The sequence below is a fragment of the Taudactylus pleione genome, unplaced genomic scaffold (genome assembly GCF_031769625.1).
Source record: "Taudactylus pleione unplaced genomic scaffold, aTauple2 ptg000678l, whole genome shotgun sequence".
NCBI lineage: Eukaryota > Metazoa > Chordata > Amphibia > Anura > Myobatrachidae > Taudactylus > Taudactylus pleione.
This window is the reverse complement of record NW_028285080.1, coordinates 13292-117710: the sequence shown is the minus strand read 5'-3', so window position 1 is coordinate 117710 and position 104419 is coordinate 13292. Positions and strand designations below refer to the sequence as shown.

At 44.7% G+C, this 104419-nt stretch overlaps 1 protein-coding gene across 2 annotated transcripts; it reads left to right on the top strand.

The window, feature by feature from the left end:
- Positions 1-43242: 43242 nt before the first annotated feature.
- On the top strand, positions 43243-101802 carry PHF3 (PHD finger protein 3). 2 transcript variants are annotated; one of them, XM_088455915.1, is made up of 7 exons: positions 43243-43323; positions 50981-51247; positions 60907-61065; positions 68657-70229; positions 77842-78151; positions 86725-86905; positions 101569-101802. In XM_088455915.1, exons 2-7 carry the CDS (start codon positions 51004-51006, stop codon positions 101742-101744), a joined length of 2643 nt encoding a protein of 880 aa, XP_088312041.1. In that variant the 5' UTR covers positions 43243-43323; positions 50981-51003; the 3' UTR covers positions 101745-101802. The 2 variants fall into 2 exon arrangements, with proteins under 2 accessions (XP_088312041.1, XP_088312042.1); XM_088455916.1 differs by lacking the exon at positions 43243-43323 and adding an exon at positions 43448-43499.
- The last annotated feature ends 2617 nt before the right edge of the window (positions 101803-104419 follow it).

Genomic DNA, 104419 nt, shown 5'->3' with positions numbered 1-104419 from the left:
TAATGCAATTTCCCAGGATTTGTTGAGCTCTTAAAGGAACCACAGAGACCTCATCCATATAAAGTCTCCAAGGCCCTACCTCGGAAAAGGGAGAAGAGGGGACAAGCACACCCAGTCCTCTTTGGAGAGCGAACCTCTGAGTAATTAATGTCTGAGGAAAGAAATCCGCAACACTTTACATGGTTACGGACAGACAAAAATATTTGCAGAGGTGTCATACCCAATAGGGATTTATCTGAAACTTTTTTGGTAGAAGGGGAGCAAAATTTACAGTTATGCCTCTGCAACTAACACTTTATATAGCTGATTGCAGTATGAGATGTCCTCTGGGCCATGTAGTGATTGTGCACACTTACTAATTTTACCTGCCTCAGTAAAGGCAGCAGACATCTGTCTTGGTATAGGCAGCAGAGTGTTGGTAATGTCATGCTTTTTTGGTATGGATGAATCGTGAAACTTCCTCCAAGCTGAGAAGTGGGAAGACATTCATTTTACCTGACAATCGTCTGTGAAGATGGGGAGGGGTTCCTACTCCAAGACCTTTGGATTGTAAGAACCCAAACCTTAAGTGAAGGTGGGTACGATATTGCTCATCTTAAGTTGGGGTGGTTACTCTATTGCCCACCTAGGGGTACATATTCAAATATTATGTTTGCAATTGTGCCATCAATTGTGTGTCATGTATTTATTTCTTATGGTTAAAGCATCTATAATTGGAATGCGGGTTAGCAAAGGAGTTAGGTACATGGTAAGCCATCAGCCTTAAGCAGCTTGTAGGTATTCAGAATTCAAAAAGTCCATTCAATGACCAATGTGTAGAATGATGTGCCAATGATGGAAAGGGTAGATGTTCTTTCCCCCCAAAAAAACCCACATATAAAATAAAAAAAAACATACTGGGGAGATGCATCAAACCTTCTAAAGAGAACAAGTGGAGAAGTCACATATAGCAACCAATCAGCATATATGTTATAGAATGTACTTGATAGATAAAAGCTAGAAGTTGGTTGGTTTATTAGATTTCTCCCATAGAGATGGTCATGCTCCTAAGTTTTAGGAAACATTATTAACAACCACATTGTCTCTGTGATCATGTGAGCAGCTTAATATCAGGCAGTAAATAATGAATATTTATGTGTGACAAGGAGTTTACGATTTCCTAATTTTTAATTAGAGCTCCACCTAGCTGCCAATTTTTGATATACAGCAAAAGTGAAATTATGTTACAAAATATATCTGCATAATTACTGGAGAACACAGCCAACAATATACTGTACCAGTTTCATGAAGGCTAAGTATTGAATGCCACAGTACAAACTATAACATATAATCAGTATTATGCAGTAAATTCTGAAGATATGTAGAATACAGTTTTTTGCTTGGTATTTGTCAAAATCCAGAGCACATTCACCAAACTGCTAATTAGTAGCATGTAGTGTACGTTGAGTACTTATTTGTGATCAGGAATATAGTACAATTTCCTTATTTGTAATACCCCTCTCAGACATCTCGAGATTCCCGGGAATTTGGCCTGCCTCAGCCAACAAATTCCCGGGTAGCCACGTCTGTCTGAAAGGTACCTACCCGGGAACATGTTCCCGGGTAGCCGCCCCTGCAATTGACCAGGGTTTTTCCCGAGACTTAAGTCCCGGGAAATTACCCTACTATTGTGTGAATGGTACTACCCGGGAATTTACTCCCGAGCTTCACCAAAAAGCTTCTGATTGGCCTGGACGCGGCTGTCTGTTGATGAGATCAGCAGCAGCAGCCAGACAGTGGAGGACAGACGCACACATAGCACTAAAAAGGCAGTGCAGTGCTACAAGGCGGATTTAGGTCCCACAACAGCTGCAGAGAGACCCGCAACACTACGAGGTGACAGAGGAGAGAGTGCAGTACCAGGTGGTTGAAGAGTGGTGCCAGGTGTGTAAAATTACTGTTTTATTACCTTATTAAAATAGCTTGTTTCTATTATTATATATGGCATATATTTTAAAATACTGAAATACATTATTAATACACCATACAAGAGATTTATTTTTTATTCATTTGCTTATTTATTATCTAAATTTTCTGGGTTTTCTTTAGCGCGGTAATCTTTCTTTTTTCTGTGTACAGGTGGTTGCTGATCATGGCACATTGGAAGGACGAGGAGGTCCGTGAGCTCTTACATGTGAGGGGAGAGGAGGATATAAAAGCTCAAATCACAGGCACTGTTAAGGATGCCCTGATCTATTGCAACATTCCAAAATCCTGGCCAGCCGGGGTATTGTGAAGACACAGCAGCAAGTCCTTAATAAGCTAAAGAGCCTAAAGAAACAATACACAAAGGTCCATGACCACAATCGTAATCGCAGTGGTGTGGGAAGGATGGAGTGGCCCTTATACGATTTATGCACTTCCGCTTTTGGGCATACAGCACTATGCAACCCCATTGCTCTATCTTCTTCAAGTGATGCTGGCACACTGTCTGCAACAACTCCTGAGAGCAGCCAGCAGAGCCCGGCATTATCGCAGGTCCTATTTGATGACGCAGATGAGGACTCATCTAATACCATCATCACTGAACCAAGCACTGGTACAGATGTGATCTCTCCAACGCAAAGGCAAGATTCTGAGTCTGAGCCACAGACCCAGGGAGACAAGCCCACCCTACGCGGTAACAGTAAGTTTAATTCAAATAACTTATGTTCTGCTGCATTAATCTATGTAATGTTGTAGTTCAATTTTTAGTATATAGTAGAAACCGTATTGTTTCTGCGTTTATCTTGTAGTGGAGGATGGGCACCGCATGCAAACAGATGTGCTGCTTTCTGCTTTTTGAATTGGGACCATTTATTGTTTTGTATTTCAAATATTTTTTACATGTGTTGCTCAATGTTTTCTCTCTTTTACTTTCAGTTTTCACAGTGCCAACATGTAACAAGAAGAGCAAAATTGATGTTGCTACCAAAGCCATGACAAATATTCTTTGTGAACAACTACGCAACCTAGATTCGGAATGGCAGACACAAGAGGATGACAGACTGCAGTGGTTCATGGCCAATGAGAGAGAAATGCAGAGTAATTTGCTAAAGGAAATTATGGCTATGCAGGAAAGGCTTAGTAGCGATAACCGCAAATTTTTTACTCAAATCTTGAGCACAATCCACTACAAAACACCACATGTTCCACCACCCACCCATTTTGGGCACCAAGCTAATTATCCAAACTCATTTGGGGAACCATCCCAATATGTGGAACAACCTCAGTCTCCCACCTCATTTGAGCATACATCGCAGTATGACCAGCACGCTAATTTCCCCACAGCATTTGGGCAAACTACATACAAGTATGCTCAAAAACAAGCAACGCCTCCCCCAGCATTTGTGCAGACATCCCAGTATGCGCAACAAGTAAAGTCCCCCCAGCATTTGGCAAAACATCCCAGTATGCGCAACAACTAAAGTCCCCCACAGCATTTGGGCAAACTACATCCCATATATCCAAGCATCCGCAAACACCTCAGTCATCCTCAACATTTACAGATAATACATTAGATAATGTACTCGAAGGTCAATTTAAAGATACTTTGCCAGCTAATACTCTGTCACAGGAACGTACTCCTGTCAAAAACCCAGAGTTTACAGTTTACTGAAATATTTAACTGTGGTAATCAAATATACAGTATCTAGTGATGTTAACTAGACATATCCGTATCATGATGTTGAAAATGTTATGGTTACTGCTTGTCGTTTTTTTGTTTTAATGCCGCACAGCTATATGCGCACTTAACATTGTTCTCATTGTCTACGCTTCGACAATATCAATCCATACATACATATGGAGTACTTTGGGTTCTGAAGTAAATGTGCACTTTTATTTATTACTATTGTTTGGTTTTGAATTGTGTTGTATTTTGTGCAACATTATTTCCTATGTAAGAAATATGTAAATGCTTTCAAACTTCGTATGCAACTTAAACAAAAGGCCTTTATTAAAATAAAAGATTTTTTGAACAATTCAAAAATTAAGTTTTTGTATTTATTACAATAACACCATAGAATTAATGTTTTTTGAAATGGTGGTTCTAATCAATTCTATGTCATTGGTTCGATAAGCAAGTGAGGTTGATGAAAGGGTAGAAGGATCACTCCCAACAGGCTCCTCCACGATGTCCCACTCTGGCAGGTATTCTTCTCGCTGTATCTCACAGATGTTATGCAAGATACAGCATGCCGCTACAACATCAGTAATCAGCCGATTGTCCACATCGTTTCTTTTTAACAAGCAGCGCCAACATCCCTTCAGTCTCCCGAATGCATTTTCAACAACCATTCTAGCTGAACTGAGGGTATGGGTGTAGGCGATCTGCTCGTTTGAAAGCACAACCTGTTGGCTGTACCCTTTCATCAACCACCTCCGTAGTGGATACGCAGCATCCCCAATGTTGTGGACTGGTATCTCTACTCCATCCACAAGCTTGGACTTCTGCAAATGGAAACAAATATCACAGTTATTATTAAAGGCTTTACAGGTAACAGGTATGCAGATACGGTATATCAGAGCAAATTGCAGGTGACATCCCAAAAATCATGTTGTGGTTCGGTATGGAAGATAATACATATCGGTTTTGCAATAAAAAGCATGACATAAATGTGTGTATAGTTATCTCACGAGGAAACAGCCAACCATTCTGCCTCTCCTCCGCAATCTTGCACAGATCAGAATTGGCCAGAACACGAGCGTCATGAGCACGACCAGGCCAGCCAATGAAAACATCAGTGAAGCTGTGAGAACAAGATAATATCCAGTTAAAACTAGACATATAGACCATGTGAAGTAGAATCTGATTGGTTGCTAGGCCCAACATCTCCACTTCAAATAACCCTCACTTTATTACATATACCCCTAACTTTTAAATACACTACAATATATACATTTATTTATTTCTGATAGAAAGCGTGTATAAGATCCGGTTACAACTATACATATAAACTTTTTAAACACACAACATTTTAGATACTTTACTTTGCATGCAGGTCACTATATATCTAATTAAAAGTAATAAATCTGGCTTGCCAATACCGATGGTCAACGACGGCTTGCAGAATGATGGAATGCCATCGCTTTCTGTTATAGTAGTCTGCTGGGCTGTCTGTGGGAGCAATTATGGGGATGTGGGTGCCATCAATTGCCCCAGCACACTGTGGGTAACCGCGGTGCAGAAACCCAGACACTGTCTCATCCAGTCGCTGCCCATGGGGTAGGGCAATAAACCGGTGGTACAAGGTATCCAGGATTGCCTGGGTCACTTCACGCACCAAAACACAAACCATGGAGATGTCTACACCAAACAAGCAGGATATTGTGTGGTACTCGCAAGGGGTAGCATACCACCACAAGATGATCGCAAGTCTCCTGCTCGGGGCAATGGGCTGTCTCCATCGAGTAGTGTGCCTGGTAAGTGATGGGTCAGGAGCTCCAGGATGTAATTAAAGGTGCCTTGCGACATCCTAAAATTTGCAATCCATTGGTTCTCTGTAAACCCCTGTACCGTAGCCCAGAAAGCCTCTCCATGTTGTCAATCTCGAGACCATATTGTGCGAGATGACCTTCCGGTCACTCTCAATATGGATGAGACGCTGGACATTACCAAGGCTCTCCTTTGGCGTAGGTAATGTCGGCGCTTGGATGCCCTCACCACCACAAAATGCTCCCTTCTCCTCAGGATCTCACACTGTACGATTATGAACAGTGGGCCTGATTCAGAGCCGGGCGCTATTTGCGCTCGCTCATTCAGAAAAAGGGGCTGGCTATTTAAATTGAGCGCTCGCTCTTTGCGGTCTGTTGACGCCTCTATGAGCGAGCAAACGAAACATGCGCTCGCTATTTTGTAAAGACGCCCCCTGGCCACTCGCATCTTACGTCATCTCCGCTATTTATTAGATTAATCGAGTACATCGGAAGGCGTCTGAACTGCTCGCAGTGCTTGTGGTAGGATTTTCCTACTGCAATCATGCGAACAGTTCAGGCTAAGAGACAACCAAGTGACGTGGCCGATGACGCTGCTTTGTTAATTATGCACACCCTAAAAATGCCCGTTTTGACCGTTTGGCACGCCTGCGTTCGTTTTCAAGCACCTTCCCCTGTTACCACCCACAAACGCCTCATCCTGTCACTCAAATTAGCAGGCACTCGCTATTTTGCGAGCGCTCGATTTCCAACCGCACTGACTGGTTGGCGCATGTGCATTATGACCCATACGCATGCGCAGATGTGCGAACATCGCTCGGAGCGAACGAGCGACCGCTTATCAGCGGCTCTGAATCAGGCCCAGTGTGAGCAGCTCCAGCCATGCCTCAGTTGCTGTGTAGCACACCAAATCCACCAGACAATACAAGGTCTCCATGCTACACAGATGCTTGAAAATACAGCAATGCCTTATAGGTGCCCCTCCCAGTCCCCTTATACCAAACCCCCACCTTTGCATGACCTCATTAATGTGTGCCAGCATAACATCCACTTAAAATGACAAAACTGTGATTTTCTGTGTAAAACTCTGAAAAACTCTGCTTTTGTCTGAAAGGGGTCTACCCGGGAATTTCCCGGGTAGACGTTGTAGTGTGAAAGGGGGATCTTGACCAAATACCCGGGAATTTCCACAGGAGAAATACCCGGGTCTGAGCAGGAAATTTCCCGGGTCGTATGTCTGAAAGGGGTATAAGTTGCACTCCATGTAGCTGCTAATTTTTATATATTTAACATGTTATAGAATATATCTACATAATTAAGTGAGAACACAAATATCAATGCCACAGTACAAACTACAACATATCAGAATTCTGACTAAACTCAGAGATCTTTTTCTGAGTCATTTTATATATTCACATGAACTCTTAATATATAAATAAAATACTCCTACAAGTCTACCCACAGTTTAGTAGGTGTTCTCGTGGAACGAGATAAGATACAAAGATATCTTGGATACAAAGACGTTAATCAAGCCACACAAACAAATCTCAGTTAAAAATACATTTATTACAAAGTAAAAGTTAATTATTAACACTTAACTTGTCAGATCATCTACTCAGAACAAATGGTTTCCTTCCCAGGAGCCCCTCCACAACACCTTGGAGCTGGAATCTCATACATCGAGCAATAGGCTGATTGTATACTGACAAATTACAGCTTATATAGGAGAAAAACTCCTACATAAGCATTTTAACAGATACAAAGGTCATAAATATTAATAGACAGTAGTGGGCACTGTTGCCTCAATTATGAATGTTGGAAATCTCAGTAACAACTATTTATGGTGTTTATCTAGATAAACTGAAAGTAAGACAATGTATGCTCAGGATTAAGGCCCTCATTCAGAGGCACTCACAAAATGCGAGCGCTCATTCTGAATGTGGGTGGACATTTCTCTTTTAAAGTGCGGCCTCCTGGTTGCTAGCTAAGCTGTGGGTTACCACCCACAGCTTAAGCGACCGACCAGGTTGATAGTCGCGATGGTCAAGACCATCGCGACCATCGTGGCTTGTGACCAGACCTTGAGGTTGGCTCTCGGCAACCGCAAGCCCCAGGGAGCTTCCTTCTCTGATCGAACAGGAAGCTCCCCACTGACATCACTGCTGATGTCAGTGCAGCCGCCCACAAAATGGCATGCGTTCCTTAAGGAACACCTCCGTTTGTGAAACCACCCCCCTGCCACGCCTACAAAACGGGGCGAGCTGTAGATCACCATCGCCAGCCGCCCCTTTTGTAGTGAGCTCCGGAGGGAGAGAATTTCTCTCTCGCTCCGAGGCTTGCGCACACGCAGTGTGGCCGCTGCACATGCGCAAGGCCTAAACATCGACCCGCTTGCGAGCGCTCAGCGCTTGCGAGCGTGTCTGAATGAGGTCCTAAGTATATCTGGTCACATAACTAAACAGTGACCTTTGTACTTTCTTAGGTTCTTTCTGTCAAAAACACCTTATGCAATTTCTGACCATTATCTAATGCCTGATACATTTATAAAATCACTGCACACAACATGGCTTTCAACAGCCATTTTCTGCATTCCCATTACAGTAGGTTACCTGAAGATATGGTTAAGATATGTTTAAAAAAACCAATAATAATACGTGGGTTATTTTGATAATTGATTTATCCATATTATATGCACACCTCTAATCTCTCTACTTGCATATGTTCACTAATTTATATAAATACTGTATATATATATATATATATATCTGTCTCACCGGAATGGCCCACATTCTGGTGGGGTCAGCTCCCTCCAAGAGAGTCTAGAGTGAACCCTGCCCAGTTTGCAGCAAGGGACGTTTCAAACTCTCATCTGCCTGCTCTTTGCCCTGATGCTGTCTAGCGGCCAGGTAGTAGGACTAAGTGTCTGTAGTGCCAGGGTCCAAGGGCTATGCTGGGAGAGCATGGCCAATTGTGGCTGCAAGCCACTGCTGACTGCTAAGCACGAGGAGTGCTGGGACCTTTTACTTGTTTATTTGTGTTATATGCCTGTGTGTGTCCAGGCCTAAACTCGTGTATGCTAAAGTGCAGTGTCTGCTGCCATTAAAAGATGCTGCTTTACCGAATAACTGTCTGACTGGAGTCCTCATTTCTATACCCCGTATTACAAAATAAATTATATATATCTAATCAGTAGTAGGATGGCAATCCTTGGATTTAGAAACAAAGAATCACTCAGTAACCACTGCTGTTTTCCAAAGTTTCAAAGGAATCGGTATGTTTTACCGCCGGATCTAAGCCCGGCGGGGGAAATCCAGATGCCGGAAGGCCGGCAGATGAAGATCCCAACTAAGGTAAGAAATTACCCTAACTCTCCCCTCTTCCCCCCTAACCCTCCCTTAGGGGGTGCCTCATTCTAACCTCCCCCTAGTGCCTAACCGCCCCCAGGGGTGCCTAAACCTAACCCCCCTCCTCCCCTAAATCTAACCCTCCTGGGGGGGTGCCCAACTCCAACCTCCCCCGGTGGTGCCTGACCCTAACCCACCCTTCCCCTAGCCTAACCCTAACCCTCCCGGTGGGGTGCCTAAACCTAAGTCCCCCTGGGAGTCCCTAAGCCTAACCCTCCCCTTCCCCCGCGGCAATGAGTTCCCGATGCCCGGCTTACCTACATTCGGTATGCCAGGCATTGGGATTTCGGCAATGGGCTAATGATAGGCATCGGTATTTAGACGCCTATCATTAGTCCCATGCCAAGCTTTCACTGTCAGGAAGCCGGCAGTCGGCATTTCGACCATCGGCTTCCTGACTACATTCCATTTCTAATGTATTACACCAGTTTTCTTCAGGGAAAAACATCAATAGAAAAATGCTCACCTTATATCACCCCAGTGACATCCCGTGATAGAACGCCGGCAATTCCAATTTCCGGGCGCGGACTTCACTGAAGGCACCGCCCCTCAGATATGCACAATAAATTACCAACGCCCACAATGCATATACAAAAATATGAATAATAGTACCTAGCACCGTACCACAATAGCTAAACTTAATATATATCCCATAAACTCATTCTACTGAATACATGGCAACATTACTTAAAACTACGGCATATGCTTATATTGAATACACGAGGCAGAAATACATAGACTTCCCCTAAGAAAACAACTAAAATATAGATCTCACTCATAAAGGAATTTACACAATATCTATACTAGGGGTGAGCGGGTTCGGTTTTACTCGGATTTACTCGGATCTTTTTATTGGCTATCGCCTATCATGTGTTTTGGATAGCCAATAAAATAAAACCGAAATTGCGGTAAAGTGGCGATAAGAACCGAGTAAATCCGAGTAAAACCGAGCCTGCACATCCCTAATCTATACTATACAGACCTATAAATATGAATACATTGTAACGTATTACATAAAACATGATAGCCCAAGTTGCTCATTCAAGCCATATGGGGAAACAGTATTACAATTGTGAATCCACCTTGCCTCTAACTGGAGACATTTACGATTTCTACCACCTCTTAAGGAGGGGGGAATGTGGTCCACCACTTTATAACGTAATGTCGCAAAGGGATGTCTTCATTTCAAAATGCTGTGCAACCACCTCCTTCTTATCCAGAGCTTGTCGGATCACAGACCTATGTTGGTTCATCCTTCCTTTGAATGTACAGGTCCCTATGTATGGAATCAGTATGTATGACTGCCAGCCGCAGTTCAGATCCTGACGCCGGAAGACCGGCAGCAGTGAGGATCCCGAAAGGGGATTTAGGTAAGTAAAACTAACCCTGTCCCCCCCCTAACCCTAATCCTCCCTTAGGGGTGCCTAAACCTAACCCCCGTAAGTGCCTATACCTAAACCCCCCTTCCCCGCAGCCTAAACCTAAGTCTCCCGTGGGGGCTGCCTAAACCTAACCTCCCCCCGGGGGTGCCTTATCCCTCCTTCCCCTAGCCTAACCCTCCCAAGGGGGTCCCCCTAGGGAGCCCCTAACCATTCCCCCCGCCAGGCTTACCTTCATTCGGTATGCCAGTGGTCGGGCTCCTGGCATAGGGATAATGATTGGCGCCGGGATTTCGACGCTTATCATTAGACCCATGCCGGGATTAGACAGTCGGGAAGCAGGCGGTCGGCATTTCAACCATCAGCTTCCTGACTGCATCCCCTATATATTCCAGCGCACAGGGGATTTTAATTATATATACACAGCATATTTGCTGCTACAGCTTATTACATATTTTATAGAAATCTTTCCCTGAATGAGGATGGGTAACATACTGTACCGATTCCATGTACCTACAAGTAGTGCATCCTGTATATTTATAACATCCAGGAATCCTGCTCAAAAAATGCTGAGATGGTGCCTTTCCAAAGCTGGTAATATCATTATGTACTAACCAGTCATGCAGATTTCTTTCTCGTTTGTGACAAGGTAATACTCGAGTATTTTGATCAAAGGAATGTTCTCATCAGTGTTTTCATCAACCACAATTTTTTCAAGGTTTGTTTAATCATCTGACTGGCTGTCAAGTATTTACTCACATATAGGAAAATATTCTCAGTGGAGTTAAATTTCACTTTTGACTTAGGTGTATCCTTTCTGTTAATTGACATAGCTCTGGTTTTAGCAGATTCCAGTTCTTTTTTCCTGTATCCTCTGGCTATAAATTTTTGTGTAAGATTTGTTTCTTAGCCAGTTCTTCAGAGCTCGTTATTTTGCAGATATGTAAAAACTGAGAATACAGCAAGCTTTTTTTCATAGCAGTTGGATGGTGGCTCCTTGCATATAGATATGTATTCAGACAGAAAAAGAAAGTAATACAGGGCGCTGTCAAACTACTTGTATTTAATCATAAAAAGGTATACCTCTAAAATTCAACAAAGAAAAAAATCATATGATTTTCAATAAAGTGCATACATATTATGCTAAAACATACCCCTAATAATAAGCTCTGGATCCAGACACATAAAAATATATAGATTAAATCAGATAAGAAAAAATTGCATTTGATTCAAAACATGTTGTTTAGTAGTTATGTCAAGACAGGGCCATAACTAGGGTTGTGCGACCTGTGCCATGGCACAGAGCACCGCAGGGCAGGGGCCTGTCAATTTTTCTGTTTATTATCATTCTCACTTGAAGCTTCCTCTTCTTTTATCCCCAGCATCTCCTGGTCTCCCCTATCTCTACCCTGGCCCTTCCTCATGAGGCCATGGCCCTTTTTCAGGTGCACTATCTTATGTCCCTATTTGAAAAATGGGGGGGCGCCAATGCTCTCTCTGGCATAGGGCACCAAAAAGTCTAGTTACAGCTCTGTATCCAGAGGAACATAATTTGCGTCCACCAGCGAAGAATTTGTATCCAAAATATTAGCACCACGGTTGTTTCTCTAGCAATCAGCAAAGAATGATGTCCAATGCAAAATCAGTGTAACTTCCTTTAAAATTTGAAGTATCTTAGTGGAGCAGTTTCCCATTGAATGTGTAACATAGTGAGATATTCACTCTCAATCACAGTATATAGAGCGGTGTGTTCTGCTAGATATAGAATGCTGCTATGCAGAAATAGGCAAGCACTTATTTGTGTGTATAGTCTCGTATATGTCAAGTATACAAGTGCTTAAATCACATGCTAATATTTTGGATACAAATTCTTCGCAGGTGGATACAAATTATGTTCCTCTGGATATAACTACTAAACAAAATGTTTAGAATCAAATGCGATTTTTTTTTAACTTTTTATTTTTTTATGCAGATTTAATCTATATATTTTTATGTGTCTGGATCCAGAACTTATTATTGGGGGGTATGTTTTAGCATATTATGTATGCACTTTATTGAAAATCATATGTTTTTTCTTTGTTGAATTTTAGATGTATACCTTTTTATGATTAAATACAAGTAGTTTGACAGCGCCCTGTGTTACTTTCTTTTTCTGTCTTAATATTTGGTGGGTTGATATAATTCCCACATTTGTTTTCAGAGCAGCAGTCCGAATACTCCCTGCTATTTTCTATATATCTTCACTCGAAGAGTGGATGGCGACAGTTTTTTAGATATGTATTCATATCTTAATTTTCGTATATATACTCGTTTCCAACTTCCCCTCATGTTTGATAATAAGTACATGCAGGAAATTATTTTTTTCTCCACTGCATTGCCAAGTGAATTTGATGGTTTCATCCATCTGGTTTCTAAGTTTAATTTGTGAGACAAATTCCTGTTCTTTTCCAGACCAAATGATCATAATGTTGTCTATAAATTGAGTGAAAAATAGAATCTTGGGGCCAAACAGTGGACTCTGTAAAAATAATCTTTGTTCAACAGAAAACATTTATGAGTTTGTGAAGACAAGTGCTACGTTCGACCCCATAGCAAAGCCCAATTGTTGTAAGTAGAACTCACCATTGAACATAAAAAAGTTCCTTGTCAAGGTTTTGTCCAACAAATTCAATAAAAAGGATGAATCAGGTCCCTTATAATGACTATTATCTCTCTGAAAATTTTCCACAACTTTTAGTCTGTGTAAATGGGGTATATTGGTGTAAAGACTTACCACGTCCACACAGCATAATAATATATCTTAAGGTAAAGTAGTTAAGTTTGATAAGAAAATCTGTAGTGTCCTTTAGAAAAGTTGATTCTGCTTGAGATGCTGGTTGTAAATGGTAGTCCAGGTATTTTGCGATATTACTATACAGGTTGAGTCTCCCATATCCAAATTTGGTGAAATATGGAATATTCCGAAATACAGAATTTTTTTTAGCATGACTGATATAGTGAAACCTTTGCATTTTGATGGTTCAATGTATCCAAACTTTTTTTAAGGCACAAAATGATAAAAAATATTGTATAAAATTACCTTCAGGCTGTGTGTATATGAAACAAATTAATTTAATGTACAGTATGTACACAAACTTTGTTTGAGCCACAAAATTATTTAAAATATTGTATAAAATTACCTTCAGGCTGTATATATAATGTGTATATAAAACATAAATGCATTCTGTGTTTAGATTTGGGTCCCATTCCCAAGATATTTCATTATGGTTTGCACATATTCCAAATTACGGAATATTCCAATATCCAAAATACCCCTGGTCCCAAGCATTTTGGATATGGGAGACTCAACCTGTACAAAGAATCTCGGGCGGCGATGATAGGATGCCCCGGTGGACGTACAGGGTCCTTATGTAGCTTAGGCAAGGTGTATAAGACTGGCATAATAGGGAAATCGACAGTTAGTGCTTTACTAGTTGTTTCGCTAATTATATTTTGTTCAACAGCTCCCTTCAAAACTAGATCAATCTCCTGTTTGAAAGTTACAGTCGGATCACGATCAAGCTGTGTATATACCCTTTGATCAACTAGCTGACAATAAATTTCTTCTTTATATGGTAAGAGATCCTGTATAACTGTCGCCCCCTCCTTTATACACAGGGCGGATAATGGAGTCACACTCACTTTTTTAATGCTAGATACTGTTTGTTCAAATTTGAATGTGTAGCAGATAAATGGTTGGAATCTAAAGATACTGTATTATCTAATATCCAAGTGTAGCATTTGTTTAATGGATTATGCATTTGGGGATCAAAATTTGATTTAGCTTTATTAGGGCAAATCGCTTCATTTATTTGTACCTTGAGCTCATTTTCCATCTGTTGGTCTGAAGTAGATTTCATCCCCAAAAAATATTTAACTTCAGATTTCTATGATGTTTCCAAACATCAATTTTCTTTTCAAAATTATCAAATTGACTAGTGGGTATAAAAGTAAGCCCTTTATTAAGGACAGCTGTCTCATCTTAATTGAGGACCTTAGATGATAGATTCATAATTAGGTTTGTCTCTTGTATTGTTTTCTCCCTCTGTATCTTCTCCTCCTCCCTAAAGGGGGCTTGGATGTCGAAACAGCTATAGGTGTATCAAAATCACTCTGTGATGAACTTTGCCCACTGGATGTTTCTGTATCTAGAGCAGTATTTCTTTGTTTTGTATTTCTCATTGTGAGACTTCTTTCAGGGGGAGCTCTGCCTGTTGCCCACATATACACTTCCTGATAATCCCTTTCTACCATGGCTAATTTTTTTTTTTTAATTTGATCAGATCCTTCTTATAAGTCTCACTAGTATTATTTAATCTCTCCATCCAGTCCATAGAATGATCATACGACAGAATTGGTACCGCAGATATCTCCAAAATATAAATTTTTGTTCTTGATTCATTCAATTCTTTTGTGGACTCTTCCACTACTAGTAAGATTAAGTCCACTGATCACATATTGCCACCCAACGGTGCCAAAAATCCAAATTATTCCTTCCGATGGTTGGTGCATTTTTTATCCTAAAACCTCTAGGGATTTTATGTTCCCTGTAATAATCGGATAAGGTTACCCCATGGAGATAGTCCACTTCACGTTTTTTTTGTTTTAATAGAGCATGATAAATATCCTTGGCAGAATCAATCCCTGCAGTGCCTTTCAAGGTGTCTTTTACAAGCAGAGATTCAGCCTCTGATTCTGAAAAGCTAAACATATATTCCACCAAGAGTATAATGTTCGTAAAGCCACTTGTATCAATATCATTCTGTGTGGAAGACATTTTCATGTAACCTTGTTATCCAAATGTACTTAATAACGGTATATCACATATAATTTTTCCAATAGTACTCACAGTTTATAGAAAGGAATAGCGATAATATAAGAAAAGCGGTATGTTCAAACACCTTTTATAGAACAAGTCTAAAGACTCAAAAGCATATGTATTCAGGTAAATTCAGCACGGCAATCCCTCCAAAGCCACATTTTATTAGTTTGCTTGTCCTGATGCCCATTATTGAGATTCTATTTAAAATAATTGCTATGGATCTTGATTGGCCTCCCATAAAGTCTGCCCAGTGTTATCTGTATATTTTTGTTAGATTGGAAAGTGCGATACCATTACACAATACCTCAGTCCATGTTTGTAGCAGAGTGGGAAATATATCCTATGGGAACTTTAAGCTTACTATACTGATACTTTCCATATATATATATATATATATATATATATATATATATATGTGACACACACATAGATATATATATATATATATATATATACATACATGTATCGACACAGATACACATATACATTAATGCTTACTTCTGGTGTCAGAGGCAGCAGCAGAAGTTGGATACGCGCGATTCGGAAGGTCTTTGAAGAGGAGATGGAGCCAGGCCACGGCAGGTGGCTCCGTTAAAAGAAAAAAATGGTTCATCAGGGGGATGTGGCCAGGGACCGGGGACAGTGTGTTGTGACCCCTTATGTGTGGGGGCCCCGGGGTGACCTGCTTATTTGCTTATAATCTGGCCCTGCCCTTTATGTCAAGAGACATAAATGACTTGTGTAGGTTATTTAATGTTACTCACCTGAAGATTGAGGGCCAGATTCAGAGACGGACGATATTTATGCACAACTAGCGATTGTTTGCCATTGCACATGCATATAAGTCGCACTGTGTATGCATCGCAATTGTTTTGCAATCATGTTCGCACAGAGGATCCATTCGCAAGGTGAGTTACAGGCAGTCAGCATTTGGGGAAGTTAACGGGGGGTGGTTAAGCAAGCGCAGGCGTGTCTGACCTTTTAAATGTCATTACATGGGCATGCATAACTTAGCTATTGCGATCTCCTTTGCAGTATGAGAGCTCTCTATGTGTCAAGAAATCTGTGGTCTTTGGGGCTGATCAGACTTGCCTTACATGCTGCATGACTGGCTTCAATGTGTCAATGGCACTGATGTTTACATAGGACCGCAACATTGGATGGATATGAGAAGGCAACAGTGGGCGTCGTTATGCTTAGGTATACTTTAGGTGCTTCAGCATATTTCGCAGCTGCGTACTGTGCGCATTCACAGCTGCAGGTGCATTACCATTCATCTCTGAATAAGGCCCTCAGATCCTGATTCAGATTTGGGACTAGAGTAAAGGCCCCCATACATCAGCAATCAGAAAACCACGATTGAACAGTTTGAAGATTTGTTGCTCGATTTTAGAATTTCCCAATTTGGCAAACTGCGCCCATGCATTACAGATCTTTTTCAGTGATTTGCAGATAATTTTCAGCAAACACAGATCTGCCAATCTTGAAAGTCTCATCATTTTACTAGTAATGGTCTGCAAATCTGCTGATCATCTCCATACACTAGCAATCTACAGCCCCAATCGATCTGTGTAATCCAACTGTTAGGAAGTCAGGGTTAATCATGCAAAATCAAGTCTAGTGTCAGCCTTGAGGGTTGATTTGCATTGACTAGCCATGGCCAGAGGGCTGAGGGTGAGACGCAACCTGTGGGCTGTTGAAGAAGCCTTGAGGGCTGGTTTGCTTTTACTAGTTGAGGCCTATGTGCTGAAGGTGAGATGCAGCCTTTGGGCTGTTGTAGCAGCCTTGAGGGCTGGTGAGTCTCTTTAAGAAAATGTGAAAAAGATGCTGAGATGCTACCAATGTCACCAGGTTGACACTGGCATCGGTGCGCCGGATTGCGCACTTGAGATGCTGAGATGCTACCAGTGCCGCCAGACGCTGGCATGTGCTCAGGACGGAGGTGTACTCTGAACCGCTGGGATGATATACACGGCTGAGGGCAGAGATACACACTGTGCTGCTTAGATGACTTGAGCAGCACACAGCAGATGGAATGCAGACTGTGCCGCCTGGATGGAACAAACGGCAGTGAATAATACTTAAACTGGACACAGATACTCAACTGAACAAACAGGAGACTAGAACAACCGGAAGCACGAGTAACTCTATCACCAGCATAGAGTGAAGCGCTGGCTGGAATTTAACAAAAACAGGGCCCAACCAGAGCAAGACTCCCTAATGAGAGACCAGTGAGCACCTGGGCTGTGCAGAGACAGGAGAATCAATCAGCGTGTACCTCACACTGCACACAGACAGGCAGTAATTAGTGTAGAGCCTCAGCAGCAAGCAAGACAGGGACTGCAAACAAAATGCTGTTACCACAGATCCTAACAGGAGAAAGGAGGAGACTTCAGTGACATGTGCCCAGCATTCACCCCGCACAGCATTTGCAGTGCGGTGGCTTGTGACAGTATCCCCCTTTGACGAGGGGTTAAGGAACCTTTATACTCAGGTTTGTCAGGAAAGTCCTCAAAAAATCTTCTCTCCAGGATAGGAGCGTACAATGACCTTTCCGGAATCCAGAAGCGCTCCTCAGGTCCGTATCCCTTCCAGTGCACAAGAAACTTTAGACAGCCTCTGGAAATTCTAGAGTCCAGGATTTTTTCAACAATAAACTCTGGGTGTCCCTGAACAAGAACTGGTGGTGGTCTGATTGAACATTTGAGAGAGTATCTGGTGGAGAGGAAGACTGGCTTTAGAAGAGAACAGTGGAAAGTGTTATTGATCTTAAGAGACTGGGGTAAATTTAAATGGAAAGCCACGGGATTAGTTTGAGCAATAATTCTGAATGGCCTGATGAACTTGGGTCCCAATTTTTGTGATCTTTCATGCAGATTGGTTTTCTTGGTGGACAACCAAACCAAATCCCCCACCTTCAGACTACAAGGCCTACGGTGTCTGTTTGCCTAGCCCTTGGAACGCCTGCCAAAGGGACTGATGTACTTTCCTCCAGACGGATCATAATCTGGAAACAGATGAAGCTGAAGGGCCTGTATTTGGTGAAGACTCAATAGAATTGCTCCTGGGATGAATTCCGAAATTACAGAAAAACAGAGATAGTGAAGATGAAGAATGACGAGAATTGTATGCAAACTCAGCAAATGGCAAAAGAAACATCCAGTTGTTCTGACATTTGGCAACAAAGCAGCGGAGATACTGCTCCAGAGATTGATTGGCCCGCTCTGTCTGACCATTGGACTGCGGATGATATCCTGATGACAGACCGACCTTAAAGCCCAGATCAGCACAAAAGCATTTCCAGAATTTTGCAACAAACTGGTACCACGGTCAGAAACAATGTCCAAAGGAAGCCCATGTGTTCTAAAGATATGTTGAACAAAGAGTACTGCCAGTTTTTGGCTGATGGTAATTTACCGAGAGGAACAAAATGCACCATTTTGGAAAATCTGTCGACAATGGTCCAGATAACTTGGTTGTCAACGGGTATTACCTGTGAGGTCACTATAGCGAGGGGCATCTGGCAGTGGCACTGGTGTTTGGCAAGGGGCATTGGCTGTGCGTGGTTCTGTGCGGGCAAGTTGTCACTGGGCTGGTGAGGCCTGGTGGTGCTTCCGTTCTGCTCTGGCATGGGCGCTGCCATCTTGCCTCCAGTTACGCGACCTAATCACCCAATCCTGGTTTGTCACATGCTCTCTCTGGCCAGTCACGGCACAGCACTTGGTATTTAGGGAGGTTCAGAGCCTCACTTCATTGCCAGTGCAACGTGTTTCTCAGCATAGCTGAGAGAGAGTTCTCCGTGCTCACCACGTGTTCCTTTGAAACGCTACCTGCCTGCCTGCTTGTCTGCTCCAACCCTGCTGGACTACCCTGCATCCTCTATTACCTTCCCCTTGCCTGAGTACCTGAGTCTGCGGTTCACCCTGCACCTTGCCTCCACTGACACTCTGCTGGATGATTCTTCCTGTCATTACCTGGACATTTTCTCTATTAACCAGTCATTACCTGGACTGTTCCCATTGTCTGCCACTACCTGGACATTTTCTATTAACCAGTCACTACCTGGACATTTTCCATTGCCGGTCACTAACTTGACTTTCTCCCATTACTTCACCACTGCTCCCAAGTGCACTTAGTGCTATATAAGGACTTTAGTTTTTTGTCATTTTCATGTCCACCAAACCACTCATTAAACATTCCACATTTTCATTTAAACCTGCTTCAGTGTCTGCTCCTATCACCACCCTGGGCCCATAACAAAACCAGAACCTCACATAGGAGAGGTACGGAGGGTTTTGTTCCTAGCACAGACATCGCAAGCTGCCACAAACTCACGAAGATCTTGAGGCATAGACTGCCACTAAACAGAGCATTCTAGAATCCTGGTGACACCTGGATGACCCGCAACCTTCGACGAGTGAAAATCTTTAAGAACAGCTTTGTGAGACCTCTCCGGAACAAAAACTAAGCCATGGGGTATTTCTGGAGAAGCTTCCGATTGACACTGTTTGAGAGAGTCTGCCAAGGTTCTTGTCATGGCAAAATTAATCCAAGCAGAGGGAATGATGGTCTCCTCTCCATCAGTAGGACACTGCCTTCATGTTCTTAGACCCCGGCCAAAAGGAGATGGTAAAATTGAAGCAGGTGAAGAACAGAGCCCATCGCGCCTGTCTGGCATTCAACCTTTTGGCAGACTCAATATATGCCAGATTCTTGTGATCAGTCAATACTGACACCACATGGTTAGCCCCCTCTAACCAGTGGCACCATTCCTTGAATGCCCACTTGATGGCCAGAAGTTCTCAGTTGCATACATCGTAATTCCTTTCTGCTGACTGGAATTTCCGCGAGAAGGCACATGAATGTAGTTTATTGTCTCTCAAATCTCTTTGGAAAAGTATGGCTCCTACTCCAACCTCAGAAGCATCCACTTCCACTACAAAAGGAAGGTCAGTATTGGGATGATGGAGAACAGGAGCACACACAAAAGCTGCCTTGAGTTGATTGAATGCCTGTACGGTTTTGGGAGGCCAATTACAGACATCCGCCCCTTTTTTGGTCAAGTCTACAATGGGCGAAACAATAGTAGAGAAGGACTTAATAAATTGGCAATAATAGTTTGAGAACCCCAAAAATCACTGTATGGCCTTTAGGGATGTCTGTTGTTCCCAATCTAATATAGAAATCACCTTATTTGGATCCATGGAGAATCCCAGAGAGGAAATTATGCAGCCTGAAAAAGATATCTCCTCAAACTCGCATTTCTCTAATTTGGCGTACAGATTATTCTCCAAGAGTCTTCACAGAATATGTCTCACATGTAGTCAATGTAGCTCCACACACTTGGAGAAGATGAGGATGTCGTCCTAATATATGACTGCGAAGACTCCCAGGAAATCCCTCAAGATCTCGTTAATGAAATCTTGGAAGATAGCTGGGGCTTTGGACAGACCAAAGGGCATGACTACGTATTCAAAATGTCCTGAGTGTGTGTTGAAAGCTGTCTTCCATTCATCTCCTTCACAAATGCGGATGAGATTGTAGGCTCCGCGTAAATCAATCTTAGAGAAGATTGATGCCTCCCGTAACTGGTCAAACAGGACTGAGAACAAGGTCAGAGGGTAGGCATTCTTCACAGTGATCTTGTTGAGACCAAACAAAGTCTATGCAGGGTCGGAGAGATCCATCTTTCTTTTGGACGAAAAAGAAACCGGCACCCACCAGGAATTTGGATGGCCATATGTATCCCTTCTCCAGGGCATCCTGAATATATTCTCGCATAGCTTGATTTCCAGGGACAGATAATGCATAGAGCCTACCCTTAGGGAGTCTGGCATTAGGTAATAGGTCAATAGCACAGTCGAAGGACTGATGAGGTGGTAGAACATTGGCTTTCTTTTTAGAAAAATTCTCTGCCAGGTAACAATATGGAGCAGGAATCATGGGAGAAATGACTGCGGTCAGATGAACAGGACGAGATAAACAATGATTGAAACAAGAGGAATCCCACTGTAGAATCTCCCCAGTCTGCCACTGGATAACTGGGTTGTGTTTCTTTAACCACGTTAGACCCAGAACCACAGAAGCCATCTGATACTGAAGGAGAAGAAAGGACAGTACTTCATGATGAAGGGCTCCTACGGTCAACTGTATGGGTGGCGTCTGGAAGGAAATAGGAACAGAAGAGAAATTCCTGCCATGAAGCCCAACAACAGCGACTGGATTATCCAGGAGTTCAGGAGATAATCCCAAGGTCTTGAAGAATGTCTGGTCCATAAAATTCTCTGCGGCCCCGCTATCAATAAGATCTGAGACTTGGCCATACAAAGACTGGAACAAGGTGGAAAAGCACTGAATTCCTAGGAGAGATGGATGCAAGGCCTAGATGTAACTCTAGACTACCATCTAGACCTTGCCTTTTCCCGAATTGACAGAACAGAGTTGGGCCACATGTCCTTTACCTCTGCAATACATGCATAGTCCCAGTGTGCACCTCCTCCGTTTTTCCTCTGCAGGAAGACGGAAAGCTCCCAACTGCATCGGTTCATCATGTTCTGTAGAAGGAACCCCAAAAAAAGAACGGGGAGCTTGAGACAGCAGGTTCCTCTGCAGCCTGCACTCCCGGAGACATCGGTCAATGCATATTGCCAGGCTCATAAGGTCTTTCAAAGTATCTGCAGAGGGATGTTGAACCAGGACATCTTTAATCTGTTCTGACAGACCCAATTGAAACTGACTACGCAGAGCAGGGTCATTCCATTTGGAGTTCGCGGCCCATTTCCGGAACTCTGTACAGTAGTCCTCCACCGCTCAGATCTCCTGTCTCAGAGACCGAAAGCTAGCCTCTGCCAGAGCTGCCTTGTCCGGGTCATCGTATAATAGTCTGAGAGCTGAAAAAAAAGAGTCCACCGTCTGAAGGGCAGCAGAGGTGGCGGGGAGACCAAAAAGCTCAAGTCTGCGAATCCCCTTGCAGAAGAGAAATTATGATTTCAACTCGCTGAACCTCAAACCCGAGGATTGAGGCCTAAGCTTGAAATAAAGCTTGCAGCTTTCCTTAAAATTTATGAAGTCTTTACGACTCCCCGAGAAACGGTCGGGCAGATTAAGTTTGGGTTCATGAACCACAGGGTGGATGGGAGCTGCGTGTGTCTCCTCAACTTTAAGGGAAAGTTCCTGGACCTTCTGGGATAACACCTGAATTTGGGCTGCCAGGATTTGCACCGGATTCTGTCCAGCTTCCATGACTAACCTCCTTTTTATGGCCAGTGATAATGTTAGGAACTCAGGGTTAATCACACAAGATCAAGTCTAGTGCCAGCCTTGAGGGCTGATTTGCATTGACAAGCCATGGCCAGAGGGCTGAGGGAGCGATGCAGCCTCTAGGCTGTGGAAGCGACCTTGAGGGCTGATTTGCCTTTACTAGTTGTGACCTGTGGGCCGAAGATGAGACGCAGCCTTTGGGCTGTGGAAGCAGCCTTGAGGGCTGGGTTGCATTTGCTAGTTGCTGCCTGTGGGGCGAAGGTGAGACGCAGCCTATGGGCTGTTGAAACAGCCTTCAGAGTTGGGTTGCTTTTACTAGTTGCGGCCTGTGGGCCGAAGGTGAGATGCAGCCTGGGGGCTGTTGTAGCAGCCTTGGGGGCAGGTTTGCTTTTACTAGTAATGGCCTGAGGGCCGAAGGTGAGACACAGCCTGTGGGCTGTTGAAGCAGCCTTGAGTTGCTCTTACTAGTTGAGACCTGTGGGCCGAAGGTGAGATGCAGTCTTTGGGCTATTGTAGCAGCCTTGAGGGCTGGTAAGTCTCTTTAAGAAAATGTGAACAAGATGCTGAGATGCTACCAATGTCGTTGAATTGACACTGGCATCGGTGCTCTGGATTGCGCATTTGGGATGCTGAGATGCTACCAATGTCACCGAGTTGACACTAGCGTCATTGTGCTGGATTGCGCACTTGGGATGCTGAGATGCTACCAATGTCGCCGGGTTGACACTGGCGTCGGTGCGCCAGATGCGCAATTGGGATCCTGAGATGCTACCAATGTCGCCGGGTTGAAACTGGCATCGGTGCGCCAGATTGCACACTTGAGATGCTGAGATGTGACCAGTGTTGTTGGGTTGACACTAGCCGCCGGACGCTGGCATGTCCTTGGGACGGAGGTGTACTCTGAACCGCTGGGATGACATACACCGCTGAGGGCAGAGATACACACTGTGCTGCTTAGATGACTTGAGCAGCACACAGCAGATGGAATGCAGACTGTGCCGCCTGGATGGAAGAAACAGCAGTGAATAATATTTAAACTGGACACAGATACTTTACAGAAAAAACAGGAGACTGGAACAACCGGAAGCATGAGTAACTCTATCACCGGCTTGGAGTGAAGGGCTGGCTGGAATTTAACAAAAACAGGGTCCAACCAGAGCGAGACTCCCTAATGAGAGACCAGTGAGCACCTGGGCTGTGCAGAGACAGGAGAATCAATCAGCGTGCACCTCACACTGCACACAGACAGGCAGTAAGTAGTGTAGAGCCTCAGCAGCAATCAAGACTGTGAGTGCAAACAAAATGCTGTTACCACAGATCCTAACAGGAGAAAGGAGAAGACTTTAGTGAATGCTTGCCCGGCATTCACCCCGCACAGCATTGGCAGCGCGGCGGCTTGTGACACCAACATGTTGGACAACCTGATTTACCAGTCACTTATTGGTTGAAATCTGCAATCTGTGAACCCCATGCATTGCAGATTTTTTTACACAATCATCTGCAAAACGCAGAATTTCCACAATCAATTGCTGATGTATGGGGGCCAGCAAGTAACTGTGTACCTAGACAGACCATGTTGCAGTGCAAGCGGTGCAGATACATTTATATGTTTTGCATGCAGGGTAAATAATGTCTGCTTTGGCATGTAGCCCACAAATGCTGGACAGCTTTATTTTTACAGTGCAAGTAAGATTTGGGAGGGCTGTGTCCAAACTGAAATCTAAATCTCTCTGCACATTTTAATCTGTACCACTGGTAGTGCTATATGGTTTTACAGAGATGCACAGTTACATGCTCTTTCATATTCTATTCACAAATCTGAATCAGGCCCTCAGTGCATACTTGCCTACTCTCCCGGGACTATCGGGAGCCTTCCAAAAGAGTAGGCAAGTTCCCCACACTGACCGACAAACCCTCGCGCTTGCACATGAAAGTGGGTGGTTCGGGGGCGATGATGCGATTAACGTCATCGTAGCCCTGCCTGCTGCATGATAAAGCGGGGACTGGGCCGCGATTGTGCGAACAAGCCCCCACTTTGACCCTTCAGCCGCCCCCTCCCTGCTCCCAGAGGGGGCTGCCAGAAAGTTGCTAAGTATGCTTCAGTGTATTACCTTCAGATCGATGGTTTAGTAGAGTGACTTAACAAGACGCCAAAAAATATTCTGAAGAAGGTTGACAATAAAGATAGTCAAAACAGATTATCTGCAACTGGGGCTTAAAGTGGTCCTTGAGAAGAAGTGGAACTTATCTCCTCTTCCCCACATCGTTAGGCCTGCCACTGCCAGAGGCGCAACTAGGGTTGATAGCATCCAACGTAAATAAAAAAAATTAAAACTTTTTTAATTCTGGCTGTATTCTTATATTGGTACAGAAACACAAATTGGAAACACAAATAAGGGAAGTGTGAAAGTAAAACATCAATATGACAGGGATGCATACCACGTATACACACACACACTGTTGTGTAGAGGAAAATTTAAAGTGAATGGCTGAGGGACTGGGTGCTGCTTAGGAAACTTTAATGACTATGATGGCGTGAAATATATTTTCAATTATTTTTTTATAACTTTCCTGGCACCAGCTGTATGCCATCGGTAACACTCTTACTTTAGTTATTTTTCTGCCACCCAGCAGTTTTTTTTGTGGGGTCCCCTTAAAAAAGTCTTTAGACTGGATTCAGAGGGGGACGCAGTATAGATTTGGTCACAACTGGCCGATGTTTTGTGATCTGTGTATACACTTGTGCAGCACTTCACTTATGTCCCGATGGTCTTGTGATGTTGGTCGCAGTGCAGCTTCATACACAATGTAACAGACGGCATAAGTGTGGGGGCAATCATGTAGAGGTGCGTATAATGTGCAAGCGTGTCATCTGTGACTTCTTCTGCTACTTCGTGGGTTATCCCTATTTACCATCTACCCTGAGTATTGTTCACCTGCTGGCATCGTAGCATCCTTGCTGAATACAGACCTGTGTTCCATCTGCCGCTGTGTTTTGTTACCTGTCAGCGCCAACATTGCATAGATTTCTGCACTAACCACTTCATCTCAGCCAGTAAGTATATCACTTTCATCTGCCTGTATCGTCACTTAGTAGTACTGAGTCGACGAGGACAGTGCATGCAAGTTATTTATGCTGTTATACTCTATGCTCAGTGGTTGTCCAGGTTATCAGGTTATACTATTGTGCTGACTTGGGCTGGTTCAGAGAAGGGTGCTGGTTCCAGGGCTAGAGTTCAGTGTGCAATATACAGTCTGTGCACTGAGGTGTTCAGTAGCTGTATTACCTAACCTGACTCACTTGCTGAGTTCCTCACTGGTTCCAGTTCTTGTGTCAGAGCTGTACCAGAGTTGCAGCTTTCGCAAGTTGTACTCTGACCTACAAAATACTCAGTTTCCTGGCATAAATTTGGAGTTCCTAGCTACCAGTATTAATATTTATTTTATTTATTAACAGTTTCTTATATAGTGCAGCATATTCCATATTCCATTGCGCTTTACAATTGGAAACATTAATAGAACAAAACTGGGTAATAACAGACAGATATATAGGTAGGAAGGCCCTGCTCGCAAGCTAACAATTTCTAGAGAAATAGGCATTGTTACATAAGGATAGGTGCTATATATTGCAATTTTGGTCCAGCCAGAATGCAGAGTTTCTTGGTGGGTTGAATGAACCAGTCACACAGGAATGTCAGCCAAATGTCAGGAGGATGTGAAAGAAAGACAATGTGTGAGGTTATGTGAGGACTGTGAAAGGGGATGTAATTAGACATGGAAGTTATGAAGGTTATGTGGGCGGTTCTGGAATCTGATAAGCTTGCCTGAAAAGGTGAGTTTTCAGGGAATACTTGAAGGATTGGAGACTAGAGGTAAGTCTTATTGTGCATGGTAAGGCATTCCATAGAGTGGGTGCAGCCCAAAGAAAGTCCTGTAACAGTGAATGGGAGCAAGTAATGCGTGGGGATGAAAAACGCAGATCTTGTGCTGAGCGCAGAGGTTGGGTTGGGAGATATTTTGACATGAGTGAAGAGATGTATGTTTGTGTGGTTTGGTTAATGGCCTTATATGTAAGTAAAAGCATTTTGTATTGAATACGGTAGAAAACCAGCAACCAATGGAGGGACTGACAGAGAGGGGCAGCAGACGATGAACATTTGACAAGGAAGATAAGCCTCGCAGCTGCATTCATAATGGATTGTAATGGGGATAGCCTGTTTTTGGGAAGACCAGTAAGGAGACTATTGCAATAGTCAATGTGGGAAATAATGAGTGCATGGATTAAAGTTTTTACAATGTCTTGTGTGAGATACGGTCAAATTTTGGATATGTTTTTTATATGTATGTAGCATGATTTTAAGACACCTTGAATGTGGGAAACAAAGGACATTTCAGAGTCAAGGATGACATCAAGGCAGTGAGCAGTACTATGCTATTCTGAGTTCCGGGGGTCACCCTTGTCGCTGGAGTATATTCCTGGTCTTACTGGCCTTCACAGGTTACTAGATGAGGGGTTGCCCAGTGGACGTGGTCTATTCACCCCGGTTCCAGTCCAGTATCCTTGCATATCATGTCTGTGGTTCCTACACCGTCAATAGTGTACCTAGCTCCTGTTCATACCCATGAGCCAGAGTTTCATCAAGCCACCTTGTTTCCTATGCACGTCTGTTAGACCTAAGGGTCCCTAGCCAGATCTCCAAAATACCCAGACCATGTCAGGTGGCATCTAAAGATTAACCAGGCAGTATTATATGCTCAATGTAGGCATCTCAGTCTTTGTACATTTATTTGAACGGATGTACACCAGGGTAGGGATTTGTAGTTACTTTTCCAGTTGCAGATGGACAGTCTCCTCAAGAAGCAGCCACACCTGCGTCCATCTCCAAATCAGCCCCACTATCTCTTGGGTAGGGAATTTTAAGATAATTACCAATCATGCCCTTTTAAAGTGGATGTCTGAGAATAAAGATAAAATGGGCATGTTACTAGATGTTTTTTAGAAAAGTTATTGCTTTGTCCCATGTACTGTATTCTGTTTATTGTGCTTCAGTTGTTCCAAAACAGGAAGGGAATATGTGATATAAATACTGTTATAGATGAATGTTGTAAATGTACCAGGTTTTTTACTTGTTTGTTCTGGAATTTATTTTAGGTTTGAAAGTCTAGTTTCCAACAAACTCAGGTTCAAATAAGAACTTCTAGATTAAGGATTCATTGAAGTGAATGGAAAGAAAAGGAGAGCTTCCATTCTTTAGGCCGATTTCAGGTCTTTTGAAGCCTGAGTCACAGTGGCTCTACACTAAGGGAAAACACACTGTATCATTTGTACACAAGCATTAAGTATGCTTATAAAGTTTTCTGCCGAAAAATTGGGCAATCAGACCATTTAGCATTGATTTTTGTCCTATTGTATAAGCCTCTTGTCAAATATAGGATCTATAAGTATCTGGCCTGATGGGGACATGTTGAAGTTGCAGAATTGCTTTGAATTTACCTATTGAGAATTGTTTGTACAGGAGGCTATGGAATATCATATTATTAATGTTACAACTCTCATGTGTACTACTTGTCACAGCACTAGGAGGTAAATTTACTAAAGTGACAGTTTTTAGAAGTGGAGATGTTGCCTATAGCAACCAATCAGATTCTACTTAACATCTAAATAGCACCTTCTAAAAAATAATAGCTAGAATCTGATTGGTTGCTATGGACAACATCTCCACTTTTAAAAACTCTCAGTTTAGTAAATTTACTCCTAGTGTTTTGTTGATTCGGATTGGGCCTCTTGGGCTAGCGGTATGTGTGTTATGATACCTGATTAAGTCCTGCACTGTCAAAATCTAAACAAAGCACCCTTCACCAATGACAACCCCCTATACCGGAACACACACTTGTTCGTAGGTACACGGCTGCCGCCGGACTTCGCACTAAAAGTAATAACATTGCAGGAAGCACAAGTATCAAAATATAGACAAAGGAATGTGACACTCTAAGAACTCATATAGGGAACTATACCTAGATTCTCAGGAGGTCTCCCATCAAGGAATAAACCCAAGCCCTTACTGCTTAGTTTCCCAAACTAGACAGAAGAAGACTATCTAAAGCTAATTGATGTAGTAATACAAATAGCTCTCCTAATCAATAAATACCAGAATATGCTCCTGCAGTTAACGTCATTGCAAGATAGTAACAAACAAGGGTTCAGTGTAGCTACTTATAATTAAACAACAGTAACAAAAGGGTATACAGTTATATTTTCACTACAGTAATAATATATACATTCTTAAGTAGTAATAATAATAATAATAATTCCAGAATGATAATTCAATAAACATGAGAGTAATTGCAAAACTCAGTAATTTCTTTATATATAGACAGGATAAGACATTTCAAAGCAGATGGACTATCCAGAGTAGTATATTAGTCAGGTGTATATCTGCTAGCAATAAGATGTAATATAATGTATCTAGGAAACTTAGCAGATGAAGAAACCAGCAATCATTCTTAGGCAGTTGGCAAACAGCTAGAACAAGGGACCAGGCAAGACATGAAATCCTGTGGGAAACGCAGCCAAAACAGAACAACCCACACAGGCCCAAGAGTCAGCACCTGATTAAAACAGCTAGCAAACCAATCACACTCGACCAGGCCAACACCCAGGCTGACATCATCATAACAGGTGAACAAGCCAGCAACCATTCCAATGATTCTGTCCAGACTCGACCTGCCGAGTACAGATATAACAATGTGCTAGAGTGTAAATGAAGCTGGATGGCTTAATTATGCTATTCCTTATGCTAGCCACTAGGAGTAGCAGAGGACAAATGCTACAGAGTGCATGCTAACGGGAGAGCCCATGGTTGTAGCAGTAAGTAGGCTATCTTGGAGCAGACTGCAATTATACTGGACCTGGGTGCTGGGAGCACAACTGCAGCAGGCTGCAGGAATCATTGGAACTGAGTGGAACACTAATGGAGCAGGCTGCAATGAAATGCTATGAAGCAATACTGGAGCACATTTGCTGAATTATACTGTAGAGAAATGCTTGTGAAGCAATTACTGGAGCAGGTGTGCTGGAACACACTGAGGCAGATGGTTGTGAAGTAATTACTAGAGCAGTTGTGCTTGAACACACTGAGTCATAATGCTTGTGAAGCAAACACTGGAGTGGGTACAAATCCCGAGACAGATGTTGTGAAGTAATTACTAGAGCAGTTGTGCTTGAACACACTGAGTCATAATGCTTGTGAAGCAAATACTGGAGTGGGTACTAATCCCGAGACAGATGTTGTACTGGCCATGTGCTGTCAGCAGTTATTGGTTTAAAGTGGGCACCCTTAGAACTGATAGGCTAGCTGATTCATATATCCAGAGTTGCTGGAGACTGGTTTGTCAGGACAGATCATGTGATACTTTCCAAATTGGCAGCACCAATGATGCAGAACATCAGGAATTGACAATAATGGAAAGCCAGCCTAACTTACAGATAAGGGACCACAGGTCTCAGGAATGCCAAAGGCAGCTAGCATGGACACAGATGGCAGTAAGGTGACACCAAAAGACCCAGTAACGTGGACCTGGACCCTGATATGTGACACTTTATTTTCCTTTATATTAATTACTGTGTCTAGAGTGTTACTTTGTGAAAGTCTCTATGGCTGTTTCCAAATTAAAAGCTGTTGATGAATATTGAGGTATGCTCCCTGCATGGGGCAAAGCATTTAAGCTAAAGGATGCTGAAGCTTAGAAATTGTCTAGATGAAATCTAATAAAAAGGGTGGATGTTTCTTTTGTTGAGGAACTTAATTAATTTTTTACCCGGATTAATAGGGAAAACAATTCTCTGGCCATAAAAATTGATATACCATCTGAGGATAAATTTTTGGTTTTGGACGAGTTAGGTATAAGGAGGAGTGACGGTGTTATGGAGTAAGTGCTTAGGGACTGTGAATTGTAATTTATCACTGGCTCAATGCATTGTTCAGAGGTGCTTTAATACCACATTGATTGTTCCAGTACCAAAATATACTATGGTTACAGGTATCAACAATTATTGTCCCATAGCTTTCATAATGAAATGCTTTGAGATAATGGTTATGGGGTAATTTAGTAGTGTTAAACCGCCTGACTTTGATCAGCACCAAATTACCTACAGGGCTGATAGACCTATGTTTGGTGCAGTACTTACTATGTTACACTCTGCTTTAGGCCATTTAGATGACGAAAGGCCTCAATCAGAGATAGACGGTAATGCAGCCATGATTGCAATTTTTAGTGCAGCGCAACTATGTCTTTATGCAAATGTAACAGCCGAAGGAATTTGTACAGAGACGCCCATCAGCTGCAACTAAAACTTGTAAGTAGTTGCACCGTCACACATTAGAGCAGCTCTAAGGTTACTAAGAATGTTCATCGAAAATTTGGCCGCCGGTGTCAATGCAACTGCAGAAAAGATGCAGTCACTGGCTGTGACATGTTCGTGGCACGTTCGTGTCTAGCTAGCCACCCTCCTGTTACCAGCCAGGAATGCACATTGAAATTGTCTCTTTATGCATCCAAATTAATTCTTCGTACCCAGGCGGTAACCATCAGGATGCATACGTAGTGTGACTCAGATGCATGCCCAGACTGAAAATATTGTCTTCTTGCGACCGAAATCAACACTGTGTCCACCTCTGAATCAGTCCATAAATCACCTATGATAGGTTATTATATGTTGACTATAGCTTAGCCTTTAACACAACTATTCTTCAACATTAATGACCAATTGTTTAATCTGGATTTTTGTGAGTCAATCTTTAATTGGATGTTAGACTTAGTGGTAGACAAGTCACAATTTGTTAATTTTAGGAAGTTTTATCTCAATGAAATTATGTTAAGCAGTGGTGCACCAAAGTGGGGTGTCCTAAGCCCAATGCTGTATTCTCTCTTCATCTGTAATTGTGCACCAGTTTCTAGTTTCAATAAGTTAATTACATTTGCAGACAACATCACTATTATTGGCTTAATAAATTATATGTATGAAACGGGATACAGGTTATGGAACAACACTACTCGCCAAACAGATTAGGGAAAATCATTTGGTTGAAAATGTTGAAAAGACCAAAGAAATTGTTGTTGATTGCAGATGAAAAAGAAGTTTATCTCTACAGCCAATATACTTGGATGGTAGGGAAGAAGAGATGGTAAACACCATTACATTTTTAGGAGTTCATATTACGGCAGCAACACATTTTTTCCTAAGAAGATTGTGGGCTGAAAATTTGAGTAAAGATATGCTGATAAATTTCTACCACTGTGCAGTGGAGAGTGTTCTAACCATCCACCTCACTGCAAGCTTCTCCATTTTACACAAACATTTTTTATACATCTGTTGTAACAACCGCTATAAAATTGAGAGTTAAACAAGCAAGAACATATCAACATTTCAAGTAAATTAGTCCACATTTCTCCAAACATTACCAAGACTGTGACATAATACTTTTGGTAAACACATCAGCAGGATTCTTATCACTACTAGCTATGTGAACCACAAGCTCTTGAATAAAGTGATGCCTGATCTTAATGTGCTTGGATCTTCTATGATTCTTTGTGGTGTACAGGGACGGTTCTAGGGGCGGGCTAACAGGGCCGTCGCCGGGAGGGCCGGCCCCTAGAGGGCGCCACTGAGTCCCCCCCATCAGTTAGCTGGAGGAACCTGCGGTTGCCGCTTCTTGCCCGCCGGCACCACAGCTATCTTGCTGCCTGTGCCTGCATTTCTGTCTGACAGCCTGCTGCTGTTCACAGGCGGACTAAGGAGGCAGGCAAAGGTATCAGCCGTGGCCTGAGCATGGAGTGACTGCCTCAGCATGGCGCGTTCTGATTGGAGGAAGAAGGAGGCTGTGCATGACACTTGGAACCACTCGGAAGTTGGCTGCCGCCTGAGCACACCGCTGCGGTTTGCCGCCACTTCCCTTCCCTCCCACAGTGCAGCACCCCCGGCAGCCGCGACAACATCACTGAACGCACAGAGGAGAGGCAGGCAGCAAACCAGGACACGGAGAGCAGCAGCAGCTTGGCGGCGGTGACGGTGAGTGTCAGCATGTCAGGTTCATTTGATGTAGGGGCTTGGCGGCGGCACGCGTAGTACTGCAGCATACTCATACCACCTCCACTCACTCATCAGCTCCCTCCAGTCCCTGCTTGTTCAACAGCCTGGGTTGTGTTTGCTGCTGCAGCCCCTGGCCCTGCCTGTGCCTGACGCTGATCTCTGGCCCCTGCTGACCGATTGTGTATGGGGCATTACTCTGGCATAATGTGTAAGGGGCATTACTCTGTGTGGCATAATGTGTAAGGGGCATTACCCTGTGTGGCATAATGTGTAAGGGAATTTACTCTGGCATAACGTGTAAGGGGCATTACCCTGTGTGGCATAATGTGTAAGGGAATTTACTCTGGCATAATGTGTAAGGGTCATTACCTGTGCGGCATAATGTGTAAGGGACATTACCCTGTGCGGCATAATGTGTAAGGGGCATTACCCTGTGTGGCATAATATGTAAGGGGCATTACTCTGTGTGGCATAATGTGTAAGGGGCACTACTACGGAATAGGTATAAATCCAGGCAGCTGGGATGTCTGCTGTCAATATACCGACAGCAGCATCCCAATGCTCAGGATCCCGACAAGGTCCAGGTAAGTATGGTAACCGTCCCCCTTTGTGCCCCTAACCCTCTGTTGTTGAATCCTAACCCCTCCACCCCTTGGTGCCTAAACCTAACCTCCCCCTTCCCTAGCTTAACCCTTACAATGACGCCTAAATTTACCCCTACCTTCCTCCCGCGACTAAGACCTAACAAGCCCTGCTATACTTACGATTAGCATCCCGACTGTCGGGATTTCGGCGTCGGCATGTCAACTACCGTTGGTATTCTGGTGCCTGTCTTCTGGCTGGGTAGTTGCATTCCGGTGCCGGGATTTCGTCAGCCGGGATGCAGGCTGTATGTATGATAACTATATCCCACTCTACAGTGTGCCATAATGTGTATATGGAGTACTACTGTGTGGAATAACGTGAATGGGCTCTGTGTGGCATGACATACAAATGCTGGTGGTGCCATATTCACAAACTGTGCTACTGTTGCCAATCACTCCCAGTCTCCCAGAATACCGGTGGTGCCGGGCGTGACGTCATTGCGCATGGCAGTGCATCCACCTTCTGCTGGGCTTGTTTCCTAAAGTGATGAACAGGGGGCGTGTCACAAAGCTAGACCCCCTATTCAGGAGCGTGCTCAGACAAACACCCTCTTTTGTTTCTGCCTGTTTTTTTTTTGGGGGGGTTGGCGCGCCAATGGAAACTCTCGCCCTGAGCTCCACAAGGTCTAGAACTGGCCCTGGTGGTGTACAATAGATCAATCGCACCTCTATTGTCATACTCAATGTTGACGATGTCTATCTTGTTTATAAGACTCAGGGCCCGATTCAGACCTGCTCGCTAGGAAGTGTTTGCACGCAGACTGCCAATGTTTGCAATGCGCGTGTGCGAACCAGTCTGAGCAATCGGGAAGCATTTGCTCGCTGCGCATAGTCTGCCAAGCAGAGTGAGTGAAAGGAGAAGCCGTTTGTGGGTGGTGACAGGGGTTGGTCTGTGAAAATGGGGGAGTGGAGGTGTGAACGCAGGCATGCCTGAGCGTCTCAATGCCGTTTCAGCGGCGTGCATAATTAAGAGGCAGAGTCATAGTACACGTCACCTGGTTGAAAATTACACTGAAGTGCTTGCAGTGCTTGCGGTAGGGTATGATCAGCCACAAGTGCTGCGTTTGGGTCCGATGGTCTGCAATCATCGGGTACTTCCTGAAGATGACATGCTCAAGTGGGCGTCTTAAGACAGGTGGTTGGGGGCATCTGCATACACAAAGTGATCGCACGCCAAGACATAGTGGGCCTGCTAATGCCTTGGCATGCGATCGCCTGCCTTCCCGAATTTGCATACGCATTGAACGAGCGAACGCATCTAGCGAGCGGGTCTGAATCGAGCACTCAGTTCACTCAAAGTTTCTTTAAGGTGAAGAGCTTCCTTGGCTATTTTGGTTGGGTTTCCCTTGTTCGATCTTGCAGAGGTTCCTTCCTGTGGTTAGATGTTCAAGCCTCTGATTCAGTTATGTCTCCAGCTGCTGGCATATCCAATAACACATACTGTACTTGTTCTGAAAATCCAATTCCAGATTTTCTTTAAATGGTGCAGTCTATTGGAATATAATATCCCTTGACTTGACAAGCTTTTTAGTCTTTGGATTCCAGAGTCTGTAACATCTACTCTCTTGGTAATATCATGTTGCATTTCATTGACTTTGAATCCATCTAGTGTCTTCTGTCTTTGGGGATGTGTACATATGCAGCACATCCAAAAAAACTCTGAGATTTTTGATACTTGGTCTTCTTCCTGACGATGTCTCTATTGGTGTCTTGTCTTTTAAGACAACTGTGGGAGCACAATATATAAGATAGACTGCTGTAGACACTGATTCCAACCAAAAACACTTGTTTAGCCAGCATCTTTTAACATACATCGGGCTTTCTCCACTATGGTTCAATTTGCAAGCTCCCTTACACCATTCTCTTCTGGTGTGTATGCAATGGTCAGTTAATGATCAATGCCATGCTCTTTAGAAAGATTTCCACATCTCTGTTGTGATATTCTCCATTGTCATACCTCAAGACTGTTAGTTTGTGACTGGTTTGAGTGTTCCACTAATTTCTTATAGTCTGCAATCTAGTTAATCACTTCACTCTTTACTCTGATTAAATAACTGTCATTTTTGTGAAATCATCAATGAATCTTATGAAGTATCTGCATCCACTTATCGACTTAATCTCCTTTGGACCACACACATCTATATGCACCAATTCCAGGATGCCTGAGCTCTGCTTGCTGATTTCAGTAATGGACAATAGCTTTGCTTGCCTGTAATAAAGCTTTCACACATGGGCTTTTCTGTATGTATCACATCCCATCAAGAAGCTTCTGAACACTGGGCGTGATTCAGAGGCACTCGCAAAAAGCGAGCTCTTCCTCTGAATCAGGGTGGGCGCAGATTTTATAAGTTGCGGCCTCTTGTCCGCTCGCATAGCTGTGGGGTACCACCCACAGCTATTGCGAGCGGCCATGATGATGGTCGTGATGGTCAAGACCATCGCGACCATCGGGCTTGCGACGAGACCCTTGTGGTAGGGTCTCATGGCCGCAAGCCCCAGAGAGCTTCTGGCTCAAATAGAGCCGGAAGCTCTCTCACTGACATCACTGGTGATGTCAGTGGGGCCGCCCACAAACGGCAGGCGTTCGCATGGGAACGCCTCCATTTGTGAAGCCACCCCCCGCCATGACTACAAAATGGGGCGTGCTGTCGATCAACATCAACAGCCGCCCCTTTTGGAGTGAATCCCGGCTCGAGCGCTTTTTGTGCTCGCTCCAGGGCTCTCGCGTGCACACTGGGCCACCATCAACCTGCTTGCGAGCAGGTCTGAATCAGGCCCACTGTTACATCCAAGGTGACCTAACCTTCTGTGTCAGAGTTCCATAGACTGTAAGCCAGAAGTCATCATTTTCTAACACTGTTGTGTGTCAATGACACAATATTGATGGCATAGGTTACTGTTGCGGTTGCTGGACTCAAACTGGACTCTGTAGCCTCTTTGTTCTAGGAAACTTATGGCCATGAGGTTTGTCCCCATATCTGGTTGACATCTTGGATTTCTGTGACTTTGGTTTTACTCCCTAATTTCAAGTGGGTAGTGACTGTCCTAACTTTTGTAGCTGTAAGTACTTCATTTCCTATTCCATTGATTGTTATAGGATCACTTGCTCAATCTAGTGAACCACTCTGAATTACAACTGAAATGTCTTGTATGACCTGAATCTATATGCCAACAATCTTTTCTGTGACTGTCTGTGAAACTCAAAGCGAACTTATCTTTGCCGCTGCACCTCTTACTTTGTGCAGCATTCATATTCAGATGCTTTGTGTACTATTTTATGACATACATAACACTTGCATTTGAATTTTATGGGGTTTTCACTTTTAGGGCCTGATTCAGAGATGTATGCTAATGCAATCGCAAATGCATTCTCTCACAGATCGTAGTTGCTAAAATATGCTAAAGCTTCCAAAGCATAGCCAACCATAGGAATGCCCACTGCTCCTTCACATATCCATCCGATGACGTGCAACAGCATAAACATTGATAACATCAACGCACATCGGGCAGTCATGCAGCATGTAAAACAAGTCTGACCAGCCACAAACACTGCAACTCTCCTGACATGCAGAGTGCTCTCATGCTGTTAAGGAGATTGCAATGGCTAATATATGACAGCCATGAAATGGCGTTTAAACAGTCTGACATGCCTTCGTTTTTCAACCACCCCCGAATGCTGATTACTTGTCACTCACTTTGTGGGTGGTTCCTCTGTATGAGCATAACTGCAATGCAATCGCTGCATGTGCGCCTTACATGCATACACAATGGCAAACAATCACTTGATCTGCATAAATAATGGCATCGCGTACATCTCTGAATCAAAAGTAAAGTACCAGGGCCTGACTACCAGGAAATCAAATTCAGGTGTTAAGCTCTGTAGCATCATCGTGGCGATCTCCTTATCATCAACTTGGACTCCTACAGACGTTAACTCCTAGAACAGTGGGCCTGATTCTGACCCACTCGCGAGCACTGAGCGCTCGCAAGCAGGTCGATGGTGCCCTAGTGCGCATGCGCACGATGGAGGAAGCTCCGTCGTGCGCATGCGCGAGACCCGAATAGCGACGGCCAAGCCGTCGCTATGGGTCTCGCACCAAAGGGGGCGTGCTGTCGATGTTGATTGACAACATGCCCCCTTTGGTGGGCGTTGCTGCCCAGATGGAGGCGTTCCCATGGGAATGCAGGGTAAACACTAGACAACCTGTGTATCCAGTCGACGGCAGATGCAATGGACGACAAATTGTGCAATCCGTACACACCACATGATTTGGTGAAAGACCGAACAATATGTCGTTCCCCCGCTGCATTCAAATGCATGGGATCGTCAGTCAGATCTTTAGATTAAGAAGCATGTACAGCATATCTCAAGATGCGATGGACGACAGCAGTGGTCCGCTCATAGTGTGTACACACTGGCTGATCCGAACGATTTGTCATTCATTTCCATCAGAAAATGACAAATCGTTTAAAAAATTATCTATAGTGTATCCCAATTTAACTTTCCACAATCTCTCACACTTTAGTTGCATTTTCATTGTAAATTTCCATGTGGTGTAATTCTCTGAACCTTTCAGCTTAATGAAACCCATCATGAACGCAGCTCCTGTGTACATGCAGTCTCATTAATTAACTTCTTTTGTTAACTTTAGTGACACTCTGTACTGAGGGTCTCATTCAGACCCGCTCGCGAGCGCAGGATGCTCGCAAGCGGGTCGATGGTACCCAAATGCGCATGCGCATGACGGAGGCTGCTCCGTCGTGCGCATGCGCGAGACCCGGCGAGCGTCGCGGAAGCCGTCGCTCGGGGTCTCGCACCAAAGGGGGCGTGATGTCGATGGTGAGTGACAGCATGCCCCCTTTGGTGGGCGTGCCAGGGCGTGGCTGCCCAGACGGAGGCGTTCCCATGGGAACGCCTACCGTCTGGGTCCGGCCCCACTGACATCACTAGTGATGTCAGTGGGAGTGATTTGGGCTCTGATAGGGCCAAAATTACTCCAGGGCTTGCGGCAGCGAGACCCTACCGCAGGGTCTCGTCGCAAGCCCGATGGTCGCGATGGTCTTGACCATCGCGACCATCATCATGGACGCTCACATAAGCTGTGGGTGGTAATCCACAGCTATGCGAGCGTCCAGGAGGACGCACAAAAAAACCCCCAAAACGCCCTGATTCAGAGCGTCCGGCTCTGAATCAGACCCTGACTGAGGTAGTACACTCCACATTACAACAGTAACAAGAAAGTGATTCACAGACAGTAATATACTAGTGTTTGACTGCTGTTCAAAAGGCACAATATCATGCAACTTGACTACAAAATTGCTTCTTTGCTTCAGATATTGGTAGGATGAATTTGAAGTAAGCACTGTTGGAATTGGTTTTATGTATGGCTAACTGCATTTATTGGATTTAGAGTATTCACACATATATTTCATTGTCAATGCATGGATACTGAATGTTTTGTTCAATGACATTAAAATATTAAAGCTGGGTACACATTAGATGATTTGCAAACGATCCCATATTGTTAACGATTTCCCTTGATCTCCCTGGAACTCATGGACTAACAATATAGTGCATACACACTATGCAATTGACTGACGATCAAACGATATATGGTTCGACATTAATGATTTCCAAATCGTCAGATCGTTAATGATATATCATTTGATGTCCCAAACACCTGATGACCATCTTTAAGATTTCATAAACATTTAAATAATGGGCTGTACTATGAGACACAGATGCATGCACAAATCAGTGAGATCCGTGCATGCATCTGTGTAAAATAAAAATGAAAAATTACATGGGGTCGCCCCCAAAAGCACAACCAGCCCCAGACCTTTCAGAGCCAGCCGCGGTTGTGAAAATACAGGGGACAAAATATGTAGGGATCCCCTGTATTTAGCACCAGACTCTTTCTAGCGGGGGTGTAATGCCACAGACAGGGGAACCCTTTAACCGGGTTCCCCCGGCCAAAGCATTACGCCTGACTGCTAGTCAGCCCAGGATGGGGTCCCCCTCTCTAGGGCATCTCAGGCCTGGGCTGATAGCCCGTCGCTATCCCTGTCATCCCGACAGTCGTTGGTCGTATCTTCTGATCTTCCATACATGCAGGTGGATGCCGGGTTTAAAGTGTAAAGTGTAGTGTAAAAATAGATGTAAAAATATTGTCTTTTACAGTAGAACTACAGGTCCCAGCAAGCTTCCTCCGCATGCTGCTACTTGGAGAACCACAAGTATAAGCATGCGGGGCATTAAGAGCCCACTGGTACCTCTAGTTCACCTGCAAAAGTAATGTTAAAATAAAAACAAGACACACACTGTGAAAGAACAACTCTATTAACACATACACACTCACACATACTCACCTTCAATCCCTGGACAGGACTTCTTGTCCAAGTAGGCATCCACATCTTCTTAACCACCCCCCATGAAAAGTACCGACCCACAAACTAAAGTACCGTTCGCTAGGACTTTACTATCAGCCCAGGCCTGGGGTGCCCTAGAGAGGGGGACCCCCTTATTGGGAGGTATCCACCTCCCCAGGGATCCCTGGCCTGGGCTGACTAGCGGTCAGGCGTAATGCTTTGGCCGGGGGACCTGGTGAAAGGCTTCCCCTGGCTGTGGCATTACATCCCCCACTAGACAGAGTCCGGTGCTGGTTATGGAAATACAGGGGACCCCTACTCATTATGTCCCTTGTATTTCCAAAACCAGGACCGGCTCGCTAAGCCCAGTGCTGGTTGCGCTAAATACAGGGGACCCCTACGTCCTTTGTCCCCTGTTTTTTTACAACCAGGACTGGATCTGAAAGGTCCAGTGCAGGTTGTGCTTTTAGGGGGGGACCCCCCGTCATTTTTTAAAAAATGTTTACCTTGAGAAGAGTTTCTTTTTAAGACAGATACATGTACGGATCTGTGCATGCATCTGTGTCAAGTGAAATGCCTGTCAAGTGATATCTGCATCGGTCTAGTCAGAGCGACATATCGTTTGTCATTCGGTAGTGCATACACACTGCACAATATGCCATGAATCGTTACTGAGATTGACAAATCTTCCTGCATGTAGGGAAGATCAGAAGATACGACCAATGACCGGTGGGAGTGCGCATCGTAATCGTGATCAAGTGTACACACTGGATCATATGAGCAATTTGTCGGCCAAATCGCTCCTGATATCGTCTAGGGGTCTATTTACTAAGCAGTGTTAGGAGACAGAGTGAAAACTGATAACATACCTCCCAACTGTCACACATCCAGCGGGACAGTCCCGTGTCCCGCGGTGGGTGGGAAGTTGGGGAGAGCACAAACTGCTGCTCTGCATAGCAGAGCAGCGGGTGTGCAGGAGAAGAACAGATGCAGACGGCATCTGTTCTCTTGTGTACGGACTGCCTGGGGGCGTGCCCAGCCTATCGGAGAGTGCTGGGCACGCCCCCAAAGTGACGAAGGCTGGAGAAGCCGCGAGGCTCTGCCCCATTTTCCATAGGCCCTGTCCCTTATGCAGAAGCCACATCCCCTTTTCGGCCGCGCGCACCTTCGGCGTGCGACCTGTCCCTCCTTCAGGTTATCAAATGTTGGGAGGTGCAGTCAGGTGCATAAATATTGGGACATTTACAGAATTTTCATATTATGGCCTCTATTTGCCACCACAATGGCTTTGAAATGAAACAAACAAGATGTGCTTTAACTGCAGACTTTCAGATTTAATTTGAGGGTAATTACATCCAAATCAGGTGGACGGTGTAGGAATTACAACGGTTTCTATATGTGCCTCCCACTTTTTAAGGGGCTAAAAGTAATTGGACAAACTAAACAATCCTAAATCTAACTTTCACTTTTTAATACTTTGTTGCAAATCCTTTGCAGGCAATTACAGCCTGAAGTCTGGAACGCATAGACATCACCAGACGCTGGGTTTCATCCCTGGTGATGGTCTGCCAGGCCTCTACTGCAAATATCTTCAGTTCCTGCTTGTTCTTGGGGCATTTTCCCTTCAGTTTTGTCTTCATCAAGTGAAATGCATGCTCAATCGGATTCTGGTCAGGGGATTGACTTGGCCATTGCATAACATTCCACTTTTTAGCCTTAAAAAAACTCTGGTTGCTTTTGCAGTATGCTTCGGGTCATTGTCCATCTGCACTGTGAAGCGCCGTCCAATGAGTTCTGAAGCATTTGACTGAAAATGAGCATATAATATTGCCCAAAACACTTCAGAATTCATTCTGCTGCTTTTGACAGCAGTCACATCACCAATAAATACAAGGGAACCAGTTCCATTGGCAACCATACATGCCCACGCCATGACACTACCACCACCATGATTCACGGATGAGGTGGTATGTTTTGGATCATGAGCAGTTCCTTTCCTTCTCCATACTCTTCTCTTCCCATCACTCTGGTACAAGTTGATCTTTGTCACATCTGTCCATAGGATGTTGTTCCAGAACTGTAATGGCTTTTTTAGATGTTGTTTGGCAAACTCTAATCTGGTCTTCCTGTTTTTGAGGCTCACCAATAGTTTACATCTTGTGGTGAACTCTCTATATTCACTCTTGTGAAGTCTTCTCTTGATTGTTGAATTTGACACCTACCTCCTGGAGAGTGTTCTTAATTTGGCCAACTGTTGTGAAGGGGTTTTTCTTCACCAGGGAAATAATTCTTCTGTCATCCACCACAGTTGTTTTCCGTGGTCTTCCGGGTCTTTTGGTGTTGCTGAGCTCTCCGGTGCGTTCTTTCTTTTTAAGAATGTTCCAAACAGTTGATTTGGCTACACCTAATGTTTTTGCTATCTCTCTGATGGGTTTGTTTTGATTTTTCTGCCTAATGATGGCTTGCTTCACTGACAGTGACAGCTCTTGGGATCTCATATTGAGAGTCGACAGCAACTGATTCCAAATGCAAATGTCACACCTAGAATCAACTCCAGACCTTTTACCTGCTTAATTGATAATGAAATAACGAAGGAATAGCCCACACCTGTCCATGAAATAGCTTTTGAGTTGATAGTCCCATTACTCTTGGCCCCTTAAAAAGTGGGAGGCACATATAGAAACCGCTGTAATTCCTACACCGTTCACATGATTTGGATGTAATTAGCCTCAAATTAAATCTGAAAGTCTGCAGTTAAAGCACATCTTGTTTGTTTCATTTCAAAGCCATTGTGGTGGTGAATAGAGGGCAAAATCTGAAAATTCTGTCAATGTCCCAATATTTATGCTCCTGACTGTATGTGACTAGATGCCAGCCAATCAGCTCCCAACTGTCATTTTTCAAACACAGCCTGTGAGATGCAGTAAGGAGCTAATTGGCTGGCACCTTATCACTTTTCACTCTGTCTCCTAACACTGCTTAGTAAATAGACCCCCTAGTGTGTAGTGGTCTTTTGTGAGATTGCCTGTATTAGATATTTTAACTTTTCCAGGGCCTTTGTCGAGATGCCATGGCCGTCACCGCACAATCTATAGGTGACAGGTCATGTGGTGCATAATGAAGAGAAAACAGGGTCTGTACTGTATAGTTTAACTTTTCTAGGGTGTGACTGCATAGATGATGTACTGTGACCTTCAGCGGTGACAGATAACATGCTGTATAAAGAATATAGGGCATGTGCTGTGTATTGCAGAGCATACATAGCTTGTACTGGGTCTTGTAGAAGATAGAGGATATACTGTATGCAGTCATAACGTCGACATTCAGAATGTTAACACAAGAAAGTCGACAGTTATAATGCCAACAACTGGAAATTGTCGAATAGTGATGTCGACATCACCGGTAGATTTAGGGTTAGGCATATGTTCAAAAATAAATTGCTGACATTGCGACCATATCAACATTTAATCAGTGTCGACATTTATGAATGTCAACATGGTCACTGTTGACTGAACCCTTGTGTATTACAGAGGGGTCTTGTAGACTATAGAGAAGGTACTGTGAATTGCAAAGGTGACATAGCTCCAGGAACTTCAGCTCCCTCAAGAATTCAGATTATTAATTTAAAGTAACCAGAGAGGGGCTGCGCGCGGCCCTGTAACTCCTCTCAGCCATCCGGCCGCGCGCACAGCCCCGGGGAGTGAGTCCGTCTCTCTCTGCAGCAATTACACTGGCAGCGAGTCACGTGGGGAGGGTTGAGCCTGAAATCTGTGCACGCGCCTTTGCTCGCGATTAGCAGCGCGCGAGGAAATAGGCCGTAGACAACATGAGCAGCTCGTCACCCGTGACCGTCCCCACCTCGGTAAGTGACCTGCAGGCGAGGGACATAAATGAGAGGCACCAGCACACCCACTCACTGGTTATGTGCTCACTGTCGGCCATGGGATTACAGGCGGTTGAAGTTGTGTTTTCGGCCAATATCGGTTCCGTGTCCACAGGCCTCATTAGGCGATTGCTCGTCTTCCTCTCAACTTCTGGGTGTGTGTGTGTGTGTGTGTGTGTATATAATGCTGAGTGTCACGTTGTGCAGAGCCCTGTGTGTTGTTTGCATATGTTACTCCATATTACACGGGGCTGTTACGTGTGGACGTCCTGAGGGAATAAATGTCAGATCATTTTATGCGTGTGTTTTGTGTACATGCATGATGGTGGAATACACATGGCGACGTCTAGTACTCAGTGACTTGTATGCCAATGTCCCCATGGTTATGGCTACACGCACATGACGGCCTGATCAGTATACAATGCATTGATGATCTCCTGCCCTACTCTTTCATTATGTACCTTATCTTTATATTGCTACTGCTGATGGCTTCCTAGATCATGGGGTTTATATAAACATGTTCTGTGTCAGTCTGCACATGCACAGTAAATATGATTTGTGTGCACATGACCAGATGCTAATCTTTGCTGCAGTGTGCTGCACTTTATACTAGTGATTGGTAGGGAAATTGCACGTGCTGAGCTGTTACACAGCTAGGCCACTACTAAGGAAATTGTTTATCTGTCAGAAATGTTTGCATATATCCATCTCCAATTTCCCCCTTTTATTTCGGATTTGGTGGCGTTCAAATATTTTTCAATTGTAAAGATGGCTTGTTCCATCCTTCATTACCTGCAACAGGGCCGCTTGCATTGTCTGGTTGGACGTTCTGCACTGCCGACCGGACGATGCCGCAAGCATCTGCTGGAGCGCACATATTATGCACACTGAGCAATGCGGGCGATACGTCATTCCGATTCGGCCGGACACGACATATGCCATCATCGCTCCAGTGTGTACCCGGCATAAGACTACTTACTGCACCTAGTTTTCTAAACCTTCTATTCTAACCCTTCACATTACACACAGCATGTTCTGACTGCTTGAACAGCTAGGCTGGGTTAGTTTAAGATTTCCTTAAACCATATCTCCTAAGAATTGTCAAACACTTTAATAATGTGTGATTGAAGGGGGCTTTAATAAAGTTCTGCTCTCCTTCAGCTTTTCAGCTGGGTTCCTCTGGCCATGCAGTATTGTACTTTGCATCCTGCCCACAGAATAGGATGAAGTGACTTCAGAATTACTGCACTTGCTTGGTCTATATCTGGTGACCTTTAGACAGAACTTTGGGATGTCAATGTACAGAGAGAGTGGTGGCATCCCATAAAACATTTTGCAACTTGTGTTGGGTTGTCAGGTGCACTCCGTCACTGAGTGCGCCCCCACGGTAAGCCACTTGGCTGGACCAGGGTCGTGTGTGTGAAGTCTTTTTTTTTCCTTATGTTTATGTGGCTTTTCTCAATGTACTCTGATTTCCTCACACAGTCCAAAGATATACTGGTTAATTATCTGCTGACTAAAAATGTACCTTATTGTGGTCGTGTTTTTGCTGTGCTATATGGTTGTGCTGTATAAATAACTGATCATATATAAAATAGAAAAGTAAGCCATTTATTTGGAGAAAATGTTTAATAGAAATTATAAGCAATTTTAGGGGAGTGGGGATTTAATTAGCCGCAGACTTTACCACACGGCTTCAGCTCCCAGATAACCCGACGTTATTGATGTTGGGTCATAATGACCTGAGGTGTTTTAAGTTACGTGTATCCTTTTACTTAAGGGGGGTACACACTATACAGATATATCTGCAGATCGAGTGATCTGCAGATGATGGTCGTTCATACACACTGAACGGCCATCATCTGTGTCTGGCTGCGGGTCCCGGCGACCAGGGGTAGTGTCCCGCCCCCCTCCCCGCGGCTGCCGATGTGCAGACCGCCCGTACACGCTTGCTGATGGACAGAAATGTCTGCAGATGTATGTCCATCGTTTACTGACATATCGCGGGTACACATTGGCCGACTGGCAGCAGATATATTGGCCGATCAAAAAGATCGGCCAATATATCTGTCAGTGTGTACCCAGCATTAGTTATCTGACATTGCCAAACCTCTTAGTAGCTGGAGTTAAGACACTTCCCTACCTGTTTCCCACTGCCAGTCAGCCGGCGTCAGCGCAGAGAACTAGACCAGCGCAAACTCCGACAAGGTCATTATATTGATGTAACAATTCTTTTTTGTATTGTTTTAATTTCAAGGATATCATACTTAAGTCAACGAAAAAGTTTACTTTTAGATGAAAAGTTTTTTTGTTAAAATATTAGCAATAACACACAAGTTTTCAATTTTTGCATTTAGTTTGAAGACTACGTAGAAATAAAAAAAGTTCCTTCTCTATTCTGACTTTTTATTTTATCAACATACCTCATTCAATAATTCATTATTAAAAATATACTAATAACCTTCTAAAATCATCCTTAAAATGTAAAAATCAGGCATAAAATTTACCCGGCTCATAATGACCTACCTCAACGTCCATGTAACTTTCCACCACAATGACACTGTGTAGAGTGCCTGGAGCTATTCAATTAATGGCCCACGACTAGCCCTGTGGAAGGACTAAATGCAGATTTCTGCTCCAGTGGCAAACCATAAATGACAAGAACCATTTTCTTTGTACTTCCCCTTGCTCAGGAAGAATTAAGCACTATCCGGCTCAGGGCCTGATTCAGAGGTGTACGCCATGCCAATTTTTACGCAGATCGAGCTGGTGTTTGCCATTGCACATACTTTTTAGCTGCACTGCACACACGCAGCGATTGTTTTGTGATTACGCCCGCACAGAGGATGCATTCACAAAGTGAATGACTACGTCACTGTTTGTGGGAGGTAACGGTGGGATGGTTAGAAAAACGCAGGTGTAGGCACTACAGGGGATGAGGAACAACTGTACGATTACAATGTCTTAATCGTACTGTCGTTCCAAGATCTAGTAGTGGATGCGCACCTTTAGACCTTCAAAAGTCACGTGTATCTATCAAGATCTTGCTTTTTTAAAATTTCTCTACTAATATTTATGGTACCTTTTGTGAGTGGAATATATAACCCATGGAAGTTATTTCTCAAAATGTCTGCACCAACTCCGCAATATGCTTATTGTGTTCTCTAGGTTTCGGTTGATTTTAATTATCTCGGTGTGGTTTTCTATTCTTTTGCAACACCAAATCCTTATACAATGTACCATGTTTTCTGATGTCTGTAAAGCGACTTTGAGTCCTATGGGAAAAAAGCGCTATATAAATAAAATAATTAATATTTCTGTAGCTTTTTGTCTTGTCAATGCCTATTTACCTTATGCCAGAGGTTCCCGAACTCTGCCATTACACTCCAGGTTTTAAGGATACTCATGCTTGAGTCCAGATTGTTAGATCTAATTGACTGAGGTACTAATTAGGTCGCCTGTGTTCAAGAATGGATATCCTAAAATCTGGGCTGTAATGGCAGAGTTTGGGAACCTCTGCCTGATGCAATGCTTAAAATTAAAATGTATGTACCTATTTACTACCAAAAGAATGCCTAATCTGCTGGGGTTGCAGTGCCATTTTCTTTTCCACTGACTTTCACAGAGATAAGAAAAACACATATATTTAGATTTCTTTTTTAAAAATATTAATTATAAAAGGAAGAATTAAATTTGCTGCGGTAATTTACCTCAGGCTAATTGACCCCTGGGGCTACTTCATTAGACTTGAAGCGCAGCTGCCAGCCGCACTTATCGGGGACATTTTTCAGGACCTTAGCAGCCAGTGCCTCCCCAGCCATTGACCTCACCGCGCGTCACTGCTGTCAATCACAAGTTTAAATGAATGAGACAACAGACAGTGATGATTCGTAGAGGGCACAAGAGCTCTCAATGATCCTGTACCATGGTTTGGGCTAGCAGACTCTGTTAGAATTGCTGAAGGAGAGTTGAGAGATGAGAAGCATTGATAGTAATGAACATGAGGGCCCTGCTTGAGAGCTTACTTTCTGTAAGGTTGGGGTAATGTTGGATGGTGAACTGGAAGGATATGAAAAATGTAATTACTCAGCCGCACGGTATATGATGATCAATTATAAGGAAAGGCACCCTTTGTACTATAATGCAGTGATCAAGGGGGGTGCTACCCCAGAAAAATATCAGAGGCAAAAAAGGGAAGAAATGTATTGTCCTACGACTTACGTGTTGCACTGAATAGACAAATTATTAAAATATAACCTATATTTTCTACAACTTAATATATGTTAAAAAAGCAGTGAAAATAGGTTACAATTTAGAAGTGATGTGAGAAAAGTAGAAAATCTGATTCAAATGTGCTCTGCATTTCACTCAATGGGGGCGATTTAATTCATTTTAATTCAGCGGGAGTTGAATAGCGCTGGGAAGTTGGTCCCGGAGCTATTCAATTCAGCGCACTGTTTAGTCAGACACAAGTTAAGAGGCATATTTAGTTCTAAGTGATAAGTCCGTACTTTTCGCACGCAGGACTTTTCGCCGACTTTGCTGGTTTTCAATGAGGAAAAGTATCGCCCGTGTGCCCGCCTTTCCCCGTATTAAATTAGAAAATAGCGAAAACGGGACCTGGCGGATCTCTAACAAGAGAAAAGTACTGTCAGATTTGGGGAAATTAGCCTGATACCCCCCAAAAGATGCACTGACATTGGGGATCAATAGCCCTGCTGAAGGTATTTGGGAGTACTTAAATGCTCTCAATAGCTGCTATTTAGGGTCTCTGCAGAAGTGGTGAAGAATAGCATTTAGCAGTTTTCTTTGCAGAAAATAAGTAGTCCCAGCAAATTTTGGGTACATGAAAATGGGTGCTAGCATATTTTAAAGTTGCTAAAGTAAAGTTTTAAAAATCGTTAAACATCCACCTGACAAAAGCATCGGCAAACTTAAAAACAACTGGGGCATACTTGGGGACCCCCCTGGAGTCTATTTCGCTAGTTTTTAAGTTTGTCCCCCAAAAGGAATACTTTTTTGGGGTGATCTAAAGACTTTTTTTTTTTTAACGCAGTTTACCTTTGGAGGACTGTCCCATGGGTGCAGGGGATTTTCCGCAGCTTTGCACCCCAAAACCCCAGTTATGCACTTTTTTCGATACCTATTCATAGGCGAAATTTTTTTGCAAGTCCCATTGCATTGAGTTTCCGCATCGGCAAAAACTCTTCGGCATTGAATACGGTGGAAACTTTTCGCAAGGCGAAATGACGTCACTCGCGAGACTTTTCTGCAGAAAGGGAATTATCGCGGCTAATTGAATACGGCCCTAAGTTGGAGAATGCCGGTTCTCACAACTTGACCTTGGTGTTTAGTCGCGAGAAACAGCATTCTCCAACTAAAGTGCCAGCCACAAGGCTGTTAGCGCCGCGCTAAGCCGATAAATAGCCTCGTGGGGACACTTTTTAGTCAGATTTCTCCTCGCACCCTCAGGAGAGTGCAAGAGGAAATTCTTTAGTCGCCCTAAACGTGTTGAATATCTCTGGGAGCTCCCTCCTGGTGCTATCAATAGCGCGCTGAATATGCCTCAAAGTCTTCAATAAACTTGTTTTCTAAATGGTATCTCATGTTTTAATAATTTATATGCCTATCTTGTATCAAATATCCATTCATTTTTGTGTGATGCTAAAGGCTATAAGTAATTTATAGATTTGCCCAATATCAAGTGACAAACGCACTGATCACAGTTTATTGGTGAATTAACATTATTTAAAAAGGACTTCCAGTGGAGGTTAGGCAGTGGTTTACGTACTGCTGATATTGACTGAATAGATCACTGTGGAATACAGATTCTAAAAGCTGTTCAGATTGTCCCTGTCATTAGACGTCTGTATGATAGAAATTATCATTGGTGATTCTCTTCAGTTTCCCATCTAATCACGGTAAGTATTTAGTTATGTACTTGAAAAGTAAATCGCACTCCCTGATTAAATATGTTCTTCTGATAAACAGAGGGTATCCACATCCATCAAAGCGATTTCCTATTTTGATATGACAGTCAGGTAGTTTTCTAGTCAGGAATAAAGGTATTTATGGGTAGTGGAAATATGTACATTTTCTGGTTAATGTAACACCCGGCTTAAGGTAAGCTGGCTGGCATCCCCCAACTAAGTGCCCGGCGTGAGGGGGACAATTGATTAACTCCTAGAACTCCTTCCCGGTGCTATCCACATCACGTTCAATTAAATTGCCCCCAAAGATGGATAGCGGTAAACGCGCTACAAAAAAAAAAAAACCAAAAAAAAAAAAACCTATAGTGATGAATTGGGCACGTGTCACAAGGATACGCAGGGGATGAGAGACTGGTTGGACAAGTGTGGGTGAGGCACGTGCAGTGATACCCTGCTGTGCCTGCAGTCTTCGGAACGTGCAGTGATAACCTGCTGTGCCCACAGTCAGGAGTTTAATTGCTGCAGGATATAGGCATTAAAGTTGTTTAAGACACAGAAGGCAAATTGGCGGGTGGATGATGAGACAAATGGAAAAATATGCAAAGGGAAACTGGGTGCAGAAATTGAAAAAGAAAGCACTTGGAGAGTTATACCCTCCCCTTTCTGTTCTGCACCTATGTCTTTTATTTATTTATTTTACACCTCCACATTCTGTCCCTTCCCATACTTTGCTTCAGCGACACTCTCCCCTAGATCAGAGGTCCACAAACTCTATCCTCAAGGTACCCTTACAGGTCAGGTTTTACGGTTATCCATGTTAGACCACAGGTGACTTAATTAGTACCTCATTCGATTTTTGATTTAACCACCTGTGCTCAACCATGTTTATCTCTAAAACCTGAACTGTTGGGGTGCCTCGTGGACCGTGTTTGGGAACCTCTGCCTTAAGGCCCCCATACATCAGCAATTGATTGCAGCAATTTTGCAATTTGCATTCAATTGTGTATAAAAATCTTTACCTTTTTCAATCGATTGCAGAATTGCCACAACAGATTGTGTATAATAAAAAAAGCTATTTAATGTGCTGGTAACAATTCCACCTTTATAGGTTAAGATGGGTACATACTGTGCAGATTAGATAAACTCTTTGATCATTGGAGCAGTTAGCTGATTAGTGTGTACTCCGTACATATAGTACTTTGCTGTTTTTTTTTTTTTTTTTTTTTTTAGCTCCGTGTGTACTTCAAGTGGATCGGTAGGTCGGGCATCTCAATTTTTAAGCAGCTCATAGGAATGACCTCCCGATCTGACAGTTGCAGCAGCGTTTGAAGCCATTTATCGGCTAAAGCTCCTGCATACACACCTATGGAATTATCGTGTTGATCAGCAGATATCTGGTGAATAGCCCAATAATTGCGTAGGTGTGTACCCAGATTTGGTTCTTTAGTTGCATTTTTTTGCCTTCACCATCTCTGTAGTGTGATGTTATGCAAGTGGATCTGTTTCTTGAGTATTTATAAGTGATAGATTAACAGTTGAGGTCTAGATGTGTTCGATTGTGGAACACATTTTAGAAAAATAAGTGGCCTTTATTCCTTTTCTCAAACTTAATCAGCCATACACCTAAATAATTTCAATATACATATGTGAGTACATTTCAATAAATGTTAAATCAGTGCAATTAAATATTTTTTTTTTATTCACAGGATTGAAATATACAGAATTATTCATGGATATAGTTGACACATTCAACCATTTAATCCCTACTGAACACTTGGATGATGCCCTATTTCTAGGCACTAACCTGGAAAGTGAAGGCTGTGACGAATTTGGCACAAGCCACCATGTCATAGAAGACTCCTTGAAGAACATGCTCAGTGACAAGGATCCCATGCTTGGATCTGCAAGCACCCAATTCTGTTTACCGGTTTTGGACAATACTGAACCCAATTTCCAAATACCACCTTCAACAGGTTAGTTAATATGTTTTTGAACTTTAATGTGACTATAATAAAAAAAAATATTTCACATTCCTTATAAATTAATTTACTATACTAACTATTACAGCAATTAATTTGTCTTGGGTGCCCATTAATTATAGAGCTTGTTGATCCCAAAAGCACTGGATTTCGCTGCGTAAAGTGGCTAAACCCGTCTAAACTCCTGGCTAGGGCACCCAAACTACCAGTTGGGAGCCCAGAGCCTGGACTTTTTGCACATTTCTGCTTGCCACCTCAGGAGGTAGCGAGCAGAAATGTCTGCGCTGGCGGCTCTTGAGCCCGAACAGAGTGACAATTGAATTGCTCTGTCAGACGCCCATTAGTGAAGGCGTCGGGTTGGGTGGTAAATGAAAGTGGTAATTTATAATGCTGAAATATTTTCAGTTGAGATTGTAGCCAGAGATCCTCAAGATCATTTTGGTATTGTGCTTTAACAAAATTACACTATTTACAGTGCACACTACTCAAATGGGCTTTATGCTTGATCAGCTCAACTGTTTAATTATAGGTATTTTATATTTTGTTGAGTGGCCATATTTGTGAGACACTCTGGATGTAATCCCACCTTATTTTGGCGGGTTCTTTCTGTTATATCGCTTTCCAGCGCCCATAGGTATGCTTTAAGATCTGGGTTACAAAATGTAAATACCGGCAGCCGGCTTCCCGACTGTCTTTTCCTGGCAAGGGTGAAATGCCGGGTGTCTAGATGCAGACGCCCGCATTTCCCAGACGCCAGGCGCCGCGGGGGGGGAGGCTTAGGTTTAGGGCTCCCGGGGGGGGGGACTTAGGGTTAGGCAGCGGGGAAGGGGGTGGTTAGGGTTAGGCACTTAGAGGGGGGATTAGGGTTAGGCACTTGGGGGGGAAGTTAGGGTTATGCACCCCTAAGGACGGTTAGGGGGGTTAGGTTAGCAGATACTTACCTAGCCACGATCGGGATTTCCAGCGCTGTCGGGCTTCCGCAGCGTCGCACGCTCCTCCTGTCGGGCTGCCGCTGACGGGAATCGAACCGCCGGCCGCATATATACCAATTCCTCTGATGTAAGTAGTCACTTTTCACTTGATTAATCTTTGTCTGTGGAAGACCTGCCTGTAGATATATGCATTGAATTATATGGAGAAACTATGGTCCTAAACAGTATCTTAAAGTATGACTAATTATCATAGATACAATTTTCAGATATGAACCATGGAGTAACATACATTGTTTAGGGTTAAACTGGGCACACACTATTTGAATAGCTTGTGCCAATCTGATGGAGCGATTATCGAATCGATGTGCACACTGAGCTCAGTGTGTACTTTTAATCTCTTCAGCAGGATTGATTGTGAGGTCGGAAATTTAGATAACTTACGCAACACATGCTATATTTGCTGCCCGATCTGACAGTTGCAAGACCGTTTGAAGCCATTAATCGGCTGACAAAACTGCATACACACTATCAAATTATTGGGTCCATCAGTTATATACTCCGCCATTCCATTGTAACTGTTAAAAAGGAATATTCTTTTCTCCTCAATTCACTACAGGCAGTTGAAGATGCATCCAAATTTTGAGAACTATGTCTTGATGAGAATAAAGGTCAAAAAGCTAATTCTGCATGTATTTGAGTTACTATGATAACATTCCACACAGTGTATTGCTACTCAGCAAGTCTGTAAAGCTGTTGCTCACCTTTGCTTGATTTAGAGTAGTACCTGCCACTGAACCTTGCAACCTGCTGCAGTGGAGTAAAAAGAGCATGTTAAATATTAAAAACCTATTCATTTATATTATTCAATTCAGTAGTACACAATCTTTGTTAGATATTAATGTCAATTACCGGCATTACTGGTTCTTTTAATATCCCAGTACACCTCTGGAAGTTGCAGTAATGTTAACACTAATTAATGGGCCTCCAATGTTGCAATTCAATTTCTTTGCAGTGCCTTTGAATTATCGCACTTGCTGGACTTACCGTATTTAGACCAGGTTTAGTCACGTAAAACGTCTAAACTCATCTAAAGTCCTGCAGTTTGGGCGCCCAAAATCAGTAATTTTCATACACTTACTCTCGCCACCTCACATCACTGACAGCTGCCGGGCAAACAATTGAATTCCCCACACTTTATCACGTACTCGGGCCTAATCATTAATTGAAATACATTAAATGGCCTTCCAGTATACAGCTGTGTGTTCCTCTGTAGATCGTGGCCTTATCTTGTCCTCGGAACCTATATTTTATTACTCCTAATATTACCCCCACTATCTCAATACATTGTTCAGAAAGCTGGAACCATGTAAGCTCCCCTTTCAGTTGTGTCGCAGATCTGTATAAATTATATGATCCTAATGCCCAAGATTTTATACAGACTTTCATAGTATGTTTACTTCTTTTATGAAAATAGCCATGTTTGGTTAAATCAGCAGGTCTTTCAAAACCCCTGGGAGTTGGAGTACCCCAACTTTTCAAATGTCCATATAATGTCTAATGTAAGTTTAGTTTAAAATTTAATTCAACAGCATAGGAATAAGCCCAGATAGTTAAATCTATATTGCCCCAATGGGGTTGGTTCAATCATCCGTGATGCAGTATGCTCCTGTACAGTACATTCAGTATGGTAGCACCTAAATCATACATTTAGCTTTGGGCTCCTCCCCTGTACCCCACCACCTGCCCATCAGCAGCCCAGCTCCTGTGGCCGAAGCTCTGGTGCCCCATTCAGCAACTCCGTGGTTAAATCTTATGGACAGTGAGGACTCTAATATCTAGGTCACATCCTTATATAAATGCTTTTAGGAGGTGTTAGTCACCTTACGTTTTTCAGGCAGTTGAAGGTTTGGCATTCTGGACCCACCTTAATCATGGTTCAAGTTCTCTAAGAGCCTCATTGGATCAATCAGGAGCATATTGTTAGTGTTACATGTCTGACAAACATACATGCTTTTGAGCATTATAAAAATTAGATGTCTCCATTGCTCGCTTTAGTTAAAGCTCCTACTCTCCCCTTTCCTAACGTGGTTTTTCTAAAGAAGGTACCTGTCAAAAATGTTGTTTTGGTCTCCTTAGCGCTCTCTCTTCTGTAGACGGTCCACTAGGGAATTGTTATAAACATTTTAACATGGTCAAAGAGGTCAAAATGGTGGTCCGTGGTTTTGCTCAAGGCCTCTATTATCATATGTGACCTTTTTGATTCATTCTGTATCTCAAACCTCTTCAGTTTGCAGTATGTAGGTTTCAACTCTCAGGTCTCCTGACTGTAGTTTACAATTTATAGGAGTTCCTGTTTTTTCTATATCCTTTACTGATCTATACTCTTACTACAAGGTGCATACCTCTAGTTATGGGTTTGTATTTGTTGTTTTATATGTCGTGCCCACGCTGGGAAAAGAACACACTTTACACTGCCCAAGGCCACATTCTTTTATAATGTGCCCTTTTCTTATCATATGTCAGGCTTGCTAATTCATAATACCCAGCACACACCTCATTACCGGTGGCTTCTCTCTGGGGTCTTCTAATCAGGCTGGCCCTACTCGTTCTTGGTCTGTTCCAGTTCCCCAATCTTTTCAACGGGCGAGCAGCTATAATGGGCGTCCGAAAGTAGCAACTAATGAATTGCTGCGATGGCCGCAGGACACCCAAAAAACAACTGACTCCCCCACCTTTCAGTAAATTGTCCAATTACTTTTGGTCCCTTGAAAGAGGTGTCTACATACAGTCAGGTGCATAAATATTGGGACATTGACAGAATTTTCATATTTTGGCCTCTATTCACCACCACAATGGCTTTGAAATGAAACAAACAAGATGTGCTTTAACTGCAGACTTTCAGATTTAATTTGAGGCTAATTACATCCAAATCAGGTGAACGGTGTAGGAATTACAATGGTTTCTATATGTGCCTCCCACTCTTTAAGGGGCCAAAAGTAATGGGACTATCAACTCAAAAGCTATTTCATGGACAGGTGTGGGCTATTCCCTCGTTATTTCATTATCAATTAAGCAGGTAAAAGGTCTGGAGTTGATTCTAGGTGTGACATTTGCATTTGGAATCAGTTGCTGTCGACTCAATATGAGATCCAAAGAGCTGTCACTATCAGTGAAGCAAGCCATCATTAGGCTGAAAAATAAAAAAAACCCATCAGAGAGATAGTAAAAACATTAGGTGTGGCCAAATCAACTGTTTGGAACATTCTTAAAAAGAAAGAATGCATCGGATAGCTCAGCAACACCAAAAGACCCGGAAGACCACGGAAAACAACTGTGCTGGATGACAGAAGAATTATTTCCCTGGTGAAGAATAACCCCTTCACAACAGTTGGCCAAATCAAGAACACTCCCCAGGAGATAGGAGTATATGTGTCAAAGTCAACAATCAAGAGAAGGCTTCACAAGAGTGAATATAGAGAGTTCACCACAAGATGTGAGCCAGAAAAACAGGAAGAAGATTAGAGTTTGCCAAACAACATCTAAAAAAGCCATTACAGTTCTGGAACAACATCCTATGGACATATGAGACAAAGATCAACTTGTACCAGAGTGATGGGAAGAGAAGAGTATGGAGAAGGAAAGGAACTGCTCATGATCCAAAATATACCACCTCATCAGTGAAGCATGGTGGTGGTAGTGTCATGGCGTGGGCATGTATAGCTGCCAATGGAACTGGTTCCCTTGTATTTATTGGTGATGTGACTGCTGACAAAAGCAGCAGAATGAATTCTGAAGTGTTTCGGGCAATATTATATGCTCTTATTCAGCCAAATGCTTCAGAACTCATTGGACGGCGCTTCACAGTGCAGATGGACAATGACCCGAAGCATACTGCAAAAGCAACCAAAGAGTTTTTTAAGGCTAAAAAGTGGAATGTTATGCAATGGCCAAGTCAATCCCCTGACCAGAATCCGATTGAGCATGCATTTCACTTGATGAAGACAAAACTGAAGGGAAAAGTGCCCCAAGAACAAGCGGGAACTGAAGACATTTGCAGTAGAGGCCTGGCAGAGCATCACCAGGGATGAAACCCAGCGTCTGGTGATGTCTATGCGTTCCAGACTTCAGGCTGTAATTGCCTGCAAAGGATTTGCAACAAAGTATTAAAAAGTGAAATTTAGATTTAGGATTGTTTAGTTTGTCCCATTACTTTTGGCCCCTTAAAAAGTGGGAGGCACATATAGAAACCGTTGTAATTCCTACACCGTTCACCTGATTTGGATGTGGACCCTCAAATTAGATCTGAAAGTCTGCAGTTAAAGCACATCTTGTTTGTTTCATTTCAAAGCCATTGTGGTGGTGAATAGAGGGCAAAATCTGAAAATTCTGTCAATGTCCCAATATTTATGCACCTGACTGTATTAAACAGCTCTAATTCCTAAACCCTTCCTCCAATTTAGTTGTAAATACCATCAAATTGAAACTGATAGTCTGCACTTTTAAACCATATTTATTATATAACTGTAACTTCAATATGTTTTGGTAAACAGCAAAAATAACAAAAATTATTGTTCAAATATATACATGGACCTAACTGTAACATGAGTCGGGTTGTGTAGCACCAATACATGTGAGCACATACATTTCTGCTTTGTGTTACAGAGATTTATAATGGGACATTTGATGAAATAGACCAGTGCAGAAGTGATTGCGCAGAACGAAAAAAATTGTGAGTCCCGGGGACCCCTCGCTTTAAAAAATTGGGGTCCTACTCCACTGTTTCTAGGTTCCATTACATATTATGGGGGGGTGAGGGCAGGCAGCAGTTGGAGGTAAGGGAGAAGCAGGGTTAAAGGGGGCAAAGGTGAATAAGCAACTGGGGCTTTACTAGGGGCATGGAGAGGTTAGGGGCAAGCAGTGCTGGGGGTAGGGAGGGAGCTAGAGGAGATGACAGCTGGGGGGCAAGGAGTAGGTTAGGACAGGCAGTACTAGATGTGTAGGGAGGGGGCATTGGTAAATAACAGCTGGGGCAAGGAGTATTTTTGGGGCTGGGTCGGCTGGGAAGGATAGATTATAGAGAAGCTTAAAGTAGTAGAAGTAGCAGCTGCCCTCCCCCACCCATATTATTTGCGATCGCTTCTGTTATCTATTAGATGCTATTGCTACACTGTTGAGCATCAGCACTGCAGAGCCAGCAGCCGCAGGTAGTTATTCTCTGCCCCCCCATCCAGCCACAGCACCTGTCGTGTATGTACCTGTCCTGCTGCCAGGGCTTACCTCCCGCCAGATGCTGGGTGCCAAGGATATCCTCCCGCTGGGGCCTGTCGAGGTTCAGGGGACGTCCTGCCGCCGGGGCCTGTCCGTGTGCCGCCGGGGCCTGTCCGTGTGCCGGGAACGTCCTGCTGCCAGGTACGGGGAAGCTGCAATATCAAGAGAAAACGCTGCTGCTGAACTTTAGCTGGCTGGCTCCAACTCCTTTTTTATAGTCTTCCCTGGCCGGACCAGGGATACATCAATCATTCGATTGGGAGCCATGGGATTGGCCACAGCGGGATACGTCCCTGGGGACCCATCCATTTTGCAAAAGTGAGTCCCCTGTCCTCATATTCGAGTAAAATACGCGCTATAGCGCATAATTGCGAACACTGGTGCAGTAAAGCTGCTTATCCACTACACAGTATATTGAACGATAACGACAGTTATCTTTCAATTGTCCGCAATATTGTGCAGTGGATATGCCGACAACGACCAGCGATGCGCTCTCCCACTGGTCGTCGCCGTCAGCCATCGCCCGAACCTGCTGTGCAACCTGATGATATAGTCAGGTTGTGCAGGTTCGGGGATGAGAGAGGTTGTCGGCACAGAACGATATATCGTTCAGTGTGGGCTCAATGTCCACTGCACAATATAATGAATGATTGAATGATAACGATGTCGTTATTGTTCAATATATCATGTAGTGGATATGCAGCGGCATTAGAGACTGATAGTAGACTGCAGAATGGAAATGCCAAATAAACAGAATCTTGGTTTGCTATGCGGTTTGGCTAACCATATCTTGATAAATTTGGATGATTTGTATCCCATAATGGTCTACAATTAATAAATGCAGCTTGTGGTTTTGATTAATATTATTTGATGTGTTGCTATGGCCTTTAGTAAATTGCATGATTTACAAACTGCACACCAAATTACATGAAAATCTGCAGTTTGGTAACACCACTGCTTAGTAAATTTCCTCCCATATCTTTAGACCAGTGTTTCCCAATTCCAGTCCTCAGGACTCCTAACAGTAGATTTTTTTTATATTGCTCGTATTTTGTACACAGGTGTATTCCTTACTGGCTGATACATTTTAAAAGATCAATTTTGACACTGAGGAGATCTGTAAAATATGCACTGTTTAGGGGTTCCTAAGGATTATAGTTGGGAAAAACAGCTTTAACCACTTAACTTGTACATCTGTGTGCACCTGAGTCTGTATATGAAGCACATGGGACCTTGGAATGAAAAGCTGACACTGCTACATTGTAGTACTTTGCATATATATCAAGAGACTCGGTCGCAGACAGATATACAAGTGTTGCCTATAAAATTTATCAGCACAGTATGCTGGTGCGTCCTAGTCATATCGCATTGCGACTTAGACGTATTTTCACTAAAAAAAGAAGCTCGGCGCTTGCAGAGTCTCACAGGACCCTGGCGTTTTGAGAGGGGCTTTTTTCCCCGACTGCAGCAAAAATGTGTAAGACACATCTGTCGTTTTGATGAGTTTAGCCACTTTATGCAGCTAAACCTGATGCGTTTGGGCGCGATAAGTAATGTGTGGCTGTGGCACTCGCTCCAGCTGGAACAATAGTTGAATAGCTCCACCAGGTGCCCATTACTTTTAGACGTGCAAATAATTAAATTCCCCCATAATTACATAGCCGTAGTCTTCTGTGTGTTTTTTTTTTTTTTTTTTTAAGGTCCCTAAAAAAAACCCTTTTTTAAAAAATAAAAAAAAATAGTAAAAATGTAAAGTTCAAAGAAGATATTAACACATGGACGTTTTCAGCTTTACCTGCGATCCGCAGCATTTTCTCATTTTTTTTGGAGCTAAAGCTCCATGTCATGGAACAGTGGCCCTGATTCAGAGCCGGACGCTCTGACAGAGCGCTCGCTGTGGTAGGGTCTCGCTGCCGCAAGCCCAGGAGTGCTTTTGGGTCTATCAGAGCCAGAAGCACTCCCACTGACATCACTTGTTATGTCAGTGGGGCCGGACCCAGACGGTAGGCGTTCCCATGGGAATGCCTCCGTCTGGGCAGCCACGCCCCCGGCACGCCCACCAAAGGAGAGCACGCCCCCTACGGTGCGAGACCCTTAACGACGGCTTGGCCGTCGTTATTCGGGTCTCGCGCATGTGCACGACGGAGCCGCCTCCGTCGTGCGCATGCGCACTTGGGCACCATCGACCCGCTTGCGAGCGCTCGTGAGCGGGTCAGAATCAGGCCCAGTGAGTGCCTTGTAGTGAAGTACTATGGGTGTCTAAGGATTGTTGTGAATGCGGCTATGAAATCAGATTGCACCTTCACTTATCCCACTTCTTTGACACATTTTTAATTTCTTTACACAGCTTTCTACTACTGGGGTTTAAGAGGGCACTGCTTTGAGAATATGTAGGTGGACAAATTGAAATTACTTTCACTAGCCAATTTAAAAGCCTACAAACTAATTGTATTCTTCTTGTGGACTTTTTTTTTTTTTCTTTTAATCTTTCTCTTTAAGCTGCTTATACAAGGGCAGATTTGATTGCTCTGACTGACAGCAAGGGCCAAATGTAATAGGGTGAGATTTTAGCGGCAAACTCTCACATTGGTAAAATTTTATCTTCAAAATGGGAAAACATCCGGATGAGAGTTTGAATCGTGACAGTTTTTTGAGTCTAAAGATATGCTAGTTTGCATGTTCTCGGACTCTATTATATTGGCCGAGTTTAAAAAGAGAGAGTTTACTGTTTGGCAACATAAAAGTGGAACCAAATTGGATCAATACACGTACCCAAAAGTTGAAGTCAAACAATTGCATAACATGAAAGCACTTAGTATGCACACACTAATGGTGGGTACACACTATAACGACAGATCGGTCAGTTGTCTGAGCAGCTGATTTGGAAGATGTATACACTTATGAATTGGCCGCTCGATATGTTTGGCCTGACATCACAACTAGACGGGCATTTTAAATTTGTCCGCCCAGTTGTGATGTCAGTGTCACCTGTTGCAGCCAGTGTGTGGGCGGTTGGCTTGTCGCTCATTTATACATGATGATGCACCAATATATCTTTCAGATATATTTGCATCGGCTGTACAACAGGGCCGATCTGATTTGCCTGTGAACTACGTCATTCACGGACATGGCGGGTGTACACACCAGCTGATGCACTCATGATATATTGTTTGTTGATCGAACAAACGCTATATCATAAAGTGTGTACCCAGCATTAAAGATTATAATTCCAACCAACAGGTGGTAGATTCGGTCAGAGTTAGCGTTCGTGTTGTTCATTTTGGGATATCACACGTACAGTGTCCAAACTTTTTACTAAATTGCTCCATGTATGGACAGTTTTACTTTATTCCTTATTTTGACAGATGAGAAAATATCACTCCCGTTACTGAAAATGAGAAGATGACTAAGAGAATGGAGGGTTTTAATTAAATTTTTTTTTCTTCTTCTGAGGTGTCGGTCTTGATGATATAATGGATGTTGGTGTAGATAAAGTAACTGGTGTTGATGTCAATGATGAAGTGGGTCTAATTCTACCAAACAAGAACGTTACCAAATTGGACGAACAGTCCATAAAATCAGTAAGAAAATCGCCACGTTTGAAAGTACATGGTAAGTTTCTTTTCTGTTTATTTAGAAATTGCACAAGCCAAAGTTTAAGGTTAATCATGTTTTATAGAAGAGCTAGTAATCAGCTGTATTGATCCGGGAACTAATCAAATATTGAAAGTAAAGTTGTGTTTGTGGAGAGGATGTAGTGTTCCCGCTAGATAGTGGGGAGCTCAGGGCGCAGAATCGCGGGAGGGCATTTTGTGTGCGCGCCAAAGGCGTGCTTTCTCCCGAAAAGCGCCATGGCCGATTGAGGAGGGTCATGTCTTTGTGGCATGCTCTTAATTTGCCACACTTGGGCGTGTGCCCAGTACTTGCAGAGGTGCTGGGCTTCCCCCAATTTCTCCCCACACTGTGAATAGATGCCTTGTGCATGCGCACGGCGTCTTTCTACTTCAGGGTCCATAGGGGGTCCACAGGGTTGACCTTGGGGGTATAGCTGGATCTGGATCCATGGGCACCACGCAGTTAAAGCTTTAGCTGCTCCCAGGATGCACTTGGGTCCGTCCTCCTCTATACCCCGCCCCCGGCCACAGCACCTCAGTTTGAGTTGGTGCCCGGCCGGAGTCGGGTCATCTGCGCAGGGGGGCTGCAGGAGCAGCCCCCAAAAGCTTTCTATTTTAAAAAAAAAAAGAGCCTGTTAGATTTTTATTTTAAAACAGAGGCTCTAGTGTGGCAGCGACGGGCTGTCTATGCAGACGCCCACGCTGCCGCTCTCCTTCCCCGCTGGCGCCGCGACGCCAGTACTGCACTGGGGATCGCGGCGGGAGGCCAGAGTCCGTACTAGCCGGACTCTGGGTCCCTCCCTGGACTGCTGCCGGAGTCGCCGGGGACAAGGTAAGCCGCGAGTCGCCGATTAGCGGCGGCTCGCGGGTTTTGCCTGCAGATGCAGTCCTTTGCCCCCGGTCCTAGGGGACAGACCGGGGGCCGCTAGCGGTGGCGGCGGGCTCCCCCTCTGAGGAGGTATAACCCGTGGGACCACTAGACCACCAGGGATATATGGCAAGCGGGATGCCGGCAAGCCCTGGGGTTAATATGCTAGCCAGGGGAGGAAGCCTTCCCTGTCAGCGGCTCCTCCCCTCAGCTCAGCGCGCCTTTCAGCTCGGAGTCTGGCGTCGCTGAGCTGCAGCTACTCGGCCACTCCTCCTCTGAGGTCTCCAGCGGCCATTTTCTCAGAGTGGCAGCGCAGATCTTCAGGGAGCACGCGGACCGGTCCCCCTGTGTACCTCTCCCCTGATTAAGGACAGCGTACACAGCACTATAGCCCTCCCAGACACTGAATCTGGGCAGGTTGATTGTAGTGGAAAGGTGCAGTGAGTATATCTTCCTGCATGGTATGTGACTTTTGCTAGTGCTGCCTGTCTGTGCTTATTTTCTACTTACTGTCAGCTTATACCTATCCCTTTACTTCTCCTACAAGCCCTACAGGTGTGTGGGGGAGGGGCGTTTCTACTGACCTCACTTATATAGATCACGTATTTGTGAGGTCCGTCACATACAGTTGTGTGCTACTCAGTGCCATATTGTGGGCTGTTGTTCAGCACACTGGTGAGTGCGTTTTACTTCTACCCTGGTGCCAGATATATAATATATTCTGTCATGTCAGACGAGGAGGTTGAGCGCTCAGTGGCTCCGGTGTTGGCCTCCTGCGGACGCTGTTCTGCAGGAGTAGATAGGGAGGATTTGTCACAGGATGGCCTGTGTAGTCGATGCCAGGTGGCTCCTGGCCCATCCAGACCTTCTCTGGCGCAGGAACCATCGTGGGCGATGTTTTCTAAAGTGCTGGTGTCTATTGCGGACCGTCTGTCGGTCCCGACTGCTCTCCCTACTAGGTCGTTGTCCCAGCCGACCATCCCCCATTCCACGGGTGTCCCGCAGTTATTGCGGAGTCCTCCTGGGTCTCAGTCGGTGGGTCCCTATGCAGGGTTGCCTATGTATATGCAGGCTTCCCCTGTGCCGCAGCAGCCTGTGGTACCTTTTCAGGCCCCTATGGTGACTCCTCCACCCTGGGTGGATGTGCTCTCCAACTCCGTGCAAAATTTGGCGGCCGCTTCCTTGGCTTTTCAGTCAATGTTGCAGACTGACATGCCTTCTAGGATTTCAAAACGCCCACTCATGACACGGGCTGCTCAGGTATCGGACTCAGAGGGTTCCTCAGATGATGGGGAGGTCCCTGATGACACTGACTCGGACGCCTCGGTCCAGGAAATGGATACCAAGTCGTCCATTAATGTGCGAGCACTAGTTAGGGCGGTGCGAGCTATTCTTCTTATAGAGGATGAGGCACCGGTTCCTAAGTCGAAGTTTCCTAGTTTAAAAAAAAAACTAAGGTGGCTTCTGCGGTGTTTCCCCTGTCGGATCAGTTGACGGATCATATGGCGGTAGCTTGGCAGGCGCCCAGTAAGAGATTCCTTCCTCAGAAGCGGTTGGCTTCTAATTACCCCTTCCCTGAGGCACATTGTAAAAAATGGGAAACTCCACCGGCGGTGGATTCCCATGTCACCCGTTTAACTCGGGGCGCCACCTTACCATTACCGTCGATATCCTCGCTGAAGGATCCCACGGACAGGAAAGTTGAGACTTGCTTAAAGTCTATTTACTCCCTCTCCGGGGCGGTGGCCCGACCGTCCATGGCCATCTCCTGGGTGGCCAAGGCGATTGAGGGGTGGGCCAATGCATTGGAAGATACCTTCCCGGATGTCCAGCGGGCGTTGTTGGGACAAATGAGGGACGCTGCTTCTTACATTGGAGAAGCTTCTTTAGATGCTAGTCTGCTGACCTCGCGGGTATCGGCTGCAGCGGTGTCTGCCCGCCGATCCTTATGGTTGCGGTCCTGGAGAGCGGACTCTGATTCAAAGAAAGGTCTGGAGGCCTTACCTTTCAATGGGGAATTACTATTTGGTCCGGACTTGGACAAAATAGTGGACACCCTGGCTAAATCCAAGTCGGCCTTCCTCCCTTCGGCGGCACTGCCTGCTAAGGTTCGGAGTTCGGCTTTTCGTTCCTTTCGGGTTCAGGGTAAGGCGAAAGGTCAGTCCTTCCCGAGACAGTCTGCGAGTAAGACGGCCTCTAAACCCAAGAAGCAAGCCTGGAGTGCTCGGCGCCCTTCTTCCAAGCAGGAAGATAAACCTGCGGCCTGATGGGACGGGCCTCCCTCTGGGGGACCTCAGAGTGGGAGGCCGACTTCTTCTATTTGCCCAGTGCTGGCACAATACCACCACGGATGCCTGGGTTCGAGAAGTGGTCTCCCAGGGGTACGCCCTGTCTTTTCGGCACAGACCACCCCACCAGTTTTTCTGCACAAGTCCTTCTCAGGACAAGACCAAGGCGTTACAGGTTCAGGAGGCTATAGAGTCCTTGCTGAAAGCAGGGGTCATTGTTCCCGTTCCTCTATCACAACGAGGGACGGGGTATTATTCGTCTCTGTTTCTGGTGCAGAAACCCAATGGTTCTCATCGCCCTATCCTCAACTTGAAGTCTCTGAACAAATTCCTCAGAGTTCCCAAGTTCAGGATGGAAACGTTACGTTCCATCATTCTGGCGATGGAACCGGGGGATTACTTGGTGTCCCTGGACATCCAGGACGCCTACCTCCATGTTCCGATAGCATCTTCACACCAGCGGTATCTGAGGTTCGCTATCCTTCAACACCACTATCAGTTCCGGGCGCTACCCTTTGGTCTCTCCACGGCACCGAGGGTGTTCACGAAGATTATGGCGGTCATGGCCGCACATCTTCGGAACCAGAATGTACGGCTGCTCCCGTACCTGGACGACCTCCTGTTGCTGGCGAGCTCCCCGGAGGTACTGCTTCAACATCTCCACCTGACGATCGCTTGCCTGCAAGCACACGGGTGGTTGATAAATTGGAAAAAGTCCTCCCTGATTCCATCACAGCGGATGGTTCATTTGGGAGCCCTGCTGGATTCGCGTCAGCAAAGGATCTTCCTGACTCCGGAGAAGGTCGCCTCCCTACAGCTGCGGATACGCAGTTGCCTGAGCCGTTGCCGCCTGTCGGTCCATTCGGCTATGAGAGTTCTGGGGTCCATGGTGTCGACATTCGACATGGTGGAATTTGCCCAGTTCCATTCCCGGCCCCTGCAGGGGCTGATTCTATCAGAATGGAACGGGTTACCTCACCGGATCCGCTCTCAGGTGCTGGTGTTGTCTCCGGACGTTCGGCTATCTTTGGCTTGGTGGCTTCAGACAGCTCATCTGGTCGAGGGGCGCCCATTTTGGATCCCGGACTGGGTTCTGCTCACGACGGATGCCAGTCTCCGGGGTTGGGGGGCAGTGACCGGCTCTTTGTCGCTTCAGGGTCGTTGGTCAGCGGAAGAAGCACTTCTCCCCATCAACATCCTGGAACTGCGGGCAGTATTCAGGGCCCTGCAGTCGTCCGGCCCCGCTCTTCACGGAAGGGCGGTACAGGTGCAGTCCGACAACGCCACCACGGTGGCGTATATCAATCACCAAGGCGGAACTCGCGGTCAGGCAGCGATGTTGGAGGTGTCTCGTATCATGACTTGGGCGGAGGGTCACATTCCAGCGATCTCGGCGGTCTTCATCCCCGGAGTCCTCAATTGGGAGGCGGACTTCCTCAGCCGTCACGACGTGCATCCCGGGGAATGGTCGCTTCACCCAGAGGTGTTTCAGCTACTCGTGGACAGGTGGGGACTGCCGGAGCTGGACTTGATGGCCTCCCGTCACAATCACAAGTTGCCCGTTTACGGGTCAAGGACAAGAGACGCAGGTGCAAGTCTGGTGGACGCGCTGTCGATGAAATGGACGTTTCACCTGGCGTATCTGTTTCCTCCGATATCCCTGCTTCCTCAGGTTCTGCGGAAATTCAAGCAGGACGGCGGCATGCTCGTGCTGGTAGCTCCGGCGTGGCCCAGACGTCCTTGGTACTCCGATCTCAGGAGCCTCTCCATCGACGCTCCGTACCCTCTTCCTCAGCGTCGGGACCTGTTGTCTCAGGGGCCCTGCCTTTACCCGGATCTGGGTCGGCTGTCTTTGACGGCGTGGCTCTTGAGACAGCCGTCTTGAGGTCTCGGGGCTTCTCCAGTTCGGTAATTGGTACCATGCTCAGGGCACGCAAGCCTGCTTCAGCACGGATTTATCACAGAGTGTGGCACACTTACTTTCAGTGGTGTGAGTCCAGACATTATGATCCTCAGGTGTTCCGAGTTTCTAGGATCTTGGAATTTCTTCAGTCAGGATTGGATCTCGGCTTACGCCTTGCATCTCTGAAGGTTCATGTGTCCGCCTTGTCCGTGTGGTTTCAACGGCGGATTGCAATACTACCAGACGTTCACACCTTTTTCCAAGGTGTTCTCAGGATCCAGCCTCCCTTTGTGCCTCCTGTGGCTCCTTGGGACTTGGCGGTTGTGCTACGGGTCCTGCAGGGTCCTCCGTTTGAGCCTCTTGAGGCGGTGGAGCTCAAGTGGCTGACATTTAAGACTGTTTTTCTCCTGGCAATTGCTTCGGCCAGGAGGGTGTCTGAATTGGGGGCGCTTTCCTGTCGCCCTCCTTTCCTGATTTTTCACCAGGACAGAGCGGTGCTCCGCACTCGTCCTGAGTTTTTGCCCAAAGTGGTCTCGAAGTTCCATATTAATCAGGAACTTGTTGTGCCAGCTTTTCAGTCCCCTGATCTTTCAGCTGGTGAGACTTCCTTAGATGTGGTCTGGGCGCTTAGAATTTATGTAGACCGGACGGCTTCGGTTAGGAAGTCTGATTCCTTGTTTATCCTCTTTGGTTTTCACAAGAGGGGTTGGCCTGCCAACAAACAAACGTTAGCCCGTTGGCTTCGTTCCGTTATTTGTGAAGCTTATGCACAGGAGGGCTTACCTGTGCCAGCCTCTGTTAAGGCTCATTCCACTCGTTCTGTGGGTCCCTCTTGGGCTGCTAGACGTGGCGCTTCTGCTGTTCAGCTGTGTAAGGCGGCCACTTGGTCTTCAATTCAAACGTTTTTGAGGTTCTATGCGTTTGACACCTTTGCCTCTCAGGATGCATCCTTTGGGCGCCGGGTACTCCTTTCAGCACAGGAGCGTCCCCGCCCTTAGTTGTACTGCTTTGGGACATCCCCAAGGTCAACCCTGTGGACCCCCTATGGACCCTGAAGTAGAAAACAAGAGATATGGTAAGAACTTACCTTTGTTATCTCTGTTTCTACGAAGTCCATAGGGTCCACAGGGCGCCCGCCCTGACGCACCTGGCTTCAAATGGGCTGTGTGGCTGGTCACCGGTTTTCCGTCTCCCATTTCTGTGAGTATGGTTTCTTGTGTGTTCCAGTCTTCCTTCTCTCTGTTTAGTCTCCTCCTCCGGCCTTGGCTGCTTACCAACTGAGGTGCTGTGGCCGGGGGCGGGGTATAGAGGAGGACGGACCCAAGTGCATCCTGGGAGCAGCTAAAGCTTTAACTGCGTGGTGCCCATGGATCCAGATCCAGCTATACCCCCAAGGTCAACCCTGTGGACCCTATGGACTTCGTAGAAACAGAGATAACAAAGGTAAGTTCTTACCATATCTCTTGTTATTCCCCGGGTGGTGATAGGTCACCACAATGTTTTCTACCCGCGGGACTCTGCGGCACGTAGGTGGGGAAGGCTCAGGGCAGGCAGTTTTAGCAGGGCATTGCTAAAAGTGCAGGACAGATTTTGCCCTTTTAAAATCGGTTACGACGCGGCGCCCCGCTGAAACAGCCTAGCAGGAACCCTAGGATATGTTATGATTTATAAAAGTGAACAAAACTGGATAGCAAATATCAGTACTATGGCCCCCATTCAGAGGCGGTCGGAGGATGCACCACCACACTACCCCCTTTGTCAGCTATGCAGTCTGTTCTGGCTCTGTTCACAGGGACTCAGGGCCTCATTCATAGGCGGTCGGAGGATGCAAGCGGTCACTCGCTTGCATCCTGACTGCCCACCCACAGCTCTAACGACCACTAGGGTGATGGTCGCGATGGTCAGAGACCATCGTGACCATCGGGGCTTATGACGAGACCCTAGGGTAGGGTCTCACTTGTCGTAAGCAACGGAGAGCTTCTGGCTCTGTCAGAGCCGGAAGCTCTCCACTGACATCACTAGTGATGTCAGTGGGGCCTCCCCCAAACGGCCGGCGTTCCCATGGGAACGCCTCCGTTTGGGCTGCCACCCCCCCGGCCCGCCTTCCAAACGGGGCGAGCTGTCAATCAACATCGACAGCTCGCCCCCTTTGTAAAGAGACCCGCTACGACCGGCGCTGTCGGTCGTAGCGGGTCTCACGCATGCGCACGAAGGAGCCGGCTCCCTCGTGCGCATGCGCACTGGACAAACATTGAGGCCGCCGTGCGGTCGTAGACCGTACGGCCGCCTCTGAATGAAGTCCCATGAGTGCAGTGTACCCATCTGTTTTCAAAGATTTTTGTGAATAAATTATGTGGACAGGTATGTCACAAATCCCTGTTTTCCAGTTTTTACAGGTAGTTGTGAGTAATGCAGAATTGGCTGCTGTGCTGCAACAATGCAGCTTTTTTTGTCTTTTTAATTAAACTAAAGTTAATAAACTATTGATGGCTATCCTTAAGGAATTATCTATACATTTATCTTTTAACAGAGCCCTCAAAAACCATGAGACAAAGTACTAATGAGAAGTCATTGAATTCGGTAAATGTTTTGAGTCCTATAAAAGCTACATCTTCCAGACAAGATAAAGCAGCTGAGCAAGTTAAAGATGAAGAGCATATTCTACACGTGGAGGCTAATGATAAAAGCATAGGAATGATTGAATTGGAACAAATAAGCATTTCTCCTGTAAATTCAAGGAGATCGACGAGAATAGCAAATAAGGAATTTAAGGATAAAATAATTACAGATGAAAACATTTCAATAATAATAAAAGAGTGTTCTAGTACAGTAAATGACATTTTATCTAATACAGATAGTATCTTAAAAAAAACAGAAGAGCAGTCTGAAATTTTACATGAAGGTGCTCTTATTTTACTTAGTGAAAATACCAATAAAGCAGTGGAGGAAATTACAAACCATGAACTAAATAATTCACAAGGAGATCAAACAGCAGATCAGGTCTTAGAAACTCCTGTTGAAGAAAAAATATTTAATAATGAAATGTTTCAACCTGCAGACAGCAAGACAGATGTAATCTATGATAAAGTCCATCAGGAACTTGCACTTTTATCTGGAGTTGTTGACTGTAACCTGGGTGTTAAATCGTTGGTGCATTTAGAAATGAATGATGAATGTGTGTTGCAGAATGCTGCTGCCAGCTCTATCCAAGAGAACATCGATACAGAAACGCATTTAATAGCTTCTGAAGTTTTAAGTCCCAATAATAAATACACTTCAGATCCTGAAGTGTCCATTTTAGAAAGCAGCATTCAAAATAATACAGAAGGCTTTGAAGCTGATGAAGAAGTACAGACTGAAGAAAAGGCCATGTCAGTCTTGAATGATGGTTGCAGAAAACTAAGTCGTAAGCGAAAAGGTGCAAAGAAACTAAAATCTAATTCAGCAAAATTGGTAATATCTGCAAAAAACACTCCCAAAAACATTGTCGTTTCAAAAGAAAGTAGCTTAAATTCTAAAACTCAAAAGGGGAGAATTAAAACTAATACACTTCCCAATCCTAAATCTGAGAGCCAATCTGATACACTGAAAATTGTTAAAGTAAAGAAAAAAAGACCTGAAAATACAAATGTTGATAAAATTCCTTTAAAGACTAAATTAAGAAAGAAACAGTTTTCAGTTGGAAAAAAAGGTAATTCTTCTGCACTGTTAAAACAACTGGATGATGCATTAAGAGATAATCAAAGAAATTTGAAAGAAACTCTACAAGTGGCATCTCATGTACATTCTAAGAACTTGTCCCATTCTTGTGACAAGTCGGTGACTAAACATGCTTTGTCAAAAGCCAGCAATCAGGCAAAGGATGGTGGGGAACATAAAGAAGTTACTGAGCACTCAGAAGAAAAAACGAAACTAAAAAAGTCTCTCCCGCCTCGCCAAAGAAGGAGTAGTAAAAGTTTATCTGTTGATGAGCCACCATTGTTTATTCCAGATAACATTCCTACTGTAAAAAAAGAAGGGGCAGAAGTAGCTTCTCCAAGTGACAAGTATGTTTGGAATCCAACCAGGCATTGCAGTTCTTGCAGAAAACTTCATGGAAATAGGTAAGCCTCTTTACTAATTCAGTATTTCCCCATGTTTTTGACCAGAAGCGTTTTAACCCCTTCCTGAGCAGTATATATATAATATATATATATATTCATTATGTATCAATTTAATTGATATCTTTCTGCCTAAATGTGACCAACCAAGCAATGCCATTGGAGAACAGCACATTTAAATTGAAAGTTGTATTTTAATACTCATGTGCCAAATTGAAGCGTTAAGGTAAAAAAAGTATTGGATTCATAGGCTGTCACTGGCAGCCCAGACTTATCGTCAGCAGAATGTATGTAGGTGCCATTATGTCAGGCTTTAGTGAAGTTTAATATAAGGTACACATATGAACATATGTGATAGTTAATTAAGCACTTGATGAAAGTGCAGGTCCACAGATATTTTGCCACTGGATTTAGATGTTTCTGTTATGGCATACTGACAAAAATTTGGTTTTTTTTTAAGGGGCACTGCATGGCAAATGTTCCAGAGGTTAAATACCGTTGTCATGTAAAATTGAATATGATGTAAACTTTATACTTGCTGGTAATATTCACAAATGCTACATTTTGATGACCGTTTTTTAGCAAAATTTAGTAACTAAGGGAAATCCTATTCCTATGGATGTCACTCCTATGGTTCTACAAGTGTTTGTCACTATCAAATTGGGAATAGTTTATTGTAGTTCTTCGGGGAGGGAGTAACATTTCATAATTGGCTGCAGTCTGCACCCTGCAAAAAAAACACTGCACATCTTTGCAATTGTGAGAACCTCTGGTAGTGTGATCCCTTGTTGTATGTACATTTGTATATAATGAAAGGGAGAAAAAGAAAGTAAAGTGACACAACAGAGTCAGTGTGTGGGGTGTTTCTGGAATACAGAGCTTGTGAAATTGATATACTCACATAAAATATGTGTAGTCATTGTTAAGATTAAAAAAATGTATTAAACTATTTTCAAAACAACATTGCAGAACTCATGAAAAGGAAATGATACAACTAGTATGTGTTACATTTCTAACCATAATTAATATTAAATGTCTAGATTTTTGTCATCTGAAGCAATAGTTTATGCTTAAACTAGGTACACACTAATTGATATATTGCTCATTCGAACGACTAAGATATATTAATAGTGCATCGGCTGGTGTGTACACCCAATATGCCTGTGAACGGCGTTGCTCACAGACATATCACGTTGGCCCTGCAGCACAGCCGATGCAGATACAGTATATTGGTGCATTTGTGTACGGGTGACCTACTGACACCAACAACACAACTGGGAGTGCAAATTGAAATGCCCATCCAGTTGTGCTGTCTGGCCAGACTTATCGAGCGGCTGATTGGTAAGTGTGTACAGCTTACTAAATCGACAACTCAGTTGGTGCGACTGCTGGTTGGCCGCTAGGTCGGTGTAGTGCGTACCCAGCATTACACTTATTTAGTTATACAAGTTCCTAATATCTAGTAAGCTCAGCATTAAACATTATTTTTTCTTCAGTCCTCCTCAGCAGACATACTATGGGTAATAACCCGTTTCTCCAGAAAAGAGACGGGGAAAATGGTCATACCACCCATTTCCTTTATATAGTCTATCTCCTCCTGTTCCTCTTCTCTTTTTCCAATCTCTTAGTGATGGAGTAGGGAGATGCTTGTAGTTTTGGTCAAAGCGGGCATGTCTGTGCTGTTTTTAGCCTGGGGAAGCATCTCCTTATTGCTGCAAGGGCCGTGATAGTGAACGGTGGCTGCCCGGGACCACTAGTTGCATTTGTAGTGCAAATACGGTGTGTAAAACTTAGCTCTGATAGCTGTTACGGCACCGGGTGCAGCTGTTATGCACATGTGCGTGCACTTGAGGATTGTACCAGAAAAGACCGGTTATTTCTGGTTCATAAAGTAATGATTTAAATATTCCTATAGAAGTGGTAGAACCTGGACAAGTGTCAAGGTAGTCTGTCCATAGTTGAACTTATGTATATTGTTAAAGATGAAGAATTTTTGACCTAGTGTGCAGTGCATAGAGTGGACACAGCCGTTGCAGAGTTGATTTTTAGAACTACTGTTCCGCTGATTGATTGGAGCCTCCTTTAAAGATCCAATAAATTAAAAAAGCATAGTTGCTTTAAGAAATTGCATACTTGGGGATGTAGTTTATATCCTGGATGCTGGTATTCAGAATGCCAGCGCCAGAAACCCGACACCAGTCAGAATCACGTTGTCCGCATTCCAATTGGGGTTAGGGTTAAGCTGCCCACACACAGCGATATTTTACCCGATCTGGCCGATTCCGACGCATTGGAGCGACAAATCGTATAAAATATGCCAAAATTGTCGTGAGTCCCCACTCACGATCAAGATGCGATGCGCATCCCCGCTGGTCGCACATCGCATCTTCAGATCTGCCATGCTGTAGGGCAGATCGGACAATCTAGGATACAATTCACAGTGAAAAGTCTGCATGCAAGAGAGATCGTATGAAGATTGGACACCAAATTGTTTGCATATCGTGTGGAGATCGTGTGCAGAGCTGCCGGGGAGAGTTTCAAGGGAAATCGTACACATTGGCTGATCGTGTGCACATCTGTATGTGTGTGGGCACCTTTAGGCACTATGGGGAGGGCTATAGTTATTTTGCCATAGTGGGCGGGGGGGGGAGGGTTCGGCTGTTGGGGGATGGTTAGGTTTGGGGGTAGGATACTTAACGACAGGTGTATGTATCCTAACCCTGTCGGGATGCCAGCGTCAGAATTTTGACCGCCAGGACCTTTTTGCCACATAGAACACGCTGGATATAGGTGGTGAGCTGGGGTCTGGGCACCAAATGGTTAGTTTGATGTTCCCAGCAGCACAGGCTCCCTCTCCCCTATAACCCAGCTCCAGCACTACAGGACAAGTTTTCATTTGGTGCCCAAGGAGTGGACACAGATTTATAGGGGCTTCTATTAAGCAGCCTCATTTTATTTTCTTTAGTTTCTTTCTTTCATTTTATATTCAGAGCAGGCAGAGAGTCCGTGTCTAAGATGCACTAACTGCCTCTCCAACCATCCCCAGCGCAGATGCCTAGAGCACTGCCGACTGGGTCAGTGACCCCGGCCTGGCTTCAGCACACAGAGGGGGACTCGCGACCGGAAGCATCGGGGACAGGTAAGGCGTCTCCTACATGCTGAGCGGCTGTTACCAACAGTGAGGTAGGCCACTGGCAGTACTGGAAATTGGCGCTAGGTCGTCTCTGCATCCCCACTAGACCACCATGGCAGATACTGGCAATGGGGCACTATTTAGTGGTGGCCATGTTTCTGGGGGTTAAGCCAGATGGGGGCAGGATAGCCTTCCCTATTGGCTCCTCCCGCAACCCTAGGCGCATCCCCTCATGCAGGATACACCTCTCCTCCCTCCCTACAACGCTGGTAGGCCATTTAAATTAATTTCCTGCCTCAGCTACACAGAGAGACACCAGGGCTCCTGCCTCCCTGTGTACCACACTTCATACAGTCAGGTTATAATGAAGCTTCTTTCTTGAGCAGCAATTGCCCAATCTCTTATGCACACAGAAAACATTCAATGCAGGTTTGTTTTAAAAAGTGTATAGGAGTACTTTGTATAACACACTCTTCACTTCTGTCCCTCTCTTCTTTCATTGTTTTCTAAATAGAGATTTTCTATACTGACTTTTTGCTTTTTTCCACTGTATTTTGTGTTGAAAATGTAGTAATTGGAATAGCACGTCTGTATCCTGGTGAATACTTAATTTGTTATATTGTGTCCACTTTACCATTAGTACTGACCCCGTAGTACTGCTTATTAGTTTCTGTGGTGTGATATCATTCAGTGCTCTACCCCTTGGCATTGACACAACTGTCAACCACTAAACTTTTGTGTGTGGGGGGGACACCCCTAGAATGTGCTATCATGTTTTCCAAGGATCAGTCAGCTGAAGCTCCCAGGGAGGGGGGTGCGGCTGTACTGCGCAATTAGAGAAACTGTTCTGTGGCTCTCTTCCCTCAGGTCCTGTACCATGACAGTTTATGTGCCTGGTGTTTCTCTGCTTCGCAGCCTTAATCCCGGCAACTGCGTTCATCTTAGGAGCCGGCAAGTGCTTCCACACTTTCACAGGTTATGTTGCAGCTAGTAAACCAACTTGCAACCCCTAAGCCTACACTCCCTCCTGGTCTCGCTACAGAAGTCGGTCAGGTTGCCAATAGTCTGCCCACTCAGGCGAACTCAGAGCCTGCTCACACAGAGCCACCTTGGGTTCATATCTGGCACGGGTGTCTGTTTCTCTCCAACAGATGCTAGTCAAGGGTCCCCTGTCCAAGCGTAAGCATTCCACACTGGACACTTTAACGCCACATTCTGGTTATGATTTGGACTCCGATGTTTCCTCAGATCAGGACTATAACGTGTCTTATCGATTCAGATATAGAGACCTCTATTCAGGAGGACTCCCAACCACAAGCAGATGTTTAAGCCCTAATCAAGGTGGTAAAATCCACACTTTTAAGGACACCGACCAAATGTCTGTTAGATATCCTTGTATTTAAGCACCAAAAGAAATCAGCAGCTGAGGTTCCTTGTTCTGCTCAGTAAGAGGACCTCGTGGCAGAGGCGTGGGTACACCCCAGTAAGCAATTCTTACTTTCTAAGGGCATTTCCACATTTTATCCCCTTCCAGCTGCTGAAAAAGCTAAATGGGAGTCACCTCATCCAATGAATGGCAAGGTTGGTTAGATCCTCTACCCTTCTTAAGCCTTCCTCAAAGATCTTACAGATAGGCGGCTGGAACATTTTCTTAAATCCATCTTCTCTAATGCGGGGGCGATTGTCTCGGTGTTGCTAAGGCCTTTGGATGCTGGGCGGATTCTTTGGAGTATGGTCTTCGGTCTGGGGTTCACTGGACAGAGCTGTCATCTCTGGTCGACCATGTCAGAGAAGCCAGCACTTATCTTGGTGAGGCTGCTATTGACTCGGGTGTCCTCTCTTCTAAGGTATCTGCATCAGCTGTTGCAACCAGAAGAGCTCTCTGGCTCTGTAATTGATGAGCTGATGTGGATTCCAAAGAGGCTCTTGAATCTCTTCCCTTCTCAGGTGAGGTTATGTTTGGCCCACAGCTCAATAAGATTGTGGCTTTGGTAGCGGCTTCCAAATTCACTTTCCTTCTCTCTGCGCCACTACAGTCACAAATTTTTGTTCTTTTCTTTCATAGGGTAACGCTAAGGGTCAGTCCTTTGCCAGATCTCATGGATCTTCCTCACAGAACTCTAAGTCCAGAGGCAAGCAGGCTTGGTCCATTCACTGTCTAGCTCCCAAGCCAGCAGAAAAGTCTGCTGCACAACTGGGCAGGTCTTTACCTGGGATCACCCAGTGTGGGAAGCCGACTTTTTCATTTCTCAGATTCCTGAATGACTGTCAGACGCCTGGGTAAGAGGTTCAGTGTCCCAGGGTTATGCCCGAACCTTCCTGTAACATCCTCCAGTCAAGTTTTTCTCCACAGGTCTTCAAAGATATCTGCAAGGCAAAACACAGAGCAGCAGCATGCTCTTCTATTCACACATTTCTAAGTAATTATGCTTTATGTATTTCAGAGAGACACTTGAGAATTTAAGTTCATGGGGCAACAAAATAAAATTGTTTTATTCAGTTACATAAACTTATACTTTGAAGTCTCTATATACCTTGAAGTTTATTGTATATCCCTTCCTATTTATTTCTTATGTACCACCCATAAAATGTCTGTAATCCAGTGATTCAGTTTTTTCAAAGTGCTCATTGGCAGACTACAAATCCCACTCTTTACCTAAATTTTTTTTTTCTATGAGATGTATGGTTTAATCTAATTTGAAAGACACCTAAAGACGAGGTGGAATAGGAGGAGCTAAGCTATATAGGCCCGTATTCAATTTGAGGCGTAAAGTCCAGACTTTTCGCCTGCTGGACTTTTCGCCTACTTCGCCTGTTTTCCAGGTGGAAAAGTATTGCGCGCGTGACTGCTATTCCCCGTATTCAATTTCAAAGTAGGCGAAAACGGATACCGGCGAAATTTGGATCATCGAAAAAAACGGGAATTTTCGGGGAAATAAAAGATGTCCAGACTTGGATCACTATCGGTACCCCCGTTTTTGCCTGCAGAAGAAAGTTGGGTTTTTAAATAACTGCGGCAGGTGCATAAATGCTTTTTGGAAGAGGGTGATGCAGAAAAGCATTTAGAAGTTTTTTTTTGGGAAAAAATAACTATGCCCATCAAATTTGGGGTACATGAAAATGGATGCAAGCATATTTTTAAGTCCCTTAAATGATTTTTAAAAATTCTGCAAAAATACACTTTCCGCTACTCCCTCAGTGAAGAAAACACCTGCCGCATATAAGGGAACCCCTCTGGACTCCATTCCGCTAATTTAAAAGTGTGATCCCTATTTCTTTTTTCAACCCCCAACATTTTAATTAAATTTTTGGGGTGACCCTATTTTTCAAAAAAACTTAACACAGATTATTTGTAGGGACCATTTCCAGGTGTGCAGGCTATTTTTTTTATTTTTAAGCCTGCACCCCTAAACCCCAATTCTGCAGTCTTTTTCGCCTGCTAAAGGCAAGCGAAAAATTATCCCCGTTTTTTTTACATCGGCGAAAAGTCAATTAAATTGAATACGGGGATATTGGAAATAGGTGAAAATTACTTGATCAATTATTGCCGATAACGGACTTTTCGCCCCATATTGAATATGGGCCATAGAGTAAGTGGGCAGTCTGATCTTTTTCCTGTGCTTATCCTGGGTTAATGAGTTACTAGTCCATAGTATGGCTGCTATGGCGTACATCAAAGAAATACAATTGTCAGTAAGCGTAATTGTTTGACATTGGAGATAAACAACGTAACTCCTAGTCTTTTTGCACACAATACCTTACACAGGAGAAGACTTGACTAAAAATAAAGGTCAATAAAAATGTATGTTTGTGTTTTTTTTTAAACCGTGTATTTGTATGTATAGTTAGATTTTGTAGATTCCCCCCTAAATCTATAATTTCCAGGGCGGACTGCTGCTCATTCTTCGTCTGTAGGTCTGTCTTTGAAATTAATTATGACATTTCAGCAACAAATGTTCTACCAAGTCATGTTAATTTATATATTTACATTTATTTTTATAATTTTATTCTATGAACTAATTCAGACTTGACTGAACGAAGACATTTTTATTCACAGGCTTTAGATTGGCACCCTTTGCACAGTATATAATTTTTTTTATATAATTGACGCAGTGGGCCAGTTCAAGGCATGAATGTTTTCTTCCATTGGATGTTACACAGCAACCCTGCTTGTTAGTGTTTGTCAAGAGTTATCTATTGATTTATTTACACAGCGGCATCTGTCCATTCAGTTTAAAAACGAATGGTGTGGGTTCTGCAGCTTATCACTTCCTGGCTATGTACTCGTTCAGGAGAACAAGATTTCTTGTACCAAAATGAATAACTGCCACAAATATTGTGAATTTTTTGAGAGCAGTTGTAGCCTTAATTAAAAGGAATTCTGTTCAACATGGCTACATGTATGTTCTTATCCAAAAGTGGACAACCACATAACTTAATTTAGAAATTTGTATTATAATAACATTTAATGTTATTCATCAGGTTTATGGTCGGTTGTGGAAGATGTGACGATTGGTTTCATGGAGAATGTGTTGGCTTAAGTCTTGCTCAAGCACAGCAAATGGAAGTTGATGACAAAGAGTACATATGTGCTAAATGTTGTGCAGAAGAAGAAAAGATGGATACTGCAGAGACCATTGTGTCTGGTGCTAATCAGAACATAGATCTACACCAAGATCTTAAAACCTTGGAGGATGATAAACCAGTTATGACAGGGTGCCCAAGCTTAACACCTGAAAAATCCAAAGTGGTGGATGATCCCATAAAACACAAAGTTAAGATTTCCAAAAAGGTACTGTACTACCAAATGTCATTGTTACGTATGTTTGCCTTATTGTTATTGTTTCAAAATTAATTTACTAATTTTATATAGTGTTTACAATTTTATTCAGAGTTGTGAATTCTCACAATTCTCAGTATTTTCTGCCTTTTCTCTGTAACCTAAAAACATTGGGCCCCGTAGGATAGCCTCACAAGCCCCTTTATGCCCTGCACCACTGCAGCTATTTAAGAACACTGGGGGAGATGTACCAAGCAGTGAGAAGTGGACAAGTGAAGAAGTTGCTTATAGCAACCAATCAGCATTGATGTAGCATTTATCAAGTACATTCTAAGAATTTATAGATAAAAGACGATTGGTTCCTACAATCAACTTCACCACTGGTCCACTTTTTCACGGTTTTCACTGTTTTGACATGCCTACTCTGTTTGGCTGTGCTCCCAGGGTAAGAAATGTTTTAAGTTACAAGGCTGCCTTACGTGAATGGGGTAAATTGGGAAAAAATCTAATGTAAAAATAAAAACAATTAAAACACAGGATATTTGATTGTGAATAAATGCTTACCAATTCATTAAATGTTTTAGTCTCTGATATGTATTATGAAAGCATAAATCTTACTTTAAATGTTTCGATTAGGTTCAGAGCATTTTATTTGTATTGTCTAAATTTCCTGCACGTCCCAATGTTCAAATCTTAAAGTGGACTTTAGTAGAAGAATATGTAGCTAATCAAATCATCTAAATGTTTATTAATGTACAGAGTATTTTAGTACAGGTTGCGTCTCCCGTATCCAAATATTCCGAAATACAGATTTTTTTTTACCATGACTGAGAGAGTAAAACCTTTGTTTTTTTTGATGGTTTAATGTACACAAACTTTGTTTAAAGCACAAAATTATTAAACATATTGTATAAAATCACCTTCAGGCTGTGTGTATAAGGTGTATATGAAACATAAACAAATTTCATGTATGTGCACAAACTTTGTTTGAAACATAAAATTATTTTAAATATTGTATAAAATTACCTGCAGCCTGTGTGCATAAGGTTTATTTAAAACATAAATGCATTCTGTGTTTAGATTTGGGTCCCATTCTCAAGATATTTCATTATGATATGCAACTTCTGGTCCCAAGCATTTTGGATATGGGAGACTCAACCTGTATTGTAATGGCATCACTTCAGGGGAGACTGTGACCAGTCCACTAGGAGCATTAATGCCCGACTAGAGGATTTCTGCTCGCACCCTCTAAGGTGTGAGCAGAAATCTGACCAAACTAGGGTCGCGATGCTGATTTTCGGTTTAGTGCAAGCGCCAACAGCATCACAGGTTGCACTTAATGCTGGTTACCGTGACCACACACCCGGCTTAAGGCGCAGTAACCGGCATCTCCTGGCTAAGTGCAGGGCACAGTGCCGTCAATTAAATAGCTCCGGGAACTCTTACATGCGCTCTTCACATCATGCTGAATTGAATTGCCCCCAATGACTCCAACATCACATTGAATTGACCACTTTGAGGGTTGTATTTAATTTTAAAGTATTCTAACAGTATTCCAGGACTGATGTAGGCATGGCTTATAAGAAGAGGTGTTTGTCCTAAACAAAATCATTCAGTAACCATGTAAGCAGATGGTATCAGTGGTAATATATGTAATGCGTCCCAGTCTTTATCCACATTTAAAAAATTATACCTGCCGTATGACATCCACTTTTTGGATGTAATTTATACTACCACCTCCTGGACAGTTGTTGCATTTATGTGAATGGAACTCTGAAGTTCTGTGTGTGAACCTTTTTTTTATTTTTATTTTTTTAGGCATACTTTATAATCACTAAAATTTGATCTGTCATCCAATAGCATCCCTTGTAACTTTGCTCCACTTAGAATTAATTTAGTTGAATGATTATCTCTTAGTTCTTATTTAGAAAGGTCTTTGAAGGCAGTATTGAACAGCTCCCAACGTGTTTCTTCCTGGTAAAAGACTTCTTCAAAGGGATATATCTACTGTAGGGTGACCTTCATGGACCTAAGAGATAAGCGTGCCTCTTATCAATTTTTATTCTCCTAAACTTTAAAAAAAAAAAAAAAAAAAATCTTTTCACCCTTTAAATCCTTGTTTTTATGTTTTTGGTATGCATTAGTAAATAAATTCCATTTATAGTGAATGTATTTTTATCCTATGCAGAAATTCTTTGCACATTTTGCCATGTATGCACTTTATATGGTTATTCACTGTTGTTATTTATGAACTGCATTGCTCTTCCAAACATTGTATAGGCGCTCACATTCATTTTGTTTGATCAGAATCTTCCTGTATATGGTAGATTTCCATTACCATAAATGTATTTGTTTTAGCTGGCGCCCATTAATTATTAGGGGAGTGCAAGGAAGTTATCTATTTCACATTATTTATGGACACATTAACACATTTATATACACTTTAATACATAATTATATGCTATTTTCATAACTGGCGCTGTGGTTTTTCTATGTGTGTGTATGTGTGTGTGTGTGTGTGTGTGTGTATATATATATATATATATATATATATATATATATATATAATTCATTGGTCTTTGTCTGTTCGGTTATGCATTGGGACACCCTTGCACCGATTGGGATGAAAGCAATGCGAGGTGGTCCAGTTGGATCCTTGTCAGGTTTTAGGGGGTTAGGGTTCCGGTCGGACCACCCGTTGGTGTACGCTGTATTGGGCCTTCCACTGGATGGATTTGGATGAAAACTTCACATAGGGGTGGCAATTGGTCTGGGATGCCTAATGGAGTGGTAGGGGCCCCAGACGGACCTCACGGCAGAGTGCGCCAGGCAGAACTTTGACCCAGGAAGCCTGTTCGGACCCTGGGAGCATGTTCTGGGCCTTCAACTGGATGGATTTGGACAAAAACATCACAGAAAGTTAACATTGGATCCCAGAAGACATCCTAAGGGGCTGAGGTCCCGGTTGGACCTTCCGTTGGTGTATGCTGGCAGAACGTTGACCCAGGGAGCCTGTCCTGGACCTTTCACTGGACGGATTTGGACGACATCACATAATTTGAAGATTTAAAACCGGAAAACGCCGGGTGCTTAAGCTAGTATATAAATATGTGTGTATATACATACAGTAAATATGTATATAATTTTTATATGTATGAGTGTGAAAATATATATCTCAAAAGAAACTGTGGCACTCGGAGACTAGTATAGATCAACTGTATTAAATGGTGTCATAAAAAGTAATCTCGTTTCGGAGCTCTACCGCCCCTTTGTCAAGGTGTGAACAAAGGGGCGGTAGAGCTCCGAAACGTTGTATTACTTTTTGTGACATCATTTAATACAGTTGATCTATACTAGTCTCCGAGTGTCGCAGTTTCCTTTGTTCTGTTTAATTCCATCTCCTCTGGAGGCAACGGAGCAAGTTGTTTGTTTCAGCGGAGTGTGTGTGTGTGTGTGTGTGTGTGTGTGTGTGTATATATATATATATATATATATATATATATATATATATATATATATTACACACACACACACTCAGGTGCATAAATATTGGGACATTGACAGAATTTTCATATTTTGGCTTCTATTCACCACCACAATGGCTTTGAAATGAAACAAACAAGATGTGCTTTAACTGCAGACTTTCAGATTTAATTTGAGGATGATTACATCCAAATCAGGTGAACGGTGTAGGAATTACAACGGTTTCTATATGTGCCTCCCACTTTTTAAGGGGCCAAAAGTAATGGGACAAACTAAACAATCCTAAATCTAACTTTCACTTTTTAATACTTTGTTGCAAATGCTTTGCAGGCAATTACAGCCTGAAGTCTGGAACGCATAGACATCACCAGACGCTGGGTTTCATCCCTGGTGATGCTCTGCCAGGCCTCTACTGCAAATGTCTTCAGTTCCTGCTTGTTCTTGGGGCATTTTCTCTTCAGTTTTGTCTTCATCAAGTGAAATGCATGCTCAATCGGATTCAGGTCAGGGGATTGACTTGGCCATTGCATAACATTCCACTTTTTAGCCTTAAAAAACTCTTTGGTTGCTTTTGCAGTATGCTTCGGGCCATTGTCCATCTGCACTGTGAAGCGCCGTCCAATGAGTTCTGAAGCATTTGACTGAATATGAGCATATAATATTGCCCGAAACACTTCAGAATTCATTCTGCTGCTTTTGTCAGCAGTCACATCAATAAATACAAGGAAACCAGTTCCATTGGCAGCCATACATGCCCACACCATGACACTACCACCACCATGCTTCACTGATGAGGTGGTATGTTTTGGATCATGAGCAGTTCGATTCCTTCTCCATACTCTTCTCTTCCCATCACTCTGGTACAAGTTGATCTTTGTCTCATCTGTCCATAGGATGTTGTTCCAGAATTGTAATGGCTTTTTTAGATGTTATTTGGCAAACTCTAATCTGGTCTTCCTGTTTTTGTGGCTCACCAATGGTTTACATCTTGTAGTGAACCCTCTATATTCACTCTTGTGAAGTCTTCTCTTGATTGTTGACTTTGACACATATACACCTACCTCCTGGAGAGTGTTCTTGATTTGGCCAACTGTTGTGAAGGGGTTTTTCTTCACCAGGGAAATAATTCTTCTGTCATCCACCACAGTTGTTTTCCGTGGTCTTCCGGGTCTTTTGGTGTTGCTGAGCTCTCCGGTGCGTTCTTTCTTTTTAAGAATGTTCCAAACAGTTGATTTGGCCACACCTAATGTTTTTGCTATCTCTCTGATGGGTTTGTTTTGATTTTTCAGCCTAATGATGGCTTGCTTCACTGATAGTGACAGCTCTTTGGATCTCATATTGAGAGTCGACAGCAACTGATTCCAAACGCAAATGTCACACCTAGAATCAACTCCGGACCTTTTACCTGCTTAATTGTATCTGCATCTTGTTTGTTTCATTTCAAAGCCATTGTGGTGGTGAATAGAGGCCAAAATATGAAAATTCTGTCAATGTCCCAATATTTATGCACCTGACTGTAGTTAGTGTGTGTATTATATGTGTGTGTGCATGTACAGTGTCTTGCAAAAGTATTCACCCACCTGGCTTTTTACTTTTTTTGTCACATTACAACCTGTAATTTATTTATTTTTTATCTGAATTTTATGTGATGGATCTGCACAAAATAGTCTAATTTGGTGAAGTGAAATGAGAAAAATATATATAAAAAATAATTTTTAGAAATAAAATTCTGAAAATTGGCATGTGCATATGTAATCACCCCCTTTGCTATGAAGCCCCTCAAATGTTCTGGTGCAACCAATTACCTTCAGAAGTCACATACTTAGTGAAATGAAGTCCACCTGTGTGAAATCTAAGTGTCACATGATCTGTCAGTATAAAGTCACCTTTTCTGAAAGGCCCCAGAGGCTGCAACACGACTAAGCAAGAGGCATCACATCATGAAGACCAAGGAGCTCTCCAAACAAGTCAGGGACAAAGTTGTTGAGAAGTACAGTACCATTCTGGGTTGGGTTCTAAAAAAAATATCAAAATCTTTGATGATCCCCCCGGAGCACCATCAAATCCATCATCATCAAATGAAGAGAACATAGTACCAGAACAAACCTGCCAAGAGAGGGCCGCCCACCAAAACTCACAGACCGGGCAAGGAGGGCATTAATCAAAGAGGCAGCACAGAGACCAAAGGTAACCCTGAAGGAGCTGCAGAGTTCCACAGCAGAGACTGGTGTATCTGTTCATGTGAACAGATACACCAGTAAGCCGTACACTCCATAGAACTGGACTTTATGGAAGAGTGGCTAAAAAAAGCCATTACTTAGTGATAAAAATAAGAAGACACGATTTGAGTTTGCCAAAAGGCATGTGGGCGACTCCCCAAATGTATGGAGGAAGGTGCTCTGGTCAGATGAGACTAAAATTTTAACTTTTCGGCCACCAAGGAAAACGCTTAGTCTGGCGCAAACCCAACACATCCCATCACCCCAAGAACACCATCCCCACAGTGAAACATGGTGGTGGCAGCATCATACTGTGGGCATGTTTTTCAGCAGCAGGGGTTGGGAAACTGTTTCGAGTCGAGGGAAAGATGGATGGTGCTAAATACAGGGATATTCTTGAGCAAAACCTGTTTGTCTGCCTGTGATTTGAGACTGGGACAGATGTTCACCTTCCAGCAGGACAATGACCCGAAGCATACTGCTAAAGCAACACTCGAATGGTTTAAGGGGAAACATTTAAATGTGTTGGAATGGCCTAGTCAAAGCCCAGATCTCAATCCAATTGAGAATCTGTGGTCAGACTTGAAGATTGCTGTTCACAAGCCGAAACCATCCAACATGAAGGAGCTGGAGCAGTTTTACCTTGAGGAATGGGCAAAAATCCCAGGGCAAGATGTGGCAAGCTCATAGACACTTATCCAAATCGACTTGCAGCTGTAACTGCCGCAAAAGGTGGCTCGACAAAGTACTGACTTTAGGGGGGTGAATAGTTATTCACGCTGAAGTTTTCTGTTATGTTGTCCTAAATGTTGTTTGATTCACAATATAAAAAAACCCCATAACTTCACAGTTGTGGGCATGTTCTGTGAATGAAATGATGCACACCTTCAAACAATCTATTTCAATTCCAGCTTGTGAGGCAACAAAACATGAAAAATGCAAAGGGGGGTGAATACTCTTGCAAGGCGCTGTGTGTGTGTGTGTGTGTGTATCTATCTCTATCTTATCTCCACTATAAAATAAGCGGCACTCGGAGTCTTCGACAACGGTGAAAACAAAAAATGTGCTTTTTAATCAACATTTCGGGGAATGACTCCCCGTCCTCAGGATACACATAAGTGTAAGCGTAAACAGTTACAACTTAAATAAACTTACCTCCCTCAAGCCCCGCGGTCGCCGTAGCCACCTCCCTCAGGACTCAGTTTCTTCCACTTCCGGAATCGGCATCTCTGCAACAGCCGGAAGTGATGTCACTGGGACCCAGCAGGGGTGACCATGGGAACGCTATAAACAAATGAACAAAGCAGTGTGATACTCGTTGTGTGACTCATACAGCAATCTCTGACCCATTTAAACAAATTACAGGCCAAACGAGCAAAATCAATAATGGATAAATAAGCATAATACATACCCATAATCAAAACAGATGTATCTAAAAACATGTTCCAACCCAATATAATAATTGAATATAGAATCCACATAATAACAAAGGTGACAGTGCCATCTAGTGGCCAATCTGCATAAAACATGTAAAGTCCTCTACATATTTAAGACACGCAGAGAAATATATCTGCATGAAAGTGAACCAATTGTCCCCACCTTATAGAAACACCATTATACTAAACATAACTAGGAAAAAGCTCTAAGAACAGCACCAATTCTAAAAAAAAAAAAAAAAAAAAAATGTAAACATACAAATTAATTTAATACTATCCAATACTATCTAAATGCAGGTCTTGAAAATATGGTCTAAATTGGCCAATCCATGTTATCCAGTGTGATACCCCACCACTATGATGGGGCAACCCTAAATGTAAGTTATTTAGCCTCTATATGCCTCTCTAATTAACAATTAATGATCTCCAACTCCTACCAATATCCGCAAAGATAAGGGTAAAAACAATGGAAGTTCAATGTTCTAGAAAATTTGGCAACTCCAAGCTGTCATTCAGCCCTTTTGGGCTCAATGTGTCCAGCCGGTAGATCCACCTTGACTCCAACTGCATCAATTTTGTATCCTGTTGCCTTCTCTCAATGATAGAGGTACATGATCTATCATCCTGTAACTTAGAGTGGCCATCCCATGTTTTAAAAGGGCAAAATGCCTAGCCACCGGTTGTTCACTATTCGCTGATATCAGTGCTGCCTGTATGGCACTTCTATGTTGGGCCATCCGTTCCTTAAACTGACGCTCAGTTTTCCCAACATAGAAGAGGCCACACGGGCATGTTAGCATATAGATTACAAACTTGGAAGTGCATGTAAGGGGCCACCTAATGCTACATTTTTTGCCAGAGGGTGGGTGTCTAACCTCTGCACCTTGAATTAGATAATTGCACGTTGTGCACCCCAAGCATCTGAAATCACCATTTTTTCTGCTCAAGAAATATTGTTGGGTCGGATTCTTAAAAGGCGTAATGTCTGTCTTTACCACCCTATCTCTGATACTCCTGCCTCTGGTGTAACTAGGCATGATTCTAGTATCACGCAAGAGTGGTAATTCTGTATCAGCGGATACTAATGGCCAAAGTTGTTTGGCCCTGCGGTTATTTAATGGCCGGCCTACTCATGCTGTGTTACTGCGTCTGGTGCGCCCCTTTTACCCCACAAACTTGAGGGAAATGCATGCAAATATTGATAGGCGGCACTCAAGATGACTTTTCAGAAATAAACACCCAAAATCCACATCTGTAGTCAATGTTTCAGAACATTGTAATCAGTTCTTATATCCTCACGAAAGAACTGATAATTTTTTTTCGTAAACAGCTACATGTGACATTTATTTCCTTCCATGTAATTTTTTGGTGATGTAAGAGTAATGTAATACAAACTTATGACAACATGTATTGCAAACTGATTTATGAAGTTATTTTTTGGTTATAGAACTCTGGAAATTGTAGACATGTCTCAGAAAGCAAAGATTCAGAAAATAAGAAACATGCATCTAATCGTAAGAATTTGCAGTCTGCCACAGTTGTCCACCGTGTATCTGATGAGGGACGTGAAAAGTCTTCAAAGGATTCTACTACTGCTTCATCTCCTGAAGAAAAGATTACAAAGTCCGGTAATATGACCTAAATGTGTTCTATACTTGCCAATAATTCTTAAGCTATATTTTTACATTCCTCTGTTTTGTGCCCTAATAAATTATTTGTAACATTTTTACTAGTTGTTGTACATGAGTTTTATATTTTTGCGATGTCACCTTTGAATGTAAACAGCTTATACATTTTATCTTTTTGTACCACTTTTTTTTTACACACATTAACACTGTGCTGTTTATGTGATATAAAGCAATATCAAACACAACATTATATGATTCATTTGATTAACCTGGCCACAGTAGACAATTTATAGTTCCCAAATTACTATGAAATTTAAATGATGAAAACATAATCAATATTGCATCTGGTAATTAAAGTCCTTTAATGTGTCATTTATAACTAATCAACATCACAGACTAATGAATCCACAAAATTACACTGGGATAAAACAAAATCAATATTAAAATAGTTTAATAAGTTAAAAAGCTGTAAAAAGAATAATAATGTGACATTTGTGTAAAAAAATAAATACATTTAGAACTCCACATTGGAACACTAGAAAAAGAAAAGAATATTTTGCAAAAGACACTTGGGGCCTGATTCTGAATCACATGTAATGCCAATGTTGACGAAGTTGAGTGCGCATGCATCCTGATTGTGTTTGTACAAAGCCGTATTTGTGAGTTCAGACACACACAGAAGTATTTTGTTACTATTGGGCGACCCTGCGCATTGACAGAGGTGGGTAAACGGGCACGGAGATGGTCCGTCTTGTGGGCATGTTAGGGGAGTGTCAGAGTTGTGTCGCTGAAGTGTTTGCTTACTCAGGTATTCAATACTTCAGTTTGGAGGCCATACTCAGACGAAAATATGCAGCTACCGTGGACAGGTGCAAGTTTCCAATATTATTATTACTTATTTATATGGTGCCAAAAGGGGTCTGCAGCACCTTACAAAGTACAAAAACAGTTTGCACAAAACAAGAAATAAGCGTCTTACAGTACAGAACATTGCAGGACATGGACATGGTTTTTAAACGTTGCTGCATCAGCAGTTATAATAAGCCACAGGGGCAGCAGAAACCAAGGCCTAGGTGCCTTTGCAGGCAGCGGGGAGGAGATGATGGTGTAAGTGAGGGAAAAAAAAGTACATGATGGAAGAGAACCTTGCTCATGAGAGCTTAGTTTACAGGGGAGAGGTAGACGGACCGGGGTGACACAATTATGCAACTAATGGTGTCTAAAGAAGCGCCATGCAGTGTTACAGCGTGTATGGACACTGAGGGCCTGATTCAGACACTGTCGCAAGCGCTGATCGCTCGCAACCGGGTCGATGGTGGCCCAGAGCGCATGCGCACGACGGAGCTGGCTCCATCGTGCGCATGCGCGAGACCCGCATAGCGACAGGCAATCAGTCACTCCGGGTCGCGTACCAAAGGGGGCGTTCTGTCGATATTGAGTGACAGCACGCCCCCTTTGGCGGGCCGGCCGGGGGGGTGGCTGCCCAGACGGAGGCGTTCCCATGAGAACGTCTACCGTCTGGAGGCGGCCCCACTGACATCACAAGTGATGTCGTGGGAGAGCTTTCGACTCTGTTTTAGCCGAAAGCTCTCTGGGTCTTGCGGCCACGAGACCCTACCACAAGGGTCTCGCCGCAAGCCCGATGGTCTAGACCAGGGGTATTCAAACTTGGCCCTCCAGCTGCTGTGGAACTACACATCCCAGTTTGCACTGCACATAGTTTTAGCATGCTATTATATCACAAAGGTGGCAGTGCATGCTGGGATGTGTAGTTCCACAGCAGCTGGAGGGCCAAGTTGAAGACCCCTGGTAGACCATTGTGACCATCATCATGGCCGCTCGCTATAGCTGTGGGTGGTCACCCACAGCTATACGAGTGGCCAGGAGGCCTTTCAAAAAAAAAAAAAAAAAAAAAGACTGCCCCTGATTCAGAGTGAGCGCTCTGTCAGAGCGTCCGTCTCTGAATCAGGGCCTGAGTGTGTATCTCAGTCTTTGGACATAAATATGCCTGATGGACACAAGGGATGGACTTTGTAGCGGTATTTGCATAAAGTCACTGACTGGTGACCGCTAATAGACACGGGTGATTCTGCGTTCAGGCCCTTAATTTACTTTCTTCTTCAGAGTCCATAGGGCTCCACAGGGAGACAATGGGGCGTAGGTGGGACCTTTGAGGACCGGACACCAACAGCACAGCTTTTCAATCCCAGGATGCTTCGGTCTTTCCCCAAATACCCCACCCAGTTTTGTTCGTGTCTGGCAGGAGCTGGGTCACCATTTTTAACAGTGGGGCTGCTTCGAGCATCCCAAGCTTATTTTTATGATTTATTTTTTGATTTATAGTGTTTTAAACTGAGCAGCAGCAAAAGACTGTCCCTTGGATGTCTGCGCTGCTGCTCAATCACCCCTCCGTGACACGAAGCCCCGGCTAGGTACTTCCGGCGGGGCTCTTGGGGAGGACTAGCTAGCAAGCTCCCCGGACCCCAGACTGCAGGGCGGAATCCAGGGGACAGGTAAGGCGGTCCCCCGTGTCTTCACACAGTCTAGTCTCGGGAGGCGGACCGGAGGCGCTGATGTGGACCCTGGTTCCGCCCACGACTTCACTAGACAACCGGGGCATTAATATACTTGCCCAGAGGAATATTTGAGGCCACGGCAACAGGTGGTTGTCAGCATGGAGAGAAGGCGCTTTGCCTGCAGCACTTCCCCCTGTTCAGAGCACCATTACACTGCGGTTTAGCCGTTCCCTAAGCTGCTCCTCCATCCTCTCAGAGATGCGCGGCAGCCATTTTCTGCTTCACAGGTCTCCGGGAACGCTGGGTCCAGTCTCCCTGTATACCCCTCCCACAAGCAAGGATATACAGCGCTATAATCTACCAGCCACTGCGGTGTGTGTAGTTGATTGTAGTGCGAATTGCAGATATATAGTGTGTTTTTCTGCATTTGTATGTGACTTGTGCTAGTGCTGATCTCTACTTTCTATACTGTCACCTTATACCTTTCCCTTTATTCTAATTTACCCCGACATACTATGGTATAGGGGTTCATTGTACCTCACATCTCCTATATATTTGTGAGAGCTGTCTCATACTATATAGCGCGGTTGCACACTACACTGTGCCATATTACACTTACTGCAGGGTATTCACTGCACTGTATCATACTGTGTATTTTAGTGCTCACTCTAGCTCCGGTGGCAGGCAGGGCGCCGGAGCTAGAGAGGGCACTTCTGTGCGAGCGCCAGAAAAGGGGGCGTGGCTATTGAAAAGGGGGCATGTCTATAAGACGCGTCCCCTTTTCGTCACTCTTGGAGGCGTGCCCGGCACTTACGGACACGCCGGGCAGCCCCCAAGCGCTGCAGACAGGGAGAATAGATGCCGGGCGCATGCGCCCGGCGTCTATTCTCCGGCGGTGACTGGGTCACCGCACATTTCAGACGGCACACGCAGGCTGTGAGGGCAGGGTGCTTTTTGCCCTCCAGAAGGAGGGCAGGGCGCCGCGCCCCGCTAAAACAGCCTAGAGGGAACGCTATATTTTATTATTCTTGTGTCTATGTCAGGCAGAGGAAAGAATAACAAGCAGGATGCTGCTGCTGCTCTTACTCTGGTGTCTTGTAAGTCCTGCTCAGCAGCCTTAGCCCCAGAGGACCTCTTTCACCTGCCCCGGTCTCTCCTCCTCAGGACTCAACCTGGGCTGCCTTTTCTCAGGTACAGACAAAGATTGCAGACCACTTATCAGTCCCCGTGGTAGGCGGATGTGGATTGAAAGATCTACAGTAAAAAGGTAGACCATGTCTAGATAGACACCATATGTTAGACAGGCAATAGGTTGACGGGGACAAAAGGTCGACATGCATATGGTCGGCACATGTTTTTTTTTTTTTTTCTGTAACCCTAAACTTCACCCTAACCCTCCCCTTGGGGCCTAACCCTCCTGCCTGGTGCCTAACCATAACCGTCGGGGTAGGTGCCTGACCCTAAACGTCCCTTATAGTGCCTAACCCTAACTGTTGGGGTAAGTCCCTAACCCTCCGGTAAGGGCCTAACTCTAAACCTAACCCTAAAAAAAAACATGTCGACCATTTTCATGGCGACCGTTTGCATGACTACATTTTGACCCTGTAAGAAGGCTCAGACCTTCTTACATGTCGACCTTTAGTGTTGACCTTTTGTCTTTGTCGACATTTTGTACCTGTCAACCTATTGCCTGGCTAACATCTGGTGTCTATCTAGCCATTGTCTACCTTTTTACTGTAGATCTTTATAACGGAACCCCTGGTAGGTCCCCCTGTGGGATGTCCACAGCAGGTACTCCCTGCAAATCCTTTGCCTCCCCATGGGTAGACGTACTCTCTACCTCTTTACAGAGTTTGGCTAATACTGCTACAGTTTTTCAGCAAATGCTGCAAAAGAAAAAGCCTTTACCTATTACTAAATGTGCTGTGTTATCTTCCCATTCCACCCAGTTTTCTGATACAGTGCATCTGGAAAGTATTCACAGCGCTTCACTTTTTCCACATTTTGTTATGTTACAACCTTATTCCAAAATGGAATAAATTCATTTTTGTCCTCAAACTTCTACACACAATACCCATAATGACAACGTGTACTTGGGAGAAGCAGCTATGGATATGGCTCTTCTGGCCTCCAGGATATCTGCCACTTTGTTAGTATTGTTTGGCTCCGTTCCTGGAAAGCAGACTCTGGTTCAAAAAGGGCTTGTCCCTTCCTTATTCTGGAGATATCCTATATGGTCCACAACTAGATAAAATTGTGACTACTTTGGCAGCTTCACAGACTGCGTTCCTGCCCTCTACATATAATACAAAACCTCGGACGTCATCCTTTCACCCTCAAGGAAAACGGTCAGTACTTTACACGACAGCAGGCCTCCAAGCCTAGGGCCAAACTAGCATGGGCTACTAGACGTCCACCTGCCAAGTCTGAGAACAAGCCTACAGCCTGATGGGGCAGGGCTCTCAGGGTGGCAGGCTGACTTCTTCAGTTCGCCCAGTTTTGGCATCAGAAGTGGTCTCCCACAGATATGCTCCATCCTTCAGAAGTTCTAGCAGGAAGGGGGCACAGTCCTGTTGATAGGTCTGGCTTGGTCCAGTCGCCATTGGTACTCCGATCTTTTAGAGTCTCCCCATAGACGTTCCTCTTCAACTTCCTCTACGAGTTGACCTGTTGTCTACATCTGGACCTGGCCCGTCTGTCTTTAATGGCTTGGCTCTTGAGACATTCCTTCTAACAGCCAAGGGATTTTCCAGCTCTGTGGTCCAGACCATGCTCAGGGCCCATAAACCTGCATCAGCCAGGATTTATCACAGAATATGGCATCCATATTTCTAATAGTGTGCTCTAAGAAACTATGACCCCCAAGATTTAAGGTGTCTAGAATTCTTGCCTTTCTTCAGGCTGGATTGGATCTAGGCCTCTGCCTAGCATCTCTGAAAGTGCAGGTATCTGCTTTATCCATCTGGTTCCATTGCAGACTGGCTCCTCTACCAGATGTTCACACCTTCATGCAAGATGTTCTCTGTATACAGCCTCCCTATGTCTGTCCTGTGGCTCCATGGGATTTGGCAGTGGTGCTCCAAGCACTTCAAGAACCTCCATTCGAAACACTGGAATCGGTGGATGTCAAGTGGCTCACTGCGAAGACTGTTTACTTCAGGCTATCGCATCTGTCTGTAGGGTATCGGGTTTAGGGGCGCTTTCATGTCACTCCCCCTTTTTAATCTTTCATCAGGACAGGGCGGTTCTTAGAACACACCTGGGCTTCCTTCCCAAGGTGGTCTCTTGTTTCCACCTAAATGAGGAAATTGTGCTACCGGCCTTTCAATCACCAGACTTCTCAGCAGGTGAGGTCTCTTTGGATGTGGTCCGTGATCTAAAGATCTACGTGGACCATACTACTTCCATCCGGAAATTGGATTCCCTCTTTGTCCTATATGGATTCCAGCTAACTAACAGACTCTGGCCAGATGGATTTGCATGAAAACGGTCTTTACTGTGCCGACTACAGTCTCTGCTCATTCTACTTGCTCTGTGGGTCCCTCGTGGGAAGCCCCCCGTGGCACCTCAGCTGAACAGCTATGCAGTGCGCGGCCACATGGTCATCTGTCCACACCTTTCTTAGGTTTTATGCCTTTGATACATTTGCCTCTCAGGATGCTTCCTTCAGGCGTAGGGTTCTCCTATCCGCTCAGGAGCATTCCTGCTTTAGGATGTCACCGTTGTCTTCATTTGGAGCCCTATGGACCCTGAAGAAGAAAACGAGAGTTATGGTAAAACTTACCATACGGGCACATGGGAAGAGAGCGTGTTTTGTTCGACTTTTAGTAAATATCTGGTTTAGTAGCCTTTTAAAGTAGATGTTAATTTAAGAAATCATGTTTTTATGTTAACGCTTTTTTCAAAGTCCATAGGGTCCACAGGGCACCCGCCCTGACGCTCTTAGCTTCAATGAGTTTCTTCTGTTGGTCACTTGTTTCCTTCTCTGTGTGAGTGTGATTCTTCAGTGTGCTAGTTTTCCTTCTCTCCTCTCCTGCCTTGGGCTTGTTAACAAAACTGAGCTTCCCTCAGGCTGTGGGCAGGGTATAAGGGGAAGGACCGGAGCATCCTCTGATTGAAAAGCTTTGCTGTTGGTGTCCGGTCCTCCAAGGTCCCAACTCCACCCCATTGTCTCCCTGTGGACCCTATGGACTTCGAAGAAAGAGTGTTAACAAAGTTAAGTTTTACCATAATTCTCCTTTTTAAAAAATTTGAGATGATACATATTTAGGTGAAGGTTATTGCCCCAGTACAATAAAAGCATGTACCCATTTACAAAAATGTGAAAGGGAATTTGTCAGTAATCAAAACTATGGAGCTCATTCAGACCTGCTCGCAAGATGCGGGCGCTCGCTGGCAATAAGAGGCCAGATATTCAAATTCCACGCTCGCACTGCGTGGTGTAAAGACGCCCACTATGTTTTAGCGAGCTACGGCACTGAGCGCTCGCTAGTGTATAATGACGCCCCCTTTCCCCACGCAACACACGTCATGTACTGGAATTGTAGAATTAATCGGTAACATCGAGAGCCATCGGAGCTGCTCGCAGTCCTTGAGGTAGCCTTCCCCGCCGCAAGCACTGCGATCAGTGCTGGCTGAAATACATGCAGGTGACTTGTACAGTGACGCTACTTTGCTAATTATGCACTCCCTTTTAAACTGTGTTTTGTCGGCCTGACACGCCTGCGTCCGCAACACCACTCCCCCGTTTACAAGCATCTTCCCCCTGTTACCACCCACAAATAGCACTATCTGTCCCTCCCATGACTGACCCTGTTACATGTCCTACTTCTATAGTAATGGTTCACCTTTGCTATTTATTTATTCTATGGTTACCTGTTGTGTATTGTACTCCGTTTTGGAAAACCTTGTTTTCTACTTGTACAGCCCTGCAAACACTTTATGGTGGCTTATAAATGTTCGTAACATTAATAAAGGGACTTTTATGCAATGAACTATTGAAATCCTCTTCTAACTATACTGTGTCATTGCCATGTTAATGAATCGCATCTCATTTTGAAAATGTAACTGCTTAAGGGACTGATTCAAAATTGTACGCAATGCAGTTGTTTACGGACTTGAGCGATTGTCCGTAAACCGCGCATGCGTCAAGGTACGTTACCAAGTCATGCGCATCAACTTTTTATTTTGCAATGTGGTTGACAGGGAGCATTTGGGGGAGTGGTGGTAAAGAATGCACGTGTGTCGCGACTGTTTTGGGGGGAGTGTCACACCCTGCCTCTGCAATCCCATATGGAAGAAATATGGCTCTGGTGTCTCAGTTCCCTCGGCCATTCTGTGAGACCGAAGGCTCAGCCAGGACTGCGATAACCGAATGATCTGCGACCGATGCTGCGTGTTTGTAAGCAGATGCTTGGCTCTACAAAGCGACCAGTGGCCGGCTAAATATATCTCCCGGCATCTGCGACTTATACATATTTTCGACATTTACATATTTTCGCATTGCATCTGGGTATACATTTGCAGCAGCGGTGGCAGCATTTGTGTACAACTCTGAATCAGGCCCTAAATCAAAACCCTAAAGAGAGAAAAACAACTTCATATTTTGTTTTACAGTTAAACAGAATTATTTACGTTAAAGGAACACATCTAATTGCATCTTTTATAATACAAACTAAATGTTCACATTTCTTTTTTCCTAAATGTCTTTAACTAGTACATTAGATATAATAATGTCCCCTATTTAGCTCTTCTTCCACTTTCATATTTCATTCTAGTTAGTTAAAATGATGTATAATGGACCTCCGTTTTTTCCACTTGGATTAATATTCAGGACAATTTATTACACTTTCTCATTTAAATGGTTTTAGTGTTTTTGTGGATTTATTCCTTATCTCTTATCTATTGTTCCAGACTACCAACTTTTCTTCAGGATAAAAAAAATCTTAGTATGTTTTAAAACATTGAATTGGTTTTATAATTTTTATTTCTACTTCAGGGTCCATAGGGTATCCACAGGATACCTTGGGGTATAGGTGTGACGTCAGTCGCAGGGCACCAAAGAGTTAAGCTTTCAGCCTCCCAGGATGCACTAGGTCCCCCTCCTATACCCCGCCCCCGGGCCAAGGCACCTCAGTTTAGTTTGGTGCCCGGCCGGAGTCGGGTGCACCTGTTGGAGTGGGGGCTAGAAGAGCCCCTGAAGCTTTTTCTTCATGCAGCTGTGGCTGCACATCTGGATGAACAGCATGGACTGTCAGTCCTGACGTCCATGCTGTCTTCCCTACACCCCGCCGGTACCAGAACGCCGGTACTGATCCGGGGATGCTGGTGGGCGTCTGGGGTCACAGCTAGCGGTGACCCCAGATGCTCCGGACCATGGCCGGTTTCAAGGGGGACAGAGGTAAGCAGCGGGGTCCCGCGGTGGGTCCCCGCTGATCACATGGTCCTAAGTCCCCAGGCAGGGGGCTCCCTGGGGACTGGCTGCAGCGTGGAGCCAGGCGACCAACCTGCGCTTCCACTACCCCCTGGGACAGCGGACCGCAGCAGAGCGGTAGCGCTGCGGCGTCCCAGGGGTTAAATGCATGCCAGGGGAGCGCGCCTTCCCTGTCTCACAGCCGGCGCCTCCCCCGCTGCACACAGCCCTCTCTGCATGCTGCCGACTGGTCCTGTGGCAGCGCTCCTCCCCCAGGCCAGCCTCCTCTCTGCTCCTCGGCGGCCATCTTCTCCAGAACGCATGGTGAACGCTGCTGGAAGCGCTGGACGGAAGCATCGTGGTCTGGGTCCCCCCGCATACCTCTCCTCCGCTGTGGCTCAGGTCTGTGTATGCAGCGCTGTGTCCTACCAGGCCCTGTGTCTGTGTAGTTGAGTGATCAGCGCTGTTAGTGCAGGAATTGTTATTTCTCTGCATTGTATGTGACTGTGCTAGCGCTGCCTGTAACTTTTCTTCTCTAAACTGTCAGCTTTATTACTGTCCCTGTTCTTCTGCTAAAGCCCTTGCGGTGCGGTGCTGCAGGGTGGTCTCTCGCCTATTTAATACTTAATTGGTGAGAGAGGTCACATACGTGGTGCCATCATGTCTGAAAGTGATTTTCCCCTCCGGCTACAGTGTACCACGTGCAAAGTACCGTTAGCGGCGGGGGAGGGTAGCGCGGAGGGCCTTTGCCGGCAGTGTTTGTCCATGGCGCGGCCTATTACGGTTACAGCACCGGTACAGGAGCCGCCCTGGGCTTGTTTCGCTCAGGCGTTAACAGCTTTAGTGGGCCAGTCAGCTCCGCAGCCCGCGTTTACTCCGATGGGTTTGTCCCAGCAGTCTGTGGTGTCGTCACCCATGCAGGGGTTCCCACGACAATTGGTGGTACCCCACAGTCTCCCTATTTCCCCGCTCCCGGGTTCTCAGGAGCCAGCGTGGGTTAACTCCCTGACGAGTTCTGTACAGCACTTGTCGGATGTGTTGCAAGGGGAGTCTGTGATGCGGCCTCATAATAGGCCGGTGGCGTCTCTGTCCGCTCCTTATGAGGATGACGAAGGGACGTCTGATGATGGGGAGATTCTGGATCCTTACGATCAGGAACCTCTCCATACTAAGGACGCTGATGCTAAGTCCAAAGTATATATTCCTGGACTTATTCGGGCGGTCCGCACAGCCTTGGTGATTGAGGACGAAGTTCCCCCAGCGGCTAAATCTAAGTATGCCTTTTTCAAAGATGTGAAGGGCGATGCCACAGTCTTTCCTCTTTCGGGTCAGTTGGTGGACCATTTAGAGGAGGCGTGGAAACAACCTGGCAAAAGATACCAGCCGCAGAGACGCCTGGCGGTGGCTTATCCGTTCGCGGATAATTATTTTGCTAAGTGGGAATCCCCTCCACAGGTGGATTCTCACGTGACCCGTCTTGTCCGTAGTGCCACATTGCCGATGCCATCCATGTCCTCCCTTAAGGATGCTACGGACCGCAAGGTAGAAATCTGCCTGAAGTCCGCTTATTCCCTTGCAGGGGGGGCAGCACGGCCGGCTATGGCCATTTGCTGGGTTGCCAGAGCGATGGAGCGCTGGGCGGATTCATTAGAGGCTTCTTTTGAATCCGACTGTCCAGCCGAACAGGCGGAGTTGATTGGCAATCTCCGTGATTCGGCCACCTACATCAACGAGGCGGCTCTAGACATTAGTACTCTGGTGTCTAGAATTTCTTCAGCAGCGGTGGCTGCTCGTCGCACCTTGTGGCTGCGATCCTGGAAGGCGGACGCAGATTCCAAGAAAGGTCTGGAAGCGTTGCCGTTTACCGGAGAAGTTCTCTTCGGTCCGGATCTGGATAAGATTGTGGCCACGCTGGCGGCAGCCAAATCTGCTTGTCTCCCGTCGGCCGCTGCTCCTTCTGGTTCGGGACCATCGTCCTTTCGGTCATCTAGGGCCCAGGGCAGGCCCAAACCACAGTCGTTTCCTCGACAGGCTGGCCCTAAGAAATCAGTCAAGCCCCGGAAGCAGGCATGGAGTACCAGACATCCGGCCCCCAAGCCAGATGACAAGCCTGCGGCCTGACGGTCCGGGCCTCCCTTTGGGGGATCCCAGGGTGGGAGGCCGCCTGCTACAGTTCGCCCAGTGTTGGTCGACCACTACGACAGACACTTGGGTTCTGGAGGTGGTTTCCCACGGATACGCCCTCTCCTTCCGGCACAGACCCCCGGCTCGCTTCTTCACCACGGGTCTCCCATCAGACCGGAACAAGGCTACGGAGCTGCGGAAGGTATTGCACACTATGCTCCAGGCTGGAGTTATAGTGGCTGTTCCATTCTCCCAGAGGGGCCAGGGTTTCTATTCAAATCTATTTTTGGTACAGAAACCCAATGGGTCATATCGTCCGATTCTCAACCTCAAAGCACTCAACAAGTCTTTGCGGGTCCCGAAGTTTCGGATGGAGACCCTACGGTCCATCATTCTGGCGCTGGAACCTGGGGACTACTTGGTGTCATTGGACATACAGGACGCTTACCTGCATGTCCCTATTCTTTTGCGCCATCAACAGTTCCTCAGGTTTGCAATCCGCAGCGACCACTTCCAGTTTCAGGCGTTACCTTTTGGCCTGGCAACAGCACCACGTGTTTTCACCAAGGTGATGGCGGTCATGGCGGCTTCTCTGCGGCTGCAGGGAGTCCGCATGTTGCCGTATTTGGACGACCTGTTATTGGTGGCAGGATCTCCAGAGCTCCTGTTGCGCCACTTGGACCTGACCATTGCACTGCTGCAACGGCACGGCTGGCTAATCAACTGGCAGAAGTCCACTCTAATCCCGTCTCGGAGGATTCTGCATCTTGGAGCCTTATTGGACTCGGGACAGCAAAGGATCTTCGTGACGGAGGACAAGATCTCTGCTTTACAGTCAAGGGTGCGCAGTTGCCTGCACAGCCGCCGGGTGTCCTTACACTCGGCGATGAGGTTACTGGGCTCCATGGTGTCGGTGTTCGACATGGTGGAATACGCCCAGTTTCACTCCAGACCTCTGCAGCACCTGATCCTGTCCAAGTGGAAAGGGCTGACTCAGTCTCTGAAGTCCCAGACGATTGTGCTCACCCAGGAGGTTCGCCTGTCCCTTGCGTGGTGGTTACAGACGACCCACCTCAACAAGGGACGTCCGTTCTGGGTTCCAAATTGGGTCCTGTTGACAACGGACGCCAGTCTTCGGGGCTGGGGAGCAGTTTCGGGTCCACACTTGTTCCAGGGCAGGTGGACGCCGACAGAAGCGGAGCTTCCAATAAATATCTTGGAACTCCGTGCGGTCTTCAATGCTCTCCAGCAGGGACAGTGGTTTCTCCAGGGTCGCCTGGTGCAGGTCCAGTCGGACAACGCTACCACCGTGGCCTACATAAACAGGCAAGGAGGAACTCGCAGTCGGGCGGCTCTCGTAGAGGTCTCTCGGATCCTGGTTTGGGCGGAGCGCAATCTTCCGGCCATATCAGCGGTCTTCATCCCGGGAGTGCTAAATTGGGAGGCGGACTTTCTAAGTCGCCAGGACGTTCATCCGGGGGAATGGTCCCTGCACCCGGACGTTTTTCAACTACTGGTGGACAGGTGGGGTCTTCCAGAAATCGACCTCATGGCGTCCCGGCACAACAACAAGTTGCCGGTGTACGGGTCTCGCACAAGAGACGAAGGGGCGTCTCTGGTGGATGCTCTGTCCGTCCGGTGGACGTTCCGGTTCGCATACCTGTTCCCTCCGGTCTCCCTTCTTCCACGGGTAATCCGGAAATTCAAACAGGAAGGAGGGACGCTCCTGTTGATAGCTCCCGCGTGGCCCAGACGGCACTGGTTCTCAGACCTTCAGGGTCTGTCCGTGGACATTCCTCTGCGGTTGCCGCTACGACCGGACCTTCTGTCTCAGGGTCCTTGCCTTCACCCGGACCTGACTCGGCTGTCTTTGACGGCGTGGCTGTTGAGACGGCCATGCTGAGGTCCCGGGGGTTTTCCAGCTCTGTGGTGCGTACCATGTTACGAGCTCGAAAACCGTCTTCCGCGAGGATATACCATCGCGTGTGGCATACGTTCTTCCAGTGGTGTCGACCGAGAGGTTATGCACCGCGGGATTTTCGTCTGTCTCGGATTCTTGCCTTCCTGCAAGCGGGACTAGATCATGGGCTTCGCCTTGCTTCTTTGAAGGTACAGGTTTCGGCCCTATCTGTCTGGTTTCACTGTAGGATTGCTACAATCCCGGATGTGCGCACCTTTATGCAGGGTGTTCTCCGCATTCAGCCGCCCTTTGTTCCACCTGTGGCGCCTTGGGATTTTGCTGTGGTCCTGAGGGCTCTCCAAGGTCCGCCGTTTGAACCACTGGGCTCAGTGGATCTTAAATGGCTAACAGCTAAGACTGTTTTCCTTCTGGCCATTGCTTCGGCCAGACGTGTTTCTGAGTTAGGGGCTCTTTCTTGTAGACCCCCTTTCTTGGTTTTTTATGGGAACAGGGCAGTGCTCCGCACTCGGCCCGAGTTTCTTCCCAAAGTTGTTTCCCAGTTTCATGTTAACGAGGAAATAGTTGTTCCGGCCTTTAACTCACCGGGTCTTTCCGTGGGTGAGGCCTCTTTGGATGTTGTGCGGGCCTTAAGGACTTATGTTGACCGCACTTCTTCGTTTAGGAAGTCGGACGCTTTGTTTGTCCTCTATGGCTTCCGTAAAAAGGGTTGGCCTGCTTCAAAGCAAACTTTGGCAGCCTGGATCCGTATGGCTATTTCTGAAGCTTATCTTCATGAAGGCCTACCGGTCCCTCCTTCTCTGAAGGCTCATTCCACTAGGTCTGTGGGTCCTTCGTGGGCAGCTCGACGTGGTGCCTCGGCAGTTCAGATCTGCAAGGCTGCTACGTGGTCTTCTGTCCATACCTTCGTGAGGTATTACAGGTTTGACACCTTCGCCTCTCAGGATGCTTCCTTCGGGCAGCGGATTCTCCTTTCTGCACAGGAGCGTCCCCACCCTTAAAGGATACTGCTTTGGGACATCCCCAAGGTATCCTGTGGATACCCTATGGACCCTGAAGTAGAAAATATGAGATATGGTAAGAACTTACCCTTGTTATCTCTATTTCTACGAAGTCCATAGGGTTCCACAGGACTCCCGCCCTGTCGCACCTGTGCTGCAGATGGGCTTTGCTCTGGTCACCGGTTTTCCGTCTCCCTCTGGTGAGAATGTGATTCTTGTATGTGTCCAGATCTTTGTTCTCTCTCTTCCTTCTCCTCCTCCGGCCTATGGCTTGGTAACTAACTGAGGTGCCTTGGCCCGGGGGCGGGGTATAGGAGGGGGACCTAGTGCATCCTGGGAGGCTGAAAGCTTAACTCTTTGGTGCCCTGCGACTGACGTCACACCTATACCCCAAGGTATCCTGTGGAACCCTATGGACTTCGTAGAAATAGAGATAACAAGGGTAAGTTCTTACCATATCTCATATTTTTTTAATTTCTTCATCGTGTTTTTTATGCAGATTTTTATCTAATAATCTATATTTAAACATGTAAATTATTTCTCAAACATAGAAGCTGGCAGTTTTGATTTGTAATGTTCCACATTAGTACATTTATAGTTGTAGCCATATGTTCAATGTCATTTAGATTAAATATTCATTATTGTTACCTTCCCAACATTCCCAAACATATTTCATTTTTTTTATGATGCAGGTGTTAATGAAAAGCTAGATATTAAAAGAAAGAAACCAGAAAGAAAGGGTTCAACATCTGCTGTACCTACTTCTTCTCCATCTACACCAAAGCCATCTGTTGATCAAATAAGACAAAGTGTTCGTCACTCTCTAAAAGATATATTAGTCAAAAGGTATGCAAATCTAAGTGTATAGAAGAAGCATTGCTTTTCAGTAAACCTCCACATAAGTACATTGGTATATGAAAACAATATAGATGCAGTTTCACTAAGCTTACATACATCGTATAGTTGATGCGAAGTTGTAATATTAGATGTTGAATGGCAGAAAGTGATTTCTAATATTTAAATTTTCTATGCTTTCACATATAAAGATTTCTTTAAAGTGAGTTTACTAGTATTTGGAATTCATATTTGCCAGTACATTTATCTGTGGTAAATGCGAAACATAGAAAAAGAATTTTGATGATGACAGTAGCTTCCAGTCATTGACTAGTGTTGAAAATATTAGAAAAATGAATGTAAATTCTGATTTGGCATGAGTCCTAATAGATGTATATTTACACGACTCTTGGAGCATACACACGGGACGATGAGACAACGATCAGATATCGTTGTCTGAGCGACCTGCATGTGCTGGATGTTCGATATCGAACATCCAGCACATGCACCAAACTACTATAACGGCCCCCCGATCAACGAATGTTATAAAGGTTAAAAAAATTTATTCACCATTTATTAAAACATGTTCAACTCTAGTTATGTAAAATTGTTTGTGTGTTGTAAAAAGAGGAGAATATAGTGAGAGTACAGAAATGTGCATATTTGACTGACTTACACATACATTAACCGAAGCCCATTTTCCACTTTAAGTTCTTTGGTGCAAACACTTGCAACCATTTACGTAATTGACAGAATAGTTATCACTATTAAAAACAAATGTCCTGACTGACTAATCAATGCCCAGCCCAAACCCCTGGACCTAGAAACATGTAATCGTGGGGTTAGGTTCGGGATGCCTTCCGTGGGGTTAGGTTCGGGATGCCGGTGGTCAGAATACCGACAGCGGCATCCCGACAGTCAGAATCTCGACGCTTGAAGGTAAATAGCCTAACCCTAAACCCTCCCCTCCTGCAGCCTAACGCTCCCCCATTGCCTAACCCTCTCCCTAACCTTTAATATTTTCCCTTGGGATGCTAGTGGTCGGGATTCCGGTGCCAGCATCTCAACTGCCGGGGTGGTAACTACATCCCCTTCCATAACATAGGCACCTATTAAGCAGGGATTTTTCTAAATTCGACTCCTAAGGGGGTGAAAAGAGCTAAAATGTCCCCCCCTAATGTGCTAGTACAGGTTTGAGGGAAGAAATCGATATTTATGAGCATATGATTATTTTGAAGATTCAGTTCATGCACAGCATACTAGAGACTTTAACCCATGCTGGATGGCGAGTGTTTTTCACCGATGGCTGTACTGACGCCATCGGCCCAACAGCCGCAGTGTATGCACATATGTAAATCAACCATCGATGGCTAAACCAGTTTCTATCGATTGGAAAAAACCCAGCGGTCATTGATGGTACAAGAGTTAATAGCCATCACTGCAGTAAACCATAAAAATTACTGTTTTTATGGTATACTATGTTTAAAAAAAAAAAAAAGAGAGATTTTTCTTTCAATAAAATCGATGGTATTTTATGCGACCAGTCAGAAACGCACTGTGGGCCGCTATTGGAAGAGAATCTTCCTATAGCCGCCAGTCTCAAAGGGATCTCCTGGACCCTCTGCAGCTTTGGATTTTCCCCCAGTGGCTGCTGATCACTGGCTGGGCAGTGATCAGCAGACACAGCTTCCCCCTCCCCGGCGGCTGCAGCATCGTCGTCTCCCCCTTCCAGTGAGTTTCGCCGGCGGCTACTGCTACTACTTGCTGCAGCTGCTAGGAATTTCAGCGTTGCCCCCGAAACCCCACTACTCCCCCACGTGAGATCACCCGGCGGCTGCTTCTCTGTGCAGCCGCTGGCACCTTCAGCGCTGGCCTCCCCATCCCTTCCCTTTGTGATCACCCGGCTTCTCTTCTCTGCAGCTGCCAGGACTGTTAGCGCCGCTGGCCCCCTCTTCCTCCCGCCTCTTAGTGATCACCTGGCGGCTTCTTTTTTTCGGGCTATTTCACACACATGCCGGTTTTCCTTTCACTCACAACAGTTTAGGGCTGTGTATGATGCTTTTACCGTGTGTATGTCTTTTTTTTTTTTTCCCCAATCTTTAACATTGAAATTGTGGATGGCAGCCGTCCATTCCAGTGGATATTCCCATCTGCAGCACAGTGACCGTTCCGTGTCTTGTTTGAAAGGACCCATTTTTCTACTTCAGGGTCCATAGGGTATCCACAGGATACCTTGGGGTATAGGTGTGACGTCAGTCGCAGGGCACCAAAGAGTTAAGCTTTCAGCCTCCCAGGATGCACTAGGTCCCCCTCCTATACCCCGCCCCCGGGCCAAGGCACCTCAGTTTAGTTTGGTGCCCGGCCGGAGTCGGGTGCACCTGTTGGAGTGGGGGCTAGAAGAGCCCCTGAAGCTTTTTCTTCATGCAGCTGTGGCTGCACATCTGGATGAACAGCATGGACAGTCAGTCCTGACGTCCATGCTGTCTTCCCTACACCCCGCCGGTACCAGAACGCCGGTACTGATCCGGGGATGCTGGTGGGCGTCTGGGGTCACAGCTAGCGGTGACCCCAGATGCTCCGGACCATGGCCGGATTCAAGGGGGACAGAGGTAAGCAGCGGGGTCCCGCGGTGGGTCCCCGCTGATCACATGGTCCTAAGTCCCCAGGCAGGGGGCTCCCTGGGGACTGGCTGCAGCGTGGAGCCAGGCG

What these genes read in the sequence shown, in the direction of transcription:
- PHF3 (XM_088455915.1), top strand. Translation starts at nt 51,004, where the DNA reads ATGGATATAGTTGACACATTCAACCATTTAATCCCTACTGAACACTTG. An exon ending in CCAAATACCACCTTCAACAG is followed by an intron (nt 51,248 to 60,906) that starts GTTAGTTAATAT and finishes TCTTCTTCTGAG; the next exon opens with GTGTCGGTCTTGATGATATA. An exon ending in AGAAAACTTCATGGAAATAG is followed by an intron (nt 70,230 to 77,841) that starts GTAAGCCTCTTT and finishes GTTATTCATCAG; the next exon opens with GTTTATGGTCGGTTGTGGAA.